The 144179-nt window shown below is 37.3% G+C and overlaps 2 protein-coding genes, 1 non-coding gene and 1 pseudogene across 5 annotated transcripts in view; 1 reads left to right on the forward strand and 3 right to left on the reverse strand.

The window, feature by feature from the left end:
- The first annotated feature begins 9397 nt into the window (after positions 1 to 9397).
- Positions 9398 to 115785, forward strand: STT3B (STT3 oligosaccharyltransferase complex catalytic subunit B). The gene is made up of 16 exons (XM_045436418.1): positions 9398 to 10121; positions 56808 to 56916; positions 60506 to 60793; positions 80102 to 80167; positions 81880 to 81979; positions 96796 to 96894; positions 98675 to 98821; positions 99652 to 99700; positions 101073 to 101227; positions 103631 to 103842; positions 105325 to 105512; positions 105924 to 106095; positions 106967 to 107140; positions 109251 to 109364; positions 111627 to 111839; positions 114155 to 115785. Exons 1-16 carry the CDS (start codon positions 9808 to 9810, stop codon positions 114233 to 114235), a joined length of 2481 nt encoding a protein of 826 aa, XP_045292374.1. The 5' UTR covers positions 9398 to 9807; the 3' UTR covers positions 114236 to 115785.
- On the reverse strand, positions 52703 to 53902 carry LOC123575975 (annotated as a pseudogene).
- Positions 104450 to 104554, reverse strand: LOC123576244. The gene has a single exon (XR_006701264.1). It is a non-coding gene; the product is annotated as a U6 spliceosomal RNA (small nuclear RNA).
- A 19992-nt stretch (positions 115786 to 135777) lies between the features above and the next one.
- OSBPL10 (oxysterol binding protein like 10) overlaps positions 135778 to 144179 on the reverse strand; it is a 313648-nt gene continuing 305246 nt past the window's right edge. For all 3 annotated transcript variants that reach the window (XM_045436421.1, XM_045436420.1, XM_045436419.1), the window contains 3 exons: positions 142369 to 142551; positions 139454 to 139607; positions 135778 to 137110 (listed from right to left, as the gene is read on the reverse strand). In XM_045436421.1, the coding sequence (XP_045292377.1) occupies positions 137066 to 137110; positions 139454 to 139607; positions 142369 to 142551 (382 nt within the window). In that variant the 3' untranslated portion in view covers positions 135778 to 137065. The remainder of the gene's footprint in view (positions 137111 to 139453; positions 139608 to 142368; positions 142552 to 144179) is intronic.

The raw sequence follows: 144179 nt of genomic DNA on the forward strand, positions 1-144179 counted from the left end.
CTCATTTGCACTACAGTTCCGGAGACTGGAGGTCTAAAATCATGGTGCCAGAGGTTTGGTTTCTGGTGAGATGTCTTGCCTTGGATTGCAGAAGACTGCTTTCTCACTATGTCCTCACATGGCCTCTGCTCTGCACATGAGAGAGAGATCTCTAACATCTCTTCTTGTTGTAAGGACACCAGACCTACCCTTTTGACCTCAGTTAATCTTAATGACCTCTATCCTTAAAGGCCCTCTCTCCAAATATAGTCACACTGGGGGTAGGACTTCAACATGTGAATGCGTGGGTGACACTTTCAGCCCATAACAACACATCCAGTGGAAGAAGAATTTAGTAAAAAGAGCACAGATTCTGGCTTCAAATACTCAAAGTGTAGGATCAGACCCTGCTACCCCTAGGGTATCTCCAAGTTGGTTTCCTTAGAAGAATGTCTTATAGGCAATAAAACATAAGGAAATCAGATTTTTACTGACTATGCTCTTTCTATATGCAAGCCACTCTTCGGATTTGAAGGTGAAAAACTGGTATTACTTTGCCAAATGTTTCTTAAACATTTATTTTTCTATATTTATTTATTTATTTTGAGAGAGAGACAGAGATTATGAGCAGAGGAGGGACAGAGACACGCAGAATCCGAAGCAGGCTCCAGGCTCTGAGCTGTCAGCACAGAGCCCAACTACGTCGCTTGAATTCACAAACCGTGACATCACGACCTGAGCCGAAGGCAGATGCTCAACTGACTGAGCCACCCAGGTACCCCTTAACAAATGTTTCAAACCACACTTCATGAAGAAATGTGGCCATTTCTGTACATAGCCTGCGAGGTCTACATTACGTTTTAGATAGGAGAGAATTTCGGCCCCGCCCAGTTCCTGCATTCTTACCTGGGTCAAAAGGGACTTTGCAAAATTCCATGTACCTGCTCAGGTTATCCCACATAAAGGACAACTCAGGTGTGAAGTGCTGAATCTTCCCAGCGTTTCACCAAACACACGCTGTCACTGTGTTTGGAACAAAATTGCTAAACTTCTTCTTCAATCTCTTGATGATGTTCTTTGATCAATTCTTTCACTTTTGCTGTGCAGGTTCGCTTGACTACTGCCTTTGCATTCAGGTGTTTGTTTGTTTGTTTGTTTGTTTTTCCTGGCAGAAATATCAAAGTATTCAAATTATAATTTTGTACTCACCACAATTCGAAGGGTACAGTTAGCTTAAGTGAAATGATATACATAGACACTATGCGGTCACATACTCCTTGAGATTTGCTTTAATAGTAAACATTTTACAAACAAGTAAACTTTCACATTGCAAAAATAGCATCAGTGAAAACTTCATTTTATGGAAAAGAACTTTTGAGACATTTTCTGTGTTAATTATATATAACCTCAGGTGAATTTCTTAGCCTTTTTGTTGTGTTTTGTTTTTTATTAAAAAAATTTTTTTACATTTATTTATTTTTGAGAGACAGAGCACAAGTGGGGAGAGGGGCAGAGAGAGAGGGAGACACAGAATCCGAAACAGGCTCCAGGCTCTGAGCTGTCAGCACAGAGCCCAATGCAGGGCTCGAACTCACAAACCATGAGATAATGACCTGAGTCGAAGTTGGATGCTTAACCGACTGGGCCACCCAGGCACCCCTGTTTTGTTTTGTTTTGCTTTGTTTTGTTTTGTTTTGTTTTAGAGAGAGGGAGAGCAAGTGGGGGAGAGGAGCAGAGGGAGAGAGCCAGAGAATCTTAAGCAGCCTCCCACTTGGCATGGACCCTGGGATCACTAAGCCACCTAGGCATCCCTAGCCTTGTAAAACCTCAATTTCCTCAAAAGTAAAATGATGTGGATAATATCTATACTGAAAATCAGTGGTTCTCAGACTTCGATGTGAATCAAGTTACCTGGGAGCCTTATTGAAAATGCAGACTCATAGGCCATGTCCCAGGCATACTGGGTATCGGGGTACAAGAATCTGTATTTATAGCAAACACCCCAGGTGGTTCTGATATATGTATTGTGGGGTCTTGTTTTGAGAAATATTATTGTCAGAAACAAATGAGAAACTACCAAGCACCTGTTCCCTTTTCTGTACATGAAGAGTAATTACTATTTAGAACTCCTACTCATCCAAAGAATCAAATCTGGAATTAAGAGATAGTGGCTTATTTTCAAGATACGCTTGATCAAAAAAAAAAACAAAAAAAAACCAAAACACAAAACACAAAACAAAACAAAACCCAAAACAGAAAAATTAAAGTAACAAGTCTGCATCTAGGTGCAAATAAACTAAAACAAAATGAACTCGTCTGTATTGGAACAGACCATGCAAGGTACAAGATGCAGGCCAGTTACTCTGCTCTCTTTTAAGAGCATCAGCATAACCGTCAGAGTCACAGCCAACTATTGGAGATGACCATGTACCTAGGTGACCATGCACTGTAGAGTGTGACCCTACTAACTTGGCTGCAACTGACAAGCCCAGAGAAATGTGACTGGTCTAGATGGTTCCAACAGCTTATGGAGTGAGTCAGCCAGTACAACAACCCAATAGGAGCCCCGTGCATGGGAGGCTAAGTTCTACACCTAGCAGATTGTCTGTCTCAGGGAGCTCCAATATGAGATATATTCGAATGTGAGAGGGTTGCTGGAGCAGTGCTCCACCCATGCTCAGGACCTTCAGATCCCTAACATGAGCCTGTGCTTCTGCCCCAGGCTTTCCCTTCAAATAACCGGAGAGCCAGAAGTGCCTAGAAGCTCACGCATTTCCTTGCCCTTATTAACCATTGACCAACAGGTGTGGGAGTGGCAATGCCTCAGGTCTTTGTCTCTTGTTTTGAGGTCAGAGGCGTAACTTATAATTCCCAAGCTCCCCCACTGGGATTATGCCGGGGGACCCTCCTTGGACTTTGCTGAGACTGCATCCTTAATGGGCTTCTTCCCTTTCCTTGACCTTCTCACTCCCTTACCAATTTCTCCTGAGGGCACTACCTTAATAAAGTATACAGTAGTTCATCTCAGGGTTTGTTTCTGGGAAAATTGATCTAAGACAGATGTACCCAGACTTCATGAGAAGCAGAGTTGTTTGACAGAGGGTTTTAAGTAGAAGCCCCAAAGCTGTAGGAGTCCTAAGGAAGCGTGAGTAAAGACTTTCGGAGAAGAAAGAATAGTGAGTGAGTTGGAGGCAAAGACAAGAAAGGTAGTCACAACGGGAACCAACACAGAACAGTGGAGTCAGCATATAGGACAGGGCACGGCGTAGGGAGCTGCTGAGTGCAAGGAAGAAGACAGGTCATCCTTTTGGCCTAGCAGAGTTTGTTGAGCCACCAGAATTGCTGTGTCCCAAAATAACTTCTTGTTTTCTGTGAGGCCTGGCTGTGCAGCTGCAGAGACATCTTCCTGTGTCTCTTACTCCTCTGTGAATCCTTTCGATAAATTCCATTAGCCGGTAACCCCGGTATATCTCGGTTCATTGAAAAATGAAAGAGCCTAAGAAACCCACACTATCAGAAATAAAATTAACATCCCAATCATAAATGCATTTATAAACGCTTTAGATGTTTAGAATATTTTTAATTAATATGTCCCTTTAGCTCCTTTTAATTGTTTTTATTATCAAAATTATAATGTAGTTTTCAATTTTATAACTTCTAGCTAATGCGCCCTCCATTCTCCATTGTGTCACTAATTTAATAACCAACAAAATGTCTTCTAATTCCTTAGTAAATGAGTTTGTTTTGTGTAATTATTAAGTGGAATACATTTCTTCAGCATAATATTTATTGTACCTAAGTTTAAAATAAACATTTGAGAAATCAACAATCCCCAATAGAAAGAAGTGAGAAGATTTTTTAAAAATGTATACACAAATTCTGAAGCTTATTATATGTTAAATTCTCTTGTTAAGCAAGAGAGCCCCTAGTTCAAGTTTCCCGTTTTTCTGACACCTGGAGGGTGAAATAATAGTATCTTCATATTTTATAAACTTCTTCTTTGAACTTTACTATGACTCATTTCATAAGAGTGTAGTCTAATAAATTCTCTTATAAATAATAATGCAGTTATTTTTTTGGTATTTAAAAAAATTTTTTTTAATGTTTATTTATTTTTGACAGAGACAGAGACAGAATGTGAGTGGGTTAGGGGCAGAAAGAGAGGGAGACACAGAATCCGAAGCAGGCTCCAGGCTCTGAGCTGTCAGCACAGAGCCCGACGCGGGGCTCGAACTCACAGACCGAGAGATCATGACCTGAGCCGAAGTTGGACGCTCAACTGACTGAGCCACCCAGGCGCCCCAATAATGTGGTTATTGTGACTACTTGGATTGACATTAAAAATATCCCCAAATGTAGAGGGATAGGTGAAAAACCACCTTTCTATCAGGGGAGGCGTTTACTAACAGTGGCTTTATCTTTAGAAAATTTCTACCTGAATTTCTTAATACAGCATAAAAAATCCCTTCATTACTTCAAAAGTACTTTTATGAAGTGCATGATCTAGAATAGATAATCCAGGGGATATGGTAAATTAAACAGCAGAAGATCTTGGTTGTTTTTTTTTTTAAGAACAGATTTGCATGAATTCAATATAGATGACCTCATTTTATGAGCAACAGGCAAATAAAACTATACATGTTAATGGTTTCCATAACTTGGAGCATACTACTCCAATAATTACACTTAAAGATATACGATCAGTGGTGCCAATTCTGCCTCATTGAGGATGTGAAAAGATTGCCTTAAATATAAAATCAACTACCCTCGGCCTTACTTGCAAGGGAAATGCAGATTAAAACTAACAATTCACGCCTTGCTTGTTGGCAAAAAGCCAACAGTTTCTTTAACACACTCTGCTGGTGAGTCTCTGGGAAATGGGCCTCTCCCATACATTGTGGGAATGCGACTGATACAAGCCTATATGAGGACAATTTATTTATTGAAATTCCAGATATGCTGATACCAAATTTCACTTACAGAAATTTCTCCAACCAACACCTTGACACTTGGGAACAGTTACTTCTTCATAAGTCTTTCCCTTGTATCCATGTTTGTAGTTGCACAAGATTAGAAACAGCCCAAACATCCACCAATCAGTTATTGCAATGAGTATGGTACATCCATCCTTTGGAGTATCATCCAGTCGTAAAAAGGAATGAAAAATTTCAGGCGACAGTCAAGAGAATGAAAACCAACTCACGAAGAGAACTGAATGCTGTTAGGTTCGATTGGTGAAACAGAGCTACTCTAGGTATTTCAGGAATAAAGAGTTTAATACGGGAATGATTACTTGTATGAATGTTGGAAGACCAGGAGGTACTAAGACCAGTGAAGTTGCTGCCTAAACCTCAGGGTCTCTAGTTCTCAATCATTTCCAAGAAAAAGCTCCCTTACTCTATCTTACTGTTTTAGTCTATGACAATGACATAAGTGGTTGTCACAGCAGCCATAAAGATGTTGTGAATCTTGCATTTGCTCATTCTTCTCCTTCTGTCTGAAGCCACCTTTCCTTCTTCTCTATCTTCCAAATCTTGACTGAATTCCTCTCAAACTCTAACATGGAACCATACAGGGAAGAGGGTCTGGGAAACGTAGTTCCCAACTTCTAAGCAATGCAGAGGAGACCATAGAAGGGGGTGAAGATGAGTTGACAACTGACAATCCAGCACAGAATGGAAAGACAGAAAACCCTGAAGAGATTTTTGAGCAACGGAATCAATACCAGCAACTACCTTTCTCTGGAGTTCACAGTAGGGAAGTCCTTCAATCACCAAATATTTATGAATGCCAATTATATGCCAGACTCTGGCATCTCCCTACTCTGCCCAGTGCCCAGTGCAAGAGTATGTCTTATATTGTTTGTGTTCCTCTAAGAACGGAACCTTCTCTCAGAACTGTGCCATTCCTGAGACACATTATCTGCACTGAAATCTTTTCTTGACCATCTTGGGAAAAGCCGGGAACTGAGGATCATTTTGTGTTTTCTTTGTCTGACTTGGTTCTCTGTGTGCTTTCAAAGCCAGACTTCTCAAAAGGGTGGTTCACACTCCCTGCCTCCACATCCTTTGCTTCCAATCCCTCCTCACCTGCTGCCATCTGGTTTCTGCTCGGTAGGACTTCACTAAAATTGACCTGGCTAAAGTAACTGGCAAACTCCTGATTGTCGGTACAAGGCACACTTTTCGGTGGTGTCGAATTATCACTTCTCTGCACTGTGTCACTGCTGGCCTCACTTTATGTTCCTTTCCGGATACCACCCTTTTGATACCTCCCCTATTTGCCCTTTCCTCTCTGGGCCCTACTGTCCCAGTTTCAGCATCCAGAACACCTAGCAGGATCAAGAAGCTCAAGCTAGGAGAGGCAAAACAATACATTCAAGTCGCATGCACAAACTGAAAAGCACTTTTCTATGCTGATGGCCTGGAAATTGAGAATTCATCATGTTGCAATTTATTTTTATGGATTCTTTAGTGGTTTCTCTGTAATGCATTCCTCACAAAAGTAGCCTTTGTAATGTCAGATGTTGGCACAGGTAGACTGAGATCTCGTACTGGCCCCTCTGCAATGTGCTTTCCACATTGCACTCTTGGTATCTTTTCAAAACACACAGCTAATGACCTCTCTCACTTTCATACACAGCAAATTCTGCTTAAAACCCTTTATGGCTTCCCATTAGTCTCAGGTTAAAACAAAACAAAAACATTTCTTGGGGTGCCTGGGTGGATGTCAGTTAAGCGTCCGACTCTTGGTTTTGGCTCAGGGCATGATCTCACAATTTCATGAGTTTGAGCCCCGTGTCAGGCTCTGTGCTGACTGTATGGAGCCTGTTTGGAATTCTCTCCCTCCCTCTTTCTCTGCCCCTCCCCAACTCGTGAGGTCTCTGTCTCTCTCACAACAAATAAATAAATCAACGTAAAAAAAAACCAAACTGCTAAACATGACCTACACTCTCTGGCCATTTATTCAACTCCTATGTCACATGGTTCCAGTGTTGCAGCCAAAGTCTGGCCCTTTTCTGGGTTCCTTGTACCTGTCTCCCTGGCCCCAAAGCAAGGCCTTTGCATATGCTTCTTTGTCTGGATAATTCTTTATCTTCTTCCCCAGGTGAATTCATCCTCATCCCTTGTGCTGCTTCCCTGGGTAACATTCTCCTCTTGTGTCGATGGAATCCCCCCTATGGCTTTGATAGCGTTTGTTGTGTTGCATTTTGGTACTTAACGATTTGATGGTTTACTCAATGCCCATCTCCCTGGGGTCGTCGGGTGAGTTCTGTGAGGCTAGGAACCATGTTTCTCATGTTCCATACTGCATCCCAGTGCCTGCATTGTGCTTGGCATAAAGGCGGAGCTCCACAAATACTTGAATGCATTCACGAGTGACTGAGTGAACAAAGACCAAGAATGATAGGGTTTCCCCCCCCCCCCCCATTGCTTTTACCCTCACCACTAAGCTGCATTTGCTTATGATCCTTAATGGTATTTCAAAGTATTTTCAGATAAGCTATCTCGTGTGATATTAACAATTGACTTTATGAGTAGAAAGGGTAACCCACCGCAGGTGACTTGGCCAATGCTACATGGCCAGTAAGTAACCATGTGGCCCTTAGAACTGAGTCCTGTCACTTTCCAGACCAGGACTTTGGTAATTAAATGATCCAAAAGGAAGCAAGATAATATAGAATTTAATAGAGAGCATTTATACAAAAGACAGCAAAATAGAACTATCTAAAGAAATTAAATTTTATTTCAGGCTGATTGAACTTTGTTTCTGGAAAAGGGCACCAATACTCAAAATGCTGGCATTTTAACATACACAGTTTGGGCTCTGAGAAAGAGCATGCCATCCCTTCTCCTACAACAGGGCTCAGTTAATATTCTATCATAATTCTCATTAAAATTTAGAAGTTTAATAACTGTCAGCTATTAAATTGTTGGTGGGAAAGTCTATTTCTGGAAACCTTTTCATCCTTTCCTTAATGAGACTATTTATTTTTGTAAGGAAACCAGAGAAAAGCGAATCAGCGCGTTAAATGAGTAGCTGGATCCATTAGTTGCAAAGATCAACCTCAAACTAAGCACACTCTTTCATTTGTCTCCTATTTCGAAAAGATCCACTGTTTAAACACAATTTCTAAATATGTTTAAATTTGTTAAATGTGTTAAGCTTTTAAATGGCTTAATAATGGAGTTCCTTTATGATATTACGAGAACACACGCTTTTGAGTTCACGTTATTTACCTAAAGAAAATGGACAATTAATTTACACGAAGAGCGAATCAAGTATTTACGGAAGCAGAGCTTCATGCCCTTCACGGGGCGTGTATCAGAGTAATTCTAGCCCCGCCACTACTCCACCGATGTTTAAACGCATTTTGCCTTAAACTAGGTCTCCCTGGTGGCACTTCCCTTCGGCGGGGAGGAGCATGGAGAAGGGGAAGGTCTAAAAATACAACCTAGACGTGCAAAACTTCGTGGACAGGGATCTCCAGTCCGTTACTTACTAAAGAGAATTCAGTAGCAGCGGACAGAAAAGTTTCACTCGTTTGGTGGTACGTATGCAGCCCGTTAACAACACAGTCCTGCATTTGCTCTTATTTCCAGTGAACAAACACGATTTTTGCAATTAGGAAAATACAAGTGAGAGAAGCGAGAGCCAGTCGCACTTCGCCTGCCCCCTAGGTCTCTTTCTGGCGCCGAAGAGTTTTCAGCGCCGGCAAAGTTGTCCTCGCTCCCAACCTTGGGAGCAGAACACCCGGCACAGCCTGAGGGGGCGCATCGAGGCTGTGCAGCCGCAGCCGCCCTAGCTCACAGGCCGCGCAAGCTGCGCGGGGCGCCCCGGGCGGCCGAGCCCCGCCAGCCAGATTCACGCGCGCAGGACTTGTGGAACGCGCCTGCGCGCTCCGTCACGTGGTGGGCGCTCGGCGCAAAGCGGGTTAAAAGTCACGACCGCCGCGAGCCCGTGAGTGCCCGGTCGGTCAGCGCGGCGCTGTCCGCCTCCCTTAAGCCGCTTCTGACGGAGGCCGCTCCGCTGTTCTCGATCACCTCCCGACCCCTGGCCCGGCTCAGCTCCATGCAACGAGCGGAGCCGCCTAGCACCTTTCCTTGCCGACAACACCGACGCGCGAAACCGCGTCTTTCAACTGACAATGAAGCCGTAGCGCTGCTGCACGGCCACTCCGGGAGAACGGGCGCGAGGCGGGAGGGGGAGGGAGGGGGGGTGGGGAGAGCGGTTGGGCTAAGCCCCGCCCCAGCTCGCGCTCCTATTGGTGGGCACCGCAGTTCTGAGCCCACCCCCTAACGGACCTGTCGCATTGTGACAGGTGGAAGGGCTAGTTCCTGTTGGGTCGGGGGCGGAGTCAGAGGTAGCCTGAGCTCCGCCCGGACTCCAGGGGGCTCCTCCTCCTGCTCTTCATCGCGGGGCGGGCGGCGGGTGTGAGGGGGAATGTCATTGCTGCTCCGAGCTGTGGTGCCGCCTCCGTCTGCTGCTTCTTCTCTGGCGCCCTCGTCCCGTCGGCTTTCGCCGCTGCCGCAGCTGCAAGGGGGATACGGATGGCTAGTGGGGCGCAAGGGCCATCCGAGTTGAGAGCGCGGCGGTCGCAGCCGCTGCTGAGGCGGAGACTCCCTGCCGCCGCCTCCACCCCCTGTCCCCCGGCCTCGCGGCGCTGAGGGCGGGAGCGCGCGGCGCTCTTCCCTCCTCCTCCTTTTTCTTCCTCCTCCTCCTCCTCGTCCTCCTCCTCCTCCTCCTCCAGGTCCCCGCCCAGCACCCCTCGCACCAGGCGGCGGCGGCGGCGGCGGCGAGGAGCGAGACCCGCCGCCGGGGCACAACATGGCGGAGCCCTCGGCCCCGGAGAGCAAGCACAAGTCGTCCCTCAACTCGTCCCCGTGGAGCGGCCTCATGGCCCTGGGGAACAGCCGGCACGGCCACCACGGGCCCGGGGCCCAGTGCGCGCACAAGGCGGCGGGCGGCGTGGCGCCGCCGAAGCCGGCCCCCGCGGGGCTGTCCGGGGGGCTGTCGCAGCCGGCCGGCTGGCAGTCGCTGCTCTCCTTCACCATCCTCTTCCTGGCCTGGCTTGCCGGCTTCAGCTCGCGCCTCTTCGCGGTCATTCGCTTCGAAAGCATCATTCACGAGTTCGACCCGTGGTGAGTGCCCCGCCGCCCCTCCCCCGCCCGCGGCCCGCGGGGACCCGGGACCGGCGCCTCTGCCCGCCGCGGCTCGTCCCGGACTTGGCCCCGCGCCGCCGCCGAGCCCCGCTCGCGCCCGGGCCGAGGCGAGCGCGGGTCCCGGAGCCGCGGGCGCGCCCCCTGCCCGTGGGCGAAGTTTCCCCCGCGCAGCCCGAGGCGGGGCGTCGGGGTCCCCGAGTGGGACCTTGGCCCCGGGCCGGATAAGTGTGACGCCTCGTGGGAGGGCGAACGAAGCCCCCTCGCAGCCGTCTCGGGGTGTTCAGCCCGGAGCGGCCACGCCGCGAGCCGGCAGGTCTCCCTCCGGCCGACTCGTGGCGGACTCCCCGCCTCCCTGCCCGTGGCGTGTCGCGTTCTCTCATTTTCGCCGGCGCGGTTTTGCTAGTTGGGATGGGATCGCCCCGGGGTTGCCTTGTTGCCGTTGGTGGGGGGGGGGGGGGGGGAGTCCAGATGGGCAGGAGCCCTGTCTACTCAGCCTCGCCGTTTGACGCTTTTACTGTTCCTCCTTTTTGCTCTCCTTTTACAAGGAGGGGAAAAGAGAGTGAGTGGGGTGTTGGAGGAAAGGAAATAATACCCCGGAAAGTGATCTTGGAAGCTAGGGACTCTTATTTATTTAACATTAGATATTTTTAGGAGTGGCCGTTTTCAGGGCCCCTGAGTGCACTCCGCACCTGGCTGTGCCACAGTTATCTTGGGTTGCAAGAACCTGATTACTCTCCGAGCCCAATCGTCACCCCCGGTATGTTATGCACGCTATCCGAAAGCATGGCATTGGTTCCTTTCTTGGTCCCTTCCGGAGGGTTTGCGAATAAGACCAGAGACTCCCACTGTGATGGGGAGCCTTGGGTTACAATCAAAAGTTGCCCCTGGTATCCGGACTGACCTGAATGTTTTAGGAAGTTACCCTGTTAAGAGCACTAGCTAATTTAGGCACTGCACTTGTCTGTGAATTAAGCAGGTAGGAAGATTGCTTTAATTTTTTTTTTCCAGCTTTCCCAGCCTGAGTTGGTTTTTGTTTTTGTTTTTGTTTTTTACCCGAGCCTATGCCTTTTAAACTAACTTAAAACATGTTGACCGACTTGTCAACCTTGAGTTAATCTTACCTCTTTATAATTAGACCTAACTAAACTTTTAGGATATTTGTTTTGTCATTTGAAATACAGTGAGAGAATCTTGTTGAGAGTTACTAAATATATGGGTCATAAGTATTTTGGGAAGTGAATTACCCGTATATTAAAATACCGGTTTGAAGTTCTGTTGTGGATAGGAAAATTGGTAGTGCATCATCTATTGAACAGGACAGGAGCCCACTCATGGAGAACTCAGTTTAGGTAAACAGTTAATTACTGTGACAGTCTTCGTGAAACGTTTTAATCCCATTTTGGAGGTTTTGATTTTTTTCTGACACTTTCTAAAAAATAACTTTTATTTCAAATCAGAAGAAAATGTTGTGAAACCTTAGAAACTAGGTACGGTATTCTTAGGCTTAGCTTTGAAACACTTAAGCAAATTAGATAAAAATGAAATTGGAACCGGAAGGCGAAAACTGCTAATATTTTACTGAACAGTGTGAAAAGAGAAAGTTATGTCTTTTTAGATTACACAGCAGAAGTGCATGGCGACAAAACATTACGGGCAACAGAAATTGTGAATAGTATTTCCACAGAGTATCCTTTTTACAAAGGCTGAGTACTGTTTAGTAGTAACTTTGAGGCTGAAATTAAGGATGGCAGAAAAATTCACGACAGAGTGATGAGATGATTTTGTTTTTCTTTATTTTGAAGGAAGATTAGAAATCTTCATCAAGTCAGCCAAAGAGTACTACTGAAATTGAGTATGTAATCATGAAAAGTCTTAAATCAGGTTGCTTCACAATTAATACTCTTTTTTTCTTTTTTTAAAGTATGGCAAAAAATTAAAAGTTGGTCTTTTCTCTTGTTTCAAGAATATGCTTGGGGAAACATAACCCTTTTTTATCCACATGAAAATTTGTTTTATTTCTATTTTTCTGTGCATAGAGACATTTCTGAAACACTAAATGTATGAAATTTGAACTTTAATTCATATTCACTAAAGGTATATACACCTCTTCATTCCTAAAGATCTACTTAATTTAGGTGTTCTGTTTACTGATAGTCTTAATACTTACATTTTATTGTATTCCTATGCTTCTGTTCATAATATTAGATAATTGTCATTAGTGGTAAACAGTTTTCACAATAAAGGAATTGCCCCTATCCCTTCATGTGAACAGAGATTTGCCAAGATAAATTTAATGTCAGTATAATTTGGGTTGACTTAATGGGAAAATTAGGTTTCAGGCCAAAAAAATTTCGTTTGCTTTTGTTTTTCTTTTCTTTTGAAGATCTCAAGTAGTTAGGTATTTCATTCTTATAATCCATTCTTATTGAAAATTTTTGAAAAGGGGTTGGGTGTAGATTGCCTGTCATTATTACATTGGATTTTTAAAGCAGTTTTCCTTCGAAGTGGCTAATAGTGCCAACACTTTGATCTTTAATCTAACACTCTGGTGTTGTACTAGCCTGGGAGTCTCTCAGGTTACTATTTTAACATACAGCAATGACATGAACCTTTATATTTAAATATTTCTTTCAGGTTCTCTATCAACAAACCAATTTTTTCTGGTCTTCTCTATTCCTTTTTTTTCATGTCTCTGTTACTGGCTTCATTTCTGAAGTGTTTTCAGTGAAAAGTTTACTTTTTCTGTTTGATCGTGAGTTATTTCTAATTTACAGTAGTTCTTAAATTGCGTAAGACTCCAGTTAGCTGCCAGAGGTGACTCATTGTCACAAAGTTATACTTGTTTTTTAAATTTGTCACTCAGTTAATTTTATAAATCTTATAGTTATGAGGGGTGGTATATAATGTTGAATATTATATATTTACTGAATTTTAAAGTACACTGCACTTTTCTAGAACTTAGCAACATTTTTGGTACGATCTCCTCACCACTTCGCTTTAGTAATTTCCTCCCCTTATCAGTTGAGTTGATCAGACATGAGGAAGCAGTTTGAGAATATGTTGTCTGTACTTGCCAAACATTTGGTTGAGCAACTAGTTTAACAGCGGCTAATTTTATCTTCTTTTTTATCTGGAGCAAAACGTAGTTTCTACTTACTTTTGTGACAGCTACTAATACTTTGACGTGATATTGACCAAGTACCTTTTCCATAACCGTTATCTTGTTAAATTGTGGTAGCTTTTCCCACAGAGTTGATGTAAAAACTCCCTGTGTAAGGAGACTTGCCCTTTTCCCTGCCTGCCCAAGTCGCAGTAGGTTCTTGGAGCTGTAGAGAGAGAATTCTCTGAGCCTCTCTGAGCTTTGGCTCCAGTTAGCTGTAAAAGGGCAGCAGACGTCTTGCAGGGCAGAAGGCTGCAGTTTAGAATTGAAACCCGGAATTCAGTTTTTCAGAGAAACTATGGTATAAGTAGATTAATTAGCGCCAACATGTTTTCAAAGGATTGATAAACCTTTAGAACATAAGCTGTTTGTAAGTTGGGGACTGGTTCCTATACTTTGAGGTCTCCATGTTTTTCTTCACTTTGCAGATGAAGAAAGAAGGTATTGACCTCAGTTCTGAAGAAGACAAAATGGGTGACAAAACCAGTTTTAGAACACAAACATCCCCAAATCTTAAAAAGTTACTTTGTGGAATCATTAGCAACCGCAGTCCGGCTGCACTTGAGAACAGGTAGACGGTCACTGGAGTCCATTGTAAAACCATTACAGTTTTTCTGGTCTTGAGCTGAAGATTGTTCTAAGTTACAGGAACACGGAGGGAGGAGTTCAGGGAGTGTCATGAACTGCTGCATGGGAGAGTGGGATTGGACCTGCTCCCATTTGGGGTAAATTGTGGTGGTTCTTACAGTTAGTAGTAATCATGGGTTTCTTGAGGCATGTAATAGGTCCTGAAGTGGTTACGATCTGGCAGCAAAGTCTTTAGAACTTTCTGTTACGGGTTTTCATATCTTGAGGGCTAACTTGAGTAAGACCACTCTTACCGCCATGAGTAGTTTGCATACAGGCAACACTGTTGGGGCGCCTGGGTGGCTCAGGTGGTTAGGCCTCTTGACGCTTGATTTCAGTTCGGGTCATGATCTCACAGTTCCTGAGGTCAAGCCGGTGTCAGGCTCTGTGCTGACAGTGCGGAGCCTGCTTGGGATTCTCCCTCACTCGCTGCCCCTCCCTCACGTATGCTGTGTGCGCACACACACACACTCTTTTCTCAAAATAAATAAACTTAAAAGACATTGGTTGTAGACTAAATATTAGAAGCTAATTATAGGTTCTGACCCAGCTGTTAACAACATGAGGAAATTTACTAGTCTGTTGTTAATCTACTTCTGATTTTTATGCTCCCTGTAAGTTATGAGTATTTTGGGATATGAGAAAATGTTAAAAGTTCTTTTCATTGTAATATGTTCGTATTTATCAGTACATACATGCTCCCAGAAATAATGAAAAAATGATTAATATTCTGGAGTGATGAATCATATTTTTTACTTGTTTACTTTGAAAACTTAATGCTGTTAGAGACAATGTTGCTGTTAACCCAAATTATAAAGCATCCTACTATTCAACAGATTTGTATGTTGCTAAATTGTTACTTTACAAAAATTTCTAAGCATACAGAAAAGCTAAAAGAGTTTTATAGTGAACACTCATACTCAATACCTAGATTCTACAGTTAGTGTTTTACTTTATTTGCTTTATCATATCTTTTTTTTTTTTTAAGTTTATTTATTTTTGAGAGAGAGCGTGTGAGCTGAGGAGGGGCAGAGAGAGGGGGACAGGATCTAAAGCAGGTTCTGAGCTGATAGCAGTGAGCCTGATGTGGGATTCTAACTCGGATGCTCAACCAGCTCAACCAGACAACACTGGTGGGGCACGTGGGTGGCTCAGATGGTTAGGCATCTTGACTCTTGATTTCAGTTCAGGTCATGACCTCACAATTCCTGAGATCAAGCCCATGTCAGGCGCTGTGCTGACATATTTTTCTGATGCTGCTTTTAAATCCTGCTTGTAGACGCTGATAGTACATCCTTCATTATAATATGAAGAATGTTATTTTTGTTCCCCATCTGCATGATGAAGAGAATCTTATTTCTGGACATTTGTTTTCTATAATACTTGAACATAATGAGTATAAATACTGTTTCTGTATTGTGCTCAGTTGGACTGCAGGTTAGAATCAGATTTAATCTTTTCAGGTTTGGTTATTAACTTAATGAGAGTACATCGTAAGTCAGCGCATGTCTGTTAAATGATTTGACTTTGCCAAATCTTATATCGCAGAAGAAACTAAAGTTGTTAGAAGGGTATTGATGTTGGTTTTATTAGACTTAATTTATGTAGAACACCTAAATTCTTTTTTGTGTTATTAGAAGCCTCTTATTGGTCAGCCTGTTGCTTACTCTGAATCTATTTATGCTTTTTTTTTTTTTTTTTTTTTTTTTGCCATGTTTTGTCTGGATATAATGCTTAATTTATGTATAATTGCAAAAGTGACTTCTGTCAGTCCCTACAATAAGTAGGAAAAAATGGAAACGTATTTTCAAATAACATAGGATCTACAAATATAATGTATGGGCCAAATTAATGCTGTTGAAAGGGGGAAAAAATGTAAACGGTTAACATCCTACCCCGTCTTCACTCTTTTATGTGCTTTACCTCATTCTGGTGGATATTTTTGTTTTTAAATCACTCTTTTCTGGGAAGGTTTCTGTTTCTTTGCTTGACCTACTTCTGACACAAATAATTTCCAGGGATTTAGAAATTGATAGAAGGGGTCAATACCATAGGATTTTTTTTTTTTTTTTTTAATGTGTTAGGTGTAGGTAAGGGTTGGAAGAGGTAGGAGCGACTGCCAGAGCCTCTCATATTTTAGGTAAATGTAGGTAAACTTGCATTTGTAGACCTGCCAGGAAACCTAACCACTACTTGGAATTATATTTTTTTGTAAAAATACCTTCAGGGTTTCAAATGTAAGGCATCTAAACATACCTTGGAATATATCCTGTACATAATAAGTTGGTGAATGCCTTTATGTTGGTCAAGTTTATGCTACTTTCACAAATACGCATTTCTAAAGAATTGTGACTGCTACACTAAACAAATTGACCATATCATCTGCAACCAATTTTTTTTCTTCTGGTGGAACTTAGTGTTGCAGGATAACTTTAATATATGTTCTAAGTGGTAGGTGCCTAGTTTTTATGTGTCTTACAACTTGATTTTATATCTTAGAACTGAGGAGATAAGGTAACATCTTTTATTTCTGTAGATAAAAGATATTTCAGTTCAGCATTCCCCTAAGAATTGAATAATACAGGTCTACTTGTCTCCAAAAACTATGTCCTTTTTACTGCATCCTCTGCCTTCAAGGCAGTCTTAAATGAAAGTGTCCTCCGTTTAATTTATGTCTTTTAATCAGCTGCCCTGATTTAAGTCTTAACATATTGGCCTATCAAAATGCCTGGGCACAATCCATGCCTAGCTAACTACTCACTAGTTGGGTGATAGCGAATTACTTTGTTTTTATACTTGTTTTTAAGTTTATTTATTTAATTTATCTTGAGAGAGAGAGAAAGAGAGCGTGCACATACAAGCAGGGGAGGGACAGAGAGAGAGGGAGAGAGAATCCCAAGCAGTCTCCGCATTGTCATCACAGAGCCCGACTTGGGGCTCAACTCCGTGAACTGTGAGATCATGACCTGAGCTGAAGTCAAAAATCGAATGCTTAACTGACTGAGCCCCCCAGGCGCCCCTAATTACTTTGTTTTGATGTAGGGAAGAGAGAAGAGTTGATGATGACTTGAGGTTTTTAATCCTGAATGACTAGGGAGTTTACAGAGATGCAGCTTTTAAGGGAATAGCTAAATGAAAAGAACAGATGATTGAATCCAAGTGAATGTTGTTTTCATTTAGTTTTATTTTGTCTGTAAAAAGGCCATTGTAGTAAGGTTGGAGATATTAACCCATTCCAGTTAAGGGAGCTATGGGGTGGAAGATCAGAGTAATCCCAGAATTCTTTAGCTACAGGATTTCCAGAGTATATGTTGGCTTGGCTTGTTTTCAGGGCAAAGAAGCTGAACACCAAAGGGTGACGGTGGTATAGTTGTAGCTTGGCTAGATTCCTTTCTGTTTTCTTTGCACCTGTGTTTGTAGTAGAGGGCATTTTTTGAGAAGTTACTTGAAAATTGTTACTTTAGAAGATGAGGGGAAGTAAATTTCTACCACTTTACTTATCTATTTATTTTTTAAAGTTTATTTTTAGGGAGAGTGAGAGGGCAAGAGTGTGAGTGGGGGAGGGGCAGAGAGAAAAGGCGGGGGGGGGGCGGGGGGGAGAGAGAGAGAGAGAGAGAGAGAGAATGAGAATGAGAGAATATATCCCAAGAAGGCTCTGTGCAGAGCTGGATGTGGGGCTTGAACCCACAAAGGAGATCATGACCTGAGCCAAAATCAAGAGTTGGACGTTCAACTGAAAAAGCCATCCAGGAGCCCCCTCAATTATTATTATTTTTAAGTTTATTTTTTTTGAGAGGGAGAGGGAACTGGGGAGAGACAGAGGGAGAGAGAGAGAGAGAGCAGAGGAGTGGGAGTGAGCACAGGGCCACACATGAGATCATGAACCTGAGCTGAAATTGAGTCAGACTGACGCTTAAACTGACTGAGTTACCCAGGCGCCCCTACCACTCACTTTAAGTTGACAATATTAGAAATGTTGGCAAGTTCAACTGTGAAACAGCTTTTATGTGAAGTTTGGTGTTCTGAAAAATTGTGTGCTTCAGTTACCTGTAATTTCCATAAGTTAATAGTGTTCATGCTTTAAGTTTCATAATTTTTTGACTTTTTTCTTCATTCCTGTATAAAGGGAAAGACTACTCATAAAGACATAAAGAAAATTTATGTGTCTATTAGTAAAGTATACATGCTGAGGTGATAGCTAAATTGATAATGTTTCTTTTGAGGTTTTCTTTTAATTTCTTTTTTCATGCTTTACAGGTTTATCAGCTATTCTCCAGTAAAGGTTTTTCTTCACAGTACAGTGTTCTTTTCTTTAGTGATATCTAGCAGTCTCTCCAACCTCCAACCAAATGAATTTGGTTTTTAAGCTTAAATTATTGGGTCTCTCTCTCTCCATACATAGATAGATAGATAATATTCCAGCATATACTGTTTTCTGTGCTAATTTAAAATTAAAATATAGTAATTCATAATTAATTTATAAAGTTCTAGTGTCTGCACAGCTTAAATTATTGTTTGTTGCTGGCCAAATGGTTGGGGTGGAGTTGGTGAAAAGAATGGGAAACTCACAACCAATATGTTTATTTTCATGCCTGTTTATGTTAGTTTCATCTGTATGGAATAATGATTTGATATTTGTTCACATTTCAAAATGATAATAAAATTTTAACATTTGTCACCTTATAAAAAAATTTTTTTTTCTTGTGACAGGAACTTTTAAGATCTACTCTCTTCGCAGTTCAAGCCTATTCTTCAAACACCAGTAACTCCTATAATGTAGAATAAACTCTAAGTAGGTTTCATTATCAAGGTACATTGTTAAACAGTCTTGTATAATCCACAGGAAAAAAAATAATGGAATACGGAATTACTGGGAAGGCAGCACTCTTGAAGTTTTTGAGATATTCTTTGCAAATAAATGTCTTAAATGTTTACATAAGCATGAGAAAAATATTCTGCAAGGGCTTTTATTGGTGAGAAAGTGGTTTTAGTCTTTAAAAATTTTTTCTTTAATGGTGAAATATAACACATTCTGAAAAGTGTATAAACCTAATGTACAGTGTAATGACTAATTGTAAGGTAAACAGCCATATGATCATCACCCAGATCAAGAAATAGAACAGTGCCACCACCTCAGAAGCCTTGGTGTGTGTTTGCCTCCCCTTCTCCTCACTTGTATAGTAATTACATCCATGGTTTTCATCCATAGGTGGTATAATTCTGTGTGCATTCCTAAATAACATAATTTAGTTTTGTCTAATTTAAAACTTGAGATAAATGCACTTGTAACTGTGTGTCTCATTTTTTTGTTGTTGTTGTTGTTCACTGCATTTAAGATCCATCTTCATTGATCAAAGGATTGTTGCGAATATGTGGTAATAAGGTTTAGCAACAATTTGATTAATCAGTCTTCTTACTGACCTGAGGAGGTTTCTTCCTCTTTTGCAGCAGGAAGTACCTGTAGGAAAGGGGAAGCATCCTTCTCTTCCCTTGAGATAAAAAATTATCTCAAGATGGAACTCTTGAGCTGGAATCAACCTTGTCTCCAGATAACTTTGACAATTTTTCACAAAGTACTAACTGGCCAGAGAAATTTGATCTTTCAGCAGACACTGTGAGACTACAAGGTAGAGAGAGTGAGGGAGGAGACATCACTGTCTTTCAAGAGAGAAATGGTAATCAGATAAATGCAAAATTACTAGTTTTTAAACTATGGCTTTTGCCAACTATTTTTCACTTTAAAGTATATATATTAAAATTTATGTAAGGATTGGAGTAGCAGTTAATTCTTGAAAGAAGAGAATGTTGAAAAGGGATCTGAGCTGAAGGAGTTTAGGAGAACCCTAAGAATGGACTATTTAATATAGTGGTATCTTTGTAGCGGATTGTTGATGCTGGGTTGTGTGTGATTTTGTTTGTGTAAATGTCCTGGGATCTTGAATAGCTTACATTTCTCTGTATTCTTCCAGTCTTCCGTGGCCACCACTATTTTTCTTTCCCATATCTTTATTTCCTTTATTGATTTAGTAGCTGCTTTGGTCTTCAGGAAGAATAGGAGAGGTTTCATAGTAGTAGGATCCTTTCAGAAACTGTCTTCAGGGGATAAAAGGTTTTATTCCAAGGGAAGTAAAGGTCAGGCATTGAGTAATGTATACAATTGTCAATCCTGTGTTGCATACCTGAAACTAATACAGCATTGTGTGTCAATTATACTTCAATAAAAAAAAAGAATATAATAAAGGAAGATCATGATTCTTTATGTAGGAACTTGAAATCTACTGGGGTGTGGAAATTTGGCATTGTGTGTTAGTAAATGATTAAGGATATTGGAAATGGGATTCTAGCTTGTAAGCTTTTCTTTTAATTAGAGAGCTGTTCTTAAGTGAAACCATAAACATGAATGCTCTCTAATGCATGTCTCTTTATTGGTCCGAATGATTTTGATTAAATTCAGTGGTATTTTTCCACTCCCCATTCATATATAACCCATGCTACTTGAATGGATAATAGTTGATTTCTTTTGTAAACAAATAAAGGATTGTTATCATAGTTAACGCATTGTTAGTTGAAGAATTTAAATCTAGGACTTCCTTTCTTGAAACTCCCAGTTTAGTCAGCTAGTATTTCTCCAGAATTCAAACTTAAAATTTAAATCAAGTATTATGAGGAAGGTATGTACATACTTATTACTTCTTCTCCCTTAAATCCCTTGTAATATATGCCAGAGAGAAGTACAAATGACTTTGAATTACGCTGTATTTGGATAATGGTCCAACCTTATGAGTTAAGCTTCTTTAACACCCCTAGTACTCCTCTTGTTTGAAATCCCCAGGGAAGTAGGGCTAATTTTTTGAAATGTATTAACTGTTAGGAAACATGCCAGGCATACTTCTTTCAGAAATAACAATCTAATATTGTTTATCTGCCTTGTGTGAGAGGTATAGGTACAGGTTTTATTGATCCCAGTATAGAGCAAACTTACTTTGGCTAAATTTTGTTCAGGACTATTCATTTAACTAAATAGGCTATGGCCATTTTGAAAATTTTAACACCTGTAATGTAAAAACACTCAAGGAGATTTAAGCTATTTGTTCTTTGCCTAAATTGGTAAAATACAGTTATGGTGATATGCTTATTTCCCTCTTTAATGAATAATGTTAATAACTTACTGTTCCTATAGAGAGACAAGATTGTTTAGGGTGCAAACATCATTTCCAATCATCCTAGAATATCCTACACTATATTAGGAACATAGTGGGTGTTCAGTTTATATTAATATGGATCCTTTATCCTTAATGGTAACCACATTTTATGTTTTGGTGATGATAGTACAGGAAGTCGCTTGTATAATACCTTGATAAACCTTGGATTTGATTGTGATATCAGTAGAATCATGTGTGGTGATATTGTGATTCAGAAGAGAGATATTTGGTCTTCATTCTTGCTTCTGGCACAGAGCTCCTAAAAACCCTAGTAATTTTCTAAGTATCTTTTGTTATGTTAATACAGTGACTTTGGAAAGCCCTTAGGTAATCTAAGTATGGGGGCTGGTTGCCACTAGAACCTGCCCTGTGATTAGAGGGTTGAACTATCAGTCCCACCTCCTGACCTCTGGGAAAAGGAGAAGGACTGGAGGTTGAATCACCAGCTGCCAATAATTTAATCAATCATGCCCACGAAATGGAGTCTTCATACAAACTCCAAAGGACGGAGTTTGGAGCGTTTCCAGGTTTGTGACTATGTGGAGATTTGGGGAGGGAGGTGTACTTGGAGAGGGCATAGAAGCCCCGCACTCCTTCCCACACATCTTGCCCTGTGAATCTCTAGTTGTTCCTGAGTTCTGTCCCTTTATAAGAAATAGTGATCTAGTAAGTTAAATGTTTTGTCAGTTCTGCGAGCAACTCTACCAAATTAATTGAACCTAAGGAGGGCGTCACTGGAACTTCTGATCTGTAGCCAGTTGGTTAGAAGCACTGGGGACAACTTGCACTTTCATTGGTGTGTAAAGTTGGGGATTGAGGGTCCAGGGGGGTCAGTCTTATACAACTGAGCCCTTGTGGGATCTGACACTGTTTTAGTGTTAGAATTAAGGTGGATTGTAGGATACCCAGCTGGTGTTGTAGAATTGCTTGCTGGTGTGGAAATTCACTACCCCGCCCCCCCCTTTTGGTATTGTTAGTGAACCTCTTAGTAGTGAACATCATAATCTCACCCTTAATAAAGGTGTCATTTTAATGTTATAGAAGAAGGAAAACTCTTTCCTGGTGATAAAAAAGAAAAGAAAAAAGGTTGATAATCCTTATCAAAAAAGTATGTGAGCATCAGTGATTGCCATCAGCAATTGGGAAATGACTGACTTGGCTGGATACCTTAGGAAGAACTTTAAGGGAAGGAAATTTTAGTGTGAGTATTTCTTCCAAGTACAGGTAACTCTTAGTTCTATCTCGAGTTTTAACTGACTAGTTAAGGAATATTGAATAAGAAAAGACAGACCAGTTAATGCTGTTAACATTTGAGATGATACATGAAAAAAGACATGGCAGCAATAAGAAGTAAAGTTTACACGGTGGCGTTTTATGTGAATTTGAGAAGTGTATCTTGATGTGGAGGAATAGTAAGAATAGAAATGATCATTGGGTATATATGCCTTGAATTCAGGCAAATGATGAGTTTGGGTGGGTTTGGATTAATGATCCATTTTGTTTCTCGGCTCTTAACTTTGTGGTTACAGCATCTCCCCATCCAAAAGTAGAGCATTCCTATGAAAACTTGTGTAAGTCGAAAATGCATACAGCAAAGAACCATTAATTTATATGGAATTTTTTTTAGTGTTCCCAGATCCAAAAAATAACCCTATGCTTTTCTGATGCGCAAGAGGCTTAGGCTAAAGGGACGCACAAAATAAATAGAGATAAGGAACAGATGCTCACAAGATGCAGTTCTAAACCATGGTGGCTTGATGATGAGTATGGTGGCTTGATGATGAGTGTTGTACCTTGGGGACGGAGCTTGATGGTGTCACTTCCGCTGCTCAGGTTCATGCTGTCTCCATAGTGGCGTGCTGCAAAACAAACACTGAACGCCGTTTTCCCTTTTCCCTTTCTCTTTTATTCTTTTGGTTGTATTAACGTAGGCCTGTCTTAAAGAAGGTGGCTAAGTGGCCTAGGGTGAGCTTTTCGAAAAGCAGGGGATACCTGTATTGGCAATTAATATGGAAATTCCACGACACTTTAAGAGCCATCACAGCTCCCACTGATTTCATGTGAACTTTGCCACAAGAGGTTAAAGGATACTAAATAAAATTACTCATTAGGGATGGAATAAATTGCTTGTCTCCATTAAAGTGTCTCTACAATAATAGAAATAGCTTTGTCTGCATCTAATTACTAGGAGGATCATTGAATATTGTAGATCTTGAGAGGCCAAAATATGAAGTCTTTACTTTTTTTTTTTTTAAACTCTGGATTGAACTAACAAAATGACTGGTCAGCTCTTTATACTATATAATAGCAACATTCCTGTGAGTCCTTAAACTGATGTTGTGATGATCTTACCAGATGTTTTTGTGTACTTTTTTTTTACACCTTTATCCATCAGTGTGCTTTTAATCTGTTATATTGACAATTAAAACATTGCATATGTTCTTAATTTTTTTTTTTTTTTAAATTTTTTTTTTTCAACGTTTCTTTATTTTTGGGACAGAGAGAGACAGAGCATGAACGGGGGAGGGGCAGAGAGAGAGGGAGACACAGAATCAGAAACAGGCTCCAGGCTCTGAGCCATCAGCCCAGAGCCTGACGCGGGGCTCGAACTCACGGACCGCGAGATCGTGACCTGGCTGAAGTCGGACGCTTAACCGACTGCGCCACCCAGGCGCCCCTGTTCTTAATTTTTTAAAATTTCATAAACTTCATAGACTTTTAATTTTAATCCTAAAATCATTTTTACTATATGCCATATCTAAAGAAAACTTTAATAGGCCAAGCTTTCTGGCATTAGAAGGAACAGGATAATGAAAAAACATGTGGTAGGTGAAATAAATCTAAAAACCGTAAAGGGGGAGCCTGGGTGGCTCCGTCAGTTGAGCCTCTGACACCTAGGTCATGGTCTCATGGTTCATGGGATTGAAACCCGTCCCGGGCCCAGCTCACAGCACAGAGCCTGCTTTGGGTTCTTTCTCTCCCCCCACCTCTCTCTCTCTCTCTCTCTCTCTCAAAATAAATACACTAAAGAAAAATGAGCTTGAGAAACAACTAAAATACTTTAAAATAATTTTTTGATGGTTGTTAAAATGAGTCAGTCACTTAGAAGGGAGATCTTTTTTTTTTTTTTTAGCGTACTTTATTTTTGTTGTTAAAATAATTTACCGGGCTTATAGTAATATAAACAGCAGTTAAAGCAAAACATTTTCCTTTTGAAGTAAAAAAAATTCTAGACTTTTGAAAAGTTTGTGATTAGTACTTGTTACAATTGTTGGATATGAATTGCAGCGTAATATAAAATTATTATAACTTTATAACTTATAAACTATATAACTTATTATAGCTTATAAGTTATTAGAAAAAGTAACATTTTTATAAGTCAAACTATATTTAAAATGCAAATAATATATAATGTATATACCATGTATGTAATTATGATAAATGATAAGTACCTGTGTGAAACCCCTACCCAACTAGAGAACTAGAACATCACCAATTTCACATCTATCCATATTTCTTCTCTAAGCTGTCCTCCTGGTTTTCCTTTTAGCAATTAGAAGCCATTAACTCAGTTTTAACATTTCCTTTGCCATATTAAAAAAAAATATATATATATATATATATGTTTGCATCTCTAGATAATATATTGCTAAGTTTTGCTTTGTTTGGAGCTTTAAAAATTCTTTATATGATCTTTGACTTGTATTAATACATTTGCTAGTTGATGAATATTTGGGTTTACAACTTTTTGCTTTTATGAATAATGCTACTATGAACAGTAAAAACTATACTTTCTGGTTTATATGTGTGGATGGTTGCTAGGGTATATACCTGAGTATTCTGTGGTAATTTTTATTTCAGTTATACATAAAAATATAATACACCACTCCAAAACTTGGTGACAGAAAAGCATTTCATTATTTCACAATTCTGTGAGTGGAATGGGAGTTTTCTGCTTTGTGATGTCAACTGTGGTTCTTGGATGATTACGGTCATCTGGAGGCTCAACAGGCTGCAGTCAGCTGGGGCTAGAAGGACCGGGATGCTGTACAGCTTAGAAGCATCTGGAGTCTTGATTGGGAGCTCATCTGTGGCTTTTAGCTTCTTCGTGTGGCTGCTTAGGCTGCCTCACAGCATGGCAGCTGGATTCTAAGAGCATTTCAAGAATGAGAAAGCTGCTTGTCCAATTAAGGGTTAGGCATCTACTGATCATTGTCACTTCCACTATATTTTATTGTTGAGAATAGACACAGGCCTATTAGTCATACTGGTAGGGACAGAATGATTTAGTTCCATCTTTGGAGACTTGTTATCACAGTGTATTATTTTTGTTTCTTATTCTGTAAATTACCTGTTTGTGTCTTTGGTCAGCGTATTTTTTTTTTTAACTTTTTTAAACTTAAAGTTTTTAAACTTTTTTTTAAACTTTTTTTTTTTTTTAATTTTGTATTGGTGAGGGGAGGGATTCTAAGTCTGTTAAATTTGTTGCAAATTTTAATGCATTTTGTGGCTTATTACTCCTTAAATCCTATAAGATAGATATTACCCCCATTTCATGGAGAAAAGGAAGTACTGCTTAGCATGTTAAGAGAATACCAGTGAAGTCAGAAGCCTCGGGTGATATTTTGGTATAAAAACAGCATGTGCAAATGCGTACAATTGTATTCTCTTTCATAATTGTACATATTTCATGTATGGGAACATGATGCTTCCATCAGTCTACTTATTATACTCCTCCCCTTCCAAAAGACTGAGGCTTGGAAAAATTTACAAGCATCATTTATTCACTTACGGTCTATTATAATATTCTAGGTAAAGTGCTACGTGACCTGGCCATTCATCGACAAGTTCTTTCTAGTCTTACCTGCCTTGCCCATACCCATACTTCAGTTTTTTCCCCTCTAAATTATTCAGTTGGATCAGTCAGTCACTATCTGCCAACACATTTCAAAACTTGTTTTTGAAAGCCAGACTAGTTCCGCTATTAGTTCTCCCGCTTTGAGCATATGCTGGAGTTCTCAGAAGACAGTGGTAAGGAATTGGCATATATTTGAGATTTTCTTGACTGATCTCACCTCCAAACTTTATCATGGAAATTAAGTTTCTTAAGTGTTATGGTGAAAATACTTTTTTCAAAATAATGGAACTCAGAGATTCACAACCAATATTCAAATATTTGCCTTCTGTACTTTAAAAAGCACATTTTAGGCATTGAATGCAGCTGGATTGCTTTAAAACTGAAAATACTACAGAGCAATTCTGAATTTCACAACACAAGACTTTAAATAAAATGAGACAACTTTCTGTCATGTCTGAACAAATATAAAATACACAGAAATAAACTTGTAGGCACTTCCCAGCTCTCAGATTAGGAAGAATGTTCTGTGTAAAAGTATAGTTTCCCATCATTACAATTCTGTATGTTGCATACAGACGCTTCAGTATAGCTCTCCAGTATAAAAGCAATGCTTCAGGGAGCATGACTTATTTTCATGTTCCTTCATATTTCTTGGATCTAAGATTCAATGGCAGAAATGAAAGTCATAATAATACTTCTGCTTATTGGAGGGATTCTTTGACATGTAGTGGAATACAGAGCATCTCTAGACTTTGACTCAGGAACATTTTCCACCAGCGATACCAGCTGTTGTATGACCAAAGCTCTTAGTCATTTTTGTTCTTTCCTGCCCCAGATTCTGTCACTTTGTCATGCATTAGAATTAGTTACCTTCCTCAAGAAGTAAAGTATAATATATTTACCGTAATATTGATCTAATGTTACCATGTGAAGTAAAGGTGTCAAGTGCAGTAATTTGGCAAAAAGTGCAATCCAGATTTCACCAGGTTGACCATAGTGTAAACACTATTTGTAGAAACAAAACAAAACAAAAAAACGGGGGGGGGGAGGTGTGTTTAAGTCTATTTAAAATTCAGTAAATGCATTTGCAACATTTGTAATTCTCAGAATAAACACATTTTAAAATAGAGTATACCCCAAACATGCTGGTCTCTGAGGATTTAATACATGTTGTTATTTCATAGAAATTGCTAAAATTACTTTAGATATGTAAAGGATACTAAAGTTTTCATATAGTTCAGTATTTCCTGTCTCTCTACTTCAGCCCCTTTCAAATGGGAGGAGAGAACTGATTCACGTTTTGTTTATTCTTTCTTAGCTCCTTCTTGAGTTATGTTTGCTGATACTGTCTGTTTGAAAAGTTTCTGACTAAAAGTGGGTAAATCACTTTTGGTTTCTCTGTGATATGGAATGAACTTCATACCTAGAAGAGAACAGAAATTGTTAGTGTGTTTGCCAAAACGTGTTCTGCAGAATACATATCCCAAGAATTGTAGTTCAAAACAAAATAACCTCTGATAACTTAAATTTGGAAAAACTGCATATCCCATCCACTTATTTATAATACACATTAGCATGTTAAAGACTGAGATGTTCTTGAATACATTATTAGTTTAATTTAACCTAGTGTTTACCATATTTAATTTAGGAATTACTGTAGGATTTTTTTTAAAAAAAATGGTCCATGCAATGCATACTTAATGCTTGTTAGTTCAAAATCCTATTTCTACAGACTGTGAATATATATTCTGACTTAAATATATGTGATATAATAGATATTTATAGAATTATTGTTTATTTGGAAATCTTGTTTATATAGTATGATATATAATAATTCTAGAAAATCAATAAGTCAGGTATCTAATAAGTAAATGTAAATATGATATGCTTATATCATATATATTTGATCTTTTTTCTATAATATATGAACGTATGTCTGACTTAAATGTGTATTACACATATGTATGTGTGCTGTGTGGAGAGGAAGAGAATACATACAGGTGTGTGCATCTCTTTGGCTTTTGCCCAGGTTTTTTATTTTTATTTCTATTTTATTACTAAATTTTTAATTTTTTTAATTTTATTTTTCAGAGAGAGAGAAGCAGAGTGCGAACAGGGGAGGGGCAGAGAGAGAGGAGACGAATCTGAAACAGGCTCCAGTCTCTGAGCTGTCAGCACAGAGCCCAATGTGGGGCTTGAACTCATGAGCTGTGAGATCATGACCTGAGCCAATCAGACACTTAACCGACTTGAGCCACCCACCCAGGCGCCCCTAGCCCAGGATTTTTAGATTTCAGTCTATATTGGATTTAATAACTGAGCAAAAAAAATATCATTGGTTAGTTTTAATTTATCAAATACACAGTTTTATATGTGATCCTAGAATTATTTCAGATTTTTTTTCGAATGACATTAAAATATGTTTTTCAGACTTTTTTTTTTTTTTTTTTGAGGGGGAGAGAGAGAATCCCAAGCAGGCTCTGCATTGTCAGCGCAGGGCCCAAAGGGCCCAATGCAGGGCTTGAATTTAGGAACCCTGAGATCATGACCTGAGCCGAAATCAGGATCTAACTGACTGAGCCACCTAGCCTCCCCCTACCCCCACCAGCCTGTTATGTTGATGTAAGTTTTTAGTCCCAGCTTTTCATTGTGCTTTCCTTTTTCCAATTAGTTTATTAAGTGCCCTTTATAAAGCAGAACAGTCTCCTTTTTCAAATGAGTACTTAGGACGATTGATAGCTGTCAGTAAAGGCAGAAGTTAAGAGATAAAAGATAGGATTGTAACATGGATCTTGCTTTCAGTTAATGTATTTGGAAGAAGTTTTGCTCTGTTCTTGTGAGTTCTGCTACCTTTTTGATTTGTAATGCAGCTCTATAGATACAGCATGATCTCTGCTTAGGGAAAATTTTGAATCATTATGACCCATCTGTCAGTTTTAAGAGCACAGAGGTTACTGAGAGTAGTCTTAAGACCCAGTTGCAACTGCTTTTATATAAGTGGTGGTGATTGGTGCTGGGATAGTGGTCAGTCTGTGTGTTTATGGGTCTTTACAAACTTCAGAATTGACCTACCAAAAGTAAAAAAGTAAAAAAAAAAAAAAAACTATTTTGTATCATTGGTAATTCTTTGAAATTTTCATTATTTGCTGTTAAACACTGATGAATCTGTTCTCCTACTAGGCTTGAATATATCCTCACGTATAAATTTCCGTAGGTTAATTCATAAAATTGGCTATATGTTTAGTACATTCTCTGGATGGTGCTTATGTGTAGATGTGGTAGGATTGGGTTTAGACCGTTTTAAAAATTTTTTTTTTTATTTTTTAGAGAGAGAGAGACAGAGTGTGAGTGGGGGAGGGGCAGAGAAAGAGGGAGACAGAGAATCTGAAGCAGGCTCCAGGCCCTGAGCTGTCAGCACAGAGCCTGATGTGGGGCTCGAGCTCATGAACCATGAGATCATGACCTGAGTCAGAGTCAGACGCTTAAGTGACTGAGCCACCCGAGTGCCCCTAGACTGTTGGTTACTTAGTAGTCCTCACAAACTGGTGTTTTTTTCTCCCATGTGTACCTGTTTAACATGTCTGCCTGGCATGTTTTTGTTTTTGTTTTTGATCCTACCACTAGATGGCAGGAATAATAAATGGTAGGTTGAAATGTCAGCTTTAGCTGGTGGCCTCAGCTGCTTTGTACTTATCTTAGTTCTCTATTCCCATTAGTGCTAAATTTGGAGTATATATGAAGTCTCTCAACTAGTGGGATTTAGGTAGATCTGGTACTTTGTAGCCTGAGAGTGCCTAGTGACAGGATAAAGGAGAAGGAACAGAAAACCTTTAATCCTGGATATAATCATTGGTGTTCTAATACTTTGCTTTTCACTTGTTTTTATTTTTTCTCTGTGGAGGTCTATTCCTTTCCTTTATTTCTTGATTCTCTTACACTTCTATTGGCATCCATGATTGGTCATTTCTGTTGGTAGAACTGGGTGCTTTCTCATTTACTAGGTAAATACGTGTTAACTATTTTGTAAAATCTTATGCTACACTTTGCAAACAAACTCAGAGCTATAATTGACTTTATATAAATCTTTTCACAGAATGTATTATTTCAACACAGTCTGTTGATAGCCTTTGAAGAGTGGACAGAGTATAGGGTGGTGGGAATGCAGCTTCATGATTATGTTATGTTATGTAAGACTGTATTACTAGTGGACTTGAACCTCAGACTTCTTGCTGGTTTATGAAGTCAGCAGCCTTGTTGGAGAAGTCCATGCACAAGGAACTGCGGGTAGCATCTTAAGAGACTTCACCCAACAGCCAGCAAGAAACCAAGGCCCTCAGTCCTACAGCCTCAAGGAAATGCATTCTGCCAGCAACCTAAGTGAGCTTGGAAGTTCATTCTTTCCCTACATGAGTCTCCAGATGAAAATGCAACCCTTTTAATGCCTTGATTTCACCTTGAGACCCTAAGCAGGGGATCTGATTAAGCTTGGACCCCTGACTATGAAACCATGAGATAATGTGTGTTGTTCTAAGCCAGTGATTTTGTTGTAATTTGTTATGCAGCAATAGAAAATTTAAAAAAAGAAAAATCAAATATCCTTGATAAACCTTTCACATCTCTGAATATTGCCTATTTGCCAGGTGCTGTGGATACAATGGTTGTGAGTCCAAAAAGACATGAATCTAGTCTGGGGGAGAGAGAGAGACTGGAAACAATTAAGAATGACAAATACTGTGAAGGTACATGATGCCATGAGTGCATCTAATAAATACAAATATCTGTTTAAGACTTAATTGATCTTTTTAAAACTTACTCATCCTAGGTTGTTTTCTCATTTTTTAGCATAATCTTCACATCATAAAACTTGATCTAGCTTTATTTCCTATTAGTATTATGAAAATAACTTCTGTGTTTTTTTTGTTTTGTTTTGTTTTTAGCCCTTGCTTATATGCTCTTTCTTCTTTCTAGAATGCTTCTATTCTTTCCTCCCTTTTTTGCTCAATAATCCATCCAGGTTTAAATTAGATGTCACTTGTAGAAGACTTCCACGAGAGAGCTTTGTAAGAACAGGTCTATTCTGTTTCTCCAGTATCTAGCACAGTGCAGGTGAGCCCACTTAAAAAAAGAAAAATGAACTTAATATGGAGTATGCATTATGGGTGGAGTATTATGGTACAACTACTTTGGAGAACTGTTTAGTATTTTTAAATATATGAATACTCTGTAACCTAGGAGTGGAATTGCTAAATATTTATCCAAAGAAATTAAAACAAACGTCCTTAAAAAAAGACAGAGGAGGGGTGCCTGGGTGGCTCAGTTGGTTGAGTATCCAGCTCTTGGTTTTGGGTCAGGTCATGATCCCAGGGTCATGGAATCAAGCCCTACATTGGGCTACACTCTCAGCATGGACTCTCCTTGGGAGTCCCTGCACCCCTCTCCTCCGCTTATACACACTCCAAAAAAAAAAAAAGAGAGAGAGAGAGAGAGGGAATTAATTGTATTCACAAAGTGGAATACTACTCAGCAATAAAAAGGAAACAAACTGCTGCCACGTGAATAAATCTCAAAAACATGCTGAATGAAAAAAACCAGACACTTACAGAAAGTGGAATTTATGATCTCTTAATGTGAAATCCAAGAACAAAATGAATCTCTGGTGAAAGAATTCAAACTTTTGAGGAGAGGGAAGAGACTGGAAAAGTGCACATGGGAACTTTGTGGGCGATGGTTTCAGGTGATAGTTACTGTTGATGGTATGTATAAAATTGTCAAAAGTCATTGAATCAAACATGTAAGATCGGTATATTTTAATGGTTAATATAAATTATTCTTCAGAGAAATGTTAGGTGTCCTTTAGTAGCCCATATGTTCCCTTCTCTGCTTGATTGCTTGATTATACTTGGTCCTTGCCTGTCCCTTCTGCAAGATTGGCAAAGATTGTCAGCTTTATGAGGTCACAGACCAAGTTTGCCTTTGGTTCTTAGAATTGTGAACTTGTGTGCATAATGCCCAGGCTTACTGGCTCTTAAGGAAAAGTTATTTGTGAACTAGAATTTCTTCATAATTTGTATCTATACATTATGGTTGCATTTCAGGAAAAATATTTGCATTATTACAGAATCTTATATTCAGTGTTTTTCTTTATGTAGCTTCTAGCTTTTTCTGCTGTAGGATGCACAAAAGACATCTGTTTAAGTGTTGGTAGAGTAATCTTGCTCCAATTATGGCTTTGCCAACCACAGTTTGAGATAGCTCAGTGCTATATTTATATACCAAAATTTAAAAAATCTAATCTTTTTTATAAATGTGAAGTTTATTTTATTGCTCTAAAACAAATGAAAATTAAATATGCCTATTTTCTCCTGAATCTTTTTGTCATCTTTCCTTTTAATTTTTTGAGATTGGACAAAAAAAAGGATAACCTATTATTTTACATTTTTGATACAAAAGCCCTTAAGCACCACAGTAATTTGAAAGAGAACTGCGTGGTTAGATCGCACTTTGTCTAACTAGTGCTGTGCCTTATGGTGATTTTTTTTTTCCCTGATGAAATATTAAATTTTAAGTGATTTAATGGCTGAAAAATAAGTATGGTCTTGATTTCCCACAACTGCCTTGGTAGATCACAGGTATATTTTTTTTCTGAACTATTGAAGAAGGTAACTCAGCAGATTTTTCAGTGCTGGAAAGAAATGCCTTTCTAAAAGACTTATATGTTGGGGGTCCTCTAAAAATAAATTTAAAATTCTGCAAAATTTTTATGCATGTTCTTCTGGTGAGAGATTCCATATTTTCATCAGATTCTCAAGAGTCCCTCACCCAGAAAGATTTAAATACCTGCCTCCCCTCTGTTTTCTATGAGGTTTTTTTTCAAGGCCAGTCTGTGGTTTTGCTAGCTTTTCAGAAATGACCAACTGTAAAGTCAGCAGCTAATTACTTCATATTGAGTGCTTACCTGTAATGAACACTCCGAAACTGTGTTTGATATGTCTGTTGGTTCTCTTCATTTCTTCATTGCTGTTTTTGACATTTTTGGTTGCAGAACTAAATCATAATAACTGCCCTCTTTGCTTCTGTGTTCCAAACCATCCCAGACGTGGTTATAAGAATGATGAAGAAGAAATACTTGCTTCAGTAAATCTGATTTTTTTTTTTTTTTTTTAGTGGAACAAGCATCAGAAATGCTTGTTCTCACTTATAATACCAGTTTTGTTGGGGAAATGTAAACTTGGCAAGATGTTTAGGAATGTCAAAATCTGAAACTCTGTGGCTGCAAATATCTCTTTATTTGTCACCTGTTAACTTACTGTGTCCTGCCTCTCCTATTTCTAATCTTGTTGCTCTTATTCTTGAGGTGGTACCTAGCCTTAAAAACCTGTAAAGAGTTAAAAATAGCTTGATTGCAAAATTAAACTTTAGGGGCACCTGGGTGGCTCAGCTGGTTGAGCGTCTGACTTTGCTCAGGTCATGATCTCACGGTTTGTGAGTTTGAGCCCCGCGTTGGTCTCTGTGCTGACAGCTCAGAGCCTGGAGCCTGCTTCGGATTCTGTATCTCCCTCTCTCTCTGTCCTTATCCCCCTCGTGCTCTCTTTCTCTCAAAAATAAATAAATGTTAAAAAAAATTTTTTTTTAATTAAACTTCATGTTAGAGTCACTGTGTTTTGATATCTGTATTCTATTTTAGTTTTTAACAAATAGAATTTAGTATAGCTAAAGACCATGGGTTTTGTTTTTTTTTAAATAAGCTCTGCTGTGTGTTCAATGTGAGTTGAACTCACAACTATGAGATCAAGAACTGTGTGCTCTACCAACCATACAAGCCAGCCAGCCACCCTTATTTTAGTTTAAAAATACTGTCATATTATTATACTTTCAGTCAAAATATAATCTGATTGAGGAAATGACATTTTTATCCTTTCTGTTGAGACCTATGTCACTCATATCTCTCTGATTTGGCTTTTTTTTTTTTTTTTTTTTTTTTTTAAGATTTTTAAGTAATTTCTACACCCAGCGTGGGGCTCAAATTTATAACCCCAAGATCAAGTGTTGTGTGTGCCACCAACCGAGCCAGCCAGGTGCTTCTATTTGGCTTTCATTGTTGGGAAATGAAGTTAGATTTAGTTTTTAAATGTATAGGCCCTTATGATGTACATTTTGGTGTGTTTTTATCTACTCTTGAATTTTTATGTCTATACTTCTTTTGTCCTTTATCATTCTATATTATCTTTATTGTTTTTGTGGAATAAGAAGTTAAATTAAGGCATCTTACAGATCATAGGATTTTAAAACTAAGTTTTTTAATAGGCTTTGATTGCATAGGCTTTTAGTACTAATGGTATATTCAGTATTCAAGTCATTTTAACAAATATTTATTGTGTGAGAACTGTGCCGGTCAAAGTGTCAAGGGTTAGGAATGTATACAGGGGTCTCTGTTGTAATGGAACCTATTTTCTGGCAGGTGAATGTATAAACAAAGATCTAGATAATTTCAGTCATGATAAAGGCTATGAAAAAAATAATATGGTAGCTAGTTCTGGGATGTATCTATAGATCTACCACTATACATCTGGAAGTGAAGAGGCCTTTTTGAGGTGATATTTATGCTAAGATCAAAATGACGAGGAGTTACGTAGCTCTGTGAAGATCTAAATTAAGAGCATTCCTCCAAGCAGGAACAATTTGGCATGTTGAAGGGGCAAAAATAAGGCCCCCATGGCTAGGATATAATGAAAAACATGATGCGGAGAGTTGTTAGAATAGGACTGAGATTGGTAATTATGGAAGTTGAAAAAGAGTAAGTGGAACAAATTCTTTTGGCTGGCTGCAGCAGATGTTTTTCATTTCTGTATACAGTACTGGATAGTTTTGTGAGTGATCTAGAGGATTGATACAGAGACCAGAACAGAAAAACGGACCCAAATGCATTGACTGAGCTATATGGAACTGTTACCACATGAAAATTTAATTAAGTCAGTCACACCATTTTTATTACCTTCTACCTGAATAGTGTATTTTTATGGAAAGAATAGTTTACCTTAGAGTGAGAGTTAAAACATTTTGTACAGCTCAGCCTCATACTGGCACTAAATCACTTTACTTGGGACATTTGTGGAAAAATTTTTTAAATTTGATCATATATAAAATGCTCAGACACTTTAACAAACATTTATTGAACTTACTATATGCCAGGCACTGTGCTTGGTGCTGAGGTAGGAAGATCAATTCATTTATCTTTGGCTAGACACCAAATCAAGTGAGAAAGACTGTGGACTTCGCTATTTATTAGTTGAGTGACCTTGAACAAATTAACCTCTGCATTTGTCTTCTCATCTGTGAATTAGGTATGACAATAATACCCATATCAATAAGTTGTCATGAAGGTTAAATAAACTAATACACATAAAGGTATATAGGACAGTATATAATTCATAATCATTAAAATGTTCGCTGTTTGTGTTTTGATATTATTATTTACGATGGAACCTACTAAGTAAATTAATGCTGTTTAGTATGTTGTGTTGAAAAAGGTAAAATAGAAAGTGCAATATAAACGTATAAAGGGAGGAAGTGCCAACCCTTATCTGAAAAGGATAGTTAAGGCTTAGGAGGAGATGTCTTTTGAGTTAGGTCTTGAAAGATAGGTGTGGGAGGATACCAAAGGAGGATTTGCTCTTCAGGTGACAAGAACATCTTGTGCAAAGGTATGGAAGTCTGAAAAATCACAAACAGTATGGTTTAGCATAGAACCAGAAGTTGAAGTATGTAAGGTGAGAAAGAAGTAGGAGGAGCCATTTCAGGGTAAGGATAGGGAAGGGAGTCTTAAAAACATTAGGACTGCATCCTGTAGACTTGGGGAAACAGTTGAAGGATTGGTATAATCATTTTAGAGAGAAACTTTTCTGTTGTGTGGAGAATGGATTTCCCATCGGAAGGAAATACAGGAAGCTAGGAAGTCGGGAAGCAGGTGAAATGATCCAGATAAAATATGAAGAGGGCTTTAATTATGGGAATTTAAGAGCTAAGGATAGGGAATGAGGATTTTATGATTCCCAGATACCAGTGATAATGGTAACATTTTAACTAAGATAGAAAGCTACTTTAAGAGTAGAGGGTAGAGTAAATAATGAGTTCAGTTGTAGGTATGTTGAGTATCATATCTGTGGAGACAGATTTCTAAGTAGATACTCAAGTAGGCTATTCAATGTATGGATTTAGAATTTAGAAAAAGGAATTGTGTACTTGGGAATCCTACATCGTAGTCAAAGTTCAGGAAATAGACAAGAAAAAGAGAAGAGGTAATATTGAAAAGAGAACAGTGTAGACCAAGCTTTGACATCAATATTTGGAGCGTTGTAACTAAGAAAATGTCTTTGTATGGTACTTGATTTTTTTTCATCCAAGGGATTTAGAGGCATGTGATACTTGCAAGAGAATTTTCAGATTCTCAGCTTCTTTACTTAAAACTGAGGTTTAAGCATCACACTGATTTCCCCACCCCCATATCTTATCGTACAGTCATCCATTTCTCATTTACAAAAGAAAGATATATCACTCACTTGTCCTGTATGTTGCCCTGAGGTGTGAAAATCTAGGGTTCCAAAATGAAGGTACAGTTCACAATGTTGGTGTGGGAATACTGTGCTTTCTCTAAGAGAACAAGTAAGATACGTGTTACTGAGACAACTCCATGATTCTTTCTGACAGTTTTAGTTCTTAGAAGTTTATTGGTTGGATCATAATCTATAGAAATCAAACATAGCTAATTTATCTTTAATGACTAATATATATCCTGAGTTATTTGTGAGAGCAAGTTGAAAAAATTATAAAGACTATCTTACTAATTCTAAAGCGTGACGTAGAGTAGAAAAGTTACTATTAAATCAGAGAAAAATGAACAGAGGTCAGTTTCAGGGATAGAAATTACAATAAAAACCTTGTGATGCTTTGGTGAATTATGTCTCATTTGGAATTTTCGTATTCAGATGGTCACCCTTAGGACAGAGCCAACCCTTTACATAGTTAGCACAGATTTTATTATTTTAATAGAGCTGATAGTGGTTAAACAGCATTCTTTAGGAAGCAGTGTAGCATTCTAAAGTTAGAAAAATCGGTCTTTTCCATAAAAACGGTAACCTTCTCTAAAAGAGGGCTTTTTCTTCTTGTTTTCATATTGCAGTTTTTGCTATAGTGGTTGAAGAAATAGGAAAAGTGTTTCTCTTATGGAAGACCTAGGCTAATGCTAGGAAGAAAAGAGACACATTGAAATAGTTAAGTCTTAAAAATACATAATGGAGAAGGTGTGTTTCCATTGCTTCACTTAGGGTAGAAAATTATTCAAATACTGTATTACACTAAGAGTGAAAGCCAAAAGGAGCTACAAATTAGCCACTTTTACAGATTTTTGGCACTTTTTTTTCCTTCAGAAAGAGGGAGAATGGCTTCTTAAGATGGCCAAAATAAGTCTTATATAGACTTCATTTCTGAAATGAGTAAATGAATAATTTTCTCACTTGTTAGTAACAAGAGTAAAGTGTGATTTTTTTTTTTAATTCAATAAAGGATGAGAAACAACTGTACTTGAAATTCCTGTGAAATTAGAAAATACTTGATAACAGGGGAAAGAGGAAGAAATTCAAAACAAATTGTTAAACTTTAAATCTCATTAGTAGTTCAAGTCAAAATACTGATAGATGATTATGGTTATAATGAAGTTGTATATGTCATGAGAGATGTTGCAGTAATGGGCAATAGAAACAATAGAATTAACTTATTAGCATGTTTGTCTCTGTCTTGCATTCTTTCTTTCTGATGAGAGCTTATGAGGTATCTTATAAGTTTTTAATTTATTATACAGTGTGTATATTATAAAAGTAAAGTAGCTGTTTTAGATCAAATAGAAATTCCAAAGTTTCTGTTTTATACCTTGTAAACATTTTAAAAACCATGAAGGGAGGGGCGTCTGGGTGGCTCTGTCGGTTGAGCGCCCGACTTCGGCTCAGGTCATGATCTCGCAGTTGGTGAGTTCAAGCCCCATGTCGGGCTCTGTGCTGACAGCTTAGAGCCTGGAGCCTGCTTCAGATTCTGTGTCTCCCTCCCTCTGCCCTTTCCCTGCTCATGCTCTCTCTCTGTCTCTCGAAAATGAATAAACGTTAAAAAAAATTTTTTTTTTTTTTAACGTTTATTTATTTTTGGGACAGAGAGAGACAGAGCATGAACGGGGGGGGAGGGGCAGAGAGAGAGGGAGACACAGAATCGGAAACAGGCTCCAGGCTCTGAGCCATCAGCCCAGAGCCTGACGCAGGGCTCGAACTTGCGGACCGCGAGATCGTGACCTGGCTGAAGTCGGACGCTTAACCGACTGCGCCACCCAGGCGCCCCCCAAAAAATTTTTTTTTTAAAAACCATGAAGGAAAAAGCTGTGAGAAGAAATATTTTCCCATCTTTTCTCACTTTTTTTGATACATTGAATATGCAGATTTTAGCAGACATTATTTTCATGTTATCATTAGATATTGTCTCAGAGTAGTTGTTTAACATTTGTGTGGCAAGCTGGTGTATAAGGGAGGAAAGATTGGGGAAAATAAAGCCTGTGTTGATAGTGGAAGGAAGAGGAAGGAGGGATTGCAAGTCTTTTGGAAAATTATGTGTTACCCATGCTTACATACGCCTTTATAAGATGGGAAATAAACCTTGAGGGAGTAAAGATTAGAAATTATAATTTACTGAGAAGAGTGTGGTTATCTGGAGACACACAGTGGTTGAACTGGTTTAATATATGAAGCATAAGAAAGGTGCCAAGAAGGGGAGAACCTTGAGGCAAAGATGGGGACCTCTTGCATTGTATCTCCTTTGTGAAAGTAATATTTGTTGAAAGCCTTGGTAAAAGCATTGTGTGTGATGCTAATAAGGTGGTGGTGATGGTTATTTATTGGTCAAGCAGTACTTAATAAACTTTCCTGGCTATGATTTTTTTTTTTTTGGTCTAGACTTTTTTTTTTTTTTTTCCTTTTTTAATAATTTCTCATTGTTTAAAAAAAAAGTCAAAGTGTGTGGGGGTGCTGCTGGGTGGCTTAGTTGGTTGAGCATCTGACTTCAGCTTAGGTCATGATGTCATGGTGTGTGGGTTCAAGCCCCACGTCGGGCTTTGCACTGACAGCATGGAGCCTGCATTAGACTCTGTCTCCCTCTGTCCCTTCCCTGCTTGTACACGTGCTCTCTTTCAAAAGTAAACACTAAAAAAAATAGTCAAAGAATGAGGCACAATCTATTGACAACTTGTTATGTAGTCTCCTAGGATTTCTTTGAAGCATATACAGTCTTTGAAATGTTTGTGTACCTATACATGCACACATAACCTTTAAGTTATGTGTGGCATAAAGAAGATCATATCTATCATACATCAGTAATTAATTTTGCTTCATTTACAAAACAGCGCAACATATATGGTAGTCATCAGTGCAATTCACCAGTAGCCAGTTTCCCCCTCTCTTCTGAGCACAGGTGTGGGGCCATGAACTGGAAGTGAGAAGAACTGGTCAATGAAATAAGAGTGTAAGTGATAATGTATTTCTTCCCAGCTGAGAACTTGTTGTGTTCCGTCTTCCAAAGTTCTCTCTCTGGCAGAATGATTGTAACATTCAAGGTAGTGGGTATTCTGGCTGTGATTGTTTAAAAAGTAATGTGTACCAAAGAGTTTTAGTCTAAAATGATGTAATCAGTGATAATATTGGACTTCTCTGTCCTTCTTTTTCCAGAGTAACTCAGGAAAGGCCATAAACTTCAGGGTTCAAAGTTACATCTTAACACATCTTAAGAGAACTGTGCTGGAGCACCTGGGTGGCTTAGTCAGTTAAGTGTCTGACTTCAGCTCAGGTCATGATCTCGTAGCTCATGAGTTTGAGCCCCACGTCACGCTGTGTGCTGACAGCTTAGAGCCTGGAGCCTGCTTCAAATTCTGTCTCCCTCTCTTCCCCTCCCCTGCTTGTGCTCTGTCTCTCAAAAATGAATAAATGTTAAAACATTTTTTTCTTTAAAAGAAAAAAGAGAACTGTGCTTATGGGTTTTTTTGCTTCAATAATTTTAAACATACACCAGTGGTTTTCAAACACGTGTTTTAGCTTTTGAACCCTTTCTTCAAATGCAGGTTTACACAAGAATCTAATATATAAACAGGTAAATGTATATTAAATAGGATAGTGATCTTTTCTCTTCATAAGCGTGTATCCTACTCCCTTCAACGTTTATACCTGACTCATATCAGAAATGTAGTTCCAGAGGGGGCTCTTTGGAATCCCTGAAGCACAGGGAACTGTTTGAAATTCGCTTAATAAGATTCACGATGCCCACCAGAGTCAAAGCTGCCTAGTTCAAATCCCAGTTTGACCACTAATGGCTGTATGACTTTGGATAAGTTATTTGACATCTTTGTACCTTAGTCTCTCATCATCTTTAAATTGGACATAGTATTGTATTCTACCTCAGGGATTTTATTTTTGTGTGTGGGGATTAAATGAAAGCGATTCTTATATAGTACCTAGCAGTTGTTAACAGTTTTTAAAAATAATGACAGATAAATAGGGCCACCCCCCTTTTTGAACACCTTTCTCTTTCTTTTTAAACATGCTAAAAGCTCCCACCTTGAGGTCTTTACCCTTGCTACGTTCTCTATGTAGGGACAGCTCTTTCCCCTTTTAGAATGATTGGTTACTCCCATTCTTAAAGGTCTCAGAAATATTGTAAGACTCCATTTACACCTTTCTTAAAGCAGTCTTTCCCTTCCCCCCTCCTTCCCTTCTTCCCATTTCACTCTTTTATTTCATTCCTTTAATTTCTTCCAAAGCTCTTGTTTCAGTCTATAATTACTTGGTTTGTGTTTATTGCACTTAGACTTCAGGAGAGCAGTGACTTTGCCTGTCCTTTTCAGTGCTCTGTTCCTAGCGCCTGACAGAAACCTGGTGCATACTTGTTGCTCAAGAATTAAAAAAATAATAAGATTTGTATCTTTCAAAAATGAAAACCGTACTAGTCACCCTTAGAGGCGCATACTGTTCTAATATTTTGACAGGCGAGAGTTTGGGGGAAGTTTTTTGAAAGACCTGCTGTCTGTCCATAGAGGACAACTCTGAGCGCTCACTTAGAGTCCATGTATCCTTATTTTTGATAGAAGCGTAAGTTTAATCTGGTTTCTCATCTCAAGGCATGTTAAAACACTAGGGTGCCTCAGGTCTTAAGGGGGCTGTGTTGAGATGTGGTTGATCACTTGGCATAGAGCTCCACGACTTCCCTTTCTTTTTGCTCTACCTCCCTCCCCTCCTCCCCTCATTGCTACTTGTGTTTGTTCTTCAGCACCTTCATTGATCAAAGCTGCTCGCCTCTCCTTTGTTTCTTTCCTCCTTTCTGTTTCTGATTCTTTTGTTTCTTAGATTTTATTTGCAAAGGCTAAGCTAAACTAGGCTTGCATTGTCTTAAGAAAATTATATTTGTGGACTGAATGATTTTGGAATGTGGAACATGTTTGTCACTCTTTGCCTCTGTATTTATACTGGTTACTTCTGGCTTGTAAAATTTTTTTTAATGTTTATTTATTTTTGAGAGACATAGAGGGTGAGTGGGGGAGGGGCAGAGAGAGAGGGAGACACAGAATCTGAAGCAGGCACCAGGCCCTGAGCTGTCAGCATAGAGCCTGACGCAGGGCTCAAACCCACAAACTATGAGATCGTGACGTCAGAGTTGCTTCTAGTTTGAATCTATTCTATAAATCCTGATTTCTAAATTGCTAGCATTTTTACTGTGTTTGTCTAACACTGTATTAATCTTGTATCTGTGTAAGAAAAGGATATAGCGGGCACTTATTTGAGACCATCAGCTTAATGTCAGCGTTATGAAGGATTAACATCACCTGCCCTCACCTCCCTTCCTCTCTTCTTCAGAAATGTCAAATAGCAAACTTCAATGAAAGATTTAATTATTTGTATGCATTTGGTAGGTAGTTTTAGAGATGTAACCTAGTTTAGGGAAAAGAATGACAGAACTGGCCCTTGGGAAACTTGTGTTTTACTTTCAGTGTCACCTTTACTTTAGCTCTTGTCTTTGGGCGAGAAGTTTGTCTGTCATTTACTTCCTGCTATGAATTAAGTGAAACTTTTATTTCTTACCTTTTCCAGTTCAAATTCTACATGGGCCATATATTATGTTTCAAAAGCTAGTCCCAGAAGTATTAGGTGCCTTTAGGTTAGTTATAGCATTAAGGATAACTATATACTATTCTTCTACTTAATTCATTCTTAGGCATTTTCCAATTATGTTAATTTTTTTTTACCTGACACACTGCCATATTTTTGTAGAGAACTGGAAAGTTAATTAGACATATAAAACCCTTTCCCACCTCAGAGGTTTCTTTTTGAAGGTAGAAAAGCCATAGGTTAATTTTAAGGCTGAGGCATAATTTTTTATTTAACCTTTAAGATTGAGGGTATATTGTGATATTTTGCTTCAGCACATAATCACGAGATTTTGTTGTTGTTATTGTTTTGAGTGTACATTAGGTATTTTATATTAGATGAAGTAAATCCAAAACCAAATGTACAAGTGGTTACATCTCCGACCAAATTCATAGAAGGAATTCATAGAGGCAGCTGCTAGTGTCCTTTTCTCCTTGTTCATAAAGGTAGTCCTAGTTTGCAAATGGGGTAGAATTTAGTGTTTGTTTTCATAAAGAAACAATACCGTATATGCTGGATAAGGCTTAAACCAGCTTGTAAATTTCTACTTAAGCTGTAATGTTTTGAATACAGAATTGTACTATCTCTACTAGAACCCAAGAGATAGAACCTTTTTTCCATAAATAGGATTCCATCATTTAATCTCATGCTGCTACTTTAAGGGGTAGTCTCTTCTCCCTAAATCAAGGACATACGCTTTGCTTAATTTTTGAAAGGTATGTTGTGATGAAGAAATAATAAACTATAGGATTTGCAAGGATTTAAAAAAAACCCAAAACAGGTGTGTGGCTTTCAGAATCAAGTTCTTTATTCCTATTTTCTTACTTTCCATTGTTTCCTGTAGATACAGGGAAAAGCAGTTATAGAATGCAGTGTCTTAGAAAGCCAAAAGACACTTTAGGTCTTACCTAATAAACATTGCAGAAGAAAACAAAATTAACGTATCTTAGCTTCTATGTAAAGGTGGGTCTTGTAAGCCCTCTTTTATTTTTTTGTTATTGTTGTTTAATGTTTTTATTTAGAGAGAGAAAGAGTGTGTGTGCAGGGGAGGGGCAGAGAGAGAATCTCAAGTAGGCTCCATGCTGTCAGGACAGGGCCCAACATAGGGCTTGATCTCACTATGAGAGCAAGACCTGAACCAGAATCGAGAGTCAGACACTTAACTGACTGAGCCACCCAGGCACCCCTCTTAAGACCTCTTTTAATTTGTAATATGGCTATTGCTGTTTCTTTATCAAATTTAAAAATCACATGTACTCTTTCATCCCCATTTTTTTCTCACATTTTTAAACTATCAGTTTGCTTGTTACTGGCAAGTAGTGGAATTACTGATATGCTTCTTTCAGAAATTAAACATGTCCATGTGAGAATTATTTTGTCTGTCTTAATAAAGTCATTTTTCCACACACTGGAATGCAGAGTGGCTCTAGAGATTGGGTTGAGAGTATTTGGGGGAAGCATTCATTATTTTTAAAAAACTTTCATGAAAATGTTACATAAACCAAAAGTAGACCCATAATGATCTTCATGTAGCTATCATCTGTATTTAATAATTGCCATCTTTTGTCACACTTGTTTCAAAATAAATTATTGAAGTTAAAATACTGAAAGTTGTTTGACAATATTAATAAAAGATGGGATATATTTAAAATCTGATTAGTGTTCTCAGACTATTTTAAGATAGAGGTTATTTTACCACTTGTGTTTCTTTTATTTCCATTTTATTTTGGTGACTCCTGACCTTTAATACATTCATTTCTCAGTCAGTTTACCTAGTTTTACTTGGGGGAAGCTATAATTTGTATATGAGAGTAAGTTTGTGTGTGATATTTTCCATAATAAAGTTTACATATATATGTATTGTGTGGCTGGCTATTCAAAGACAGCGTATATGTAAACTATACACGCACATACATATACACATACACATTCATGGGAAATTTGAAACATACACAGAAGTTAGAGCTGGGGAACCTGGGTGGCTTAGTCAGTTGAGCGTTCAACTCTTGATTTCAGCTCAGGTCCTGATCCCCGGGTTCTTGGATCAAGCTCTGCCTCAGGCTCCTTTCTGAGTGTGGAGCCTGCTTAGGATTCTCCCTCCTTCCCCAACTCCCCCCCCCCCCCCCCCCCACCGCCGTCTCTCTGTCTCTCTCTAATAAAAAAAAAGGTAGAGCTAATACTATAATGAATCTTGAGTACATATAGCCCAGCTTCAACAGTTACCACTTTATGGTCCTCTTGTTTTGTCTCTATCACCCCACTCCAGTTACTTAAACATTTTTTAAATACGTAAATTGGACATGCTGAGATTGAAGGCTGCTTTTGTGCACACAGTTGCTTGGGTTTAATGAAGAAGGGAATAGAAGACAAAAATTTAAGTCTGTGTTCCAATGACTGGTGTGCCAAAAAGGAGAATTAACTAAAACATTAGTTGAGTCTTGTGAGTGAAGTGCCATGGACTGGGATACCTCCAAGTATAAAAAAATCACTAAGGAAAAATATCTTAGGTGAACTAGAGTAGAGGTTCCCATGTGACGTTTTCAAAGCACAAGTGAAAATGGACTGGAAAAGGGAGGATAGAATATTACAGAAGCTTCTTCAGGAGTGAATTTCAGGTTTGAGAGGATTGCATGAAGAAGAGAGAGTAAAATGTATGCTTGCGGTGGGTTTCTGTGTAGATGGAACAAAGACCTCAGAAGGACCATGCTAAAATTACTCAAGAAGGTGAAACTAAAAGCTGATAAATTCATTTTTCAGTTATTTACTATAATAGAATCCAGAGTAGTTGTGTTGTTGGTCCAGATGCTTTTTATATTTGTTTGGATTGGGTTGTTGGTTTGTTCTCCTAATTTATTAACTTTTCCCCCCTAGATTCTTTTTGTAAGAAATTGAGATTAATTAACATAGAACAGTAGATTAGTTTTAGGTGTACAACATAATGATTTGATATATGTATATACTGCAAAATGATTACTACAGTAAATTTAGTTTTAACATCCATCACCACACCTATAGATTTTTTTTTCTTGTGATGAGTTTTAAGATCTATTCTAATAGCAACTTTCAGATTCACAGTACAGTATTGTTAACTATAGTTGTCATGCTGTGCATTACATCCTAGGACTTAACATATAACTGGAAGCTTGTACCTTTTGACCACCTTCACCCATTTCACCCACCTCTTGTCCCCCAGTTCTGGCAACCATCAGTTTGTTCTGCAATTATAATTGTAAGTGAAATCATACAGTATTTGTCTTTATCTTATTTTACCTAGCAGATCCCCTCAGGGTCTATCCTTGTTGTCACAAATGGCAGCATTTCCTTCTTTTTAGTGACTGAATAATAATATCTGTGTGTGTGCGTGTACACACCGCATTTTCTTTATCCATTAATTGATGGAATCTTAGTTTGTCTCCATGTCTTGGCTGTGCTGCAGTGAACATGGGGGTGCAGATATCTTTTTGAGATGGTGATTTTGTTTCCTTCAGATAAACACCCAAAAGTGGAATTGCCAGATCCTATGTGGCAGTTCTACTTTTGGTGTTTTGAGTAACCTCCATACAGTTTTCCATAATGGCTGCACCATTCCTACTAACAGTGTGCACCAGGGTGCCCTTTTCTCCACATCCTCGCCAATACTTGTTTTATTTCTTGTCTTTTAAAAATAGCCATTCTAACAGGTGAGGTGATATCTCATTGTGGTTTTGATGTGCGGTGATGAGCACCTTTTCATGTACCTGTTGTCATTCGTATGTCTTTGGAAAAATGTCTATTTAGTTCGGATTGAGTTTTTAATATTCCCAACTGAGGGATTCTGGGAATTCACATAAAAGAAAATAATCAGACTATACTTGTATTAACAACTGAATCTGCAACATAGGGTCATGATAGTTTATAAAATTAGATTTGCATGCTTCGGGTTTAATTTTTATAAATATAATTTATATGTATGTGTGTAAGTACAGACACACACGGTGAGGAGTACAATTATGTGGTTGTTCAGTTTTGAATCAGAATTTCCTGTTAGGCTCCAAACTTCTGCATCATTTAATTAAACAATATTTTTAACAACAAGGAAAACTTTTTTTTTTTAATTTTTGTTTATTTTTGCAAGAGACAGACAGAGCACAAGTGGGGGAGGGGCAGAGAGAGACGGAGACACAGAATTCGAAGCAGGCTCCGGGCTCTGAGCTGTCAGCATGGAGCCCAATGCAGGGCTCGAACTCATGCACCGTGAGATCATGACCTGAGCTGAAGTCAGATGCTTAACCAACTGAGCCACCCAGGTGCCCCACAACAAGGAAAACTTTTAAAAGATGATTACTGTTTATAAAAATTTTGACTAATATACATAGGTATCAATCTTGTGAGCCAAAACAAAATACTGAAATAAATTAGATGAAATAGTTAACCTCACTGGTTAACATCACTGCAACTATATGTAGCCTCAAGAACTTTGTTTTCATTTCTATTGAAAAATACACTTTTGTCTTTTATTTTTCATGAAGATTTAATTTGAATAAAGTTTCCATGCCCTTATAGTTTGAAATGTAGTAGATTATTCCATTTTGGAATTTCATATTGTGTATCTTAACTATTTCAATTAAGTTTGTTTACTTTGTAATTAATATGATTCTATTTTTCTGCTGACTGAAAAGATTATCAATTTAGAATAAGTATTTGCAAGGTTTCTGGTTATAAAGTTGATGTAAAAATACCAGATTTCCTGTCAGTGTCAAACAAGTTTTAAAAAATAATTGAAGATACCATTAAAGATGGGAATAAATCTAAGCAAAGATGTTGCAAGACCTCTAAGGTGAAATTATACATTTTCTGGAGAGACATTAAAGAAGATTTAAATGAAGGAGATAAACTACATTTATGGATTTGATGAGTCAGTATTGTAAAGATGTTAATTCTTCCCAAATTGATATATGGAGTTATGGACTTCCAATCAAAACGCCACATGTGTTTGGGTTTTTTTGTTTGTTTGGGTTTTTTTTTTTTTTTTTTTTTTTTGATGGAATTGACAAGCTTATTTTAAAATTTATGTAGAAATGTAAAAGGACAAAATAAAAAACACATGTAAAAATGTTGTACCAGATATCAAGATATAATTTGAAGCTCCAGTAATAAAGGTTGCATGTTATTTTTTAAAAACAGTTTTTAATGTTTATTTTTGAGGGGGGGTGCAGAGAGAGAGGAAGACAGAATCCAAGGCATGCTCTTGACTCTAGCTGTCTGCACAGGGCCTGACGTGGGGCTCAAACTCACCAACCGTGAGATCATGACCTGAGCCAAAGATGAATGCTTAACTGACTGAGCCACCCAGGCGCCCCAAGGTTGCATATTACTGATGCAAGACATAAAAGCCACTTGAACAAAATAGAATCCAAAAACAGATCTGTACATTAACAAACGCTTAAAATATAATGGAAGTGGACTGTAGAACAATGGAGAAAAGATCATTGTTTTAATAAATGATGGGAGAATGATCATATGTAAGGAGGAAGTAAAAATAAAATTGAATCCCTATTTCTTACCATGTGTAATAATCCATTCCAAGTGTATTAAGGACTTAAATGAGTAAGTTGAAATTGTAAATGGTCATGAAGAAGAAAATAAAACAATATCCTTATGACTTTGGGGTAGGGAAGGACTTGTTTAAAAGCACTAACCCTGTAGCAGAAGGTTGGCAAATTAGGTTTATGTCAAGAATTTTTATTCTTTCAAATACCATTGTGAGTGAAAAGAGAAGCCACGTAATAAAAGAAGTTTATAGCTTATAAAGAACTTACTTAGGGGCACCGGGGTGGCTCAGTCAGTTGAGCGGCCGACTTCGGCTCATGTCATGATCTTAACGGCTCGTGAGTTCGAGCCCCATGTTGGGCTCTGTGCTGACAGCTCAGAGCCTGGAGCCTGCTTCAGATTCTGTGTCTCCCTGTCTCTGTCTGCTCCTCCCCTGCTTAGGCTCTGTCTCTCTCAAAAATAAACATTAAAAAAAGTTTAAGGAACTTGTTTAAATCACCTAGGAAAAAAATGTCTAAAGCACTTGAACACACATTTTACCCAAGAGGAAATTTTTAATGGCTAATAAATATATGAAAAGTATTCAACCTCCGGAGTCATCATGGAAATGTCAACACATAGTTATCATTGTTGGCAGAAATCATGTTTGATAATCCTGTGTTGGTAATATTACCAAGCAACAAGAACTCTTGGATAGAATGTCCACTTTTTATTTACTTATTATTTCTATAGTCATAGTTAATTTTGCTGTCACACAGGGTTGTTTAGTTGAGTGCTGTGTCATCTGGGGGAGGAGTGAGAATGTGGTACTGTGTTACGGGTCTGAAAAAAAAAAAAAAAGTAGTGACTGCTCTGACACTGAAAGTGCCCTGTAAAATGAGAGTGTATTGCCTTGGGGCTCCTGGGTGGTTCAGTTGGTGAAGCATCCAGCTCTTGGTTTCGGCTCAGGTCGTGATCTCACGGTTTGTAAGTTCCAGCTGTACATCACACTCCGTGCCGTCAGCAAGGAGCCTGCTTGGGATTCTCTCTCTCTCCTTTTCTCTCTGCCCCTCCCCGTGTGCGCCCTCTCTCTCTCTCTCTCTCTCTCTCTCAAAATAAATAAACTGTAAAAAAATGTACTGCCTTTTGTAGTCCTGTTGTTTCACTTCCAGGGGGTAAGAGATGAAAGCCATAGGACATTCAGAAGAACCTTCATGCCGGTGGGTTGGAAACTGAGCCAGAAAATGGGTAAAAAATAAAAGACAATTCAGGCAGGAGGAAAGTAGACTGAAAAATCAAAGAGAATGGGTATGTGAGAATCCATAAGGGAGTTCTGGGAGTCTTACATACCAGGAGTAACTTGATCCTGGGGATAAAATGGGACTAAACATTCTACTTCTGTTTATGTTTAGTTTTTAGGTACCTTAACTAGATTTTCAGTAGAATTTTAATGAGCTCTCTTGTTTAACTTTTTGATTATGCCTTCAGGTTTCCATCTCAGGAAATACAATTAAATCAGTCTTAGTCTTTAATTTGGGGATACCATTTAAAATTGGCATTAGGTAGCTTTCTGGGAAGCTGTCGTGATCTCACACCCACTGGAAAACATATTTATGAAATCAGTTATTCATTCAACAAATACATGAGGGCTACTGTCTACTACATGCTGTTCTAGATGTTGGAGACACAGTAGCATTCTAATTGGGAGTATTTATCTAGTGAGGTAAATGTTAATCAGGTGAGCTAATGTGAGATTACATCTGTGGCAAGTATTAGGAAGAAAAGTACATGGAACATTTTCAGAACAGTATCCTAGAAATGTGCTAAGGTTTGAGGATAAGTTATTTACACCAAGAGAGGGGAGATATTAGTCATCCAAGGAAAGGGAATTAGTAGTAGTCTGAAGATCCTGGGAAGGAGCAAAATGAGTCTGGAGAACTGAAGGATAGATTCAGTAGTGAAACCCCCTCCTCCCAAATCTGTGGTTTCGCTTTCCGTGGTTTCCGTTAACTATGGTCAACTGCAGTCTTGAAGCAGATGATTCTCCCATCAGAAGGTCAACAGTGACTACATCACAGTGCCTACATCATTCATCTCACTTCATCTCATCACGTAGGCAGTTTATCATCTCACATCAGCATGGGAGGATGAATATGGTACAATAAGATATTTTGAGAGACCGTGTTCACATAACTTTTATTACAGTATATTATAATTCTATTTTATCATTAGTTATTGTTAATCTCTGTGCCTAATTTATAAATTAAACATTATCATCATAGGTATGTATATGAAAAAATGTATTTAGGGTTCATTGCTATCTGCAGTTTCAGACATCCACTGGGGGTCTCAGAACGTGTTCCCCACAGATAAGGGGGGCTACTGTGTGTGGCTTTGATTATGTTAAGAAGTGGAGCTTCTTTCCCTTTAATTTCTTAAAATTTATTAAAAATTTTTTGGAAGAGGAAGCCTTTGAATAGTTTAGCAGCGGGTTGCAATATGATCGCATTTGCATTTTGAAAAGATGTTCTTAAGACATATAGATTGGGGAATTAGGAGATGAGCAAAAATGGATCTAGGGAGATGAATTGGGAGACTACTGCTGTAGCCTAAGGCGATAGCTTGGATCAGAGTGCTAGTACTGCAGTAGGAAAAGAGTAGACAAATTGTCCAATTTGTTGATGTATAATTCTTCATAGCAGCCTTTTATGATCCTTTGTGTTTTTGTGATATCAGTTACAGTAGACAAATTTTAGAGATCTTTAATAAGAAGTAGTATGACAACTTGATTGTGATTTGTGTATAGGATGTGAAAGAGAAGGAATCATCAATGATTACATCTAAATTTTTGGCTTTAATTTAGATGGCAGAATGCCCTAAAAGCAGACATAGTGTATATATTCGTTTGGAGGTAGGTAGGAAGAGTCTGATCATGAGTTTAATTGGATGTTGAGTTTGAAATGCCTTTGTGACATTCAAGGTAAAACTAAACCCAAATTTAAAAAAACCTACGTAGAAAAAAAAAAATAAAAAAAAATAAAAAAACCTACGTAGGCAGGGAGATAATATTGGTAAGTTGTTGAGCATGCTGGTAATACTTGTTGAAGAGACCCAGTTGTGACCAGCATCTTTTGGGGAGAGTTAGAATGAATTAATGAGAGGATCTTGGGTAGACAAGGCTGCCTGTACAGAAAGCAGGAAGAGGACTAGAGATAGGAGGTAAAAATTAGGAGACTTGTAGTTATCCTTAACATTTTGAAATTTATCGAGATTGTGTATGAGGCTTTTTTTTTTTTTTTCCTCCAGTTAAGATAAACATGAAAACTTCTGGATTTATCTTTAGATTTCTTAATTTTTTTCATAATACTTCTTTCCAGTTCTATTGACATATAATTGACAAAGTTGTATATATTTAAAGTATATTGCTTGATGATTTGATAGACATAAATTGGGAAATGATTAGCACACAATTTAATTAACACATGCATTGCCTCAGGTAGTTACTTTTGTTTTGATGAGGGCTCTTAAGATCTACTCAACAAATTTCAAGTATGCAATATAGTATTATTAACTATAGTCACCATGATGTACATTAAACCCTTATAATTTATTCATGTTATGACTGACAGTTTATACCCTTTGACCATCCTCTCCCCATTTCCACATCCCCTGGCAACCACGATCCTACTCTGAGTTAAACTTTTTTTAAGAGTCCACTTATAAGTGGTACACAGTATTTTTCCTTCTGTAGCTTGTTTCCTCATAGCAGAATACCCTCCAGTTTCATCCATGTTGTTACAAATCAAATAGAAAGATTTCCTTTTGTGTTGTGGCTGAGTAATATTCCATTATATATATTTACGTTTTCTTTTTCCATTCATCCATTGAAAGACACGTAAATTATTTCCATATCTTTGCTGTTATGAAAGTGCTGCAATGAACATGGGAGTGCAGATACCTCTTCCACATACTGATTTCATTCCTTAGGATATATACCCAGAAATAGGATTGCTGGATTGTATTGTGGTTCCATTTTAAAGCCTCCATACCATTTTCCATAATAGCTATAACAGTTTATATTCCCACCATCTCTGTTGGAGATTTTTTTTTCAACACCCTTGACAACATTTGTTACCTCTTACTGATGATAGATAGCCATCCTGATAGGTGTGAGGTATATCTCATTGTATTTTTGATTTGCATTTCCCTGATGGCTAGTGATGTTGAGCATGTTTTCATGTATCTGTTGACCATATGTTATCTTAGGGATAATTCAGCTCCATTTAAAAATCCGATTTGGCAGGCTCCTGGGTGGCTCCGTCGATAAAGCATCTGACTCCGGCACGGGTCATGATCTCACGGTTTGTCGGTTCGAGTCCCACATTGGGCTCTGTGCTGACAGCTCAGAGCCTGGAGCCTGCTTCGAATTCTGTGTCTCCCTCTGTCCCCACCCCTCCCCCACTCATGCTCTCTCTGTCTGTCTGTCTCTCTGTCTCTCAAAAATAAATAAATATTAAAAAATTAAAAGAAAAATCAGATTTGGCAGCGCCTGATTGGTTAAGCATCGACTTCGACTCAGGTCATGATCTCACAGGTTCGTGAGTTAAAGCCCCATCTGGGGCTCTGTACTAACAACACAGAGACTGCTTCAGATCCTCCGTCTCCCTCGCTCTCTGCCCTTCCCCCACGCGTACGCTCTCTCTTTCACAAAATTAAAACATTTTAAAAATCGGATTTGTTTGTTTGGAGGAGGTTTTTGTTGTTCTTACTGAGTGCTATGGTTCCTTATTTATTTTAGATACTGACTGCTTATTCAATATGTTTTGCACATATTTTCTCTCATTCCATAGGTTGCCTTTTCATATCGTTGTTTCCTTTTCTAACTTTTTGGTTTGATATAGTCTCTTTACTTTTGCTTTTGGTTTTGGTGTCCCCTCCCGGAAAAAAAAAAAATAATAATAATAATTGCTAAGGGCAATGCCAAGGAACATTTTCTGTGTCTTTTTTCCTAGAATTTTGTAGTTTCAGGTCTCACGTTTCAGTCTATAATAACTTGATTTATTTTATTATTGTCATGTTTTCACCATCAAAATATATGATCTTGGGCTTTCCTTCTTGGTTTGGTATAAAGGCAAAAGAGAGACATTGGCTGTTGGACAACGTTAAAGCGAATTTCAGGAATGTCACTGACATCATGACCTTTGTGATCAAATCCAGCAGTCAGAACCTCATCATTTTCCTTAACAAAATCCAAACAATCATCATTGGGTACAAAGGCTGTGATTTTTTTTTTTTTTTTTTTTTTTTTTTTTTGCCATTCTTGATCAACTGGACCCTGACACACTTCCTGATGGGAGAATTTGGCTGTTTGGCTTCAACCCCAACTTTTTCCAGCACAGTTCCTTTTGCATGAGAAACACCACCTAAAGGGTTGGCGTTCAGGGCTGTGACCATTAAATGGGCTTTCTTGTACTGTTTATCATGCCACTTCTGATCTTGTCGGTGGCCATGGAGCATCCTGGAAGTATGAAGATCTTGAACTCGCCCATCCTGCCTGCGCCACAGGCCTGAGCAAAAGAGCTCTAGAATACATTAAAATACATTAAAAATACATTTAATGTTTATTTATCTTTGAGAGAGAGAGAGAGACAGAATTCTGGCTGGGGGGAGGGGAGAGCAGAGGGAGAGGGAGACACAGAATCCAAAGCAGGCTCCAGGCTCCAAGCTGTCAGCACAGAACTCGATGTGGGGCTCAAACCCATGAACCATGAGATCATGACCTGAGCCAAAGTTGGATGCTTAACTGATTGAGCCACCTAGGAGCCCCGCTCTAGAATACATTTTAGGTTAATTTGTGTGTATGGTGTAAGAGAAAGGTCCAATTTTATGCTTTTGCATGTAATATCCACCTTTCCCAACACCATTAAATAAAAAGACTATCCTTTCCCCATTGTTTGTTCTTGGCACCCTTGTCAAAGATTATGTATAGTGTGGGTTTATTTCTTGGCTCTGTATTCTGTTCCAGTGGTCTATTTCTTTGTTTGTGCCAGTACCATACTGTTTTGAATACTATAGCTTTAAATAGAGTTTGAAGTCAGGAAGTATGATCCCTTCACCTTTGTGATACCACATTCTTTGTCAAGATTGCTTTCTATATTCAAAGCCTTTTGTGGTTCTAAACACATTTTTAGATTTTTTTTTTTCTGTGAAAAATGCCATTGAATTTTTATAGGGATTGCATAGAATCTGTAGAATGCATTGGGTAACGTGGACACTTTAATGTTAATGGTTCAATTCAAGAATATGAGATATCTTTCCATTTGCTTGCCTCTTGCATTGTCACCATTTTCAGTGTGCTGGTCAGGTCTTACACCTTTGTTAAATGTATTCCTAAGTACTTTATTGACTTTAACACTATTGTAAATGGTGGGTTTGTTTTCTTAATTTCTCTTTCAGATATTTCACAGTGTGTAGAAATGCAACGGAGTTTTCAATGATGATTTTGTAACCTGCACCTTTACTGAATCCTTTTTATTCTACAGTTATTTAGTGGAGTCGTTAGGTTTTTCTGTAGATAAGATTGTGTCTTCTGCAAACAATTTTACTTCTTTCCCAACTTGGATTCCTTTTCTTTTTCTTGCCTAATTGCTCTGGATAGGACTTTAGTTTTGTGTTGAATAGAAGTGGTGAGAGTGGGCACCTTTGTCTTGTTCTTAATCTTAGAGGAAAATCTTTCAACCTTTTACCATCGAGTTTGATGTTAGCTGTGGGCTTGTCATATATGACCTTTATTATGTTCAGATTACCTTCCTTCTATACCCAATCTGTTGAAAGTTTTTGTCGTGAAAGGATGTTGAATTTTGTCCAATGCCTTTTCTACATCTGTTGACATGATCATGATTTTTATTCTTCATTTTTATTAATCTAGTGTATCACATTTATTGATTTCCATATGTTGAACCATCCTTGACTTCCAGGGATAACCTGTTGGTTGTGCTCTATGATCATGGTGTGTTAAAGAATGTGCTGTTGGTTTGCTAGTATTTTCTTGATTTTTGCATATATGTTCATCAGGGATGTTGACCTATAGCTTTTTTTGTTTTTTTGTTTTTTTGTTTTTCGCCTTGTAGTACCTTCATCTAGCTTCAATTATCAGGGTAAGTCTTGTCTCATAAATTGAGTTTAGACATGTTCTCACTTCTTCAGTTTTTTGGAAGAGTTTAAGGATTGGCATTAATTATTCTTTAAGTGTTTGGAGGAATTTGCCATTGAGGCCATCTTTTCTTTCTTGGGAGGTTTTTGATTACTGATTCAATTTCCTTATTATTGTTCTGTTTTGATTTTCTATTTCTTCCTGGTTCAGTGTTGATGTAGGTTATATGTTTTTATTATTAGTTCATTTCTTCTAGGTTGTCCAGTTTGTTGGTGTGTGTTTGTTCATAGTTGTCTCTTAGAATCCTTTGTATCTTTGTGGTTTAGGTTATAATATTTCCCCTTTCATTTCTGATTTTATTTATCTGAGTCTTCTCTCTTTTCTTAGTCTAGCTAAAAGGTGGTCAATTTTGTTTATCTTTTCAAAAACATCAGTTCTTAGTTTAGTTGATCTTTTGTTTTTCTAGTCTCTATTTCATTGATGTCTGCTCTAATCTTTGTTATTTCCTTTCTTCTGCTAACTTTGGGTACAGTTTATTCTTTTTCTAGTTCTTTGAGGTGTAAAGTCAGGTTGTTGGAGATCTTTTTTTTTTTAATTTATTTAATGTAGATGTTTGTTGCTGTAAACTTCCCTCTTAAATCTGCTTTTGCTGCATTCTGTATGTTTTACTATGTTTCCATTTGTGTTTGTCTCGAGATATTTTTTATTGTCCTTTTTATTTCTCCTTTGACCTATTGGTTTTTCACAACTGTTTTTAACTTCCACATGTTTATGAATTTTCCAGTTTTCTTCTTGATTTCTAGAGTCATACCATTGTGGTTGGAAAAGATACTTAATATAGTTTTAGTCTTCTTAAATTTGTTAAGACTTGTTTTGTGACCTAACATTTATATCCTGGAGAATATTCTGTGTGTGCCTGAGAATAATATGTGTTCTGCCACTGTTATATGGAATGTTCTGTATTAATCTGTTAGATCCATTTGGTATGAAGTGTAGTTCAAATCCGGTATCAACTTACTGATATTCTCTCTGTATGTTCTGTCCAGTATTCAAAGTAGGGCATTGAAAGTCCTCTAATATTATTTCATTGTTCTCTATTTCTGCATTTGGATCTGTTACTATTTGCTTACTATATTTAGGTGCTCTGATGTTGAGTGTGTATATATTTATAATTGTTATATCCTATCAGGCTGCCAAGGCCTGTCTTAGGTAGTCTCTGTAGGTAGTCTTATTTCTGCTTCCTATGGTATTCTTCCATTTGTTTTTGATGCTTTCATGTTGCTTACTTTTCTCAAATATTTGATATTTGGGTGTGTTCATTTTTGTATTTGATGAAATTTGTCTAAAAATGGTCCAGTGCATTTCTTCTCATTTATCTTTTGTCTTTCATTGATTAAATTTCTCATTCCTTAAGGTCATTCTTGTTTTACAGTGCTCTTACACTTTATTTTCTTATGGTTTTAGTGCTATTATAATTTATTGCTTATTCCTGTAATTTTTAGGGTTGTAGGACTGAAGGCGATCATGTCAAGTTATTCTGATGCTGTCTTCTGTCAGTAGTTATTAATCTTTTGAGAGTCATTGACTTGGACCGTGTGGTGAATTCCATGTACCCTCACCTTGTTTTGTTTAAATCCATAGCCATGTACTGCCTGCATCCTAAGCAATGACCAAATGTTATTTTGAGCATTACTCATTTTGTAGGCATGGGTTGGGGGTTGGGGGGGGGGGGAATGGGCCTTTGTTTTTAGTTATATTAGTAGTATTATAAGCCTATTCCTTGGAGAATAATGTTACTCAGTTTCTGTGAAAGAAATATTTATGTAGCTATAGAGTTAAATATAAAGATATTTGTTTTTATAATATTAAAAAGATAGAGCTACTTGTTTCTAGTAAGCAAACTTTCATAACATTTCCTTTTTTCCTGTTTTTTCTAGGTTTAACTATAGATCAACACATCATCTTGCATCTCATGGGTTCTATGAATTTTTAAACTGGTTTGATGAAAGAGCATGGTATCCACTAGGAAGAATAGTAGGTGGTACTGTAAGTATCTCTGCAGTTATTTACGTTAATCACAAAGTTTTATAGTTATTTGAGTAAATCATTAGTTACTAAGGTGATGGAGATCCTTGAAACCTTTGTATAGTTAACTAATACAGTTTTCTGTAGCTGATTATCCAGTATTTTTTTATTTACTAAATCTCTTCTTGACACTCCCTCCCCACCCCTTCCCTGCACATGTTTGTGTTATCTCATACTAGCCACTATTTCTAACAAGGGGAGACTGGGAGGGGAGATTTCTTGTCATAGTACATCTTAAGTTCAGGTTATTTGCGGTTTTATTTTATTCTGTAACAACTTTGTTGAAATCATATTTTTTGGAAGGAAATCGAAATTTAGAAGAATCAGATAGTTTCAATTTTTAGGTCCTAAAGCTGCCCTAAATTACTTCAGGTAATTGAGTATTGATCATAGCTCATGGGAAGCTATTATATTCAGAATGTGACATAAGGGAAAATATGTATGGGATCTGGAATGTAGGAAGAATGTTAAAAAGAAAATGATAGGTAGACATCTATGGGGAACATATATTTAGCCTTATTTTTTGTTAGAAGTTTATCACTTTTGTTAGATTTCTTCACCCAAAGAAACTTTGATGTTGTTGATTATCTCCATTATATATTTGTCTTTTGTTATGTGAATTTCAATTTATTTCCTTCCCCACATTTTCTTGAGATTATTTTGATGTTTTTCTGACTTCTTGATACTTTACTCAATAACCTTTCTTTGTTTTCATTTCATTTCATTTCATTTCATTTCATTTATTATTTTAGAGAGAGAGCGCACACAAATGGGAGAGAGGTGCAGAGGGAAAGAGAAAGAATCTTATGCAGGCTCCACTCCGAGTGCAGAGCTGTACGCAGGTCTTGATCCCACAACTCTGGGATCATGACCCAAGCTGAAACCAACAGTCATGCTCAACTGACCACCTAGGCACTCCTGGTGTATTTATTTTAAAACTATAAATTTCCCAATAATCACTGTTTTAGCTACATTTATAATGTATAAGGTTTGATACATAGTATTTTTATTTTCATTCAAGTTGAAATTTAATTTCCATTATAATTCCCGCTGGTACACGGATTATTTAGAATTTGAGTTTTAAACATAAGAGGATTTCCTAGTTATCTTTTTTTACTTTATGCTTCTATTATGGTTAGAGAACAAACAGAAATTTCAATCCTTTGAAATTTTTGAGACTTGATTTGTGGCCTGGCATATAGCCACATTTTATAAATGTTCCCTCTGTGTCAGAAGAATACGTTCTCCATGATAGTGAGATGTTTTTCTAATCTGGGGCATCTTCTTATCCTTGATGTAAACAGAGATACAGAAACAAGGAGAGGAGTCATGATGGTCTCCAGGGCAGATAAGGAAGATATATCCTGTTATATACCTTAGTGCAGTATTTGATGAGTACAGTTTGTTTCCTGGCATGTGTATAACTTTTTATTTTGAATTCGTCGTCACTGGAGGGCTTGTTTTCTTCTCCAAGTGTCCTGGTATTTGGGACCATTTTTGTAATACTTTTTTCTCATTTGCTTTCACCCTAGCCAATAGGGGTTTTACTGGTTTTAGGACAGTTTTTAGAGGTTATTTCTCAGCTTGAGGCTTCTTACATCTGAAGTTGTTGTAAATGTGGAACTCACATTTACACATGTATTGAATGAGTTTCTCATTTTGTTTCTATTCAAAGCTTTTGAAGTAAGGCAAAAAAGTTCCTTACTGTTTCCCTTGATGGGTGGGTATAATTTGTCTAGTCTAGTTCCATAAACAGACCCTGGGTTTGTGCTGGGAATTAGGTATTTTCTCTGATCCCTGTCTGGAGCCGCCGTGCTAACCTCCAGTCTCAAAGATGTGTGTCCAGCCTGGAGTGTTTTTATTTTCTCATTGGGGCTCCGTTGGCATCAGAACCTACTTTAAATTCCTTCTATGTTTTTGGCATCTAGAAGCTTCCCTTTCTTGTGAGCTTAAATATGTTTTTGTTGTTGTTGGGTGGGTGTTTTTGTTTGGTTGGTTTTTAAGGTCCTTTGCTCCTATGCTTGTATGTATTTTGGCTATATTTTGTGTATCAACTTAGTCTGCCATATTATCTTGGATGTATTGATTACCTTAAGAGGTATTTTCGGATTCATTTTCATTTTGTTTTTTAATATGGCTGTCAAAATTGTGTGTTGGGACCTGGTATTCTATGTGAAAAAGCACAAAATTTTAGTTTTTAAGAATTGTGATGATTGCCACACTTTACCCCCTTCTTTAATCACATTCTCGTTCCATGCACTGAATAGGTATTGTGCATCTATTTTATGCTAATTGTTGTTCTGGGTGCTGGGGAAACTTTTCCTGCTCTTCCAGAGTTTATATTCTTTTAAGGGTGTTGAGTTTAATTGATAATAAATAAAGTAATGAAAAGTATGTTAAATGGTGGTAAGTGCTAAGGAGAAGAAGCAAGGGAAGGAGTTAAAGACCATAGAGGGTTTGCACTTTTAATCAGTATAGCTAGGAAAAGAAATGTAACTTTTGTAATTTCTGTGATAAAAGAAAGGAAAGAATCTTTCAGGTGTTAGATAAGGATGGAAATGTAAATACACATTTAATCACCTATGAATAGCTCAAAAATAATATCCTACTTATTTTTCTCTGAATTCTCCTAATGTTATCATGTTCCTCTTTTAGGGTAAGGTTTAATTGGCCTCTTGTAGTTTCTTGTTATTCTCTTCCAGCCTTAAATACTAAGTGGTGTAAAAAATGTTCAACCTTTCAGGATCCCAAAGTAATTATCTTTGAATTCACCAATTGACTAGTTGTATTTTTTGTTTTGTTTTGTTTCCCTATTTAGAGTTGTTTATATTCCAAATCTTGGCTTTGAAAGGCAGGAAGACACTTAAATAATATGGCACATAACTTTTCTTCTCTTTTTTTTCTCACTCCCCTTACATACACAAAAGTGCGGGCAACGTTGGAGCCTGTTAAAACCCTAAACTTAAGAGTAAGTTAGGGGGCACCTGGGTGGCTCAGTCGATTGAGCGTCCGACTTTGGCTCAGGTCATGATCTCACAGTTTGTGGCTTCGAGCCCCGCATCAGGCTCTGTGCTGACCCCTTGCTCAGAGCCTGGAGCCTGCTTCAGATTCTGTGTCTCCTTTTCTCTCTACCCCTCCCCCGTTCACACTTTGTCTCACTCTGTTTCTCAAAAATGAATGTAAAAAAAAAATTTTTTTTTAAAAGAGTAAGTTAGACGAAGACCCTGTTTTATAGTGAAAAAATAGTAGAATCTATAAGAAAGTTGCCGACAGTTTTCTATTTCTAAACATTTTCAGTTTTAATCATTCAGTCTATCTGATCGTTTATTTAAATATGTATTGCTCCATTTATAAGCTTTTCCTTTGTATCCAATACAAAAGAACATTTAGTTTTGTAGTGTAGAAGTTCAGTGAAGAAGGCAAACTGTTTTGAGATCTTATTCTCAGACTTACTATAAACAATATGTAATAATAAAGAAAAGAACTTATGTTAGTCTTTTTAATTCCCTTATTTTATATGCATTTAAATTTTCCATTTTTGTCTTCCTAGGTTTACCCAGGGTTGATGATAACAGCTGGCCTTATCCATTGGATTTTAAATACATTGAACATAACAGTTCATATAAGAGACGTATGTGTGTTCCTTGCACCAACTTTTAGCGGCCTTACATCTATATCTACTTTCCTGCTTACCAGAGAACTTTGGAACCAAGGAGCAGGACTTTTAGCTGCTTGTTTTATTGCTATTGTGCCAGGTTACATTTCTCGCTCAGTAGCTGGCTCCTTTGATAATGAAGGCATTGCTATTTTTGCACTTCAGTTCACATACTACTTATGGGTAAGTAACACTTAATGTTTTGCTACCATTTAATACTCATGAACTCTGTGTGGAAATGCTGTAGGTTGTATACATTTGTCCTTTATCAATTATAGTTCCATATAGGGATCTATTTCTATTCATAATCAACTTAATAATGCCATAACATTTTAAAATGTCAGGTACTGCTCATGCGTGCATTCTCCCTTCCTCTTCCCCTCCCACCCCTGTGTGCATATAAGATTTTTTACAAGAATCTTGTTATGCCTGTTTTAACAGATGATGATAATATCATTTATATGTCATAGCTCCAAAAAAGAGGATAACAGAAAGCATCTATTGATTTTGTTTCTTTTTGGGTGGAGAGAGGGGTCAAAAATACTTAAGATAAGTTGAAATATGATTTAGTGACTTGGGATTTTGAATTCTGTTGCAAAACTAGCATTACTTTGCTTTTACCAAGTTATTTCTTACCAATTTATATACCCTATATTTCCCTTTCTTGTCTTATTGCATTAGCTAGTACTTCCAATACGATGTTCAAAAGGAGTGGTGAGAGGGGACATTGTTAACTTCTTCCTGATCTTAGTGGGAAAGCTTTGAACTTCTCAACATTAAGTGTGATGTTAGCTATAGATTTTTGGTAGATATTATCAAGTTGAGGAGGTTCCACTCTATTATTAATTTGCTGAGAGATTTTATCATGAATGGATAGATTTTTTCAAATGTTTTTTCTGTATCTATTGATAAAAGTTACATGATCTTTTTTCCTTGAGTTTTTTGATGTGATAAACATTAATTTTTTTAAGTTCATTTATTTTAAGAGAGCAAAAGAGAGAACGAGTGGAGTGGAGAGGGGCAGAGAGATAGGGACAGAGGATCTGAAGCATGAGCTAATAGCAGAGAGCCCGATGTGGGGCTTAAACTCATGAACCTGTGAGATTATGACCTGAGCTGAAATCAGACACATAAAGATTGAGCCACCCAGGCACCCTTTAATTAATTTTCAAATGTTGAACCAGCTTTTCATACCAGGGATAAATCTCACTTGATTATAGTATATAATTCTTACAGTACATTGCTGGGTTTGATTTGCTAATACTTTGTTGAGGATTTTTACACCTATGTTCATAATACATATGGCTCTGTAGTGTTCTTTTAATGTCTTTGCCTGGTTTTGATATTAGGATCAGACTAGTCTCATGGAATGAGGAGGTATTCCCCTTACTTCTATTTTCTGAAAGATTGTAGAGAATTGGTATAATTTCTTCCTTAAATGTTTGGTAGAATTCATCAGTGTACCCACCTTGGTCTTTTGCTTTCTGTTTTAGAAGGTTATTAATTATGGGTTCAATTTCTTTAAAGGATACAGATTTCTTTAGACTGTCTCCTTCTTGTGTGAGTTTTGGCAGATTTTTGTCTTTCAGGGAATTGGTCCGTTTAATTTAGGTTCTCAAATTTGTGGGCATAAGGTTGTTCATAGTATTCCTTTATTATTTTTTTTAATAAATGCCCATGGGAACTATAGTGACATCACTTCATTCATTTCTAAAAGTAGTAATTTATGTAATCTTTTTTTTTCTTAGTCTGGCTAGAGACTTACTGTTTTGGGGGTGTTTTTTTATGTTTTATTTGTTTTTTGAGAGAGAGAGCGTACACGCACAAGTGGGGCAGGAGCAGGGGCAGAGAGATAGGGGAACAGACAATCTGAAGCAGGCTTCTTCTGGCTAGAAGTCCTGTAATTCTTATCTTTGTTCTACTTTGGGTAAGGTGTCTTTACTCTTTCTTCGTTCAGCATTTTTTCTTTACTTTTAATTTTCTGTAGTTTGATAAGATGTGCCTGGTACAGGGTAGTTGGATTTTTTTTTTGGCATTTATTCATTAGTGCTTGATCTGTGGTTTGGTGTCTGACATCGATTTGGAGAAATTTTCTGTCATTGTTTCAAATATTTATTCCTTTCTCTCTTTTTTCTGGTATTTCCACACATGTATATCACACATTTTGTTGTTGTTCCACAGCCCTTGGATTTTCTGTTCTGTTTTGTTCCAGTCTTTGTTCTCTTTTCTTTTCAGTTTTGGAGGTTGCTGTTGATACCCTCTAGTTCAGAGATTCTTTCCTCAGCTATGTTCAGTCCATTAATACGCCCATCAAGGGCATTCTTTATTTTTGTTACAGTATTTTTTGTCTCTAACATTGCTTTTTGGTTCTTTCCTAAGATTTGTCTCTCTACTTACATCACCCATCTATTCCTGCATGCTGTCTACTTTATGCATTAGAGCCCCTAGCATATTAATCAATTAATGTAATTAATGTAATTGTTTTACATTTCTGATCTCATAATTCCAATATGTTTGTCGTATGTGGTTCTGATGCTTGCTCTGTCTCTTCAACTTGTGTTTTTTGCCTTTTGGTATACTTTGCAATATTTTTCTCATAGCCAGACATGATCTGCTAGGTAAAAGGAATTATGGTAAATAAGCCTTTTAGTAAAGTGGATGCAAGGTGTGTGGAGAGAGAAAACATTCTGTAGTTTTAGGATTAGCTGTCTTTTAGTAAGCTGGACTGTAAACTTTACCAGTGTCCCCCCTGCCCCCCACCTGCCTTCCGTAAGTAGATAGGGCTGGTTGGCTACTCCAGTTTGTCCTCTGTCATTTCCTCACTTACAGATCCAAGAGTTGTTGATTTTTTAGTCTGTTCAGCTTTTTACTTTTTGTTAGAATGGAATGATTCTGTACTTCTGAAACTAGAAACCAGAAGTATGTTGCCAAGTTCTATAAACTTAATGTTCTTTTTAACATGTAAAAGGATGTTACTTAGTACTGGCTTCAGCTTAAAGCTTGCATGTATTTAATTGTTTGTTTGTCTGTTAATTTACCTGTAGCCTATGCTCATACTCTTTCATGTTGAAAACTGCCAAAATTATTACATGTGAATATATTTTTTATACGTTGAGTATATTTTTAGGTAGCTAGGTGAGTGGAAGCATTATTTTTCTCTTGAATAAATTTCATCTTTTAAAATTACTGAGCTCTTGCATATTTTCACTTTGGCAAGGAATTCCAGAGAAGAACAGATCAGTCAGATGGTTACTTGATACTGAGTTTCAGAAGAAAACACCTGTGAAGATGAAGATGCTGACAAGCAGTAGGATGCTGCTAATGCTGCTGTATTCACCCAAAAATGTTTAAAAACAAACTTTTTTAGTTTATTTTGTGCAGCTGAGAAAAAAAATGTTTTGGAACATCTGTTTAAGGCCTTCCAAATGACATGCAATTTTTTAAATTATAAAAGTATGTATGAACGTTGATAGATCTTGACAGTATACTGCCGAGTGGAAAAATAAGTTGAGGTAGGATATGTACAGTATAATATCCTTATTTAAATTTTAAACAGTACAAATTATACCATATGTTGTTGGTACCTATTTATAATGAAAGTATAAAAATACAGCATATATCCATCATATGCACCAACTTCATGCAGTAGGGGTGATTTTGAGGAAGGACTTTGAAGGAGTTTGCTATGTGAGTAAAAAAATGTTAATAAAATCAACAAACAAATAGGTATTCTCATTTAGAAGTCTGGATGGGGTGGGGGCGCCTGGGTGACTCAGTTGGTTGCACTTTGGATTCTTGAACTAGGCCTTGGTTATGATACCGCGGTTCCTGGGTTCTGTCCCTGTGTTGGGATCTGCACTAATAGCACAGAGCCTGCTTGGGATTCTTTCTCCCTCTCTTTCTGCCCCCACCTTCCAAAGTGAATAAACAAACATTTTTTTTAAATGTATGCACTTTTATGTTTGGCTCCCATTCACTTAGCATAATCATTCATGTTACTGACATGTATCAATACTTCATTTCTTTTAATGGATAAATAATTCATTACATGGATATGCTGCAATTTTTTTTTATAACTATCATCAGTTGATGGGACATTGAGTTTTTCTCACATATTGATTGTAATGAATAATGCTGCTAACTTTTGTGTACCAAGTTTTTTGGGGGATGTATGTTTTCATTTCTCTTTAGTATATATCTAAGAGTAAAATTGTTGGTTCACATGGTAACTCTAGTTAGCTTTTTGAGAAACCTCTAGACTGTTTCCCACAGTGGTTGCACCATTTTACATTCCTACCAACAATGTAGGAAAGTTTTAATGTCTCTAAATCTTTGCCAATACTTAATGTTTTCTGGGGCGCCTGGGTGGCACAGTCGGTTAAGCGTCCGACTTCAGCCAGGTCACGATCTCGCAGTCTGTGAGTTCGAGCCCCGCGTCGGGCTCTGGGCTGATGGCTCAGAGCCTGGAGCCTGTTTCCGATTCTGTGTCTCCCTCTCTCTCTGCCCCTCCCCCGTTCATGCTCCGTCTCTCTCTGTCCCCAAAATAAATAAACGTTGAAAAAAAAAAATACTTAATGTTTTCTGTGTGTGTGTGTGTGTGTGTGTGTGTGTGTGTGTGTGTGTGTGCGCGCGCGCGTTTTAAGATATCACCTATTGGCATGAAGTGGTATCTCATATGGTTTCTTTTTATTATAGTAAAATACACATAACATGAAATTTAACCATTTAGAGGTGCCTAGATGGCTCAGTTGGTTAAGTGTCTGACTCTTGATTTCAGCTCAGGTCATGATCTCATGGTTCGTGGGATTGAGCCCCACATCAGGTTCTGTACTAACAGCACAGAGCCTGCTTGGAATTCTTTCTCTCCTTCTCTCTCTGCCCCTGCCCTGCTCATGCTCCCCCTCTCAAAATAAACATTAAAAAAATTTAACCATTTATAAGTGTAGAATTCAGTAATGTTAAATACATTCACCATCACTGCTATCCATCTCCATAGCTTTTCACCTTGCAAAACCTGAAACTACATCCATTGAACAATAATTCCCCATTCTTCGCTCCCCCCATCCCCTGACAATCACCATTCTACTCAGTCTCTGTGATTTTGGATTACCCTGAGTATCTCATACAAGTGGAATGATACAATTTTGTCTTTTTGTCACTGGCTTATTTCACTTAGCATAATATAATGTCCTCAAGGTTCATACATGTTGTAGCACAAAACAGAATTTCCTTCTTTTTTAAGGCTGGATAACATTCCATTATGTTTATATACCACATGTTGTTTATCCATTCATCTGTTGATGGATACTTAGGTTGCTTTTGTATTTTACCTATTGTGAATAATGTTGCTATGAACATAGGTGTATGGGTATTTGTGAGATCCTGCTCTCAATTCTTTGGGGTATTTGCCCAAAAATGAAATTGCCAGGTCATGTGACAGTTCTGTTTTCAGTTTGTTGAAGAATTAACCATTCTGTTTTCCGTAGCCACTGTAGTACCAGTTTACATTCCCATCAACAGTACACAGGATTCCAATTTTGCCACATCCTTGCCAAAACCTGTGGTATCTCATTGTAGTTTTTATTTGCATTTCCCTGGTATCTAATGATGTTGAGCATCTTTGCTTGTGGTTAAAAGGCCATTGGTAGTGGCACATGGGTGGCTTAGTCATTTAAGTATCTGACTTCAGCTCAGGTCATGATCTCATGGTTCCTGAGTTTGAGCCCCACATTGGGCTCTGAGCTCTGTCCTGGCGATGCAGAGCCTGCTTGGGTTTCTTGCTCTCTCTTCACTCTCTGCCCCTCCCCCATTCGTTCTTTCTCCCTCTCTCTCAAAATAATAAGTAAACTTTACATAAAAAGGCCATAAGTTTTTCAAAAATTGCGCCATTTGTATATGTGGAGAAATGTTTATTCATATCCTTTGCCTGTTTTTTGAATCAGGTTTTTTGTTGTTGTTGATCAGTTTAGAAGTTCTCTATATATTCTTGGTATCAATCCTTTCTAAAATGCATGACTTGAATATTTTCTCCCATTCTGTGGGTTGCCTTTTTTACTCTGTTGGCATTGTCTTTTGATGCACAAGTTTTAATTTTCCTTGAAGTTCAATTTGTTTATCTTTTCTTTTGTTGCTGTGCCTTTGGTGTCCTATCTGAGAAATGACTGCCAAATTTAATGTCATGAAGCTTTTGCCGTGTGTTTTCTTCTAAGAGTTTTTGGTCTTAGATTTACCTCTGAGTGAATTTTGTATATGGTGTTAGGTAAGGGTTCAACATCATTATTTTTGCACAGATGTCCACCTTTCTCAGCACCATTTGTTGAAGATTATCCTTTCCCCCATTTAATGATCTTGGGACTCTTGTTGAATATCATTTGACCATATATGCAGAGATTTATTTCTGGGTTCTTTATTCTGCTCTGCTTGTCTCTCTGTAGGTCTTTATAAAGCCAGCACCAGACTATTTTGATTACTGTAGCTTTTTAGTAAGTTTTAAAATCAGGAAGCATATTTTGTCTGGCTTTGTTCTTTTTCAAGATACTTTGGTTATTAGAGTTGTTTTGAGATGCTATATGAATTTTAGAATGGGGTTTTTACTTTTGCAAAAAAACATCATTGGGATTTTGAATCAGAATACATTAACCTTCATAGATTACTTTGAATATTATCATCTTATTATTGTCTTCCATTTCATGAAAGAGCATGGTACATTTCCATTTATTTATGCCTTTAATTTTTTATAATGATGTTTTAGAGTTGTATAAGTCTTTTACCTCATTAGTTAATTCATATGTATTATTTTATTCATTTTGATACTATTGAAATTAGATTTTTTTTTTCAGTAATTTCCTTTTCAGATTGTTCATTGTCAATATATAGAAATACATCTGATGTTTATGTATTGGTTTTGTATCCCACTATTTAGCCGAATTCATTTATTAGATCTAACAGTGTGTGTGTGTGTGTGTGTGTGTGTGTGTGTAATCTGGAATTTTCTGCATAGAAGATCGTATAATTTGCAAACAATCATTTTACTTCTTTCTAATTTGGATACCTTTTCTTTTTCTTGCCTAATAGCTCTGGTTAGAACTTCAAGTACAATTGACCCTTGAACAACACCAATCCACTTATATGGGGTTTTTTTGGATAAATACAGTTCAGTATATAAATGTGTTTTTCTTTTCTTATGATTTTTTAAATATTTTCCACGGGGCACCTGGGTGGCTCCATTGGTTAAGTGATTGACTCTTGATTTTGGGTCAGGTCATGATCTCATGGTTGTAGGATCAAGGCCCACATCAGGCTCTGCTCTGAGCATGGAACCTGCTTGGGATTCTCTCTCTTCCTCTCTCTATTCCCGCTTACACTCTCTCTCTCTCCTAAAATAAATAAACATTAAAGTAAAATATTTTCTTTTGCTTACTTTATTGTAAGAATACATTATAAAATACATGCAACATACAAAATATGTGTCGATTAACTAATTATGTTAGGGGTAAGGCTTCCAGTCAACAGTAGGCTATTAGTAAAGTTTGGAGAAGTTAAAAGGTATATGTGGATTTGCGACTGTGTGAGTGTCAGTGCCCCTAATCCCTGCGTTGTTCAGTGGTCAACTGTAGTATGTTGCAAAGAAGTTGTGAAAGTGGTGGGGGAAGGGGTTGTGAAAGTGGGCCTTGTCTTGTTCCTGATATTACAGGAAAAGCTTCAGTCTTTCACTATTTAGTATGTTTGCTGTGGGTTTTTCATATATGACCTTTATTATATATGGTATATTACATACACTGTTATTAAATATGTAATATATGTTATATATTAGTACATGATACTTTGTATATTCATATTTTAAAATATTTTTTATACATATTTCTCAGTTGGACTGAGATATTCCTCTAGAGGACTCCTTAGGAGAGTCTCATAAGAACAGTATTCATTCCTCAAGTCCTTGCATGTTTAAACCTGTTTTTCGATAGCTTGAGAGTTGAGCTGGATATAAAATTCTAGGTCATACATTCTTTGCTTGAATTTATTAAAATCATACCACCTGCATTTTATTTTGCTTCCTACTGTCAAGAACCTAATTTCATTGTTTCATAAGAAAAGTGGTCTTTTTTTTTTCCTGAAGTAATTTTTTTTCAATATCATTAAAATAATAAATTTTCTAAATGTGTCCCAGAATTGACCTTTCTGGTAATGGTGCTCTCTTTCAACATGTAGATTGATAACTATTTCTGAGAAGTTGTCTTTGAAATCTTAAATATCAGTTTATTTCACTGTTTTTCTTGGATTTTCTGTCTTCTATATTTCTTTATGACCCTTTTTCTTTCTCTTGGCTGAGTACTGCTGGTATTCAATCTCTCTGGGAATTCATACTTGCTAAATTTGGTTTTTAGTATTCTGTTGAGGGATTTTGCCTCAGTGTTCATGGGTGATAATTGGTCAGTAGGTTTTCTTGTAGTGTTTCTGTCTGGCTTTGGTATCAGGGTATAATGTTGGCTTGATGGAATGAATTGGGAACACTTCATCCTCCTCAATGTTTTAGAAAATTTTGAGAAGTATCAATAATATTAGTTCTTTTAAAGTTTTGTAAAAACCAATGAAACCATCAGGTCCTGGGCTTTTCTTTGTTGAGAATTTTATTTTTTTATTAAAAAAATTTTATTTTTAATGTTTGTTGATTTTTGACAGAGAGAGAGAGAGACAGAGCATGAGCAGGGGAGGGGCAGAGAGAGAGGGAGACACAGAATCCGAAGCAGGCTCCAGGCTCTGAGCTGTCAGCACAGAGCCCGACATGGGGCTTAAACTCACAGACTGCAAGATCATGACCTGAGCTGAAGTCGGACACTCAACTGACTGAGCCACCCAAGCGCCCCTTTGTTGAGAGATTTTTGATTACTGGTCCAATCTCTTTATTAGTTATAAGTCTATTCCGATTTTCTGTTTCTATGTGATTTAGTATTAGTAGATTTTATATGTATAGGAATTTGTCCTGTTTCATCTCAGTTATCCAGTTTGTTAGAGTAGTTATTCATAGCACTTTCTTATGATCCTTTTAATTTCTACAGAATTAGTAGTAATGTTTACATTTTCATTTCTGATGTGGTGATTTGACTTTCTTTTTTTTTTCTTAGTGTACCTAGCTAAAGATTTGTCAATTCTGTTGATGTTTTCAAAGGACTCCTTTTTGGTTTCATTGATTTTATTATTTTTTTATTCTTTATTTTGCTTACTTCTAATTTTTATTATGTTCTTTCCTTTAGTAGTTTTGGGTTTAGTTTGTTCTTTGTCTAGTTCCTTAAGTTTTACAGTTAGGCTGTTAATTTGAAATCTGTTTTTTTTGTTTGTTTTGTTTTTTAATGATGTGTTTATAGGTATTTTTTCTCTTAGCACTACTTTGCAACCTCCCATGAGTTTTGGTGTGTTGTGTTTTCAGTTTCATTCCTCTGTAAGTATTTTTAAATTTCCCTGTTATTTCTTCTTTCATCCATTGGTTGTTAAGGGCATTTTGTTTAATTTCCACAAAATTGTGAATTTTCTTATTTCACTTCTGTTATTGGTTTCTAATTTTACCCAGTTGTGGTCAGAGAATATGCATTCTGCTGTGTCTATCTCTGTAGAATTAATCTGTTGCCTAAGATATGGTCTATCCTAGAATATGTCCCATGTGTACTTGAGTGGAATGTGTGTCCTTTTTCTTATTGGGTCTATTTGGTGTATTATGTGAAGTCCTCGGTTTCTTCTTTCTGGTTCTACCAGTTATCTAGTGGTGTATTGAAATCCCCAACTATTATAGAACTGTTTCTCACTTAATTTCTGTCAGTTTTTGCTTCATATATTTTGATGGTCTGTCATGAAGTGTCTAAATGTTGTAATTGTTATACTTACAGCATTGCAAGTTTTGTTAATATATATTGTCCTTTTTGTCTTGAAACCTTTTTTGATTTAAAGTTTGTTGTGTCTGACATTAGTATAGTCACCCATTCTCTGTATAGTAACAGTTCATTACTGTTTGCATGGAATATCTTTTTCCATCCTTTAAGTTTCAGTATATTTGTGTCTTTAGATCTAAAGTGAGTGTCTGGGAGGCAGAATATAGTTGTACCATGTGTTGTTACCTATTCCACCAGTCTTTGTCTTGATTGGAGAGTGTAATTTAATCTAAAGTAATTATTGATAAGAAGGACCTTATTTCTGTCATTTTGCTATTTATTTTCATATGCCTAGTAGTTTTTCTGTCATTTCCTTTATTTTTTAAAAAAAATTTTTTTTTTTCATGGTTATTCATTTTTGGGACAGAGAGAGACAGAGCATGAACGGGGGAGGGGCAGAGAGAGAGGGAGACACAGAATCGGAAACAGGCTCCAGGCTCTGAGCCATCAGCCCAGAGCCTGATGCGGGGCTCGAACTCACGGACCGCGAGATCGTGACCTGGCTGAAGTCGGACGCCTAACCGACTGCGCCACCCAGGCGCCCCACTCATTTCCTTTATTATTGTCTTTTGTCTTTAGTTTTTTTGTAGTGAAATGTTTAAATGCGTTTCTCATTTCCTTTTGTGTATATGTTCTTGCTGTTTTCTTTGTGGTTATTGTGTGGGTTACATTTAGCAATCTAATACTATACTACTCTTATTTCAGTTTATACTAGCTCATCTTTAATAATACATAAAAATCTTCTTACGACTCTGTTCCTACCCCCTTTTGATTGGCAATGTCACAAAATTAGATTTTTATACATTGTGTGTGCAAAAACATAAACTAATAATTCTTTGTATTAGTTTCTTAAAGTATGTGGAAGACTAAATTTGGAGTTATAAATCAAAGTTAAAATAATACTAGCTTTTGGGGTGCCTAAGTGGCTCAGTCAGTTAAGTGTCCAACTCTTGATTTTGGCTTGGGTCATGATCTCATGGGTCATGAGTTTGAGCCCTGTGTCAGTCTCTGAGCCCTGCTTCAGACATTCTCTCTCCCTCTCTGTCTGCCCCTTCCCTGTTTGCTCTTTCTCAAAATAAATAAACATTAGAAAAAAAATACTTGTATACACTAATAATTTTTGTTTGGCCATTTGGGGTCCTTTGTATTTCCATATGAATTTTATTTCCGAGTTCTCCATTACAACATTCTTTTTTTAAGCGGCTTAATTTTTTTTTTTAATTAATTAATTCAGCAGATGCTTTTATAGAACACAGTGTGGAACTGGTGCTTTTATATATGTTGATTATTTAGAGTTAAATGAAGTTGGTGACCTGGTAGGGGAAATTGTGAGTTATATTGCTTTTTTTTTTTAATTTTACTTTTTTATTTTTTTTAAACTTACATCCAAATTAGTTAGCATATAGTGCAACAGTGATTTCAGGAGTAGATTCCTTAGTGCCCCTTACCCATTTAGCCCATCCCCCCTCCCAAAACCCCTCCAGTAACCCTCAGTTTGTTCTCCACATTTATGAGTCTCTTCTGTTTTGTCCCCCTCTGTTTTTATATTATTTTTGTTTCCCTTCCCTTATGTTCATCTTTTTTGTCTCTTCAAGTCCTCATGTGAGTGAAGTCATATGATTTTTGTCTTTCTCTGACTAATTTCACTTAGCATAATACCTTCCAGTTCCATCCACATAGATGCAAATGGCAAGATTTCATTCTTTTTGATTGCCGAGTAATACTCCATTGCATATATATACCACATCTTCTTTGTGCATTCATCCATCGATGGACATTTGGGCTCTTTCCATACTTTGGTTATTGTTGATAGTGCTGCTATGAAGGATGCAGGTGCCCCTCTGAAACAGCATACCTGTATTCCTTGGGTAAATACCTAGTAGTGCAATTGCTAGGTTGTAAGATAGTTCTGTTTTTAATTTTTTGAGGAACCTCCATAATGTTTTCCAGAGTGGCTGCACCAGCTTTTATTCCCACCAACAGTGCAAAAGAGATCCTCTTTCTCTGCATCCTCGCCAACATCTGTTGTTGCCTGAGTTGTTCATGTTAGCCATTCTGACAGGTGTGAGGTGGTATCTCATTGTGATTTTGAACTGTATTTCCCTGATGATGAGTGATGTTGAACATTTTGAGTTATCATATTGCTTTTAAGAATGATAGAGTGACAAAATGATGAAAAGCATCCTAAGGACTAAAAGATTATGTAGTGAGTTTTTTTGTTCTATTTTTTAAACTAACATACTTAAAATAAATTGGGTTTAAAGTGGAAACAGCTTCAGTATTTGAAATGAGTTGGTTTGGAGTTCTGGCATAGAAAGCTATTTTCTGACTTGTGGCAAGATATTTGACACTTTAATCTCATTCACTTTCCTTATAAATGAAATAAAAATGTTTTGGCTACAGAGTTGCAATAGATGATTACGTTTATTTAATATCTGATCATTACCAATTGAAAATAAAAGTACTAACAGCTCTGACTACTCTGAAAATTTGTTTGTAGCCAAATGACATTATGAAGATAAAAACATTTTATATGTAATCGCTAAAATGTAAGTGTAAGTTGTCTACTGATTCCTCATCTGGTGTGTTTACTTTTAAACCAACTGCTGAACCTTTTTTTACAAGTTACATCTTTAAAATTTTTAAGATAAAGTACTCTGTTTTCAAAGCACCGATGACAGACATTTAAGAAAAAAAATTTTTTAATGTTTATTTTTGAGAGAGAGAGAGAGAGAGCATGAGTGCAAGTGGGGGAAGGACAGAGAGAGAGGGAGACACAGAATCTGAAGCAGACTCCAGGCTCCAAGCTGTCAGCACAGAGACCGATGTGGGGCTCGAACTCACAAACCTTGAGATCATGACCTGAGCAGAAGTCTGACACTTAACCGACTGAGCCACCCAGGCACCCCACAGACAATTTTTAATATGCTTTTAGATTCGTGTTCTATAGATTCTAACCTTTTTTTTCTCTCTCTTGAGAAAGAGCGAGCACACACACATGCGCGCGTGCGCACACACACACACGCGCACACACACACACACGTGTGAGCAGAGGAGAGGCAGAGAGAGAGAGAGAGGAGAGCAAATCCCAAACAGGCTCTGCACTCAGCGCAAAGCCCTAGCCAATGCAGGGCTCCAACTCAGGAACCAAACTGTAAGATCATGACCTTAGCCCATGTCAAGAGTCAGGCCCTTAACCAACTGAGCCCCTCAGGCACCCTTAACCTTGTTTGTTTATTTTTTTTAAATCAAGATCAAGTTATGAAGAATACCGTCTTTGAAGCCAAACCACCATGGTCTGGATATTTCTTTTCTGAATATTAGCTATTGTCACTGAGAGTTGGGTTTTTTTGTTTGTTTTTTCTTTTTCTATGTTCATTGAAAGTTGTTTAAACTACCTGCATGTCTGTTACATCAGCTATAAAATAGAAGTAATAATCGTTCTTACATTATATAGTTTAAGTAAGTTAATGCATGTAAATGTATAGAACATTATAGGAACACAGAAATTGATGAATACATGCTTATTTTTACTTCTGTTGTTACTATTCACCAACAACAAGGCTGATACAGATAAAATAGTACAAGGAACAGTGCATACATATATATCATTGCCTCCTATAGAATTTTTTTTTAAAGGTTTTTCCCCTGTGCCTTCGTAATCATTCCTCTCCTTAACCCAAATTCCTTGAAACCACAGGTCTGATTTCTGTCTACATATCCTTGGGAGTTTGGTTTCCATAAGGTGTGTTGTAGAAACAGTACAGTAAAGGGTGGCCCTTTATGTCTTGCTTAGCTTCACTTAGCATAAGTCATCCATTGTTGCATGATTTTGTAGTTTGCTGTTTTTTATTGCTGAGTAGTATGTATGGCTGTACTATATGAGTGTACCGTAGCTTATTTTGTTTTCCAATTTTGGGTGATAATAAAGTGGCTATAAATAGTTGCATACAGTGTTGCACATGGGCATATATATATTTGTATTCCTCTTGAATAGGTGCCTAGGTGTAGGGTTGCTGGTTTATAAGTACAAGTTTAATTGTATAAACAGCTCCCAAAAAGTTTTCCGGAGTGGCTTTATTATTTTTCATTCCCTCCATCACAATATGAGGCATTGCTTTTACTTTTTTACTAGCACATGGTATGTTCAGATTTTTAAATTTTAGCCATTCTAGTAGGTATGTTGTGGTGTCTCGTGGTTTTAATTTGCTTTACCCCAGTGACTAATAATTGAGCATCTTTTCATGTGCTTATTTCCCATTCTGATTCTTCTTTGGTGAAATGTCTCTTCAAACCTTTTGCCTATGTTTTGGTTGGGTTGTTTTCTTATTGAGTTGTAAGAGCTGTTTATATATTTTGGAAATACATTCTCTATCAGATATATGTTTTGCAAACATTTGCTCTCAGTCAGTAGCTTGTCTTTTTTATATTTTTAACAATGTCTTTCTGAGAGCATAAATTAAATTTTTTTACCTTGCCTGATTGTACTGGTTAGAACCAGTATAGTAGAAGCAGCGTGTTCAATAGAAGCAGTGAGACTGCACATCCTTTCTTTCCTGATTTTAAGAGGAAAGCATTCAGGCTTTCACCATTAAGTATAGTGTTAGTTGTTTTTTACAGATGTCCTTGATCATAGCTTGAGGAAGTTTTTATATATTTTCAGTTTGAGAATTTTTACCATAAATGGGTATTAGATTTTGTCAGTAGCTTTTTTGTGTCTATTGAGGATTCGTATGATTTTGTCCTTAATTACATTAATTCAGGGTTTCTCTCCTTCAACACTATTGACATTTGGGGCCAGGCAGTTATTTCTTGTCTTGTGTGTTGTAGAATGTTTAGCAGCATCCCTTCCCTCTACACGTTAGATGCCAGGAGTATTCAGTCCCTATTCCCCAGTTGGGAACCACTGCATTAATTTTTTTTTTCCAATGTTAAAACAACTTTGAATTCATGGAAGAAATTGGACTTGTTTATGGCATATAATCTTTTTTTATATTGTTGGTTTTGTGTTGATTTTATTTTGTTAAGAATTTTTTCTCTGTTTCCATGAGGGATATTAATATGTTTTCTTTTCGTGTGATATCTTTGTCTAGCTTTGATATCAAGGTTATTCTGAGCTTCTAAAATAAGTTAGGGGAATGTTTCCCTGTCTATTCTCTGAAAGAATTTTTATAGGATTGGTATTGTACCTTCCTTAACTGTTGATACTTTTCACCAGTGAAGCCATCTGAACCTGGGAAGATTGTTTAATTACTAATTCAATTTTTATTGACACAGTTCTGATTTTGTTTCTTTAAAAGATCTCTTTTTTTTTTGAAAATTTTCATATCACATAAATGATCTGATTTCCTGGCACAAATACTACATCATATTCTTTTGTAATTCTTGAATTTCTGTACAGTCTGTAGTGGTATTACCTCTTTTATTCTTAGTAATGGTCATTTGTATCTTCTCTCTTTTCTTATCAGTCTAGTTAAATTTTATCCAACTTTGGTTTCATTTATTTTTCTCTGTATTTGTTTTCTATTTCATTGAATTCTTGACTTTATTATTCTACTTTGTGTTTAGTTTGCTCCTTTCTAGCTAGTTGAGGTTAATGCTTAAGTTATTCTAGCTATTTCTATTTTTCTAATATGAAATTTAAATTATACTTTAATCATTGCTTTAGCTATACTCTGTATATTTCAATATGTTGTGTTCTTATTGTCATGTAGTTAAAATTTTTTTCTAATTCTCAATTTCTCCTTTGACCTTTAGACTCTTTAGAGGCATGTTGTTTAATTTCCTAATATTGGGGAATTTTCCAGGCATTTTTTTCTCTTGATTTATATTTCCATTGTTGAAGAATTCTAATTCAGGAGTTTTAATATTAACATGTGAAAGACTGACTTAAAAAACCACCCATTCATACCTACCATCTGTTGGCATTCCTCCTCCTCACTGATGGGTAGTACCTCAAGGTAGGAAACTAGGAGTTCTCAACTTCTTTTTCTGCACTACTCTAATTCTAGTTCACCAAAAATGTTGATTTGGCCCTTGAACATAGCCTCTCCTTTATGTCTACATTCCTACCACTGTAAATTTGGATCTCAATACTCAGTCATATATTAGCCTCCTGACTTGTATTTCTGTTACCAATGACATTCAGGATCTATAAGGACCTTTTGCCACTCAGTGTCTGTACTCATCACATGGTCTCTGTCATACTGGGCTTTGGCTGTAGTTCTTGCTTTTGCGTCTTACCTCTCCAGTTGGAGCATGACTGACTTACAGTTTTACAATGTGTCCAACATAGCTTAGCAGACTTTTCTGTATATTATTAATACAGTAGAATATGTTTGATTCATAGTATATATCCTTTTCTCATTCTCTTTCAACCTGTACAATTGGTTTTAGAGTTTGAGGAAATTTCAGGGTATGGACTATATTTAGTAGTTGTAAATATATTTTGGTTTTTTGGTAGTAGATTATACAGGACTGGGCCCCATCAATCCCAGTAGATTAAATAAGGGGAATTTTATATAGAGAATTATTAACTGCTATAGAAGAGTAACTAATATAGAAGGAAACTGTATATGATTTGCTAGGGCTGAGGGAAAGTACCCAAGGAAGGACAAACTTGGAAAGGATTCAGATTTCATTCGAAGAGGGTCTGGTTCAGCCTACCAGCCCCAGAGAAGTTTCATGGTTAGGCCAAGCTAGAGCTGGCTTGGAGCTGCCTGACAAGCAATTGACCACCCTCTGGAGTGTAGGAATTCAGGAATGGGGAGCTAGTGACTTGTAGTATGGTGTGCAGTGGCAGGAAGCTTCTAGAATGTGTATGAGGCTTTTGGTTACCATATCAAGAGGACTGCAGGAAAAGTTATTTCTAGACTAATGTTGCAAAGTCACAGAAGGACTGTGTTCTGGGCCCATGGCTGGGGTCAGCACCACCAGATGTTCTCACAGCCACCCCACCAACTCCAGCCTGCACCTGAAATCATTGGAGAGCCTCTTGTGCAACGTTCCCTCAGCACCCTCTGCTGAGAAAACTTAACATCATACTCACCTTACAGGAGAAATAGTTAGAAGATATTCTGTTGTTAGAACATATACTGAAGGGTGCATTTGGAGCTAAGAGGCAATAAAATGATAACTGACACAACAAATGTAAAAGACTGAATGGTCGTTTGCAAGTTTAACCTCAACATTCGTCATCTCTACCTCCAGTTTACTGGATGACCTGTCCTTTTAATTTTCAGTCTCTATGTAGAATCTTTTTTTTTTTTTTTTTTTTTTTTCTTGTTTATTGATCTGCCTACGATAGTTTTCTGTGCTCCATTCCTTGGGATTCCTTTTTGTTTCTGGCTCATCTCATCCTCTAACAACACTATTTCTTCTAGTCTCCCCACTTAGAAGTAGGCTTTCTGAATATTCTTTTCTTTCCCATTTCCCTGGTAGCTGCTTTCCTTTCTAAAAATCATCTTTGGTCTCTCTAATTTGTCTTTTGGTCTCTATGTGATTTTCTCATTAGCACTTGGTTCCAACTCACTTCTCCAATCTCTCTGGAGATCGGATATTATAGGAATCATTTCTAATCTGCCCTGGGAATTTTTTTATTTTTAAAATTGTCAAAATTTTAATATGCTGCCTTCCTTATTCACATTTTAGCATAGGTCAAGCTGGTTTTGGCAGTGGTGGGGGGGGTGTTTTGTCACACACATACACTATGATGTTGAATTCAAAGCAGTCTTTCACTATGTAACAGAAGTTAGTCTGATAATATCTTTAAGTGCTGTAAACCAGGAATGTTTCCTTCTTCTTTCCCTCCTTTCATTGTGTGTGTGTGTGTGTGTGTGTGTGTGTGTGTGCGCGCGCGCTTTACAATTCCCCCAAAGATTACATGTCACCTATAGTTTGTTTTAATATATTAGTAGAGGCTCATTTTAAAAGTAAATTCCTTGAAATTAGGTATGTAGAATATAGTATTAACTATTTGAACTTCCTATCAGAACATGGAGATAACTCTTTTAATCAGAATTGCTTGTAATGGGACTTAGGCTTATCATGTCTTTAGAATATTCGATTTGTTTCTTAAAGATGACTCTTTACCCTTGGCATAAATAACTATTTAGAACTTGTGTTTTTGAAACTTAAAATTCAGTTTTCTGGGGCACCTGGGCGCGCAATCACTTAAATGTCCAACTCTTGATCTCAGCTCAAGTCATATCTCACAGTTCATGAGTTCGAGCCATGTATTGGGCTCTGCACTGATGGCACAGAGCCTGCTTGGGATTCTGTCTTTCCTTTTTTCTGTCCCACCCCCACTTGTGTATGTGTTGCATGTGCTCTCTCTCTCTCTCAAAATAAACTCAAAAAATTTTTTTTAAATTTAGTTTTCTGAACCAAACTGTTCTTTTCAGACGAACATACAAATTTATCTGGGAATTATTTCTTTGGTTAGTTTTTTGTTGTTTTTTGTTTTTGTTTTGTTTTGTTTTAGACAGTAGAGATGTTATTTTTTTGAAACTTTCATCGATTGCAGGTTGTCTTTCTGGTTCAGAGTGATTGAGAATTTTACTGACATATCCTAGAAATTTCTTTAGGAATATCAATATCTTGAAGATATAGATAATTATTTATTGATTATTGGGTTTTTTTAATGTTTATTTATTTTGAGAGAGAGTGTGTATGTGAGAGGGGGAAGGACAGAGAGAGGGAAAAGATCCAAAAAGGCTCCACATTCATGGTGGAGCCCTACATGGGGCTTGATCTCACAACAGTGAGATCATGACCTGAAATGAAATCAAGAGTCAGATGCTTAACCAGCTGAGCCACCCAGACACCCCAATTTTTATTAATTGTTGATATTGGTTATGGTATCTGAAAATTTCTAGATGATAGGTTTTCTTTTTTTTTTTTTTTTTTTTTTTTAATTTTTTTTTCAATGTTTATTTATTTTTGGGACAGAGAGAGACAGAGCATGAACGGGGGAGGGGCAGAGAGAGAGGGAGACACAGAATCGGAAACAGGCTCCAGGCTCTGAGCCATCAGCCCAGAGCCTGACGCGGGGCTCGAACTCACGGACCGCGAGATCGTGACCTGGCTGAAGTCGGACGCTTAACCGACTGCGCCACCCAGGCGCCCCTAGATGATAGGTTTTCAAAAATGGATGCTTATCATTAGAATTCTATACAAGATGTATATATTCAAATGAAAAATTACAGATTAAGAAGACCAACTATGTAAAAATGTAGTTCTGCTGAACAAATTATTTAGTTAAAATCTTAATTTGTTGATGTTAATCATTTTAAAATAGAAAATAAAGCAAATAGGAAAATATAATTTTTTTTTAAGATGATTGTTTTTACTGAAAACTGCATAACAACAACAGAAAAATCAAGGCTATTTATAAAATGTCTGACTGTTGCCTGGTGTTCTAAATGCATATCTTAAGTGGATCTGAATATCTGAATAAAACCTCTGTACTTTTTTAATAACTTTGGCTTTTTGTAGTACAAGCTTACTAAATATTTAACTTTTTTTTTTTTCCATCAGGAACATTGATAAACATTTGCTTGTTTTTTAGGTAAAATCTGTAAAAACTGGGTCAGTTTTTTGGACGATGTGCTGCTGCTTATCATATTTCTATATGGTAAGAATTCATTATTGAAATTATACAAGGTCTGGCAAGTCTTTCACAGTTAGACCAATTCCTCGTCTTCATCATTTTCTTCTCATCCAGACTAGTTCTCCACTTCCTTTTTTCTTGAAATCTTTGGATTTTAATTTTGTTTAATATAGTCCCCTTCATTACAGCTATCCTCTTCCCTACCCCCATCTCTGGAGTATGTATGGACTTTGCTTTAGTGGGGAGGGCTAATAAATGCCAATCCCTCAAATATAATATTTGCAGCAAGTAAAACAATTTTTCTTTTCAGATGTACAACTTTACCTAAATAATGGTGCTATCCTCTAGGTAAACTACCTACGTACTTTTCTCAACAGATTACTTAGGTTGGGGTTCAGAATTACCTCTTCATTCTCCTGCCTTTTTTCCCACACCACAGACTATCATCTAGTAGTCTTGTGCTGAAAACTAGTGATAATTTTAGGTAAGGTTTTGTTTGTTTGTTTTTGAACACATAGCATGGAATTTGTGCATCCAAATTATCCATGCCCCTTTTAAAGTGGTTAAGGCCAGGCGCATTCTGTGCGCTTGTACCCAAGTAATAGAAAACTCATTCTCTTTGAAGTTTACATTTAAATTTTGGAGGTAATTCAAAGTCCTTCACTTAGAACCCCTGCTCAATCAGAGTAACATTGTTTTTGGTGTAAAATAGCATGTCAGTGAAACAGTAAACATGTTCTTTATTGTATACCGAAGGCAGTTCATTACAAGTGGTTCTGAAATATTTTAGATATGGGCAGCATTGTTAGAATGTATATATTAACATCTAGTGTCTTAATGTGTCTATTGGTCAAATGGTTCTTTCAAGCTTTTGATTATTAATGTACACCCACAACTTTGTTCTTGACAAGAGCTTATTGCCTATTGAATATACTCAAAAAACTAATACTGTTGGTCGAAAATAAACATTATCTTTACCGAAACAGAGCCAGCTGGTAGAGCATGTAACTCTTGATCTCAGGGTTGTGAGTTCAAGCCCCACATTGGGCATATAGCTTACTTAAAAAAAAAAAAAAAAAAAAGTTAAAGAACCGTACAAAAAAAATTAGACCAGAACATACTCCGTTATTCTGATAGAACAGTCTAACTTTATGATACATGCTAAACATTAAAATGGAATCTTGATTTGTAATCCATTAGTATGAAATAATTTATACTTAAGGTAGTACCTTTTATTTTGAGTATCTTGAAGCATATCCAGATTATCCGAGAGTTCCTTATAGTTCAGTTGTTGGCTGGTGCTAAACATTCATTGTTCTTATTCTCAGTGAAGCTTCTTGCAATGTAGTTATCAAAAGTGAGGGAAGTAAAGCCTTTCTTTTCCCTTTTAAAAATTTATGATCTGTATCTTAAGAATCCTCACCTTTATGACAGACTTTTTACTACCAATTCAAAATTATAATGTTCTCAGTGTTATTAAGTTTAATCTGACCATTTCTCCAGTGAATATAGAAAAGCATGTTGGATTTATGGGATTATTATTTTAATAATACATAGAAATAGGTTATATGTAGGCTTCATAAATCAATTTTAAGCATCTGTCACACTTGCTAAAAATCCTAGTGTTTGTTTATATTTGTTCATTATATGTTTAGATTGTCATGACAAATAAAACTGAATCTATTTTTAAAAGCAGACATCTTAAATTATTTAACTTTGCATTTCTTAATCCGTAGGTCTCTGCTTGGGGTGGTTATGTGTTTATCATCAACCTTATTCCACTGCATGTATTTGTGCTGTTACTGATGCAGAGATACAGCAAAAGAGTCTACATAGGTGAGTGATTTGACGTTTGAAATCTCACCTCTAAGAGATATTTCATTGAACAGCCATTTCTGTTTGGCCGTATTACTCATAAGAAGGTGAAAATAATTTCATATATATTTTTTTGTTTTTTTGTATCAATAAGGTGGGTCAGGCACTTTTACGTATATACATTGTTACCAACTTCTTGATGAGTTTTTGCTGTTGTAAAAATTAGTCTACAGATACTAGATTTACTATTTGTCAGCCCAGTTTTTCCTTAATTTGGGGGAATGGGTATTCTGTCTTGAAAATCATTCACATATGGGGCACCTGGGTGGCTCAGTCCGTTAAGCGTCCAACTTCGGCTCAAGTCATGATCTCGCAGTTTGTGAGTTTGAGCCCCACATCGGGCTCTGTGCTGACAGCTTGGAGCTGGAGCCTACTTCAGATTCTGTGTCTCCCCCTCTCTCTACCCCTCCCCTGCTCACGCTCTGTGTGTCTCTGTCTCTCAATAATAAATAAACATTAAAAAAAAAAAAACTAAAAAAGGAAAAGAAAATCATTCACATATGCATATTATTCAAATTCAGCACAGTCACTATAAGAGTAAACAGTTTAATAAACTTTTGAAAACCTTTTCTGTATAGTATACGACAGAGTACCTTCGTCCATTTGGGCTGCTAAAACAAAATACCACAGGCTAGATAGCATGTAAACAACAGAAATTTCTCACAGTTCTGGAGGCTGCAAAGTCCCAGATTAAGGTAACAGAATGGTCACGTTTTTGTAAGGGCTCCCTTCCTAGTTCATAGCTGGTACCTTTTTGCTTTGTCCTTACATTGTAGAAGGGAGGAACTAGTTCTCTGGACCTCTTTTAAAAGGTTACTAATCCCCAAAGCCCTTACTACCTTACTACCTCCCAAATGCCACCTCATAATACTGATACATTGGCCATTAGGTTTTAAACTGGCGACTTTTGGGAAGGTGAACATTCAGACGAACCTGTTTTCTATGAAATCTTTATTTTTTTTCTCTAGGTTTTAAAACATATCTTTTGAATAAGATGCTTAGTGATAGATGTTGTCTCAAATCGTAGAGCTCATTATCCATGATAGAGACAGAACCTTTATAGGTTGAATTAATAAGAGAGAAGTTGTGGTTTGAACCCAATGTCTTAGTAAAATAATACAATTCCAGTATGATAATGTTGTTGGAAAGCAGTAACAGAAAGATAAAGCTTATTTACTTACCTAAAAAAACAAAATCAAACAACAAAGGGGTGCCTGGGTGGCTCAGTCGGTTAAGCGTCCGACTTCAGCTCAGGTCATGATCTCACAGTCCATGAGTTCGAGCCCTGCGTCAGGCTCTGTGCTCACAGCTCAGAGCCTGGAGCCTGCCTCATATTCTGTGTCTCCCTCTCTCTCTGCCCCTCCCCTGTTCATGCTCTGTCTCTCTCTGTCTCAAAAATAAATTTTAAAAAAACATTTAAAAAAATTTTTTAAAAAATTTAAAAAAACAACAAAATAAACCCAGTAGTCTGGCAATTCCTCAAAAACTTAATCGGAGAGTTACCCTATGACCCAGTAATTCCACTCCCAGGTATACCCCCAAGAGAATTGACAGTAACTATTCACACAGAAACATGTACACTGATGTACATTGCAATATTTATTATCCCTAATAGCCAGAAAGTGAAGACACCCCAAATGTCCACCAACTGACGGATAAATAAAGTGTGTATATTCATATAGTAGAATATTATTTAGCCGTAAGAAGGAATGAGGTACCGATACGTTGTGGGGCTTGAAAACATTATGCTAAGTAAAATAAGCCAGACGCTTAAGCCCATGTATAATTGTAGGATTCTTTTTGTATGAAATGTTCAGAATAGACTAATCCTTAGAGACAGAAAATAAATAGGTTTAGTGGTTGCCAGAGATTTGGAGAATGGAAGAGTGACTGCTAATGGGAATGAGGTTTCTTTGGGGATGAGGAAGTGTTCTGGATCGGATTCTGTCTCCCTTTCTCTCTGCCCCTCCCCTGCTCACACTCTGTCTGTCTCTCTCAAAAACTAAACATTAAAAAAAAAAAAAAACGAAATTAGATCTTTCCAGATGTAATTAGTTAAGATGAGATACCAGATTAGGGTGGAATTAGATAGTGGTAATAAATACACAACTTTGTGACTATAATAAGAAAAAGCACTCTATGGCATATTTAAAAGGGTGAATTATATAGGGTGTATACCATATCAATTTAAAAAGTTCATATATAGTCATTTCAGCATATTTTATAACAGTCACCACTGAAATAATATATTATCAAGTGCTTATTTGATACCACAGACTAAGTTGTTTACATGTATTTAACTCATTTAATTTTCATAACCACATTGTGAGAGAGTAGTGTAGGTACTGTTACTGTCCTTATTTTACAGACGAGGAAGCAAAAAAGGACATAATTTGCTCAAGACCATGTGATTTAGGCCTGAACTTAGAAGTTTTGGCTCCATAGCCCATGATGCTACAAATTACTATTTCTATTAAAACTGTATGCCTACCATGTAAATAAATACCTTACTGTTGAAATACATTAGCCTGTGATATATCTCTACCCTGAAAACACTGTAAACAGTCTTTAGGATCCAGAAAGGAGAATGATAGATTAAACTTCAAGTCTCAACTTTTTGTTTTAGAGATATGTAAGTAGAGAAATTTTTTAAGTTAAATGTAATAGGGGAAGAACTAAAAATTTGTTTAATTTAAAAACTTCTGGGTCTTGAAAATTTAATGGTCAGGGGAATAGAGTGGGGAGCAGATTGAGGAATAGACTTGTGAAATGTCCCTGAATCAGGAAGAGGAAGAAGAGCCAAAATGGAAGGAGCTAGATACATACATTGTTAAAGAGGTCAGTCAAATGAAAGGATTTTCTACATAGAAGTTGAAAACATGAACAGTGTCCAACTTCCCTTGAGTGTTAGTACTAAGGGTGAGAATTAAGGAAAGACCTTGTATTTGGCGAATAGGATTTCTATGGTAACTTTACAAAAAGTACGCAATTAATACTGCTTTGGTTGGCTCTTGAAAATTTTTCTTCTTTTCAGAGGGAAGAAAACTAAAGTAGTTCAGGGATATTATATGTGTGTGTGAAGTTATATTAGTAAACACCTCAGATAATTTTGTAGTGTTGAGATTCTCTACCCCCACCTTCCTTGTTTTATAGCTTATTCCATTCATATGATTAAGGGTATTTTAGGTGATTTGTATACTCTTTCATAGTTTACTTTGAAATGGATGGGAAATGATGGTATAGAAAAATCAGCTATTCTCTACTTTATCCCAAATGAATCAAGATTTAAGTTCAATTTAACCTAACTTAATGGTCCTGGAAAATTTGAAGGCATTATAAAGCTACATATAGAGGTTTGTCCTCTGATTTTATCACATAACATCCTTTGTCTGTAGTTCTCTCCTCATGAGCAGAACCATTTAGATAAAGAAAATAATGATTGATAAATGGCAAACTCATAATCATATAAACCAAATATTTGATTGGGTTCTTAGTATCAAATTAAATGAAGTAAAAATGAATCATTTGAAATAATTATGAAAAATGGTTTTCCCTATCAGTAGATTTTTTGCACGTGTCTTTAGAATCCGTTGGTAAGCCAGGGAAAACTCAAAAGTTTGTTCACATGTGGAAAGAGGGGCACATGGAAGATAATGTGGATGTATAGGGTATGTGTGGCACAGGAGTGGGGGGTTGGAGGGGCAAGGGAAAAGAAAAGCCCCTTGAAATTTATGTGGGAAGAAAGTTAAATTATTTTGTGAAGATATATTTTGTACTTGGTGTATTCACCATATTGGGAAGTGAATTACACACAGTTATGTCACAAATAGGATTCTGATGTTTTAATACGAAGAAAGAACACCCATATCTTAATTTGCATTTATAGAGAGAGTGGTTTACAGGTATCGCATAACACTAATGGATGTAAAATCATTTAACCTTTAGAAATGTTTAATCACACTTTACATAATAAAGAAATTATTAAAGATATGAAGACATGTTTAGCAGTGTTCATTATGGTGTTACTTATAATTGAAAATAGTTTAAATGTCCAATAGAGAAATTTTAATTTTTAAGTTACACTTAAATTGTAGTGTTGCCAAATCATGAAATATTATGGCATCATTAAATGTAATCTTTTTTGGTATTTGGTGAGTTAGGAAAAAGTTAAGAAAAAGCAGACAGCAAGGATTACTAGTGATACTTTTTCTTCATATTTTTCTCTGCTTTCCAAATTTTCTACAATGAGCATGTACTAAATTCATAATAAATGAGACTTTTTCATTTATAGAAATGTGAATTTTATCTCATGGTTTATTAGAATTAAAAATTTAAATTAGAATAACTTAAAGAGCAGGAAGAAACTAGTTTCTAGTATTGATAAGTGATTTTTAAATGTCACTGAAGAATTTGCTTATTGTGTGTGTTCTTTCGTTGAGGTCATTTGAGTAAGAAGAGAGTAACAGAATCACTTTTTATATTATATCTAAACTACATTTTTATGGTAATATTTGCTGGTGGAACCATCATATAAAGAGCAAAGTATTATAGACATATACCACATACTTTAGTTCTGTACAAATTGTTCTAGGATTGTAGAGTTTGTGAGTGAAGAAAAGACAATCCTGCTATTGAATGAATTAAAAAGAAAACCAGAGGGGTCCCTGGCTGTGTCAGTCCATAGAACATGTGACTCTTGATCTTGGGGTCATGAGTTCAAGCCCCATATTGGGCATAGAGCTTATTTTAAAAACTTTCTTAATTAAAAAAAAATATTTTTTTAAGTAAAACCAATAAATTTTAGGCATCATGTTTATACTTGCCATACATAAACAAAACATATCTAATGCTACACAACAACAGACGTAAAAATTGCATGTAAAAATTCTACAAGCACGTAAAAAGCTTGGAAGCACTAGAATTTAGTTTGCCTAATTTTACCTTTTCTTTCTTTCCTTTTTTTTTTTTTTTTTTTTTTGAGGAGCAAATCAGTTCAGTAGAGGATTAAATGTTTAATACTTAGTTTTGTGCTAGCCATTAGGATGCATAGATGATCAAAAGATGGCCCTTTTCTAGGGCCATCAATGTAATTGATATCCGTTAATACATTGTAATCATAGCATATGAACAAAATGGAAATGAGAAGGAGTTTGTGAAGATCAGTTTTGACTTTTAAGTTTCAGGAAGGTCTTGTTAGGCTTTCCAACTGACTGTCCTTCTGAAAGTTTTGGAGATAAATCATGATCTTGAGAGGAGAAAATAGTATAGAAATAGACTTACGGAGGGTTTGTGATGATGTAACCATAAATGAGAAGTGCCATAACAGGGTAAAGAGTATGCACTACAGGGGCACCTGGGTGGTTCAATTGGTTGAGTGTCCCACTCTTGATCTCCATTCAGGTCATGATCTCTCGGTTCATGGGATTGAGTCCCATATCAGGCTCTGTGCTGATAACGGGAGCCTGCTTGGGATTCTCTCTGCTCCTTCCCCACTTTTGCTCTCCCTCTCTCTAAAAATAAATATATTTAAAAAAGAAAAAAAACTCTTTAAAAAGAGCATGTACTGCAGAACCAAATTAACAGGATTCAATTTCCTGGTCTAGTCACTTACTAGTGGTCACTTTACCACTAGTCACTTACTAGCAGTTTTGGGCAGATTACTTAATTTCTTTATGCCTTAATTAATGTCCTCATGAGTCAAACGGAGATAATAATAATTCCCACCTTGTAGAATTTAAGGATAATGAAAAGTGCTTATAAAAGGGCTAACACAAAGTGTTATTTAAGTGTTGGCCTCTGTTGTTAATGTTAAAATTATGAAGGAATAGCCAGGTAAGAAGAAAAAGTTCTGGGGGCGCCTGGGTGGCTTAGACACTTAAGCGTCTAACTCTTGATTTAGGCTCAGGTCGTGATCTCACAGTTCGTGAGCTTGAGACCCATGTCAGGCTCTGCACTGACATCGCGGGGCCTGCTTAGGATTCGCTCTTTTTCTCTGCCCCTCCCCTGCTTGTGCTCTTCTCAAAATAAATAATTTTTTTTAAAAAAGAAGAAAGAATGCCAGAGGCCAAGAGGTGATTATAAAGACTGAGGATGACTAAAGATTGTTTTTTGTTTTAAATGTAGATAAACTTTCACCACAGCTATTTTGATTATGAAAAATATAGCAGAGAAATGACACTGGTGTGTTACATAGAGCATCACAGAGCAGCTAAAACACAATAATAGAGTGGTGTGCTTATTTTTATATACAATTTAAAATTTTAAGATAATGTAGAAAGTCAAATATTACTACAAAGCTTAAAAGCAAAATCAGCAGTTCTTTTCTCCACCTTTTCCTTAATTGGCTTAGTCCTTAAATTCTTATCTTGAGACAACTACTTAGAGTTCTTTCAGTTGTTTCTTTTGGTTTTTACCACCAATGTACTTTCTAAACCACCAATTCCAACATGTGTGGGAGGTTTGCCACACCACCAAACTGTTCCCTGACACCAGCTAAGTGTCTTAACATTCAACTCAATTGTGATATCGTCTACCCTTAGGTACCCTCAGATGCCACAGGTTAAGGGTTCAGTCCCATAAGACTGGCCTCTGCTTTTTATGCCAGTCACAAGTCCGGGTTGTCACCTGTACTTCTGACCATATGACTGTAAATCCAAGGTTCCCATGACCTCTTCCTTGGTTTGATTAATTTGCTAGAGTACAAGATTACAGGTTTATTATAAAAGGGTGTATGTAATTCAGGAACATGCAGATGGAAGAGATGTATTGGGCCAGGTATGGGGAAAGAGCATTGAGCTTCCCTTCTCTTGCCAGGCACTCCATTTTCCCCAAATCTCCACTTTCTCCACCTGAAGATCTTGGAACCCTGTCCTTTGGAGGTTTTATGGAGGCTTCATTACATAGTCATGGTTGATCAAACCATTGGCCGTTGGTGATTGAATTCAATATTGAGCCCCTCTCCCATCCCTGGAGGTCAGGGGGGTGGGGCTGAAATTCCAGCCTTCCGATCATGTGGTTGGTTCCCTCTGGCAACCAGCCTTCATCTTAGGTAAGGTGCAAAAGTCACCTCAGTAATACAATAAAAGAACCTTAATCATTCTCCTCACTTAGGAAGTTCCAAGGGTTTTGGGAGCTCTCTGCCAGAACAGAAGATGAAGACCAAATGTATGTTTCTTATTATAAATCATAGTAGCACAAGATGAAATTCCTGTTTCTTAAAAAAAAAAAATTATGAAGGTGTATTTTTGAGAGAGGGAGACACAGAACGTGAGCAGGGGAGGGGCAGAGAGAGAGGGAGACACAGAATCCGAAGAGCCTCCAGGCTCTGAGCTGTCAGCACAGAGCCTGATGCAGGGCTCGAACTCACGAACCATGAGATTATGACCTGAGCCCGAAGTCAGTTGCTTAACCAACTGAGTCACCCAGGCGCCCCGAAACTCCTATTTCTTGATTTTTGTTTTCCAATTTTAGATGCTGTTAACCATCTTATTATTTCTACCCTTTTGAGATTTAGCTGCCATCCATCAAATTTCTACTTACACAAATACACTTTTCTGTCTCTGCTCCTAAGTGCATTGTGTGTGTGTGTGTGTGTGTGTGTGTGTGCGCGCGCGCGCATGTAAGCAGGTTCCATGAGTGTGGAACCCTACATAGAGCTCAATCTCATCACTCTGGGATTGTGCCCTGAGCCAAAATCAGGAGTCAGACGCTCAACTGACTGAGCCATCCAAGCACCCCTAAGTGCATTATTTTGAAATATAAAGTTTGATGTCTGTTTAAATAGGGAAAACTACCAATTTTATTTTTTGAAATATCTAGAATTCTTTGTTTTGGTAGTGTCCCTTGAAAAACACCATGAAGGGATTTAATTTTATGAGCTTGAGATCAGAAACAGCTCCCATTTGTTCACATGAAGTTTAAGAGATAAAATATTTATGACATTGACTCTTCACTGTCTATACTAATACCTTATTAATATATCCCATTCTTAGGCCTTGGGAAGCCTCCTGGAAAGAAGAGTTAGGAGTATTGTGAAATAACAGACTATAGGGCAATAGCATATACTTAGGTGGAGGCATGGGGTAATCAGAATAGAAGAGAAGTAACATATTTGGTCTTGCACATAACTTGTACTGCCTTAGAGGGCAATTTTCCCAAGAAATTAAGGTTTGCTGCATTTTACAATAAATAAAAACTCAGGAAGGAAAAAATTACAACTAAATAGAATAGAATTAGTTTTTTCTCAAATGGCTTCTCTAAGTCAGCTAAGAATTCAAAAAGCAACATAAGAATTATGTTTCTTACTACAGAAATGTATTTTGTTTAATTGCCAGTAACATTTTACAGGCTAGAAATGCTAAATATCAAAGAGGTGTCTGCCATTTCTGCTAATACATAGTTATAGGTAATAAAACATCTTTAAAACCTATTAATTAGCAACTTTTTTAAATTATAAAATAACTCTTAGAAGGGCTTCAGAATGTAAATAAACTAAAATCATTTTGATAGTTTAGATCTCAGATATTGAAAGTAATAAAGGGTTATACAGTTTTGTATTTGTGGCAGATAAATTCTTACCACAATAAAAGATTACTTTTATAGCCTATAGATGAATTAGATTTTTATAAGGATTGAATATGTCCATATACCATTAAAACATGATTTTCCCATGCTGCATAGAATGTTTACAATTTGTTACTGATATCTTATTTTGACTTAATTGATTTGCCTTTCTTTTTTGTATCTCCAAGGGAACATGAACCAAGAGCAGACAAACAGGGACTATCATAATTGCCCCTTCCCCAATTTTTGTACCAAGTTTTCATTAAAAATTTCACTAGAATTTGCAATATTAGTTCCATAAAGTGAGTTTTCCAGATGTCTATCTTACAATAGGTGATTGAAACTAATTATCGGAGGAAGTGGATAGGGAAATTTTCTTTAAACTGGTTTATAATAAAACTTTCTCAGTGATTACTTTAGGGGAAAATTTACTTCAGGGGCACACTCGAAGATGCTGTTGCTTCTGCTGCCATCAGTATTGTTAATATAACTCATTATTTAGTTTGCACAGGATTAGTCTTCTACTATCTTCTTACTTTAAGACCCAGGATATTTAGAACAAGTCTTACCTATGATGTAGCAGTAATCATTAGCTTAATCAAAAAAACTTTTTCAGTGAATAGAAACAAGGAATATTCATGTTCTGCAAACTAAACAGAAGCAATAAATCATTTGGTATTCTTATCTAGAAGAACAGATCTGAGATTTCCTTTAAGGGTCTGTTTTACTGAGAATTTTATATTCCGAAGTCCAAAGGTTTGCTTTTGTGTAGTATAAATTAACAGAGTCTTAGTGGTATTAAATGAATTAAGAAGCCACTTAACCACAATAGTTGACATTAAGAAAAAGATAGATTAAGAAGAATTTAAAAAAGTGTTTTTAGGTTTTTAGTGATAACATGACTTGTGATTCTGCATGGTTTAAAATACTTACTTTGTTTTCTTTATGAGTGAATTGAGGTTGCTGATATTTGTCTATTACTGTTTCTTGGCATATTAAGTTGAGTAACTAAACTTAGCTCTAAAGGTGTTAATTAGGATCATTAATACTTTTATGTTATGTAAAAATTATACATATTTCTTGAGTTCTTCATATAGTCTTTAAACGCACACAACTTGGTTTATATTTTAATACATTTCTGTAACTCATCAACCATTGCCAGAAAATAAATGCATAATTCTTTCACATGATACAAATAAAACCAAAACCCAGATGTTTATTTACTTTCTGCTGTATTCTTGATTTCATCTTATGTATCAGTATGAAATATATATGCTGTTTTTAAAAGTTATGATTAAGTGTCTCAAGTGTTTTGAACAAGTCATTGCTGCTTTTTACAAATCGAACTTGTAAAACATCTGTTTCAAAGATTCATTCTCTCCAAAATGAATGATGAGCAGCATTTTTGGAAAAGAAAGATTATTTTTTTTTACTGTATTTGTTAAAAATTATATTTCTCTGCTGGTAAAGAAGAATTAATGTTTTTTATGTTTTGTTTCATTTTTAAGCTTTGATTTGTGTTTCTTACCATTCTTCATCCTGCTTATTTACCCAGGATTCACAGTAATCAAGTAGTAAAGTATCTTTATAAATCAAAAGCTTCAACAGTCTTACGGTTCTTTAATCATATTTGTTAATAATGAAGCAAGATTGGTTGGATTATAAAATACTTCCCCACTGTGTTTCTTTTGGTTAATATTGCTTTGGTTTAGAGAGAATTGGGAAGGCAAAGGAATATTTTGTTAGCCCTTTCCATTAAATATCAACCAGGAGATGAAGCAGCTCAGAAATGCTAAGGTGGTATGGGGCGCCTGGGTGGCTCAGTTGGTTAGGCGTCCTGACTTTGGCTCAGGTCATGATCTCACGGTTCCTGAGTTCAGGCCCTGAGTCAGGCTCTGTGCTGACAGCTCAGAGCCTGGAGCCTGTTTGAGATTCTGTGTCTCTCTCTCTCTGCCCCCATCCCCCCTCCCACGGGTGCTGTCTGTCTGTCTCTCTCTCTCTCTCAAAGATGAATGAACATTAAAAAATGCTAAGGTGATTTAATAGTGGATCAAAGTTAATGGAAATACAATATTCACAAAATATTTTCCAACTTTAAATAAAAGGAAGTACAGTAGTATTTTATAAGTGTAAAGAGTACCATCAACATAATTCTTTGCTTTGTCAGGGAGGAGGTCCTTAAAGGTTAGTTGGGGAACAACAGGAACTTCTTGAAAACTTAAAATTTTAATGGAGCTTGAATCAGAAGTTTCAGTGCCTTTTAATTAATTGTATATAACAACTTACTCGTGCATGTTAAGTCAAGGATGGTAGTTTTCTGTATGAATCTGGCCCTACCCTATACCCTTGGATAAAAAAATAAATATTTTAACAGTGAAAGATATTTAAGCTCTGTTTAGAAGATTACTATTTGAGTCAAGTCAAAGGGATTTTCTTTGGTGGCAAATAAACAATAATAGAGAATGGCCATTTTTTCTGGAATTCTTCGAGCATATTGGGAGTATCATATGCAGTAGTGAATGCCAGTAACTGTGCTTCCACAGGATGGCAGTGTGGTCACATTTTCATGATGTAATAAATGATTTACAACACTATTGGTATTGTGCATTTTCTTAGAGTTCATTACTCTGATGGAAAGCTTTGTTCTTCTGGTTAAAAGGGTAAGAAAAGTAGGCTAACATGGATGGATTGAAAGTTGTGATAGTCGTAGGTAGTAATTTGGTCAAGTTTCCTAGAGAGTTCATAGGAACAATTAGTGGGGAATGGTTGCTATCTATGGGTTTGTGTTGTTGAGGTCTTCTTAGAACATTAGAGAATGGTACAGATGTTGTCCACTGTCTCTTCAGTGCTCATGTCAAGAAGAGATCTCTCACTCCTTGAAGTTTTTATAGAGCTAGGGTTTTGTTTCGTTTTTTTAACCTTTGTGACATGTATTTGTTTCATTGTATTATGGTTATTTGTGTACATCTCCGCTTTTCCCAAATAGATGTCTAACGCTTAGAGGATAGGATTGATCTTAATAGGGTTTTTGTGAATGCCTGGACCATAATTACATAAAGTTAATATTTGAATGAATTAATTAGGTAATTTTTAAACACACTGTTAGATGCTGTTGTACAAAGCGTGGAGTTCACTTTGTAGTGAAGTTAAGAATTGAGCGTTATTTCACTATTTCTTTCTACTCAAGTATGTCTAATATTTTCTGGGTTTTGTAAATGGGATTTAAACTGAGGTACAGAGATGTGTATCTAATTTTACGGATTCAAGGAGGAGGACAGTATTAAGTAAGATGAGTTTGTGATATTTTATATTACCTGGCAAGCAGTCCTGACTTTAATTTAATGGAAGTACTGTCTGTGTAGTAAAAAGTGCTCTGAGAAGGAACATCTGTTCCCCTATGTAAACATCTCAAGATCAGTGATCCAAAAAATAGGAAATATAGGGAAACATGAATCCAGTTCTCTTAAAAGAAAATGGTGATCTTTGGATTATTGCGTATATCACATTTATCAGCTTTGTATCACTGGTGCAAATCTAATATGTATAGGAGTATTCAAAGGTAAAATATTGTTGAACTTATTTCTATTAATTCAGTTTAATTTGACATTAACCTCTGTTTACAAAATAATACAAATTAAGATCCCACCTGGTGTTTTATGTTATCTGAGATTGAGGTTCTTTTTCTTGAATTCCTCTCCATCACTCATTACTAGTGCATCTGCTTCTGTATAGAGTTTTTTTCTTTACTAATGGTAGTGTCTCTATGAAGTTGCATAAAAACACTGAGTTGAGAATATTAGAAGGTTTATTCTTTTTTTTGAATAAGTCTGGAAATGAACTTGAGCAAATCCCTGGGAGGAAACTTCAGTAGTTCCCAAGCAAGTGATTGCTAAAGTTTTTATATCGCCAAGCATAGTATAGTCCCATTTGAAGAGAGAGAATATGCATATGAATGTGCTTATGTGTGCTCACCATATCTTTTAGTGATTAATTCTGGAAAAGTAATTATTAAATGACTTAGGGAAGTAAATGGGCTAGAGACTTTTACTTTTTACTTTTTGTTTGTTGTTACTTTTACATTTAGAACAAACTAGTAATCCATAAAGACAGATGAAAATTTGTATTTACCTTCTGGAATGGGGGGAATAGGGAGCAGCTACTTACTGAATATGGAGTTTTCTTCTGGGGTGATGAAATTGTTTTGGGGCTAGAGTGGTGGTAGTTGCTTAACATTGTGAATGTACTACATGCCTCTAAATTGTTCACTTTTAAATGATTATATATAAATTTCACTTCAGGTTTTTTTTTTTTAAAGGCTTTACTTTTTTGTTCAGCATGTGCCATTTATCATACTTAATCCAAATTCTGTGACAGTGTTATAACATTCAGTGTTCATTAGTATTTATAAGAAAGAGAAAACTAGCCTAAGAGGTGATGGTGCTATTTGGACATAAGTAGACTTAACTGTAATTAAAATACAAGGTTTTCCCATGCCTGGCCTTTCTAGATGTGCCTCTCTCTGTTCAGTTACTGTCTAGGGTTTGATTTTGCAGCTCTAGGCACCTAATAAAAGGCTTGTCTAATAAAAGAATCTTAGGTTATTGTTGGGGGGGGGGGGGAGCGGTTAATCTACAAATCTTTTTGGCCAAACCCCTCATTCTGTAGTGAGGAAACTGAATTTTTTATTAGGTAGTTCAAAATCAAGATCACTCATTCCCATTTTTTTTTCTGATTCTGCCTTTATGACTCTGTGCCAGGTGATCTACACAAGACTGATAGAAATATACTGATAACTAGAAATCTCATCAAACAAACTGAGCCACAGTTTAAGTCCCATAATATAGAAATTCTGATTTACTTAGCTTTTATTGCATTTGTGTTCAAGTACCTCACTGAGGATAATTCCATTCCAACATTAATATGTCTGGAAGGTATATTATTAGGTGGATTACTTCTGTAGTCTCATCTAGACAACCAGTTCCCCATTAGCTTGAGGATGTTGGAAACTTTATTCACATACACTGGTCCTTCCTATTAAATTTACTTGAGCTTCTTATCCTTTTCCTAACACTGTAGTCATCTCTAATGCAGCTTGAGAGACAACTTAACGTTTGAACCATTAGCCCATGATTTACCTTCTACGGATGGGTTTCCTTTGAAAGCAAATAAACTCAACTAAATGTGGGGGAAGAGAAATGTATGCTGCTGAATGCTATGCTACATACAGTGTAGAATATGGATATATATACTTCTAACAGTTCCCTTCCTAAATACACCCCAGTCTTTTCCTAATAGAATACTTTATTTGCCAACAACTATTGACTATGCTTCATAAAATGTTGTGAATAAGCTTTATAAATGGAAGTTTTCATATTAACTTATTTCAGATGGGTTTATCTTCATTTCTAAATAATTTTCAATTACAGTGATTCTAAATTCTAACTTTCTCTGTAATGAACTTAATTTAATAATGACCTGTGAACATCTAAATGCAAAACAAGTCTGTTACACAAATTCTAACCCCTCCCCCATTTCCCTATACATTTATGTTGATATGTAAGCCAAGAATACTATAATGTACTCAGTGCCAAAAGCAAATAATTTTCCTTTATTAGACCCTAAAAAATTCATTAACTAGTCTATTTTATGGCTTAACTTCTGTATACTTAGTCCTTTTCTTTTATGACAGAAAACTTTGTGGACAGGGTTTTTTGTTGTTTTTGGTTTCTTAGATGTACTGTTAGAATGTTAGACTATAAAAAGGATGTGGAATACTTGAGAGCTTTTGAGACAATAGCAGCTATTCATGTATGATGAGCATAAGTATTCTTTATCTTTAGGTCATGCTTCAGAGTAATGCCAATAGGAATAGTGTTTACTTATTTATGTATTACTTAGCTTCTGGGTCATGTCAGTTATTAATGATATATTGAAAACTTGATTCCATTTTAAAATGGAAAAGGAAAGCAGCACCAGTCTCCTAAACTGTTCTAAATGATATTTTGCAAAATTAAATACTTAACATTTTTTTAAAGATTGGCAGAAAGAATTCTCATGATTTATGTGATTAACCATCAAATATCTATCGAATAGAGCAGTCATTTCAAGATTCTGTTCTTAAAATAAGGTTAAAGTTTGTCAAAAATATATGAGTTATGTTTGAAGTACTTAATGGTAGTAGTAAATTATCCTTATTTCCTATTTTGTCTTTATAGCATATAGCACTTTCTACATTGTGGGTTTAATATTATCCATGCAGATACCCTTTGTGGGATTCCAGCCAATCAGGACAAGTGAACACATGGCCGCTGCTGGTATGCAAAAATATTTATTTTCCCTTTTCTGAATACATGAATGCATGACTGACCAGTCTTCAAGGGAATGAAGTTTTTTTGGTGTTTGTTGTTTTTAATTTTCATCATACTGGTTCTGAAACATTGCCACTATAAAATGTGAACGTCTGTTCTTGAGACTTTTCTGATACTATGTTCCCAAATGTGCCTATTTTCCTAACTACTGTTGTTTTGAAAAGGGAGACTATCCCTTTTTGCATAATCCATGTTATTTGCAGACACTAAATAACATATGTTTTGTTTAAACAGATATTAAGTAGCATATCTGTACACTGAGTTTACTGTACCACTGGGTTTGCATTTTAGCACATTTAGGAAGAACATGGTATAAATGTTTATGTCCCTTACATCTCCCTAAAATATTTTATCCACTAACTGAAATTAATGGCTTTAATACAATATTCCTCCATATAAAAGACTACTTTGCCATTATTAATCTAGGTTACAATTAACAAGATAATGGGAGATCTTTGAATAAAACTTCAACAGATTCTCAACACAAGGTCCATGACACCCATAGGAAGTCTGTGGGTAGTTATTTTATTTGCAACATTTTATAAGTATCAGAATGTTTAACTCTCTGAGGGGATGTTCCATAGCTTTTATCAGATTCTAAGTTAGAATCTTGAAACCCATCCCCTCCAAATAGGTTAAGAACCCACACTTTACTGTTACATAGCACTTTATGAATACTTTTACTTACATTTCTAATTTTTAAAATATATTTATTTATTTTTGAGAGGGAGCGAGTGGGGTAAGGGGCAGAGAGTTAGAATCCCAAGCAGGATCCGCTCTGTCAGCACAGAGCCTGTCGCTGGGCTTGAACCTATGAACCATGAGATCATGACCTGAGCCAGAATCAAGAGTTGGACGATTAGCCAGCTGAGCCACCTAGGCACCCTACTTACATTTCTAATTTGATATTATGAAATTACCAACTAGTTTGATAGAGAAATGCATATCCAGTTTTGAGTATATATCTTTTATAGCAGTTACCTCACTTTTTATGTATTTGGGTTATTATTTCCTAAAATCTGAGTCTTTGATTATACCTTACCTAACCATTCTAAAATGGTTAAAATTGTGAAAAATAACTTTCATTACTAAATTTTTTAGAAGAAAAGTCAATATGCCATGTTGGATTTTTAGAGTTTTTGTGTCTTTTAGTTTTACACCTAGTGCTTTTGAATTATGTTTTGTACATTTTGACGATTAAATACTTTTTGCTATTCCTACTTTAGTTTTATCTTAGCACTCACCCTTATGTTTAGTAATTTAGAGTCTTACATAAGTGTGTAATTGAGGTCATGTCCTGTCACTCAGCTATAAACAGTAACTATTAGGATTCTTCTGATCCAAGTCATTTGTATCCTTCAGTAAATCTTAGAGCTATTTTTTAATGGCAATTCTATATTTTTTTCTCCCTAGAAAACATGTCACTAAAATATGGGACAAGAGAGGAGTTTAATGTGATAAATAGGCTCTAGTTATTGAAATGAGATTTTTCTTACCTGGTCTGTGTATGGGGAGTCTGATCATGTAAAAAATATATATATATACATAATTTTTTTTTATTGGTTAACTGTCATTCGACAAAGGAAATGTTGGTTAGATGAAATGACTACTAGTCTTTGATATGTAAAGTACAGGGTATTCTAAGAAGCTCATCTAAATTAACATCTTAAAATATCTTTGGGAAAGTGCTTTGTTGATTATTTATATCACCCTTTTCTTTAATCAGGTGTCTTTGCATTGCTGCAAGCTTATGCTTTCTTGCAGTATCTGAGAGACCGATTAACAAAACAAGAGTTCCAGACCCTTTTCTTTTTGGGTGTATCACTAGCTGCAGGTGCTGTGTTCCTTAGTGTCATCTATTTGACTTATACAGGTAGGTGTCATAACCCATAGACTGCAAATCTTGTCTCTAGATTATTCGAAAAGGTAATTCTTCTACAAATTTTGTGCACTTTTCATTTATCCTAGTAGTTCAAATACTGTGGTTGTATTTACAAACAATATGAAAATAATAGTCAAAGATTCTAAAATCTGAATAGCACTATAAATTTTGATTTTTTTTTTTAACTGTACCTAATTTTGGTGCTTCAGGCTCTGATAAATATACTTCCAAACACCCTTCTCTTGAGAGATGAACAGGCCCAAACTGTATAAAATTCAAAGTTTCCAGTGTTACTTACTGCAAACTTGCCCTTTCTTGTGTGTATTACACTCTTCCTGTCTCTTTCCAACTTTTAAACACTCAACCAAATCAGTTTCCATCTGCTCCTGGCATAGCTCAAAACCAAGAAGGATTAATTGACAAGAGTAAAGGCAAGAATGTTTAAAATCGTCTTTGAACTTTATCTAAATTTGGCACCCTGCATTAAATAATTTAGACATCTTCCCCCTTTTTAAGTTATCAAATGCTATCTTAATGTCTTAGCTTTATTTACTAGTCAACTAGAAGTTTAAAGGAGAATGGGAAAACATTATACAGTTTTATCTGTTGACTTTTTGTATATCTCTGGAAATGTGATCACCATGGATATTTGTTTTTATATGATTACTAACCTAATTTTGCCTGACTGCCAGCTGTATGAAATATGTTGTTACCTATAAAAGAAAACTGAAATTCTTTTAATATTAATTTAACCCATAGCAGTCAATAAACATAAACAATAAAAAGGCAGATTGATTTCCTCTACATTTTTTCCTTCCAAGGTTACATTGCACCATGGAGTGGCAGGTTTTACTCATTATGGGACACTGGGTAAGTGCAGATAAGTTATTTGCCCTCATACTACTTTAAAATACCTTTTTTCCTCTGTTACATGTCAGTACTTGGGCAGCGTTTCTTAAGTGTACCTAGCATATACTAGTTTGGTAAATGTTGACTCCCTCGTAATTTATCTTTGTTTAAAATTCCTGTTTAGAATACACCTTTAGTATGATACATGTAAGTCATGCATTTCTTTTCTATAGCGTCAACTCCTTATTTTAGTTTTGTTTGTCAGAACATTTAGGGTAACATTTGTGCCCTTTTAATGATTGATTTTTGTTTTTAACCATTATATTGTTTCCATCTTCTAATAATATTTAATTTTTAACTCTTAAGGTGCTATGTTATAAGCCCATATGCCATAGATATGAAGGAAGAATTTAAGTTTTTTCCTAATACCACGTTATCCTAAATTCCTTGATAGTTTTAATCTATCAAATACACTTGAGGATACTTTTTGCATTTTTGAAGAGTGCTATTATAAAATGAATTAATAAAAATTTTGGTTTTAAGTTAGACATCTAGTTCAATAAAACCTGTCTCTCAAATCTTTTCCTAAGGATAAGAGTATACACTGCTGATGGTAATTTATCTTTGTTTCCTCTTTCCACTTTTCTGTCTTCTTTGTTATTCCCTATGTGGCCTAATAAATCTATTAATAAAAAATTTATTGACTGGGCCTGCCCTTTGATGTGATACCAAAAGGGTTCATGCCCAGGTCTAATTAAAAGTGTAAGCAAATTATTTATAAATGACTGAAGCTGACATTTAGACACATATTTCAAGAGATCATGGATCACCAGAAAGTTTGGGGGAAATCCCTGGTTGTAGACAGTTACTCTGAATAGGTCAAATTACAAGGTCAAATTTTTGTAAGTAATTTATTTGACTATTTTGGGATCTCAGGGTATTTCAGGAGTAATTTGTCCTCTCCGTTTCCCTCACCTACATTTGCATCATTTTGTTAGGAAACATATTATGGCAATATGGTACCTTAATAGATAAGGTATTTCTGCTAGTAATAAGTCCAAAAGAATGAAACTTGCTGGTACAAACGTAGGAGATGGTAAGCAAAACTGCAGGAAATTCCTATTTGAGCAAAGATTTTTGTATTAAAAGTCAGAACCAACACTTTTATAACTGGTTTTAGAGAACTCTTCCAGTATTAACGGTGGCATATTGGTTTTTAGTTTTACCCATGTAGACTAGATTTATTTCCAATTAGCAGGTTACATTGGAACATACTTTTAAGCAAGAACGGGTGGGGAATAGGAACCATATTTACAGTCAGAGGAAATTTCTTCATCTAAAAGGAACTCCTTCCTATTTTAATTTTGAACAATATTAACTTTTTAAATACCAGGTATGCAAAAATACACATTCCAATTATTGCATCAGTGTCTGAACATCAACCTACGACTTGGGTGTCTTTCTTCTTTGATCTACATATTCTTGTGTGTACCTTCCCAGCAGGCCTATGGTTCTGCATTAAAAATATCAACGATGAAAGAGTATTTGGTAAGAGATTTTTAATCAATACTTTGATTTGGAACAATTGTTTATTTTCTTTATTGAGATTATCACTTTAAAGTTTTATTTCTCTTTGCTGGGGCTATGCATATTCTAGATAAATTTCTTCTCTTATTTTGTATAAGTGTTTAGCCAAGAAAAATTCTGTGAATTTGCATTATGTATATACTCATTAACTGTTTTAATTGAGAACTAGTATATAAATTTTTCATTCAATTGATGATGTTTTCTGAGAGAGTAATGTTATTTATAGACCATGGCTGAGAATTGGAAATTATAACTTTGTTGACAATATAGTCTTTATTTTCTATATTAGATCTGATTACATAGGAAGAAGTTCACAGGGGCATCCATTGCCCGAATTTCAGTGTAAAAAGATGTAAAATTTCATCTTTAAGTAAACACCCTCTTCACTGATAGATTTGTATATATTTCCAACTAAAAAGACAGTAATACAAACTATTTTAATGACATTTGAAATATAAATAGGCAAAATAAGCAGATACCAGAGACCTTTACAGGATTCGGTCATCGCAAGAAGTATATTGTGGCTGTTTTGCACATGTTAAAACGTGAAAGTTTAAAAAGGTTTTTAACATGCACAGGGTCACACAATCAAATAATTTGTAGTACCAGGACTTGAACCTGTACAAGTATGATACATGAACCATGAGTGACACTCAAGTTACTCTTCCAGAGTAAAGTCAGGAGAGAAAAATAGCACTTGTGTAAGTTATATAACGAAGGATGGTATTCCTTCTTGCCCTGTTTATATAGATCAGTGGACTCTGGATAAGGCCGTATTAATATCCCGTCATTAAGAAGGATTTAGCTTAAACATTTGCCCACCTCATTACTCAGCAATCCCAATCCCAGGTATATACATACCCAAGAGGAGTGAGTGCTATGGCCAACAAAGGACATGTTTAAGAATGTACATAGCAACTTTATCCACAGTAGCCCCTAATTAGAAACATTCCAAAGATTATCAGCAGTAGAATAGATTAATAAATTCTTACTTGTTTGTACAATGTAGTATAACACGCAATTAATCAAAGAATAGCATGGGTAGAGACACCTGATGGGTAGTTCAATCAGTTGAACAACCAACTCTTGATTTCGGCTCAGGTCATGATCCTAAGGTCATGGGATCCAGTCCCCCATTGGGCTTTGCGCTGGGCGTGGAGCCTGCTTAAGATTCATTCAGTTCATTCTCTCTCTCTCTTTCCCTCTCTTTCTCTCCCTCTCCCCCCTCCCATCCCCCCACCTTCGTGCGCACTCTCTTTCTCTCAAAACAAAAACAAAAGAATAGCATGGGTAAATAAAGAAAAACAATACAGAAGAGAACTTTTTTTTATATAATTTCATTTTTAAGAAGTTCAAGAATAAAATCTGAATTGATGTTTTAGAAGTCCAAATCCAAACAGTGATTACCCTTTTTGGGGTGGGGGGGAGGTGCGATAGCAGCTATGAAGTGGGAAGAGGCATGAGGGTTCCTTCTGAGGGAGATATATACAGGAGTCCTATATTTTGGTATTGGTGGTAATTACATAGATGTGTGGGTATGTAAAAATTCATTGAGCTATACATTTAAGGATATGGTATAATGAATCTATTTTTTAGTCAAAAAATTAGTTTCAAATGAGATACGAGTTCTTAAATCTCTTGACAGTAACTTTACAAGTTCCTCCTTTGGTTAATAAGTTATATTCTTCTCATCCCATTCTGTGTTTTTTGTTTTTTTGGTTTTTTTTTTGTTTGTTTTTGTTTTTTTGTTTGTTTTTTTTGTGAGAGGCCAAAAATTGAGAGGGGCAAAGAGATCCCATGAGGGGGAGAGAGAGAGAGAGAGAAAGAGAGAGAAGCAGAGCTCACCTGAAGCAGGGCTTGAGATCACAACAGGATCATGACCTGGGCTGAAGTCAGATGCTTAACCAACTGAGCCACCCAGGCCCCTCATCCTATTCTTACTTTAAAGCAGGCTGTATACCAGATACTTGTACTGGCTTCTCATTGACTATTTGCTTCTGTAAACTTATTGAGCCTAATAATATAATTCACCCAATATGTTTTCATCTGTCAGCTGTGGATTTCCTAATATGTGATGCTATTGACGAATAATGAATTGTCTTCTTTCCCATAATTAAATTTAAATCATGATACATTTGCCTAAAACTGTTGATATGTAATGTTTAGTCCATTTGATTTACAATTTCTAAATATGACTATTGAAACAGTCAGTCAGTATTAATCAGTTTAAAAACAATTAGCTCTTTTATGAGATGTTTGTCTCTTTTTAACTTTGGCTTATTTTTAGCTTTGGTAGCATTAAATATTGAGTTGAGTTTCCTGTGAGCATCTTCTGAAGTGTCATAAGAGAACTTGTCTTTGCAGTTGCTCTGTATGCAATCAGTGCTGTCTATTTTGCTGGAGTGATGGTGCGGCTGATGTTGACTTTGACTCCGGTCGTCTGTATGCTATCTGCAATTGCCTTCTCAAATGTTTTTGAGCACTATTTGGGGGATGACATGAAAAGGGAAAACCCACCTGTGGAAGACAGCAGTGATGAGGATGATAAAAGAAACCCAGGAAATTTGTATGATAAGGTGGGAATCTAAGTAAGGCCTTTAAAATTTTTAAGTATTTTATGTTTTCTACCATGGTAAAAACTATACATATTAAGAAAAAGGATTTAGACAGCCTGTGACATTTCTAGTTGGTCTTGACTGTTTGCCTCAGAATTTGAATCCTATTTGGTCTTTTAGCTTGAAGAATATATGATGCAATCACAGAAGGAATTCTCATTTCTTATTGTCAGGTTTTCTCTAAAACTCCTCCACTTTTAAGAGGAAAAACCTTGTGCTCTATTTAGTTACATAAAATTTTGCATTTCTGAAACTATGTGCACAAGTGCTTCTCCTTCAGATCCTTATTCAGTGTAAACTTTTTAAATATTTGGTTGATTGAAAAGTAAAATAAAGGGAAGAAAGCCTCTAGTTTGTTAGCAACAAGCGGTTGGCCAATATGATGTAATTCACTTTTAACCTCTCACATAACAGCAGGAGTATATTTGATTCAGGAATAGAAAAGACTTGTAAGAATTAGAGCACTTGCTTTGGATGACTGTTTTTGTTTTTTTGTTTTTGTTTTTTTGTTTTTTATCCCAAGTTGTTACTTATTTTCACGAGGGTGGGGGGAAAGAACCTTTCATGAAAAAATACGGAATGCTTCAGGAATATGCATGTCATTCGCACAGGGGTTATACTAATCTTCTCCATGTTGTTCCAGTTTTAGTACATGTGCTGCCGAAGCAAGCACTTGGATGACATATGAAACTTTACTGTTTGAATATTAACTAGGTTTTTGAATACCAATAACCAGTGAAACTTCCTCGTGTAAATATTAACTTTAAAAGTCTTCTTTTCATTATTATAAGTCCAATTATAACTCATACAGATTTGTATTAATAAAGCACATTCTTTTGTGGTGGTGGTTTTGTGTTTTGTTAACTAGCCTTGCAATTGAGAACGTATAAGTCTGTTCTTTCAGTTTTGGGTGGGATTTTTTGGTTGTTTTCAAAAATGTAATCTTCACAAGTCTGTTATTTTGCGGTTTTGGTAATTAGAAGATGGATTCTCATAATGCAGGCTTGTCTTATACTGAAGTCCTGGAGATCTGAATTGTAAGTGGACATTGTCATTTTCAGGACAAGAAATTCGCGTTTTCTAAGAAAAGGTTGCCAGAATGAGGCCTTTTGGTTGTCTCCTTTGTTTTGTTTTGTTTTGTTTTGTTTCATTTGTGTTTAAGTAAAACAGAAGGGCACCTGGATTTGAAAGCTTCTTACTGGAGATATTTTGCCCTGTAATCAGCTCCTGGAAGGGGTAGCCTTCTCATTCACATTTAACTTTAGAATTTACCTTGATAATTTTTAGAAAACCTTGCATCACCCACACAAGAATACCTGAGGATTGTACATTTTCATTCTCAAAGAATTAAATTGGTTTAACATTCTCCCAACATTTTCCCTGAGTGTTTCAATGAAGCAAGGCAAATGATGAACTAGTCTAACCAGTATTTTCTATCTTCAGGCAGGTAAAGTGAGGAAACATGTAACTGAACAAGAAAAAACTGAAGAGGGATTAGGTCCTAATATAAAAAGCATTGTCACCATGTTGATGCTGATGCTATTGATGATGTTTGCAGTCCATTGTACTTGGGTCACAAGCAATGCCTACTCCAGTCCCAGTGTGGTCCTTGCCTCTTATAATCATGATGGGTAAGAAAGTAACTTGGCTACAAAAGGATTTTATACCTACTCTTTTTTTTTTTCTGTCTCAAAAGATAGAATGATGTTTGTGAGGCTCTGCATTTGAATCTACCACGTTTTTCTTTCAAACCCCACCCCCGCCCCCCCTGCAACCCCGTACACCCTTCCACCCCAGCTTCTGCTTCACTTGGGCACTTAGACTTACAGAGTATCAGGCCCCTACTAAACCAGAATCTGCTCTTTTTTTTTTTAAGATAGCCAGGTGATTTGTGCGCATATCTAGCTCTTCATGGACATTTCCCGTCCTCTTGTTGAGGCTTTTAAAATATGAGATTGTTTAATGGTTCAGCGCCTCAAGATTTTAGATTACCCTCTTCACATTTAAGATCTTATTTACAAGAATATTGTGATTCTTTTCAGCACGAGGAATATCTTAGATGATTTTAGAGAAGCTTATTTTTGGCTAAGGCAAAATACAGATGAACATGCCCGAGTGATGTCTTGGTGGGATTATGGCTATCAGATAGCTGGAATGGCTAATAGAACTACTTTGGTGGATAACAACACCTGGAATAACAGCCACATAGCACTGGTAAGAATTTGATAAAAGATCAAAAATTCCACATCCTTAGCAGTCAGGCTTCACTTGTGATTAAGTAGAGAATGTGGGTAAAAGTATTCTTTCCTGAATTCTCAAAATAACTCTTCACCCATTTATTGAACAAAGCGAATTCCAGGTATGCTTATATATTTTGTTTTTAAGAATGGTATTTACTTGGGGCGCCTGGCTGCCTCAATCTATAGAGCAAGCGACTCTTGATCTCAGGGTCATGAGGTCAAGCCCCACGTTGGGCATGGAGCCTACTTAAAAATTTTTTAAAAAATGAAAACGAAATGGTATTTATCTAAGTTTCATTCAGAATTGTAGACTGAATTATTTGCAAGGATGTAAAGCCAAAGGTACTGCATTGTATGGGCATGTAAATTATGTCCATTCAAATAAGTAATTTGCATAAATTAAGGTAATCCCCTCTCGGTTCTCTAAAGATTTTAAATAGATAATGGATGTTAACCAAATGAGTTCTGTTTGTATTAGCATTGTAGCTAATCATTGGACATCCGGTAGACTGAGAAGAATATATTTGTACCAGCTAGATCGCTGGTCATCCCTGGCCTCACACTTCGGAGAAACTATTTCTATTAAGCTTGCCTGCTTTTATATTAAAATATTAATTTCATGAAACTTAACTATTAGAACATGTATTCAGATTTTGACATCCCTGCTGTAATTGGCTCTGTTAAGTGAGGTGCTTATAAATCTTGGTAAATTTGTTGAATTCATAGCAGATCATTTCTTTAAAAAGAATTCCATGTAAATCAATGTACATTCCATCCAATGTACATTTTTATTTTAAAGTGTATTGTGGGACTAAATATATACATTCTCATTTTTTATTCTATAGGTAGGAAAAGCTATGTCTTCAAACGAAACAGCAGCCTACAAAATCATGAGGAGTCTGGATGTAGATTATGTTTTGGTTATTTTTGGAGGAGTTATTGGCTATTCTGGTGATGACATCAACAAGTTTCTCTGGATGGTTAGGATAGCTGAAGGGGAACATCCAAAAGACATTCGGGTAAAAAACTAGATCATTGCATATGTGTGAAAGACAGCTTCCAGTGTCCCAAGTAATTTTCTTATGCTAATTGTATAATATTTGTTTTTGTCATCTTATGCCCCAAATTCGTCCCTCACTCTTACTTTACTATTTATTAAAAATGTACTATGAGCATTTTTCCAGGTTTAAAACTTTTGAAATTCACCCCTGGTACTTCTATTCTCCCCTACAAAACAGTCCTTTCTTGGGGGCGCCTGGGTGGCGCAGTCGGTTAAGCGTCCGACTTCAGCCAGGTCACGATCTCGCGGTCCGTGAGTTCGAGCCCCGCGTCAGGCTCTGGGCTGATGGCTCAGAGCCTGGAGCCTGTTTCCGATTCTGTGTCTCCCTCTCTCTCTGCCCCTCCCCCGTTCATGCTCTGTCTCTCTCTGTCCCAAAAATAAATAAACGTTGAAAAAAAAAAAAAAACAGTCCTTTCTTAAAACTCTTGCTTTTTACTCTGTCACAGCCTCTCACTTCTGCCCCTTTTTTCCACTTCCATTGCTTCCACTCTGATACTAACCCTTATGATTGTAAACCCGAAATAGGATGGTAACCTTGAAATTGCTGTCTTTGCCTTAATCTTGCTTCCTCTCCCTATCTAACATGACATTGATCATGTCACTTTCCAGCTTAAAATCCTTCAGTAGATTAAGGGCCTTGAAATCAGAGAGACATGAGTTGCAACGAAAACCCTGCACTGTCAGCTTGGTGCTATGACAGCTTATTTTTGGCCAGTCAGCATTACATGCTTGAAGTGCTAGGTCTCATTCTTGGTTCTGGTGTTATAATGCTGATTAAGGTAGCCTAAGATTATCACTGATGGGGAGACTGGGAATAGTTAATTTGTGGTGCCCTTATGAAAATTTTGTGGTAACGTGGATGAAGCTCAGCCTAGTGGTTGGTATGAAATAATCTCTGTGATGAAGCAGTGGTATAAGATCCAAACTCCTTAGCTGGGAGTGTAAACCCCTTAATACTTCAGTTTCCTGTGCTGGCCTCTTATCCCTCTGCCGACTTTTTTCCATCTCTCAATCTACTCTAGCCCATGAAATTTGCCTTGTGGTTTCTTTCTTTGACTTATACCTGTACTTATATACTCTTCTCTTTCTTGAATACTTTCCCCACCACATTTGTGTCCACTTTCCAGAAGCCCTTCTCTGGTGCATCTGGGTATTTATTCATCATCAAATCACATGCAGCCTGTTCTTTTAGTAGATTTAAGCTATATCTCCCTCTCAGTTGTGAGCTCATAGAGGATTGGCACCCATCATTGTGGTTTACATGATGAAGGGACAAAAGATGGGAGTAAGATTCACCAGTGACCCAGAATAAAAGAACCTTTCGGGAAAGTGTATATATGTGTGTCAAATGACAGGGACAGAGTAAAGCGCTCGATTTTCTGTTCAAATGTAAATGCTATGATGTTTTCCCTTCAATATGATTTTAAAACATTACTTCATTGTATTAATTTTAATTTTCCCGGTACATGATTTCATATGTGGATTTGCTTTTTAACAATGTTAAAATTGCGACATATGATAGCTCCAGTTTCCATGCTTTTTAAATTTAGTGTTTTTGAAATTTGAGAATAGTTAATACATTCACATTGTTCAAAAAATAAAATATAAAGAGATACACAATAAAAACCTAACCCCTCCTCGAAGAAAAGCAAAAGTCCATGGTAATCACTTATTATTTTCTTGTGATTCTTATTCAAGCAGGTAAGCAGTACCAAAATACATATCTTGTTTTTGCTTTTTTCACTTCGCAGTGTATCTTGGAGATCTTCCCATATTAGAATATGGAGAGCCTTCTCCATTCCTTTATTGCGTATTTGCACAGTGTGCTTTGTTGTGTGTGCGCACCATGATTCCTTTAACCTTTCCCTACTGGTGGACATTTAGGTTTTTTCCAGGTTATGTTAAATTTATAAATTAATCTTCTAATGCCATGTTTTTTTCAGATGTAACTAAATACAGCTTTTTGAAGATATTTCAAAAGCTGCCTCTATAAGGGGAAATAAAGGGGGAAGCTGGTAGCTTTGAATCTGTTATACTGAACTGACAGAAATTTAATTTCTTTCTTATAGGAAAGTGACTATTTTACCCCACAAGGAGAATTCCGTGTAGACAAAGCAGGGTCCCCCACGTTGTTGAATTGTCTTATGTATAAAATGTCGTACTACAGATTTGGAGAAATGCAGGTTGGTTATATCAGTTCTTACATAATCTTCTTCAAAGGAATAGTTTTAAAGTAGTCTTGTTTGTCTCTAGAAAACAGGATAATGAATGTTACAATTGTGCTGTGAAGAAAAATGTGCCTATCTACAGATTCTGTCTCCCCACCCCTTAAATTTAGATTTCTGAAACTATGAAAAGTTAGGGAGAGAATTTTTTAGAACAAAGATTTCTTTCCAACATATTAACACTAGGCTCAGATCCCACCTTTGCTTGCCATCTCACCTTTTGACCTCGTGCCTTTGGAAGACATTGTTCTACAGAGAAGTCTTCTAGGTAGGAAACAGTGTGATCTTGAGTAGGTTACTTTGCCGCTGGGTGGGGAATAGCCTGAAATTAAAAAGTTTAGTTACATAGTCACTTCAGATACTAGTTCTATCCCTGTTCTGTTATCCTAGCTAGTTAGGACTATCTGGGTGAGAGTTTCCTAGGATATTAGAATGATGTGGGTACAAAAGCTTAAGGGTCCATAAAATGAGTGAATGTGCAAAGAAACGTGGTGGCAAAAAGAAAACACTGGACCTCCTGCCATAGTACCTCAGTTTCAGATTCCGCTCTGGCTGGACAAGTCACATTCCCTGGACTCATTTTTTTCCTCATCTGTATAATGGGAGTTGGACTAATGACTTGATTTCTGAGGTCTTTTATACCTCTTAGATCGCATGACTGCAATGCCAAGTTACATCTTCATACTGAGATTTCAGTGAATACTGCCCAATTTCATATTGCTTTCTGATAAGCTGATGCTAGAAGGCAGAGGAAAAATTGCTTGTCGAACTTTATACAAATACCAGGAGTCAAGATAATTATTAGAATTATTAGAATTATTCTATAGGTGGCTTTTGTTTTTCCATTCTCCCGGTTGTTTTTTTGTTTTTTGAAGTACAGTTGGCAACACAGTGTTACATTCGTTTCAGGGGTACAACATAGTGATTCCACAAGTTTAGTTGTTATACTCACCAGTGTAGCTGCCGTCTGCATACAGGGCTATTACACAGTACCAGTGATGATATTCTCTATATTCTGTAGGTGGCTTTGAGAAAATAGACAATTTTACTACTGGATTTAGGGCTTTGTTTATGTTTTGATTTTTTTTTTTTTTTTTTTGAAGACAACTGCTTGGTCTCTACACTCACATAAGAACAAACCACTTAAGTCATGATAACTGGCTACTTTAGAAAATGGGTCAAAGATTAGTTTCTCTGGTCATTAATGATAGCATTAAAGGACTTTTCTTTCATTTTTGGGGGGCTATCCTTTAAATTATTAACAGTTTTAAGCCATGTTTCTACCATGTGCTCATTCTGATGCGTTCCATAGTCAAGAATAGTAAGTGCTTAAGGTAGGAGGATAACTTTCCTATTGTGTAGATCTGCAAGAACAGATCTTATTAGACCTTATTAGAGTTTGTTTTGTTTTAAAGTTGAATTTGCTCATGCTCTGTGTGAACATAAACTTAGTCTGAGAATTTCTTAAAATCTTCTCCCTTCCCCCCATTTTTTCCTCTTTTCATTCCTCATAAATCCTCCCGTGGTTTGGCTTTTCTAACTTCCTTTATAGTTCCCACTTTCTGGATGTAGTATCGCTGCTTACTTGTGCATTTATTTAACAAATAACACTGGGGAGATAAAGCCACCCTCTGAATAAGATAAAGTCATCATGCAGCTTACATCCTGGTGGAGGATACAGGTAACTTTAAAAATAAATAAAACATTTTAGCAGTGAATGCTAGTAGAGTAAAAGATAAGGAAATAATGGAGGAGACTTCTCAGCCACCAATTTCAAGAAAATATTTCCCTGAATAGATGGTGTTGGGCTGAGACCAAATGATAGAAAGGAATCAGCCTAGCGGAAGAGCTGAATGAAGAACTTCCAGGCTGAGAGAATCGACTCGTGCAAGGCCCTGAAACAAAAGAAGTCCCTTCTGTGTGTTTCTCTGTAAACCTATAAAAAGGGCTTTGATGGATCTCATTTGGCTGTTTTGGGTTTTTTAATGCCCGCAGGCTGCTCCTCTACTCTAAGGGTGCAGTGCAATTCTAATTCTGCTGTATTTAATTTCTCTCTTCCTGAGTTCTTCCTATCCAGTTAGCAACATATGAGAAATGTTACAAGATACTACTCTGATTCTGTTTTCCTAGTTTAAAGGGAGAGAGTTTCACTCATTAGAACATTTACATCTGAATGTTTTCTAATATGGTTAACATCCCATACTAATGTCACTTTTGCAGCTGGATTTTCGTACACCCCCAGGTTTTGATCGAACACGTAATGCTGAGATTGGAAACAAGGACATTAAATTCAAACATTTGGAGGAAGCCTTTACATCAGAACACTGGCTTGTGAGGATATATAAAGTGAAAGCACCTGATAACAGGGAGACACTAGACCACAAACCTCGAGTCACCAACATTTTCCCAAAACAGAAGTATTTGTCAAAGAAGGTGGGTGCCAAGGGAAGTCATTACTGAAAAACAATTACTAAAAATTCCTGGTAAATTTTAATTTGCTGGATCTCTGTAGACTATGGCTTATCTACAAAGTAAGTATCAAGCTAGCCTCCTAAGGCCATTCCTTTCAAACTGAGCACTTGAGATATCTCAAGCAGCAGCCTTTTTTGGATAGCATAGTGGTTATTAGTAAACTGAGGTGAGGTTTTCCAGAGGCATTCTGGCTTTTAGTTTGGGTGATTCCAATTAGTAAGACTTATTTGAAAGTAAGATAGGTCTGTGGCCATCACTTTCTAAGCTTTTATGAAGGTAAAAATGCCAAATACCCAAGTACAGTTGCAATTGGTTTATCTTTTGGTCAAAGCTAATTTATATTGCATTTTCATGTTCCATTCTTAATATGTTGTTCATTGACTAAAAACTAAGTTTGAATTGGTCAAGTGCTGAATTTTTGAAAAAATCATTTCTCTTAAGATAATTATTTTTAAATGTAATGATCATGACAAAATTGTAGACAGGAATTACGATGATGAGACTATTATAGTCCCTTTGTAAGCAATATTTAGTAAGATATGAAGTATTTTATTGAAGGTCATTATTGCTCACTTAAGCCAAATAGATCTAATCTTAGCTCTAAAAGGCACTAAAAATGACTATTTACATAGGTTGCTCTCTATGGGAGATGGGAAATAATGAGCCGGTCAAGTAAAATATTAAGGTTGCATTTTAAGGGACTACGCTTATAATAGTAATTATTGGACCCATTTCAGTCGTAAGTCTTGAAAGATGCTTAGGTTCAGTTTACGTTGTTCAGAATTTTTTTTTAAATCATTAAAACAATTGTCTTTCCCTTTGCATTACTTAAAATGTATTCAAAGTCGATTATTTCAGTGTGTGCTATGAAAGTGCTGAATATTAGCTGTATGATATATAAATAAGAGCTTTTTAAATTAGTACTTTCTGTCAGATATAGATCACTATATCTAGACTGATATATTTAAATGTGGAGCTGACATGCAATGTGTTAGTCATATCACATTCACTTAACAGTCTTTTTGTACATCACATGACAAATGATCTGGTTTTTTATAGTCATGTGGCAGGAGAAACTGGTGAGTCACATCAGTGCAGAAGTCAAAGCAAATGGTGCTAGTCTCAAGGCAGTTACTCCCGAGACCTCTAAGCCCAGTTAAGGCCTACTCTTCCTGAGAAACAAGGCCACTGAAATTGCTGTCTAGCTGATGACAGTGGGTTTTCTGAATCTGACCTTCCTTCTCTTCCCATCATTTCCCCCAAACCAGCAAATGAATGGATCAGTAAAAATTGTCTGCCTTGTGTGCCCAAAACATATATTCTAGTAGCCAACAACATGGATTTTGAATTTTGGGTTGCCATGGCTTTATGTTCTGTTTTATACTGCAGTAGAGGAATATTTGCTTTCCTCTCTTAAGTCTCCAGCCTCTTCTAACCCAGTGCTTTAAATTACCTGTTTGAAAAAATTAGCACTTTTTTCCAGTATCAGTGGAGATATGTCAGAGTGGAGACCCATGTGTCTTTATGATTTATCTTCTAAATTTTTTGCAATAAGTTCTACCACCACATTTGTGTAGCGATTTGTTTCTTACACCAGAAGACATCTGTTGAAAGTGTTTTAGTGGGATCCTGAGGTGTTTAGAAAAATGTTATTTTTTAAAGATCTGTGAAACTCAAGGAATGTTACAGCTTTTTTTTTCCCCTTGGTGTTTGGTTTTCACTTTTTAAATTATTTTTCTGCCTGAATTGGGAGGATGTGCCAAGTAATTCTATTTCTCTTTCATCTTTGTAGATAGGTACAATCGCTCTCATTTTACACATACCAAAACTAAGTTAATTTGATTTCTGACACACAGCTAATTCTTGGAGGCTACACCAGGAGTAGCATTAACATTTCCTGATTCCTTAGTCTAGTGTTATATTCTGTCATGCCTGGAAGTGTGAGTAATTCTTACAGCTAGGCATTTAGTGTGTTGAGAGGGGAGGGAGGGGCTCATTTACCTGGTGGTGAGGAATGTATGCTGTGCATTTGAGGAATGCTCTGGGTAGTGCTTTCATCTGAAAGCTAGGAACCTAGTCCAACTTATCTTGGATCTCTCTGCATCCTTAGCATAGAACTGTTATTAGTGTTCATCGATTGTTCAAGGAGGCAGCCAAGAGAAGAACTCTTAAGGGCTTATTAAGACAGTCTTTGTCACAGTGCTGTCAACCATGTGTGTATATATTATTCTGGGAGAAACCTGCACTAATACCACATGTTCTGTTTTCTTTTTTAGACTACGAAAAGGAAGCGTGGCTACATTAAAAATAAACTAGTTTTTAAGAAAGGCAAGAAACTATCTAAGAAGACTGTTTAAATGCACTGTTCGGGTTCCTAACTTGAAGCAGTTGTCCTTGTGAGAACCGGTCTTTGCCTTTAGCTCATGTCATGTTTCACAACAGAGGGTACAGAACCATCACTGGTCCAGATTAATGTACAAAATTTTCTGGCAATGCCTGATTTAAAAACTAAAATTGGCTTATTGAGAACAGCTATTTTCTATTTGTAATGTGAAGCAAGACAGAGCACTGCTGTAAATGTCTAACAGCAGGGTTTTTTTATTGGTACATATTATCCTTCAAATCTGAGAATTTGGACTAATTGCACCAAAGAACCCTCTAATTTGGTCCCTGGCACATGCATACTTGTCAATGTTTTTATTTTTTACGAGACCTACATTTTCTCTGAATTACCCAAATAGCAATATGTAAAATACAAATGACAAAATGTGATGTGATTCTCTTAAACCAGTAAACTAGTACAGGTCTGAGAAAGAGGTATTAGAAAAGTAATTATACTTCCTTGAACTATATTTATTTTCATGTTTCTCCAGTGCAAAGAATGTTTCATCAAATGTACATTTTCTGTTGCTTACTGTTTGCTCTAAGAAGCTGCTGTTTCAAAGATGGACCTCTGAGTAACTAATTGATGCAAATAGTTTTTTATGTTGACACATTATTGCTGCTGTTAGCAGTTGTTTTCACCAGGTACTTACAGAGCAGATCTCATGCATTGTTCATTCAAGGGCTAGATTTATATCCTTCGGAAGGCATGGCAACCGCACAGGAGGTTTCCTACCAGGATCGGGTTTGGTATCACTGAGATGAGCACTATGTTTACATGCAAAAGATTGAAGGGGGAAAAAACCCTTAAAGTGGACAGGTATCCAGAGTTCCTTTTCTGTGACTCTTCAAAATGACAAAGGATTTGTAAACTTTGCCTGGATTTCTCTTATTTTCTAATAGTTTCACCTTTCACAATGATTTTATCTTCTGCCCCATGTTTTTTTTTTTTTTAATTCCTGAAGCATTTGATGAAACACTCTTTAATGCTATATGCATTTTCTTACTTTTATTAAAAATGTGACAATTGTCAAAAAATGCACTAAAGTATAAATGGAGATTGAACATGTTCATTTTCCAGCTTATAGGCAACTTTATATAGACTTGAAAATTTTCTCCAGTTGTTTAGTAAAAGTGAAAGAGAAAGGGTTTTTCCTGCCACAGGATATAACTTTTTTTTATATAAACAAGCATAACTTACCACTGCTTTTGGTGGAAAAGTGCAGAATAGTATGTACCTTTTATGAAGAAAAGTGTAATTTACAATATTCAGTGAGAATGTTACTGCTGATTTTCTTTTCCAAAGTGTAGAATATACTTTGATTTATAGGATTCATTTTTGACCCAGATGATGGTTCTTTTACAGACCAATAAAATGGCTGAACATTTTCACAAAGTGTAACTAAATCTGGATTTCTGATACCTTGTCATTTGGGGGATTTTATTTTACTTTGTTGCTTTAAAATTCAATGCAGAGAAGTTGTTGACTGTAGGGGAAATAAAGTTAATTCAAATTTTGTGTTAAGTGTTGTCTTTTACAAAAATTTTCTTTTTGAAAAGAGTTACAGAGTACCGAACATGTAATTCCTTCCTCGTTCACTTTTACAAAGGTTTCAGAGAGTATGCGTACAGTAGTCCTCCCTCCTTGTTTGTGGTTTTGCTTTCCTCAGTTTGTTTCCCGAGGCCAACTGTGATCCAGAAGCAGATGATCCTCCTTAAGATGCGTCTTCAGAAGGTCACTAGTAGCCTAACATGCCTCACAATACCTGCGTCATTCACCTCACTTCATCTCACGTAGGTATTTTATTCTCTCACATCAGCACAAGAAGGGTGAGTACGGTACAATAAGATGTTTGGAGAGGGGGAGAGAGAGAGACCACATTCACATAAATTTTTATTACGTAATTTATAATTTTGTTGATAATCGCTGTGCCTAATTTATAAACGAAACTTCATTATAGGTATGTATGTGTAGGAGAAAACAATTATAGAGGGTCGGGTACTGTCCGCATGGTTAGGCATCCACTGGGGGTCTTGGAATGTATTCCCCCACAGATGGCGGGGGAGGGCGTTGTAGAAAAAAAAGTCCGAGATGAGTTGGGTCTAGACCTACCGTTTTATTTTTCCTTCTTACTGCTTCAGAATTCAAATCAGATTTTGACTTTTTACGAGTGAAGGGGGGAACATACCTAGCCAAGTAGGAACTTCATCTCCATTTAAAGGAGTCTAGATCTGGGGCGCCTGGGTGGCGCAGTCGGTTAAGCGTCCGACTTCAGCCAGGTCACGATCTCGCGGTCCGTGAGTTCGAGCCCCGCGTCAGGCTCTGGGCTGATGGCTCAGAGCCTGGAGCCTGTTTCCGATTCTGTGTCTCCCACTCTCTCTCTGTCCCTCCCCCGTTCATGCTCTGTCTCTCTCTGTCCCCAAAATAAAATAAACGTTAAAAAAAAAAAAAAAATTAAAGGAGTCTAGATCTTACTTACACAGTCTTCATTGTAGAATTTTCTCAGTAAGAGCAAGAATGATGATCTTCCACCCGTCTCACTTTTAGGGAACACCATTTTGGCTCAGTGGTTCAGTAAAACACCATACTGTAACCCCATTTGTGGTTTTATTACAGCACTAAGTGAAATTATAGTAGTTTAAATACATTGGAATATTCGATAATTGGCTCAAAGCAGTCTTTAGATCTCTGAATTCACGTGTGATCACTAACACCAGATATCACAGAGGGAGGTATTAAAGATCATAGCCTTGAAGTTTTAGGCCATAAAACAGTTTTTGTTCCACATTTTAGAATCGAACAAAGCTGAGTGCTTTTGGGTATAAATAAGGCAATGGGGCAGCAAATCCAAAGATAAAAATTCAGTTTTCAGACATAACATTATTACCTACCCAAGTGTGCATTTGTAGTTTTACTTCATTTGAGTCCCTAAGCCATGAGCCAGAGGCCAGAGGACCAGAGAGTATAAAAGCATCATCCAGAGCATTACTGCTTTCCTATCTTATGGGACCATAAGATGAAAGATGCCTTTTTTTGTTTATTTGTGGCCAAAAAAAAAACCAAATTTATCATCTTAACATCTGTACATTTTTAAATGTACAGTTCAGTACTTTGAGTACATTGTTGTGCAACCACTCTCCAGAATTGTCTTCATCTTGCTGGAACTGCTGCTTCTTGATGTGGGTTTTGTCAGACATCCACCTTGCGGTGTGTAATCCTCAATTAAGGTAGGTGGAGTAGTGGATAAATGGAGAGCTCAACAGTAGCCTGCAATTGGGATGGTAGGAAACTGAGACAGAGTGTCCCTAAAGAAATCTGTCAAAGTTTCTTGTAAAGTAAATTTTTTTGTAATGGTGAAATGTAACAGAGAAGAACATGAAACTGTATACTTCAGTGAATTACCACAGAACAAGCAACTCTGTAACTACAACCCAGGTCAAGAGAACAGAACGATGCCAGAACTCCAGAGCAGAAGTTTCCTCATGCCCTTACCCAGACACTGGCCTGTCCCACTTAGCCTCCAAAAGGTAAACACTCTCCTAGCTTTCACAGTAATTACTGATTTCTGGTTCTAATACTTAAGTATTTCTCAAACTGCACCTACAGTTTGAACAATGTAGATGGAATCAAAGTTTTTTTTTATATTCGTCTTTTCCTCAGTTTGTATGAAATTTATCCAGAATGTTGCATGCATGCAACTGCATTGCTTTCATTGACAAAATAGTATTGTGTGTGTGTGTCCGTTCCTTTACCTTCACACCACCTCACATCTTATTGGTGGGTATTTATGTTGTTTCCAATTTAAGGAGATTATAAATAATGCTATAGGAATATCCTTTTACATCTTTCTTAGACCTTCCATACATACATATTTGGTGAGTATTTACCTAATGAAGTAGAATTGCTAAAGAGGATATGAAAATTCTTGTAATTCTTACATCCTAATCCATCAGTCTTTTTAATTATCCCTTTCTGGTGGATGAATAACGGTTTCTCATTTTGTTTAACTTGCCTTTGTAAGAGGAGGTTGGCCATTTGGAAATCTTTTTATGTAGGTTTTGGTTCTAGTCCATTTTTCTCTTGGTTTTTCTTCTAATGTAGTATTAGTAGGAGTTCTTTATATATCTTGTATATAGACCCTTCATTTGTGTTGCAGGCCACCTAGGAATTCATTAATTTAACGTAGTCTTATTTTTCAGTCTTTTGGGTGCCTGTAGCTTTCTATGCCCTGTTTAAAAAATCTTCTGAGATAGTCTCTTGTGTTCTTTTCCAGAAAGTTTGTTTTATATTTAGCTTTGTAGTCTGTCTGGAATTCATTTGTCACGTACCGTGTGGATTGTTTTGAGATGCTTTTTGTTTTGCATACGTACACCTAGTTTTCTACCATTTACTGGGGAAAAAACATCCTTTTCCTACACCTCTGCAGTACTCCAATGCAGTAAGTCAGGTGTCCATTTGAGTCTGTTTCCGGACTCTACGTTATATTAGAGTTCTTAACCTTTCTTTGTTTGTTGTCTTAATGTAGCCTTAAGATCATTAAGATACAGTAAAGCAAGTCCCCCTCCCTTCTCAACCTTGTTCTTTAATCTTCTCTTAGCTGTTTATGGCCTTTTGCTTTTTTATATAAATTTTGGAACCAGGTTGTTAAGTAACACCAAAAACAAAAAATAAATGAAGGGAGGGAGGGAGGGGAAGGAAGGAAGGAAAGGAAAGAAAAAGAAACCTTGTCAGGCTTTTGATTGGGCATTGAAACTGTAGAATAATTTGGAAAAAATAAACACCTTTAAAATACTGCATTCTTCTATGAACATGGGCTATTTATTTAGGTCTGGGTCATCTTTAATTTGTTTTACGTAAGTTTTTAAATAGGTCTTGTATATTTCGTAAGTTTATTACAATGTATATTTTTGATGTCAGAAAACTTTTTCAGTTGTCAGCATACAAAAAATTTGGTTTTATATGTTGAAACTGTACTCAACCACCTGTTAAATGTATTGTTTATTATAAATGTGCTGTCATAGTTGAGGAATAATGGCAGTTTTCTCTCTCCCTTTCTGGTGGTTACATATTTTCTTATTCTGCACTGGTTAGGATATCCAGTACAGTACTGCATAGAAAAGGTAACATTGGTGTCTTTCCCCCAGTCTTACATGGGAAGTTATTGATACTCCTCCACATGCTTGCTGAGTTTCTACCATGAATGAATTTTATCAAGTGGATTTTTTTTCTTCACTTACTGTGAGGATTCTGATTTTTCTCCTTTATTCTTTTAATATAGTGAATTAGAGACTTTTGGCTCAGTGTTAAACTAAATTTACATGCTTGAAATAATGAACAGTGTTTGATGGAATTTGCTGGTAAAACCATTTGGGCCTAGACTTTGCTTTGTGCAAAGGTTTTTAATTACAGATTTATTTTACGGACCTAGCAATATTTGGTGTTATACTTCCTTAAGTCCGTTTTGTTCAGTTGTGGTTCACAAGGAATTTGCCCATTTCATCTAAATTTTCAAATAGATTAAAACTGTTGTTCATATCACTTTTTTTTTAATGTTCCTAACATTGATTTTCTTTTTTTGTCTTGTATCCTTAATGGGTGTCTGTCTCTTCTCTCCCTCATTACCTTGCTCATTTTCTTCAGCAGTTTTCAGTCAATTTTGTTAGCTTTTTTTTTTTTCCCCCTTTCAAAGAGACTGATTTATGGCTTTGCTGACATTGTCTACAGTATGTTTATTTCATTAATTTGTGTCATTTTTTTTTCTCTTTCCTTGGACAGGAGGTGTTCTTTTAATGTGTTGATTTCTTTTCCTAATATAGGAATTTAATTCCTAACATAGGGATACATTTACTCCAAATATAGCTTAAGTTCCATTCTCACAAGTTTTGATTTGAACTGTTATTCAGTTTAATGTATAATTTCCGTTGCACTTTGTTTGAACGATGGGTTAGATATACCTTTCTTGATGTTCAAATGTAATTTGCTATTATCCTTTTATTACCAGTTTCTACCTTAATTACATTGTAGTCAGATACTCTGACTTTGACCTTTGAAAGTGGTTGAAATTTGCTCTGTAGTCCAACATATGGTCAACGTGTGTGTGTGTGTGTGTGTATACATATATCTGAAACTTATTTGCTGAGGATGACGTGTTAAAATTGTAGGCTTTTGGGGTGCCTGGGTGGCTCAGTTGGCTAAGCGTCCGACTCCTTGGTTTCAGCTCAGGTCATGATCTCACAGTCCATGGGTTCAAGCCCCACATTGAGCTCTGCCCCAACAGTGCAGATCCTGCTTGGGATTCTGTCTCCCTCTCTCTCTGCCCCCCCCCCCCCACTCTCTTAAATAAGTGAAAACATTTTTTTAAATTGTAGGCTACTGACAGATTTGCCTAATAGTCATCGAACTGTCAAGTTTTTGTTTTGAACCCATATTACTAGATGTTAAATACAACTGGAACTTTTACTGGTATGTTGAACCTTCAGTTTTTTGCAAAGATCACATTTTCAGTAACACTTCTTGTTAAAAGCCTATTTTGTCTGATTAATAATAGTGTTGTATCAGCTTTCTTAAGATGTTTGCATCATGTGTCTTTTTCATCCTAATGTGTCCTAGTTTGTATTGGCTGACCTTGTTGGTTTTCAGCAGCTACTTTTAAAGTTCTGTGGGGTGCCTGACTGGCCCAGTCAGTTGAGCCTCTGACTTCAGCACAGGTCATGAGCTCACAGCTTGTGAGTTCGAGCCCCTCTGGCAGCTCAGAGCCTGGAGCCTGCTTCAGATTCTGTCTCCATCTCTCTCTGCCCCTCCCCCACTTATGTGCCGTCTCTCTCTCACAAAAATATTTTTTAAGTTCTCAGTCACCTCTTTAAATATTGCTTCTCCTCCATTCTCTTTATTCACCTTCTGAGAGTCAAACCCTCTTTATGTGGCTCACACTCTCCTCTTGCTTCTTCATTCTGTGTATTTTCTCCTTACATTCTCTCCTCACTTATGGCTATAATCTGATGCTAAACTTGTTCATTGATTTCATTTCACTTAATTTTTAAATTCTAGAATTTATCCCATCTATTATATTTCTTTTTATGGTTTACAGCTGACCCATTGACATTTCCAAACTCCTGTAGTGCCATAGTTCTTTTCAGCTGTCACTAATCCACTGTCTGTGAGCTCTGTGGGTCTTGTTTCTCTTGTGTGTGGGATTTTTTCCCTGCCAGTTGTTCATGTGATCTTAATTTCCTAATGTGCAGGGGTTATGTGTTCTAGACATATGTAAGAAATTGTATGAGGAAGCTCAGGCATAGGAACTTTTCCTTTCTGTAGAGGATTTTGTTTCTTCTAGCTGCCTAGGAAACTAGCAAGCCAGAATCATCTTAATCCAATTTAAGGGATGATACACAAAGCTAGCCTGCTACCCCTGGGTAGGGCCAGCTCATTATTCCTAGACTGAAACTCTTCAAGGATTCCACCCATCCAGATTCAATATCCACATTTATCCTCCTAGTTCTACAAACTTACTGAAATTGCTGTTTGGTCTCCCAATTTCCAGGTGAAGATGCCCTAAATACCAAGATTCTCGCTCAGGATTTCCATCTTCTAGAGCTCATGATACCATCTTGGTTCTATGAAGTCTTAAAGTAGGTGTTATTTCTTGTCTAGTTTTTCTACTTGACCTTATCCAGGGAATTGGCTCAAACTTCTAATCCACCACTGTGACAAGCAGAAATATTTTATTTACTTAGAAAATTAGGGAATTTTCTTGGAAAACTATTTTTAAATCTTAAGAAGAACCTGGAGGAATTTTGATTAGAATATCAAGTGTCTGCTTCTTTGAAATTGGCCTCAGTGAAAGCTGGAGATCAATTGGAACCAGAGTGACTATGATAACAGTGCATTCTCTTATAACCTCAGCACACTATCTTAATCATTCAAACAAGCTAGACAGATAAAACATCATCTGTTCTTTGACAGAATTAGATTAACATGGGTCAGAGCTCAGGTCTGTATCCTACTGAAGGAAATGCATATTTTTAAGATGTTTTTATGGCCCTATTGACAAAATAACTACACTAGCAAACATTATAGAAGGCAAGCCTACCTTCCATTTCTTATCTTTCAGCTAGATAGAATTAACTTTTAGGTCTGTAATCTGTTACATTTTGCATATGACCTGAGGTAGGAGTTCTTTTTTTTATTCACTTGAGTCTACACCATTTGTTTTACAAAAGACTTATTTCTCCCACTTATTTGGCACTTTTGTAGAAAACTGACCAAAAATGTGTCAGTCTACTTCTGAATTCTTTATTCTGTCCTGTTGATTTGTGTTTAGCCTCACAGCAGTACCACACTGTCTTGAGTAACTTTTCAGTAAGTCTTGAAATCAGGTAATGTGAGTCCTACACTTCAGTGGGCTTTATTTACCCTGGGACCACAAGAACATACTGGGTATTTTGGGCAAATGAGTTATGTTTCATCACCTAACCTGCAATGGACATAGCTAGAATATGTAAGTAACAAAAGAATTTGACTAATTCCTAAGACTAGAAGAAATCCAAATGGCAATATATGAAAAGGAATGTACTATCAGGTTAGCTAAAATGTGTAAAATAAGTGTTAGGATGTATAAAAACAGTGTCCTGTGTGCTGGTAGGAGCTTAAAATTGTTAAAAACCACTCTGAAGATACACATTCCCCAAGTCCCAGTAATTCTCCTAACTCTGTCAAAAACAGTTTAAATCAATAGCAGGATGTTCGTGTAATGGAATAGTATACAATGGAAAAGAGTGAACTACATTTATAAAGAATAGTATCTTAAAAACAATGATTTTAAAAGACTTTAGTCTTGAAATTTTTTTACTGTTTAAGAGAGCATGTGAGCAGGGGAGGGGCAGAGATTGAGAGACCAAAGAACCTGAAGCAACTCTGCACTGTGAGTGCAAAGCTCGATGTGGGTGAACCGTGAGATCATGACCTTAGCTGAAGTCAGATACAACCTACTTAGCCACCCAGGCACCCCAGAAGACTTTAGTCTTTAAAAGGATTACATAATATTTCATTTATACACAGTTAAAACTAATACATAGTATTTAGGAACGTATAGTGTTAAAGCTCAAAGGCAATGCAGGATGTGATTACCCACAAAGTTGGAATGGTCACCTTTGTGGAAGTGGTGGGGGACAATATGGGTGCTTTGATTACAGATGGGTAAGTAGAGTGGTTCTGGAGTGATGATCATGTTCTGTTTCTTGCATTGGATTGTTAAGCCTGACTGCTTTAAAATAATTCATTACACGATACATTTGATTTTTGCATGGTGATTGTGTTACATACCATGTACAAAGAAAATGAGAACAAGGTTGCAGACTAGGAAGCTCCAGGCCCTCATTCCTACATGGAAACAACTTGATAGGGCTTCCAGAAAATAGGCACTGGTACAGCAACTGAACAAATGCCCAGTCAAGACAAGGTCACTTTCAAAGTTTCCTGATGTTTTTATTCACCCTTTCTCGAACCCCTCCACAGTGTGGCATGGTGAGGAGAAAGCTTCCAGCTCCCAGTGATCCTTCTCAAATAGGGAACAGGGCAGAGCTTATTTGCAACATTCCAATGTGTCTACGGCTGCCTAAAGAACTGGTCTCCTTTTCTTCTAACTTGGCTCAGGGAAAAGTGGTATAACGTAGATCAAAGGCTGGGGAAAGCTGCAGAAAGAGGAAGGCACTGCTCATAAAAGCTGCAGCGATGCCACAGACCCGATGATGACAGGGCAAGAAATTATGGATACAGGAATGAGAACATGTAAGGTCCTGAGAAGCAGGGAGAAAACTAGAAAACTAAGACCTATAAAAGGCGCATCTGAAGTGGGGATAAAAAACAATACACAGCCGCGGGGGAGACGTGCCCAGAGAAGACTTGAGAGCTCGGACACTGCAAGTTAGTGAAGGTCTTCCCTGGCACAGGGCCAGCATGGAAAGGCTGGAAGAGATGGTTATTTTTCCAGATGCCTCATTTTCAGCAAAAGATCACAAAGCATGTAAAGAAACAGAAAAATATGGCCTACCTATTCAAAGGAAGAAAATAATGTGGCAGGAAACCTCCTTTATTTAACAAACGAGCATTAGACGTATTAAAGACTTCAAACTGTCATCAATATGCTAAAATACTAAACTGAAAACATGAACAAAATTAGTATCAACTAAGATAGGAATTATGTTTTTAGAAAAAATCAAATTCTGTGGCTGAAAAATGAAAAGTTGCCTCGGGCTTAACAATACTTCAAGAGAAGAATCAGGAAAACCAGTCAACTCAAGTTATGTGGTCTCAGGAGAACAAAAAAATTTGGAAATCTGAAAAGCGCGTATGGGCCACCATTAAAAGGCTGAAGCTTCCCTCGTGGGAGCCCCAGAAGCAAAAGAGAGCTGCACCAAAATTTAAGAAATAGTGGCAGAAAACTTCCCAAATTTGAGGAGAGACATGAAGGTACAAATTCAAGCAGCTCAGTGAACTCCCAAGTATGTTAACCCAAAGGAACCCACAGACCACACCAAAAGACACATTATAATCAAACTGTTGAAAGCAAAAAGAACGTTTTGAAAGTAGCAAGAGAACAGTGATTTGTAACATAAAAGCGACTGGATTATCAGTGGGTTTTTTAGCAGAAGCTTTAGCAGAAGCTTAGGAGGTCAGAAGCAGTAGTGCTGAATTTTGAAAGTAACTAAACCAAGAAACATTGTCAACACTGTCTTTCAAGAATGAAGGAATTACAAGATTTCCACATAACAAAAGCTGATGGAGTCCATTACCACTACATTTGCCCTCCAAGAAATGAAGTCTCTTAAGTAGAGATAGAAGGCCTTAATAACTCAAACATATACCAAAATACACAGGTAAACACAATATGAAAACCAGTATTACAATTTTGGTTCTCTTCTAAAGGATTTAAAATGCATAAAAATAATTATAAATCCATGTTAATGGATATACATATAATATGTAATTTGTGAAATTAGTAACAGAAGGGTAAAACTGTAAAATAGAATTTTTTATGTGACAGAAGTTAAGTTGGTACTAATTTAAAATAGATTGTGGTTACCAGAGAGATTACAGAGAACATCTTAAAATTATAACAAAGAAAACTAGGGAACAAAAATAAAAGAAAATGAGAAGAAAAATGTAGCAGTACAAAAAATTAAATACAAAGGAAGATAAATGAGAAACAGTGAAGCTGTTAAGATACAGAAAACATAACAAAATGGCAAAGTAAGTCCTTATCTATGATTAAATAGATGACATTCCCAATCAAAGGCAAATGCTGGCAGAATGAATTTTTAAAACAGGATCCAACTATATGCTGTCTGCAGGAGACTCACTTTAGATCTATGGACATATGCATTCAACGTGAAAGGATGGGAAAAACAGTTCATGCAAACAGAACAGGATTGGCTATAATATCTGACAAACTAAGTCAAAAATTTGCAAGACACAAGGATATCAAAAATTGATAAAATTAATTTGCTAATAAGATATAACTTAACAAAACATGCAAGCACCAAATATGAGAGTTCCAAAATATATGAAGCAAACATTTACAGTATTGAAGGTAGAAATAGTCCTACAATAAGAGACTTCAGTACCCCACTATTAATAATAAAACAACTATGCCAGATCAGTAAAGAAATAGTCTTGAGCAACACTGTTAGGCCAACTGGACCTAGCATACAGATCATTCTACACAATAAGAGCAGAAAATTCATTCTTCTCAAATGTGCATGGAACATTCTCCAAGACAGACCATGTGCAAGCTCATAAAACAAGTCAATAAATTTTAAGACGAGCCATACAAAGTATCTTTTCCAGTCACAATGCAATGAAACTAGAAATCAGAAGGAAAACTGGGTAACTCTTAAATAGTGGGTCAAAGAAGAAATCACAAGAGAAATTAGAAATTTCATGTCTCAAGACATGGAAATAAAAACGCCAAAATGGGATGCTGTGAAAACAGTGCTAAAAGGAAATATATAAACTGTACACACATTTGTAAAGATCAAATACCAACAATCCAACTTTGAGACTTAAGGAACATAATAAAACTACTAAATCCACAACTAGCAGGAAGTATTAAAAGATTAGAGCAAAAATAAGAACAGAAAAATGAAATAAAAAATTGGTTCTTTGAGAAGATCAACAAAATTGAAGAACCATTAACAAGACTAAGAAAAAAATCAAATGAAAGTGGGGCCATTACAACCAATTTTGTAGAAGTAAAAGGATTATAAGAGAATACTATGAACAACTGTACATCAATAAATTGTCTAACCTAGATGAATTATACATCAATAAATTGGACAAATTCCTAGAAACATTACCTACCCAAGACTGAATCACAAAGAAGCAAAATATGAAGAAGACCTATGTCCAGAGAGAGACTGGATCAGAAATTAAAAACCTCTTGTGAAAAGCCCAGGACCATATGACTTCACTGGTGAATTCTACCAAACATTTAAAGAATTAGCACCAATCCTCAAACTCTTCCAGAAAACTGAAGAGGGAACACTTCCTAACTCATTATAGGAGGCTAGCATCCTGATACCTAAGCTAGAAAAGGGTACTACAACAGAAAAATTATAGAATATCCCTTATGAATATTGATGCAAAAAATCCTCAGTAATTGCAAATTCAGTAACCTATTAAGAAGACTACATATCATGACAAAGTGGTGGGATCCTTCGAATGCAAGGATGGTTCAAAATATGAAATCAGTATAATAAACCACACATTAACAGAACAAAGGGGGAAAACACATCTCAGTAAGACACAGAAAGACCATTTGACAAAATTCAACAAACCTTTCATGATAAAAACACTCAACTAGGAATAGAAGGAAGCTATCTCAACATAGTAAAGGCCATATGAAACCACAGCAAACATTACAATGAAAGATTGGAAAATTTTCCTCTTAAATATCAGGATACCAGCTTTGCCACTTCCATTTATGTATTGGGAGTTCTGTCCAGAGCTATTAGGCAAGAAAAAATAAAAGTCATCCAAACTGGAAAAGAAGTAGTAAAATTGTTCACTAAAAAACATTTTATATCTGGAAAACTCTAAATAGGCTCTGCACAAAATTGTTAGAATAAATACAGCAAAACTGCAGGATGTAAAATCAACACATTAAAGTCTTGTCTAGGCATACTTCAGAGATGCTACAGTTTTAGCTCCAGACCACCGCAACAAAGCAAATAGCTCAATAAAGCAAATCAAATGAACATCCTGGTTTCTCAGTACAGACGAAAGTTACACTATGCTGTAGTTTTACCAAGTGTAAAATAGCGTTGTGTCTAAAAAACAAGGCACGTACCTTAACTAAAAAATACTTCTTGCTAAGGAAATGCTAACCATCTGAGCTTTCAGAAAGTACTAATTTATTTTGCTGGCAGAAGGTCTTGAAGATTGGAGTGGCTGTGGCAATTTTAAGACAGTGACGTTGGCTGCATCGATTCGTTCACGAACAATTTCTCTGTAGTATTTACTGCTGTTTGATTTTACCCATAGAACACTTCAAAATTGGGAGTCAATTCTTCTTAAGCCTTTCCATTGCTTTATCATCTAAGTTTATGTGATATTCTAAATCCTTTGTCATTTCAACAGTTTTCACAGCGTCTGCACTAGAAGTAGATTCTACCTCATGAAACCATCCACACGATTGCTCATCTGTAAGAAGCAGCTTTTCATCCATTAAATTTTTTTCATGAGATTGCAGCAATCCAGTCACATATTCAGGCCTCACTTCTAATTCTAGTTCTCTTGCTATTTCACCACATCTGCAGTTACTTCTACTGAAGTCTTGAACCCCTCAATATCATCCATTAGGATTGGAATCAACTTTTAAACTCCTGGTGGTGGTGATATTTTGACCTCTTCCTATGAATCATGGATGTTCTTAATGACGTCTAGAATGGTGAATCCTTCTCAAGAAGGTTTTCAATGTACTTTGCCCAGATCCATCAGAGGAATTGCTATCTGTAGCAGCTATAGCCTTACAAAATGTATTTCTCAAATAATAAGACGTCAAAATTAACATTACTCTTGATCTATGGGCTGCAGAACAGATGTTAGTAGGCATGAAAACATCTTGTACATCTCCATCAGAGCTCTTGGATAACTAGGTGTATTGTCAATGAGCAGTAATATTTTGGAAGGAATCTTTTTTTCTGAGTTCTCAATGATGGGTTTCAAATATTCAGTAAACCATACTGTAAACAGATGTGTTGTCATCTAGGCTTTGTTGTTCCATTTCTAGAGAACAGGCAGAGTAGATTTAGCATAATTCTTAATGGTCCTAGGATTTTTAGAATGGTAAATAAGCATTAGCATCAACTTAGGTCACCAGCTACATTAGCCCCTAACAAGGGTTTCATCCTGTCCTTTGAAGCTTTGAAGCCAGGCACTGACTTCTCTCCTCTAGCTTTCAAAGTCCTAGATGGCATCTTCTTCCAATAGAAGTCTGTTTCATCTACATTGAAATCTTTTGTTTAATGTAGGCACCTTCATTGTCTTAGCTCAGTCTTCTGGATGATTTGCTGCAGCTTCTACATCAGCACTTGCTGCTTCACCTTGCACTTTTACATTGTGGCCTTGGTTTCTTTCTTTTAACCTCATGAACCACTCTTTGCTAGCTTCAAGCTTTTCTTCTATAGCTTCCTCACCTCTCTCAGCCTTCCTAAAATTGAGGAGAGTTAGGGTCTTTCTCTGGATTAGGCTTAAGGGACATTGTGGCGGATTTGATCTTCTGCCCAGACCACTAACACTTTCTCCACATCAGCAACAAGGATTTATTATCATTTTTCTCTGGAGTAGCACTGTTAATTTCCTTCAAGAACTTTCCTTTGCATTCGTAATTTGGCTAACTGGCACAAAAGGCCTAGCTTTTTGGCCTATCTTGGTTTTCAATATGCCTTCCTCACTAAGCTTAATCGTTTCTAGCTTCTGACTTAAAGTGAGAGATGTGTGACTCTTCCTTCCACTTGAACGCTCAGAGGCCATTGTGAGGTTGTTAATTTCAACATTGTTCTGTCTCAGAATAAGGAGGTCCAGCGAGAGAGGAGGAGATGGGAGGTGGGGACACAGATGGTTGGTGCAGCAGTGAAAACACACCCAACATTTACCCATTAAGATTGTCACCTTACTGGGTACAGTTCATGGTGCCCCAAACAGTTACAATAGTAAGATCAAAGATCTTTGATTACAGATCATAAGTATAATAATGAAAAATTAAAACATTGCCAAGAATTACCAAAATGTGATACAGAGACACAAAGTGAACAAATGCTATTGGAAAACTGGTGCTGAAAACCCTACCTTAAGCAAGTCTGCCATAAACCTTCAGCTATAAAAAATACTGTATCTGTAAAGCACAATAAAGCTAAATGCAATAAAATAAAAACTGCAAACTACAAAACATCTCAAAGAAATGGAAGATGAAATAAGTAAATAAATCAACAGGGTTAAATGGATTGAAAAATGAGATTTGTCAATACTATGCAATCTATAGACTCAATGCAATGCCTATCAAAATTCCAGTGATGCTTTTAACAAATATAGGAAATTCCATCTATAAGTTAACATATATAGCTGTTAATCTATAAATTAACATATATAGGAAACTTCCTATGGAATCTCAAGGGACCCCAAGTAGCCAAAATAATCTAGAAAAAGAAAAATATTGAAAGTCTCACTTCCTGTTTGCAAAATTTACTTCCTTCCAAATTTACAAAGATAATACAAAGATACTACAAAGATACACTACTTGAAAATGGTGTGATACTGGCATAAATACAGATGTAGACTAAGGTAATAGAATGAAGAGCTCAAAACTGAAACAGGAAGAAATAGAGAATTTGGACAGACCCATAACCAATAAAGAAATAGAATCAATAATCTAAAGCCTCCCAAAAAACAAGAGTCCATAGCTGGATGGCTTTCCAAGGGAATTCTACCAAACATTTAAAGAGTTAACTCCTATTCTTTTGAAGCTGTTCAAAAAATAGAAATGAAAGGAAAACTTCCAATCTCATTCTGTGAGGCCAGCATTACCTTGATCCCAAAACCAAAGACCCCACTAAAAAAGAACTATAGACCAATATCCCTGATAAACATGGAAGCAAAAATTCTCAACAAGATACTAGCCAACAGAATCCAACAGCGCATTAAAAGAATTACCACAACCAAGTGGGATTTATACCTAGGATGCAGGGCTAGTTCAGTATCTGTAAATTAATCAGTGTGATACATCACATTAATAAAGGACAAGAACCATATGATCCTCTCAGACACAGAGAAAGCATTTGACAAAATACAGTATCGTTTCTTGATAAAACCCTCAAGAAAGTAGGGATAGAAAGATCATACCTCAAGATCATAAAACAAGTTCTTTTTGAACTTGTTGAGGGCTAATTTGTGACCCAGTATGTAATCTGTTCTAGAGAATGTTGCATGTGCACTTGAGAAGAATGCGTATTCTGCTTTAGGAGGAAATGTTCTTAATGTTTCGAATGTATACGGAAGACCCACCACTAGTATCATCCTTAGTGGGAGAAAACAGAGCTTTCACACTAAGGTCAGGAACAGGACACTACTCACCCCACGGTTATTCAACATAGTACTAGAAGTCCTAGCCTCAGAAATCAGACAACACAAAGAAAAGGCATCCAAATCGGCCAGGAGGAAGTAAAACTTTCACTCTTCACAGATGACAGGATACTCTATATGGAAAATCCAAAAGATTCCATCAAAAAACTGCTAGAACGGATTCATGAATTCAGCAAAGTCCCAGGATATAAAACCAATGCCCAGAAATTGGTTGCATTTCTATATACCAATAATGAAGCAGCAGGAAGAGAAATCAAGGAATCAACCCCATTTACAATTGCACCAAAACCCATAAATACCTAGGAATATACCTAACCAAAGAGGTAAAAAACTTACACACTGAAAACTATAGAAAGCTTATGAAAGAAACTGAAGACACAAAAAAAATGGGAAAATATTTCATGCTTATGGATTGGAATATTGTTAAAGTGTTGATACTACCCAAAGCAATCTATATATTCAATGCAATTCCTATCAAAATAACACCAGCATTCTTCACAGAGCTAGAACAAACAATCCTAAAACCAGAAAAGACCCCAAAAAACCAAAGCAATCCTGAAAAAGAAAACCAAAGCTGGAGGCATCACAATTCTGTACTTCAAGATGTACTACAAAGCTGTAATTATGAAGACAGTATGGTACTGGCACAAAAACAGACACTTAGATCAATAGAACAGAAATGGACCCACAAACGTATGGCCAACTAATCTTTGACAAAGCAGGAAAGAATATCCAATGGAATAAAGTGTCTTCAGCAAATGGTGTTGGGAAAACTGGACAGCAATATGCAGAAGAATGAACCTGGATCACTTTCTTATGCCATAAACTCAAAATGGATGAACGACCTAAATGTAAGACAGTAAGCCATCAAAATCATCGAGGAGAAAGCAGACAAAAACCTCTTTGACCTCGGCTGCAGCAACTTTTTACTCAACATATCTCCAGAAGCAAGGGAAACAAAAGCAAAAATGAACTGTTGGGATCTCATCAAAATAAAAAGCTTCGGGGCGCCTGGGTGGCGCAGTCGGTTAAGCGTCCGACTTCAGCCAGGTCACGATCTCGCGGTCTGTGAGTTTGAGCCCCGCATCGGGCTCTGGGCTGATGGCTCAGAGCCTGGAGCCTGTTTCCGATTCTGTGTCTCCCTCTCTCTCTCTGCCCCTCCCCCGTTCATGCTCTGTCTCTCTCTGTCCCAAAAATAAATGTTGAAAAAAAAAATTAAAAAAATAAAATAAAATAAAATAAAAAAGCTTCTGTACAGCAGAGGGACATTCAGCAAAACTAAAGGCAACTGATGGAATGGGAGAAGATATTTGCAAATGATGTATTGGATAAAGGGCTAGTATCCCAAATCTATAAAGAAGTTACTGAACTCTACACCCAAAAGACAAAGAATCCAATGAAGAAATGGCCAAAAGATATGAATAGACACTTTTCTAACGAAGACACCCAGATGACTAACAGACACATGAAAAAATCCTCAATATCACTCATCCTCAGAGAAATAGAAATCAAAACCACAATGAGATACCACCTCACACCTGTCAGGACGGCTATAATTAATAACTCAGGCAGCAACAGATGCTGGCGAAGATGTGGAGAAAGAGGAACCCTTTTGCACTGCTGGTGGGAATGCAAACTGGTGCAGCCACTCTGGAAAACAGTGTGGAGTTTCCTCAAACAAAAACAGAACTACCCTACGATTCGGCAACTGCCCTACTAGGTATTTTTCCAAAGGATACAGGTGTGCTGTTTCAAATGGGCACATGAACCCCAATGTTTATAGCAGCACTATTGACAATATCCAAAATATGGAAAGAGCCCAAACGTTCATCGACAGATGAATGGATAAAGAAGATGTGGTATATACATACAATGGAGTATTACTGGGCGGTCAAAAAGAATGAAATCCTGCCATTTGCAATAACATGGATGGAACTAGAATGTATTATGCTAAGTGAAATTAGTAAGAGGAAGACAAGTATGTGACTTCACTCATGTGGAATTTAAGATACAAAACAAATGAACAGAAGAGAAGGGAAGCAAAAATAAAAAAAATAGGCAGGAGGATAAAACATGAGAGACTCTTAAATATAGAGAACTGAGGGTTGCTGGAGAGGTTGTGGAAGGGGGATGGGCTAAATAGGCAAGGGGCATTAGTGGGGGGGACACTTGGGATGAGCACTGGGTGTTACATGTAGGGGATGAATCAATCACTGGATTCTATTCCTGAAATCATTATTGCACTGTATGCTAACTTGGGTATAAATTTAAAATAAAAAAAGGGTACCAATACCACTCAATGGAAAAAGGAGAGTCTTTCTAATGAATGGTCCTAGAAAAATAGGATATCCATATGCTAAATAATGAAGGTGGACCCTTACTTAACACTGTATACAAAAATTAACTTAAAGTGGATCAAAACCCTAAACAGAACAGCTAAAACTATAAAATTGTTAGGGGAAAAAAAGCTTAAAGGAAAAGCTCTATGAATAGATTTGTCAATGATTTCTTGGATAGGACAATAAAAGTACAAGCTACAAAAGAAAAAGATAAATTGACTTCATCAAAATTAAGTACTTTTATACATCATGGACCCTGCTGACAGGGTGAAAAGGCAACCTACAGAATGGGAGGAGCATATATCTGATAATATCCAGAATATATTAAGAAACTCCTACAACTCAACACTTAAAACCCAATTAGAAAATGGGCAAAGGACTTGAAAAGACATTTCTCCAAAGAAGATATACAGATGGCCGATACACACGGGAAGATGCTCAACAACATCACTAATCATTAGGGAACTGCAAATCAAAACCACAATGAGATGGCACTTTACACCCTTTATGATGATTATTATAAAACAGAAAAAAGCAAGTGTTGGGGAGGATGTGGGGAAATTCAAACCCTTATGCATTGCTGGTAGGATTCCAAAATGGTGCAGTCACTGTGGCAAGCAGTATGGCAGGTACTCAAAAATTAAACATGGAATTTTCATATGATACAGTTCTTCTACTTCTGGGTGTGTATATCCCCAAAAGAAAAGCAGGTTCTCAGATACCTGCACCCCCATGTTCATAGTAGCATTATTCATAAGAGCCAAAAGATGTCAACAGCCCAAATGTTCATGGATAGGTAAACAGATTAACAAAATATGGTATATATACATACAATGGAATATTATTCAGCCTTAAAAAGAAAGGAAATTCTGATGAACTTGGAACACATTATGCCAAGTAAAATAAGCTAGACACAAGAGGACATGTATATAATGATTCCACTTATATGAGGTGCTTACAGTAGTCAAATTCATAAAAACAAAATAGAATGGTTGGTTGCTAGGGGTTGCAGAGATGGAGGGTAGGAGTGCAGAGTCTTTGTTTAATACATACGGAGTTTCAATTTGGGAAGATGGAAACTGGAGATAGATGGCCGTGCTAGTTACACAATAATGTGAATGTATTTAATGCCATCGAACTGCATACTTAAAAACTACTAAAATAGTAAATTTTGTTACATATATATTTACCACAATAAAAGAATTAATATAAAGTGTAAATTCAGCAAAAAAAGAATAGGAAAGTGAATAGAGCAACTCGTAACATAGATTGGCCCATAAACGAAATGTTAGCTCAAATAGACAAAACCAAGCGTGCTCTTTATAACTACACATAGAATGTGTGGGGGGTTAAAAAATGCACAAACATATCGATAATAACAAAAACCACAATTACTCCAAGAATCAGGACAGTGCTATTGCCTCTATGGTGAAGGAGGGGGATACAATTTTTTAGGGACACGAAATGTGTCATTTAAGGTAAGCAGTAGGTATATGAGTGTTTATTCTTGGAACTCTAACACACTTTATATAAATCTTCTGTATATATCTCACAATATTTTAGATTTTTATTTAAAATTTTTTTAATGTTTATTTTTGAGATAGAGTGTGAGTGGGGAAGGGGAAGAGAAAGAGGGAGCCACAGAATACAAAGCAGGCTCTAGGCTCTGCACTGTTAGCACAGAGACCAATGCAGGGGTCAAAGTCACAAGTTGTGAGATCATGACCTGAGTCAAAGAAAGATACTTAACCGACTGAGCGACCCAGGTGCCCCTATATTTCAAAATTTTTAAAAACTGCAAACCGAGGGGCACCTGGGTCGCTCAGTTTGTTAAGCGTCCAATTCTTAGTTCCAGATCAGGTCACGATCTTGCAGTTTTGTGAGTTCAAGCCCTGCATCAGGCTCTATCCTTGCAGCATGGGAACTGCTTGGTATTCTCTCGCTCTTTCTCTGCCTCCCCAACTTGCACTGTGTCTGTCTCTCTCAAAATAAATGAACGTTAAAAAAATTAAAAACTAACAAAAAAAAACCCTGCAAACTGAACCCTCTCCCACCAAAACCAGAAAAGTGAACTTTGTCCATATTTACTTCCCAGATGGTTTATACTTTGGTGTAATGGAAGACTGGAAAAATCTAAAACACACCACAGTGATTATTTTTCAGTCTTCTCATTGAGGATTTTTTTTCCCCTTAAAATACCATCTATTCTGCTTTCCTTCTCACAAATAAAGTGGTTCCAGATTTAAGACTCTGAACCTGAACAGGCCTATCATTAGGACTTCTGCTAGTACTAACTGCTCACCAAACCTAACATTCACTAGATAGGAATTAAATGTTCTTAGGAACTTTCAGAACATTTCCATAAATAATGTTTATCTGGTAGATTTTAAAAATGTATTTAAAACACTGTTTTGATAGAAATACGATTGCTGTTCACACCAAATTGGCAATATCCAACCAATAAAATTTGAGCTCAGTCAGAGCCACCAATTCCAACTGACATTTTGGATCCCTAAAAATAAAATACACACACACAGGCAGGTACAGTACTTAATCGAAATATATTTGTCTAATATCTACAAAGTGAACAATTGGTCTTAAGAAAGCAGACAAAAAGGCACAAAATTAGTATTACTACAGAGAAGCATTCATGCTACTGGGTTTTATAAATATTCTGAGTGGCACAGTAAAAAATAAATTAAGCACTGAGCAATAATCAAATACTTCATTTTCCTTGCTGTATATTCTAGTCATGTCTTGACCTCATTTGTAAAGGCAGAGGACTGAAATTCAGCTGAAACCATGGAACACTTACGTAGTCTTTCTGTGTGTGTTATTTAATCACAGTGGTTTTCCTGCAGAGTTTGGGTCAAACAAGAGAGGCGCACTTAAAAAATCCACAGGACATTCTTTTCTCTTTCCCCAAACTAAATACAAAATTGAGGCTGTGGTTGTGCAGTTCTGGATATGGATGCGTGTATTTAACTTCGAAAGCCCTTTTTCATCACAAAAGTAGTGAAGTCTCTGTATGACTTGGTTTCTACTGTAAAAGAAGCAGCTTCTGGAAAATGTATAACTAATACTTTGAGCATGAGAAATTGTCAGATTTTGGGGCAAGTAGATAGGAGGAATATTCCAAGGTGGGCTCAGTTCTCCCAAAGGTGCTCCATCTTGGAAGGCTCTGGCATAAACCTTTAACAGCTTCTTGCCCACTCACCATTCAGCAGGAAATAGCAGTTTTTCTTTCTTAAGGACAAACGAAATGCTGAAGTGGACAGGGAGGTGGGAATCACAACAAGAATTGTGAAGTGACAGCCACCTACACTTCCACCAGGAATGAGCCACTTTCTACCATATGGACATCAACTGGGCCATGCCAACTCACCTTTGTTTTGACAGGAGTTGGCTACCCGAGAGTATTTTTGTGAGTGCAAAACATTTTTGGCAAAGTGAAAAATAGAAAACTTCAAACCTCGTTGATAAAAAGGAGCTCATAATTACCCACTTAAATCTTGGTTAAGTGCAGTATTTACATGTGTAATAATACCCAGCAGACATGTGCATATAGTGCATGTGTGTGTGTGAACATACAGTGTACTGGGAGCTCACACACAAACTGTGTATACACACATGCCCCAAATGGCTCTTGAATAAATCCAATCCACTAGTAGTTTGGTGGTGCATTTTTCACAGTATATAAGTTCTCTCTCAGGTACCATTTCTTGAAGGATAACAAGAGGTCTCCGTGAATACCAGCAGAACCTTGATACTGAACCACTTTAATTCCTACAAAAAACAGGGCTATTTCTGAAAGCTGCACCTCCACCCCATCAGTGTGCCTTCCAAAGAGGATTGAAGTATACCCAGCCGTCACCCTGTAAGAGAAAGAAGGAGACATTTTATGAAGACCTCTCTGCTGGGCAAGGGGAGAATCAGAGGTAGCTCGCAGCCTCTGCTATGTTAGAAGCCAAGTCCCACACAGAGCAGTGCTCCATTAGCATCTGTTCAGGACTGCCACTAATACGTGTGTGCATCTTTTTCTGGGAGCTCACCACCACACCACGCCGGCGGTCTCGCCACCCCTCCTCAGCCCAGCTGCTTTGTGAGACAAGATCTTCACATTTTGGCATGTCAGGAAGAAAACCCAAAAAATAACTAAAATTAACCAAAGAAGGGGGGCTTTGTCGGGTTACGTCGTATAAGATTAGTTGGCCAAAAAAACACCTTTGAAACAATGGGACAAGAAAGAAAAAGAGGGTGGTCCAATGAACGGACACGAGAGAAAAGGCAAGGCCTGCCTCTGAGGAATTTTTCCTGATCAGTGATGTACAGCCCACCGGCCTGGAGGGGAGTGCCCAACCACGGCTCCCTGCAGCAGGAGGTGGCCAGGAATCCGCACACGTGAGTAATGACGCCAACCATCAGAAAAAGGCGAGAGTCAAAATGTTGTACACAATCTGGGGCTTGACTAGAAGGGAATGTGCCAAATAGTAACAATTCTGGTATTGGGATGATTTTTATTCTTTACATATCCTCAAGTTTTCTGTTACAAACATACTGGTTTTCCTTAAACCCAGGAAGAAGAGCTGTGCTTTTGTTGTTGTTGCCTTTTAGGTTTTTTTGTGTGTGTGTTTGTTTTTGTTTTATGGCCAACTTTTCACAGAAGCCAGGCAAACTAGATCCACCACACAGAAGGGTCCTTGAAGGATTTTTTAATGGTTAATTTTATGTGTTAACCTGATTCACCATGGTGCCCAGATGAAACATTCTGAGTGTGTCCATGAAGGTTTCCAGACAAGATAAGCACTCAGTAAAGTTGATTTCCCTCCCTACAGTGGATAAGCATTATGCAAGCCTTTGAGGGTCTGAAAACAAACAAGGTAGAGGCAGGAGGGACTGACCCTCCTCTTTCTGTTCTGCCTCCCTTCTTTAGTTGGGATTGCTCATCTCTTCTGCCTTTGCACCAGCATTTATTTACACCACTGGCTCCCCTCCTGGGTTCCCAGGCTTTTGGGCTGGGACGGAATTATACCCACTGGCTTTCCCAGGGTCTTCATTCAGCTCTGTTGTTTCTCTGGAGAACAGATTCACCTCACCGAGGCAAGGCTTCCAGACGTGGTTCCCACTCAGAGTCTCATAAAGGCAGTCTGCTCAAGCAGGCTTCCTGTCTGAATCGGAAGCCAACCTCGAAGTCTCTGTTCACCCACAGCCCCAGTTGCTGCCTGGGGGAGAGCAGCAGCTGCTTCTGCTCCTGAGCGTAAGGGCACCTCAAAGTCATTAACACCCCCATCAGCCCTCCTGCTACACAGGATAACCCTTCCTTGCAGCACAAGTCGGACAGTAGCAGTCCCGGGGCCAAAGAAAGCTTAGACATACCTCGACTGGCTCTATGTTTAAACTGAAGATTCCTTGATATCATGTGAATATCAGATTTGTCATAAAAATTCAGATTTGTGGCTTGTGAAGAATTAGACCGTCGATGACCACCTGGAGGTTAAATGGTATCCGGGCCCTTCACAGACTCTTGTGTCTGCACCAGTCCTCACGGGGGTTTCCCTCAACGATGCTGCCAGGCACCGAGGGCCTGCGTTAAAAGCTGTGGCTCCTTACCCTTCCATCGTTTGCAACTCTGTTCTCAGGATGCTCCTCAACTGCTCCACAAACAACTTTAAAAGCGTAAGAGCCTCAACCGGGCACATGGTGCCTTGCCCTCTTGCCCAGTGGGTGGGCAGACTGGTGGAGATGACTGCCTTGCGGTGTCACTTCTCCGGGTGACAGTGGCAGTTCACACCAGCCTTTCTGAGCACGCCCGTCCCACTTGGCCCACGGGAGGCAGGGCTCCGAGAGGGCGCTTGTCCTCAATCATGAAGGTTCCAGTCCCCCAGCTGTGCAGACAGGCTGTGAGATGCTTCACGGCTAATTTGTCACTGATGATAAAGTAGCAGGGGCTGTGTTTTTTGTTTTGTTTCTGTTTTTTTAACAGGACAGCATCCAGATCTGCAGTCCCATTCATTCCTTGCCCCCCTGTCGGGCTGACAGGCTATTCTGATGGAAGATGTCAGAGGGAAGTGTCACAGGACAGCCTGGCCCAAAGCCAGAGCCAAGCTGCCCCAAACCTTCCCAGGACCATCCTCATTCATACAAACTGCTGCATTAGCAAGACCGACCCATCCGCCCCTCACCTGGGACAAGTCCCCAAAGACAGGTGGCAGAGTTACCTCCTGGATAAAATACTTGGGCCGCCATGGTGTGTGCAGGTTCTCCCGCTTCCGCTCCTCTACCCGCTGCTTCTCCTCCAGGAGCCGCTTCTGCTCAGTGGCAGCATCAATGTCCCCCAGCCGCAGGTATCTGGTCACCTCCTGCCAGAGGTTCCTGGAGATGCATGGAGGAGAGGAGGTGGTCAGACAGGGACAGCTCATTTGGCAATGACAGTTCTCAGCAAGGGGGCCAGAGCTGCGGCGGGGAGGGCATCTGGGTGGGCCATCTGTTAGGGCTAGTTCATTCCAGGTGCCTCAACGACCTCTAGAGCCAGAATTTGAACCCAGGGCCAACAGGCCCCAAGTTTCCACTCTCCTCTTATCCTGAGCAGCATGACTTTCTCAGGGCTGAGTGTCTAGGAACTGAATCTAGTAATAGGAAGAGGAACCAGTATTAATACTACTGCTGTTACAAACAACAATAATAATAGCAGACACTTTCATTGCATTTATCATATTTCTAACATTTTACATATGTAAATGCTCATTTAATCATAACAACCCAATGGTATAGATGCTATATTCCCATCTCCATTTTAACGAGAAAGACAAGATCCATATAAGGTGAGGTGTCCAAAGTCAGCAAACTGGTAAATACGAGCGATGGCTGCTTATTCACAGGAGATTCCACCGTTAGGAGTTACAGACGGGGCCATGTGGGAGTGTGCGTTTATGTGGCAGGATCCATCATCTCGCCCATGTCTACACAGAAAATTACTTCTCTGCCTCACTCACTCATTCATTCACTGCAGAAGGCAGCCTAGATTGGCTCCTGATGTACAGCTTTCCGCACCCTCAGGAATGTCCCAGGACCATCCCTGATTCATACTCCATTCTAGAGGGTGAGGAAAGGGACTGAGGCAACGCGAGACACCATCACCCGTGCACTTCCTCACGTAAATGCATCAGGGCCACTTGGGATTGTGCATAAGAGGAACTATCAGAATTCTCAGCAGCGAGGATTCCCTCCCTGAGTGGGGCTAACGACGCCTCTGTAGCCAGGAGTAAGCAGACACTCTGTAATTAGATCCAGGGCCAGAGAATGCTCCCACATTATCCACAGTGGATATCACAATATCCACAGTGGATAGCCCTGACCTGTCCATGAGAGGGCCTCGAATAGCAGGAAGCCTGGAGTGTCAGCAAAGTGGGGACAATGAGCAGCCCCTTCTGAGGGGGACCAAAATTAGGCAACTGACAAGGGTTAAGCTCCCGCTGGACACTCAGCCTGCCCACCGGACCTGCCCTGAGCCCCACCGTACAGAGAGCCCCAAGGAGAATAATGCTCTCACTCCAACTTTACAGCAGGAGAAACTTCTGGGAGAAGCTGGGCACAAGGACATCCCAGGTGGGGGTGCTCTCAAGGGCAGGACCTCCCATGAAGAGTCACATCATAAGCTGGTGGTCCCAAATTTAGAGGGGAGAGACCTCTAAAAGAGGTCAGCAAACATTTTCTATAAAGGGCCAGGCAGTAAACATTGTAGGCTGTGCAGACCATATGGTCTTGATCACAACTGCTTAAATGCTATACAAAGGTAGCCATAAACAGTAGGTAAATTAATGATCATGGCTGTGGTCCCATAAAACTTTCAAAAAATCAGCCACGGCCTGGACGTGGCCCATGGGCCACAGTTTGCTAACCTCCTGGACTAAAAAATAAAAATGGTATATCTAAGAAGATCCTGCTTCTTCTGAAGATCCGTGCAGAAACATCGCACGGATGTTTAAGTGGCTATATGAATACTATATGTATTCATACCATGGAGTAGACATACTAATTGGGTGGATGCTCCATAATTTAACCATTTTCCTATGTTGGACAGTTAGGTGTATTTTTTTTTTTTTTTTTTTTTTTTTAACGTTTACAGTTTTTTTTTAATACCCAATTTAGAGGCACCTGGGTGGCTCAGTCGGTTAAGCATCTGACTCTGGGCATGATCTCACAGACTGTGAGATCAAACCGTGTCTGGCTCTGCACTGACAGTGTGGAGTCTGCTTGGGATTCTCTCTCTCTGCCCCTCGCCTGCTCTCATTCTCTCTCCCTCTCTCTCTCTCTCTCTCTCTCAAATAAATTTTAAACAAACAAGTAAAATTTTAAAATACCCTATTTTATATTTAAAACCTTTTCTAAACTTAAGAATTTTCCTTCAGAATAGATTCCCAAAGACAGAATACAAAATTAAAGTGAATTCATTTGAAGCCACTGATCCATGCAGCTACCCTGCACACATTCTTAATATGAGCATATGACCCAGGGTGTCCATTTTATCACGTCCTTGCCATTGCTGACTTTTTTTTTTAATAATGTCGCTAATCTGGCGATAAAAATAAAATATCCCACTGCTTCTATGCACAGTTCTTTGATGACTAGCAACTCTGTATTTAACTCTGCAATCAAGCAACAGACCAGTTGAGTTGACAAACTCTTTTAGGACAGGCATTAAAAGTCTACTGTCAGCGGGCACCTGGGTGGACCAGTTGGGTAAGCGTCCAATTCCTGATCTCGGATCCGGTCATGATCTCACAGTTTGCACTCATGGCGCAGGGCCTGCTTGGGATTCTGTCTCTCCTTCTCTCTGTCGCTCCCCAGCCTGTGCTCTCTCTCTCTCTCAAAGTAAATAAATAAACTTAAAAAGTTTTTTTAAAGGCTATCCTCAAAAGCCACCCCACACTTAACATAATAACTAAACTGAAAGCTCCAAAGTGTGTACCCCTAAGACACACACAGTGGAAAATTCAAGCATCCCAACAAGTGAGAAGAACACTATTCCTGGCCCATTTCCATTCGCTGGGCTTTCAGAGGCTTCTTCTCTATTCCTCAGGTCAAGTGCTAAGGATCGCTAAGCTGGAAAGAAACAACCCAACCTGACTCCCACCTGGACTCCATGGGCCCCTGCTTCTCCAGAGGTCTGATCTTCTTGGGGTACACTGGCAGTGTGGTCGTATCAATGACTCTGGTTTCTCCGTTGTTGTAAGTGAACTCTAGGGTACCATTCCATTCTCCGTGGGCTTTACAAACAATGGTGTTGGTTGGGTTGTGCTTCACTTCTGCTGTGACCCTGAATTCATGAATGAGTCAAAGGAACATGTTTTGCAAGATTAACAAAACAGAGACTTGCTTCCAAAGGTGTACTCACATTTACAGATTTTTTTTTACGGGTTGGCAAGGAGGAGGGATTACTTTTTGCCATTTTGCTTAATGACTAGCTCTTAAAAATGTGACCTAATATTCTTGATCAGGAAAAGAAAGCATTGGTAGAAAAACAGGTGAGATCTGAATGAAATCTGTACATTAGTTAATAGCAATGCAGCAATGTTAATTTCTTAATTTTGATAAACACACAAAAGGTACATGTTATTATTGGGGTGGAAATCAAGCAATTCAAGAAAAATAAAATACATACTTCTCCTCCCCAAAATAGCATCTAATAGTGCTACATTTGAACCACCAACAGGGTCAAACAGGACTGACCACAATCCGCCTGAGATCACATTGAAAAAAGGGGGAAATGTTCACCCTGGCATCTGCACATTCCCCTGAACGAAGGCTGAGCAAAACCTGGACCCTTGGCATTGAGTGAACAGCATCTTACAGCAGTGGCTTCGAGGGACCACTTTTTACAAGGGGCCTTTGTGGGATCTGTGCCCTCCTCACTTCGCCTGCCTGGTCTGAGGGAGCTCTAGGCCTCCAACTCTGGGAGAAAGAATACCCCCACCTCCCTCACTACCTTCAAGCTTGTTGCATAGAGTAATGCAGTAGAAATGGGAAAGCCTGCTCCAAAGCAGGAGCTAAGCTTCTTTCCTTCTAATGGCCCAGCTTAGTTAAACTTATAATTTTCAACATGGGCTTAGAAGCCTTCTCCCTGAGTCTGAGTAACACCATGGCTGCTAGATGCTGAGGCAAAGCTTGTGGGTGGCATCAGAAATCTTCTGGTATGTTCTAGAAGGGTATGAGGGGTGCACTGGCAATGTTTTAACAACTGGCTCTCTAAAGGGAAAGAGACCTGATCTGTAGCATTTGCCATGTTCTGTGGTGCCCACCACAGCTGATCTCAGGCTACAGACATGGTCTGTGGGACTGTGGAGAAGCACATACCATCAGCTCTTGCAAGCCAGCGCGTGTGGCTCCAAAACAGCCACCAAAGGCATCCACTTTCCCAGGTGACACCCTGGCATCCTCACATGAACCATACGGAACACTTTCCAAGAAAAAGGGCAAAGATTGGAGCTTGCTTATATGATGCTCTAGGACTGTGGCAATAAAAACATCTTAATGCTTCCCTCAAACAGCAGACTTTTCCTTCAATTTCTTTGGATCAGGCTTCCCCAGCTACTAAAAGAAGTAGCCCTGATCTGAGATGATACAGGATTCAGGATTATTTAATGGATCCAACTGAACATGAAATGAGCTCTCAGGCAGTGTCTAAGCTCACAGATGGAACTGCTTCAGAGCAGAGAAACAGACTGTGGCCCGGGAAGGGAAAGGTTATTATTACAAATGGAAGCACTTCCTATTCTACTGGTGTGTGTTGTGAATATATCGCCAAAGGATTTCACTGTAAGTGTAGAGTGGGAAGGGCTCAAAAAACCACCGTGTTGAGGGGTGAAAAGAAGAGTACCTCTTTTAAAAAAGGTCTTTTAGCTTTATCTTGATTTCCACCTCATCCCATGGCTGGAACCCAAGCTT

Source organism: Leopardus geoffroyi, chromosome C2 (genome assembly GCF_018350155.1).
Source record: "Leopardus geoffroyi isolate Oge1 chromosome C2, O.geoffroyi_Oge1_pat1.0, whole genome shotgun sequence".
Classification (NCBI taxonomy): domain Eukaryota; kingdom Metazoa; phylum Chordata; class Mammalia; order Carnivora; family Felidae; genus Leopardus; species Leopardus geoffroyi.

Bases quoted from the DNA above. Each gene is read 5' to 3' on its own strand.
- STT3B (XM_045436418.1), top strand. From the start codon at position 9,808: ATGGCGGAGCCCTCGGCCCCGGAGAGCAAGCACAAGTCGTCCCTCAAC. The intron at 60,794-80,101 runs GTAAGTAACACT...CTTGTTTTTTAG, and splicing joins AGTTCACATACTACTTATGG to GTAAAATCTGTAAAAACTGG. The intron at 96,895-98,674 runs GTATGCAAAAAT...TTCTTTAATCAG, and splicing joins TGAACACATGGCCGCTGCTG to GTGTCTTTGCATTGCTGCAA.